The following is a 121,896-nucleotide window of genomic DNA, read 5'->3' on the forward strand; positions in this document are numbered from 1 at the left end:
GCCCGTGTACGTATAAACACACGAACGCGTACGCGGAGGCCGATGTTGTAATGTACGTGACTTTTCAAAATATCAAGACACTCGGTGTGTTGGGTTAAAAGCTCGTTTTATCGCTTTCCTCCCTAGTTCTCTCTGTCTCTCTCTCTATCTCTCTTCTCTTAATTGTCGTATGTTGAAACGGATGGTGGGCGCGCGCAGCAAACGGCCGGCAGTATATGTATACGCGCCAGTGTTTCATTTCACTTAAGGTTATATAGAAAATTTATGTTATACGTTCTGCAAGCGTGTGCAGCCAAACAACGTTACACTAGTCTGCATTTTCTGCTTTCTTTTTCTTTCTCTATCGGAATAGTGAAACTGTTATAATCTAGAAAAATTTTGGAAGCCTGGGCTAATATGGTCCAATTGATTTGTCTGACTAGACAAACATCTTTCTACTTAATTATTAACAGTTAATTATTTTTCACAGTCATTTAAATATAAATGTGATAAATTAGGATCTTATTGCATACGTGTTACGAGTCTGTGCGGTGTTCTTATAATGTTTTAATTTATGTAGAAACATTTTTTGTTACTTGCATACTGCAGTAGCTAATTGGTTGAAATAATTGAATCATCATCGACCTATCTTCTCAATACTGCTGTATGTGTGCTTCATCAGGAATGATTGATTTTCTAGTTTGCACTTCAAAAATGTTTTTGTCAATTGTCGCAGTAAATTATATACGATTCTCGTTTCATCGCTCTCTCTCTCTCTCTCTCTCTCTCTCTCTCTCTCTCTCTCTCTCTCTCTTTCTCTCCTTCTTCTTGAACGTACAGCAAAGAGAGTCACCGTGTGATTTACAAAGTTGAATAACCGAAGACATTTGTCGAGGTCGCACTATGCGCTACGCTTCACAAGCGACGCATGTGTGTATTTGTAGCGCGCGGAGAGTAAGAACATCGAACTATTTATCTTTGCATTAATTACATTGATCGAGCTCAATTAGCTTTAATCGAGTCAATCTCTCTTTACCTTCCTTCTTGCGCGCGTCTTCTTTTTTTTTTGGATATTCAACCTGTTGTATGCATTTACAATGTTTCTATTCCTTTCTCTCGTGCGAACGCACTTGAATTTTTTCGTGGTCATCGTTTTGAATTTTTTGCTCTTACATGTGCTTCAAGCTCTGTGAATTTGCCAATTATAGTTTGTCTCCCGGCGAAACATTAGTCCAAGAGCGGCTTCTTAAGTGATCGTACACGAGCGATACATGCAATATCGACTCTTGTAAATAGACATGTGTTCTCCGCTAGCGCATACAAGTTCCCTTGATAAGCTTTCGCTTTCGCATTGAGATTTCAATACGTAAGCAACCATGTGTATACGTATTCGTGTAATTATTGATCAATTGCGCAGGTGTGTGTGTGTATGTGTGCGAACGCGCGACCATTCTCAATTTGTTCTGGGCAAAGTAACGTACTGTTTATAATACCTCGGTCGTTTTAGATAATGCACTGCATTGAGTGTAAAGCGTAAAGATAACTGTTGTATTTATCATTTCATTTGTTCAGTCAATGACAAGACTCATGCGTCTATTATTTGAGTATAAGCGCTTCGGGTTATAACTTGTTAACGTAACGTGTTAATCTCACTGCCGAGGTGGGGGGACTTGATTATGGGTAAAACAACCGATCAGCAGCAACAACACTTTTTATTCATTATACATGTATTTTATTTATAAAAAAAATTGTCATTGTAATTCAACCTAAAAATCAGAACATATAATATTGTACAATAGTGCACATTTTAGTGAGTGGAAGATGAAGGTCAAGTGTGTCGACGACGTGAATTTGATACGCTCTTGTACACATCTATTATAATCTTTGTAACGAATCGGTTCACTCGTGTTCACGTTGACATCCTCGCTTTACGCTAAAGTACATGAAAAGGCAATTACTTAAGAAAAAGAAAGATAGAGACAGAGAGAGCTCAAGTTAACTCCAACTCAGTCGATGCAACTGTAACGCGAATAATGCCACGAATGTGCACATCATTTTACACATTTACACATGCATACTCTTGCACGCGTGTAACGTGTAAATATAGAAACTTGGTTTTCTAACATATTACTTAAGTAATTATAAATTGGCATCCTTTGAACCCGGTTGACGGTTGAAAGAGCACATGAGTTATTTTTTTTAAAACTACTGTGTGAGTGTATGTAGTCATATGCGAATCTATCTTATGCACACACAATATACCTTTCAGTTTTGTCAAGGTCGCGAAGTATCTTGTTTAATTCACCACCTTGAAATTGCTCCAACTCTTGTACTCCCACCCTTTTCTCTCCGCCGTAGCCCACTTCAGATGAATCTTAGCTCTCCTGGGAGTTATGTTTTGCATATCTACGCGCGAGAGTATTTCATATACATAATAATATATCTGTATAGTCCTACGCGCTTGGACTAACGAACTAAGGGAGAGAGCGAGTGAGAGAGAGAGATAGAGAGAGAGAGAGAGAGAGAGAGAGAGAGAGAGAGAGATGAGAGTGAGATAGAAAGCATCGCTCTCTGTACTCCGAACCCAATTCCCAAATAGTCAGGCATAGATTAGCGACGAACAGGTTATATACTCAAAGATGGAGCGGCCGTGAGCAGGCCTACTCTAATTCCTGCCGCTCATGCATGTTTCACTGGATTTGTACTATAATTTCGCCTCGACTGAGTTTCACTCCCTTCGCTATTCCTGAGCGAAGACAACCAACGCGTCAAGAGACTTCGAGTCTGATATATCGGCATGAATTATAGTGGAAGACTTTAACAGGTGTAAAATGGCATTAAGTCATCAAACGAGGAAACTATTGGTTGAAAGTAAATTACTTATCTCCTACTCGATCGTCCGCGAGGGCTGCTTTTTTGAATTTTTTTCGTCGGTGAACTTATTTTACGTCTGTGCGCGTGTACATTGAGCTAAATTAGAATTGAAAAAGCATAATAATAAATGATGAAAAGTCTGAGACAAAATAATATTCCAGAGTGCAGTGATAAGATAGGGTGGCAAGAAGAGAGAAAGGGTTAAGAAGAAGTAAAGGAAACAACCAAGTTACTCGTTTGATAGAATAGGTCTGGGGAAGGTAGACAGAGGGGCTCGGGGTAAGTCGACCAGGAATTAGCTGAGAAATTCATTAGAATTTCAAGTAAAGCTTATCGTTCTACTTAGCTAATAGCACGCGTACACCACACTGCTTACACCATCTTACTGTTATGTTGAAGCCTGATGAGATAGATATGTCGTCATCTATAACAAAGATATAAACCGTGAAAGATACGAGGTAATTTTTGCTTGAAAGTTAGAGAGAGAGAGAGAGAGACAGAGACAGAGACAGAGAGGGAGGGAGGAGAAAATATGCGGGGGTAGAGGGAGACGAGAAGCTGTCTATGACTAGAACACTCAGGCATGACACATTTTTACTTTATTTTCGAGACAATTGCTTTGCAGCTAAAAAAGAACAATTTTAACATTTCTTGACGCAGTGCAAGTCTGCATCTAATAAAAATTGCATTTTCTTTACGTTTTATAAAATTGACATTTTAATAAGTTAAAATTTTCTCAAAATGTATCTCTACGAAATTAAAATGTGTGAAATTCAAACTGATAGTCAATAAAGTTTGATTCTCTAAAATCCAACTGAGAATACTTTATTCCATGAACCTTAATTTATGTGACATAAAATAACAATCAGAAAAATTGACACCTGAAGCTCATTATAGAGTCTGGCATAAATTCAGGAGCTTTGTAGAAAATGAAATACTTCAAAAATGTATCCGATCAAACATACGTCTCTTGGAATTCCATTATGCAAATCTAGAAAAACAAATGCATACATACACAGTGCTCGCACGTGAAATTTTTCTTCCTATTTTCCACTTTTCTGCGAGCGACAAGTGGAAGAATCATAACACCTTATTTTCTCTATGCACACTGAACAAAAAAGCGACTCTCTTTTTGGAGTCTTGCATCGAAGCATACAAAAAGTTCGAAGTTATTCTCACAGTCTCTCTCTCTCTCTCTCTCTCTCTCTCTCTCTCTCTCTCTCTTTCCTGTTTCAATGAAAACCCACCAGCGGAAAACGATAGTATCCTTGAAACAGCAAAAAATCAGGGATATAACTTACAGACGAATAATATTATTTTGTGAATGTATTATAAAAAAATATGGTTTTATCAGCTTGAAATCACAAAATAGACGGAAAAAATCCGTATCACAAAGCTCAAACAAACATTAACCTAGTCTTTTAGAAGCAAGACCAAAAATTTTGTACTAAAATTTCCAACTTTCTAAAAGATAATGGAATTTGAAAAAGTAATTTTCATTACGTGAAAGTGAAAGTCAAGTTTCAAAAATTGAAGCAAAGTCACGGGAAACTTGAAAATCTTAAATCGACTTTCCGCAATCTATTTGAGGTAGTTGTCAATCTTCCATTCATTCAAAATAATCAACCTTCCGCAAAATCTTGTTTGCTTCATGGCCGCTTCATCTTTGCTCACTAAAATTAACGCGTAGCTTGATTATTCGAATTCTAAATGAAAAAAAATGTAGTTGTTCGATAGAAGTCAGCATTTCACAAGTAAAGCTATCGATTCTGTCTGCAAGAATAAAGATCGAAATGAAAGTCTACTTAACCCTAGCATGCGAAACAAGTGAAAAAGCTAAAAGTTATTTCCGTGCGCGCACCAATCAAGTGCAAAGGTTTAAAAGTATCAACTCGTTCGCGCGCGCGCACGTCTGTTTTACTGCGCTCACTTGGGCTCGGGGGCGCACGAGAAGCCGGGGTGAGGAAGAATAAAATATACACGACGCTTAGTTATAGGCACGTAAGATATTTGTGCACCAGTCCGAAGCCCCTGAACGAAGCGACGAGGTTAATCCATCAGCGTAGGCTGGTAAACGTAGCGCATACACACATATACATGCACTCTGGGCTTCGGATATCGTATAGTTGTAGCAGTCTTGTCGGCACTGCAGATTCCTCGATAAATACGATATAAGGGTCGACAAGCAAAGCATATTATATACTTCGTGCACCCGATTTTCTGCGCAAGCTTTTATAGAGACACACACTGCAGCTAATATCAATTGATCGGCTAGTCTTTCACTCCCTAAGCACTTTTGGGCGCTCGTATACCACTACGAGCACAAATCACTTCACTCGACTGGTAAATTTCAATGTAATTTTTTGCAAATTTCTTACAGAATTAGGAAAATCAAAAAGGATATTCATGAGAACAAATATACGAATATATTTTCGCCAATGAAATATTTTATGTGAAACTCATGAAATCAGAAATTTTCCGTACAAAATCTCGAAATGTTTAAAACAAGTTCATCAACACAGTTTTACGAAATTTCGAATTTCACAAAGAAATCATCGTGGTTACTTGAGGTTGATTGGATTTGCATACTTAATTATTGAAAATGGCCTGATCTGGGTACTTAAATTTATACTTTGATTTGCAGATTTAATTTTTCAAAGACCACACGAGCCGGGTCAATTCGTTTATTTGAGTAACTTGGAGTTACTGGGGGTTACTTGGATTTGCTTCGGGTTACTTGGGTTCGCAGATTTGATTGTTTAAAAACCTCACGATCCGGATTAACTTGGTTACCTGGAGTTACTTTGGTTTGCAGTTTTAATTTTTTTAAAAATGCAAGAGCTATGTCGATAAATGTCTAGAAAGAGAAATTTTTGTTCACGAAAATTTTTTTTTAAAATTTTGTGTATGAAATCGAGTTCGAATATTTGTGTTTGGACAGGAAGAACAATTTCATGACGCTCAATTAAAATTTTCGTACGCGAAAAAATTTATTCTATACAAAAATAAAACTGACTTTTTTTCCAAATTTCATGTACGGGAGTTTATCGTTTAGGAATTTATTGAAAAATAAAAGGAATGCGTGAGTTTCAGTAAATTTGTGCATTTCGTTTTTTCCGTACACGAAAAATTTCCGAAAAATTTCCGAAAAATTTCGTAGATCAACTTATCTCGGGAAGTTTTATTTTAATGTGTTAACGGTTGATAGTACGAGTTTTTTAATAAAATTTTCGTATGCTTTATTCCCCTGAATAGCCTGACTCTAAGAAAATACGCTACTACACTAGTATAAAACAAATTTTGTAGGCGTATCGATAAGAACCATCACGCTTATCCATCAAAAAATTTACATACTTCGTTATTGAAATAAAACTATTTTTGACTACCACATTCAAAAGTCGTGGACTTTGAAAATTAATAACGATGCCTTCCGGACTCCCTAAAATACGGAGGAGAGAAAATTTGCGTGCGACAATACTTAAATGTAGAGAGAAAGGGAGTCCATCTAGTCAAGTATTCTCGAGTACTCGTACAGCTCTAATAGTCGAGCTTTATGTAGAACATTCTCCAAGAGTAATAGTTGAAGTAGTAGTAGTTTTCCTTAAAGGATAATACATAATACAATAGATATTAGGCTAGCGTGTTACTTACGAAACTATATAGCTGTATTTGTTTTCTGTCTGTCTGCCGAGAGAGAGAGAGAGAGAGAGAGAGGTAGATAGATTAAGTACGAGAGCTGAAGCTTCTGAAGTTATGTAGGTACCAGAGACAAAAGATAGATGACGGATCAGCCACCGTTAATTTCCGGCACCAAAGTCATCCTTTGTGACAATATATAATATACATTGAAATGAAATGATTATATATACCTCTAGCAACCGAACTTCGTCTGTGTTTCTGCATCTTTTATATTTTCTGTTTTTCTTTCTTGATACACATACTTAAATTTACACATACTAGATGCAGGGCTTGACTCGAACTTGTGCATTTTTCATCAATTAAATTTAAAATCAGGAATATAATAACTATAGTTTTTTTTTAATTAAGACTGCTTCAAAAACTAAAAGAAAAAAAAAATAATAAAAAAATAATCATTAAAAATTCAGTAGCGCATTTTATTTCAATTAATAAAAAAAGGGTTTTGAATCTATTTCCGAGCTATTAATATATTTTTTTAATCAACAGATATTGTCTTACTTGTATGCATTTTGGTAAACACCGTAAACGGATATAAAAAAGACAATAAAAAAATAATTATTATCATCGAGAGTGAACTCTCCGTTAGAGTGACTAAATAAGAAGAAAAATAAGAAGAGGGAGAAGCACCAAAGAAGTGCGCGTCGTTGTTTCAGTGATTCGCAGAGAGATTAAGTTCTGTTGTTAAGCGCTCACGCTTAGCTTGATGAAAAATAGATTGATATCTTAAAAGCGATAAACCAAGCGCCATAGTAGCAGGTATACATGTATTATGTGTGTGCATGTGTGCGTGTGTGCCTGTGTGAGGTGAAGATGTGCAGTTATATGCGTGGTTACACTGTGTATTCGTGGTTGTGCACGCAAACGTTCGGGAACATACATACGCACATGCAACGGTTATAGTTTAAAGAAGTATAAATAAATTAGTATGCGGGTCGACGCACCTCTGCATACTGCCATACACGTTATTAAATGGGACATTTAAGGGGGTAGTTAATTGGCGCATTAACTGCATCGTTGAATATACGCGCATTTTCCTATTTGTCTTTTTTCCGCGCGCTTTTGCTCGCATCGTCGATACACACATAGACAAAATTGCACACACAAATGCAAAATGTACACGCTCTTGCGCGACGACGCACAGCCTCGTCGTTTGCCTCTTTTCCCTTTATTTTATTTTCTTCTTTTCTCCTTATTTGTTTCTCTTCTGTTATGTACGCGCAAGCATCTTTTACCTGTACATTTATGCTATATACGCTACCAGATATTGCCTACATCATTAGAGTGTACACACACTCATATATACATACGTTCGAAACGCTCGAGGTGCCTTGGCTTTTGCTTTTTTGTTCACCTGAGGCTTTGAACTTTTGCTAAGAAGATACAAAGCGTGCGTAAGCGGGGATTGCTGCTTCTACCGGAGTAAAAGAGAATAGGCAATTTCCAGCGTTATTTATATAATTTTAATAACTTTTCACTTAGATAAATCTCTTTACATTTATAAGTTCCAAATGAAATTATTCTGAGTGTTGAATGAATGCAAAGAAAAATTGAAATAATATTGACAATTTGAAATCGAGCTCTACCTTGTTACTCGTGCCAATTTGTTTATGATATTATCAGACACTGCCAATGAGCAACAAATACATCCAACGATGCATCACCAATCACGCGTATGAAACTTGAACCAATAGAGTCGTCATTATGAAGAAGTCGAACAGCCATATCTCAACTCATTCGAACCATTAATCTCTTTTATGATTAAGGTAATTGAAGGGATAAAATTAGATCAAAAACATTTTTTTCTGGGTAATGAGTTGGATTAGTTTGTACTTCATTCGTTAGCGTAGAGTCCTTCTTTCAATATTAACTTTATAGGTGTTAAAATGAATATAAAAAGTTTCTTCTTAAAAATATGATAATTGAAACAGTATAAGCAATACATTTTTAAAATCTACCTTCTAAAATGAATATCTTACCTCACTCTAATAAAGGCCCATTGAGCAAGTACTATTGTTCAACGAAAAACTCTTTAAAAAAAGAGAAGAAAGAAATTAATGCTGTTGCTGATTGCGAATACTCTCTACTTGACCTTGATTTTTGGCCTTGAGTAATAAAACGACCTTGCGTGTAACTCTGTAAAAACCAGCTGAAGGCCCGCATGACCGTGTTATATTACACGTTTGCGTCATTAACTACGCAGTCCGTGGTTATCTTTTTTCTTCCTTAATTCCTGTCGACGACTTTATACATCGGGTACTAGAACATCTGAGAACAACGTTTCCTTTCTCTTTGCTTATGCGAAATTGAAATAAAAATAGAAAATCAGTCAAATCTCACGTATTAATTGTTCAACAAGTAATAACGCCACTGAAAAATGCTTGTATTAGGTATTATATGAGCATAAAAGCATATTAATATTTTACTTCACGATATCGGTCGAGTTTTCTTGTAGTAAAACTATAGAGTAAATGGTTACAGTTACAAAATAGTATATTTTTCATTTTGACTTAAATTATTGAAGTATTTCGTTGACTTCCTGAGCGCGCTTTCAATCAAAGCGTTCCAGAAACAATTTTGTACTTCTCGCAAGTTTTTCTCTTTCCTTGCCACCTGGCATGCCATTTCGCTTTCTTTGTTCCGACTCGTTATAATATTGTCTTTTTTATCCTTTTTTTATCATCTGATTCCGCCTATCACGAGTTATTTGTACAGGAGTTACATGTTAAGCTATCGTTCGATCGACGCTCTTAAAACAAGGTAGTAATAGTAGTAGTAATTCATGGGTTAAAAAAAATCTAACGGTACGTGTAATTTGCGGTACGAATTTTGTGCCTCGTGTAAACAAAAGTCTTATTGAAAAATTTTTTCCATTTCATTTTTTTCTTGGTCGATTTCATTGTATTATTTATTTTAACTTTAACACGGGCTCCAAAGGAATTATTTCTTCCGATTGGTTCTCAAGGTTCCTCAAAATTTGTTTGTTTTTTGAATGAATAAAATCGCGGTTATGATAGTTGTTTGTATTTCCGCGCGAAAACGAATGGCCTGTTTATTTTGTGGTTCATATTTACCAAGGTGATGATAAATTCGAAAATGGTAATAAAATAATCCCAAGAACATATAGTAAGATTGTATAACAAATTTATAAATCAATTAAATCAAGTACAGATACCATCCCTTTTCTATACAAGCCAAATATCAACTATAAACTCTACGCTCGTGCATCAAAATTTTTTCTATAGTTGCATAAAGCAAGTCGCCATAATTTGTTGTCGGTGGCACCTTACCGGTACGGTGTTAGCTCGCGAGTACAGAGCCTGAGAACTTGGCTCGTTGAGAAAAAGCAAAATTGTTCCCTTGTTAGTAACAATCGACGAAATGCATGCAGCAGAGAAACTGTATATCGGAAACAAATCATTGTAAAATACTCAGTCAGACACATCAACAAGCTGCTTAAGGTTTTGTTACTATACATACATGAATATACTCCCACACTTAGCAGCGTGGCAATACTCGAGCGATTACGAAAAGTCGATCAATATGTGTGCGTATATGTTTATCAGGACGCAAGCGTCACGTAACTCTTTCTTAATTGGTCTCTTGCGGACACGATGTGATTACGAGCGATTCGAGCCTCGGGTATACATACAGCAGCAGGCGCAGCACAGAGTGATTCTCGGTTTCCAGCTGCACCACGTTTCTACCTATATGTGTACGTATACATACACATTTAAATGTACATTTATCGATAATTCGTAGTCGCATTCTGATCACGCTCGGCTCGTCAAATGTACGCGCGCAACTATACGTCGATTTCGTTCACGTTACGGTATACACGTACGTTTACCCCCGTGCTCGACGCCCGCAGTAGACCCTCTTTGCCCATATCCATACAAATCCTCGCTCCGTATGTACGCACGCATCTATCGCCGAGGAGTAAAATAACGACCTGTATTACCATCGCAACTCTCTTTCGGTATTCGGACAGAGAGAAATAGAGTTTCGAGCTCTGAATGGAAGGAAATGGGGTTGCAAAGCGAAGCTCCGCGTTTTCAACCTCTTCCCTTCCTCCTTTCTGCAGTCCACAAGGGTTAATCCCTTTCATAGCATTGTGGAATCACCCCGCGCGTTTCTCTCGCTCTCGCTTTATCTCTCATTGCCTAGGTCAGGAGCGAACGCGTGTGCTCGTGTGCTTGCGTTTAACAATCAACTGGGAAATCGCTGAAAGTGACCTAAAGCTCGTTTTTTATGTTACACTAGTATGAGAATTTTGTATGTAATAAAACGGAAAATTTACGACTGCCTGGCGAACGACCTTGTTTTCCCTATCTTTTTAACTATTTCTCCTATCGAAAGATGTAAATAGAACTGCACATATTTTATTATTATTTATTTATTCGAAAAAAAAATCAAAGTATACATCTCTTAATCGTTCATTATAAATACCGCGCTTAAAATTCAAAAGAGCAACATAACTTGCAAGGAGAGGCTTTCAAATTCTATAAGTTTAATCGATTTTAAGTAAGGCAATTTTTTTTCTTGCCGCAGTCGCTTTTTTAAATTTTTCATCTCTATTATATTTCTTTTATCTTTTTATTTTTCTCATTGATAATTAAACCAAGTATGATTAGTCCTGCTGCCTTTGGCTTACCAGAAGATTTTATTATCATTTTTTTTAATTAAGATCTCCGAAAAAGGGTTGAAAAATGTACAGTCAATTTGAACATGACAGATAACATGATCATCATACCAGCAAAATATGTGTGATCCATTCATTTTAATAGAGAATCAGCTATATACTTGCATGGGGTTAAATCCATCAAGCGGAGTTGCCGAAGTAAATGGCGCGTATCTAGGCCTGTACAGCATTGGGCAGAAACAGACCGAGCAGAAGAAAGAGGAGAGAGAATAGTGAGAGAAATCGTGTGGACGTAAACATGAGAAACGATTCGGGAATTGCGTGCGCGTATATGTAGGTTCATGAGATACTGGAGCTTCTTGGAGCTACATTGAACTTCTACTCGTTGCTTGAGGTGGTGCTGGACAATCAGAAAACTATTTCTCATATAATTCACGATGCCTCATCTCTACGAATAATCCTCTGGGAGGCAATAATGAGATCATTTCATGTACTGTTCGAGTTGCTATTCAGAAAAAATAGTTCATTCGTTTTCCACTTTATCATATTTCTTTACTGAAGAGATAAGTAAAATAGAAATCGAAAAAATAAGTTGTTCTTTTTCTGGTTCAAATAGAAAAACCGCTGACAATTCATTGCCTAAGAGCTTCCTGATAATAATATGCTGCTTCTTGTTTTCACATATGAATGCTAATGAAAAATAACTAATTGCTTTTCGGAAAATAAAGTTCAAATTTTATCTTTAAGTAAAAATTCAATTCTTATAAAAAATTTATTTTATTCATGCTTAAATTAAAGCTTATGAAAAATAAATTATAAATACAATATGCTACGAGTATAAAGCATCTGCGTACCTTACACGTTCAATGTGGCTAGGTACAAGACTTTGATTTTAGCTAAGGTCCGAGAACTAATTTCTTTTGGGGCTTCATAATTATATCATTCAACGTCACATTTTTGAGATTTCACAAATCCACTCAAACATACGGCCATCATTTGTGAATTTAATCAAGTTTTGAAAGTATGTATTACAAATTTTCCTTTGACGCGTGGGTCAAAATCTGGTTTTCAATTCTGTTACAGAGCTTTCTCTAGGAGAAGCAAAAGGTCTAAAACTGCGAAACTCTAACTCTGGGTATAGTCATTACAAACTTAATACCCCTTCAAGTTATTTTACAGCGACATTAATAGCTAGTAGCCAATGATCCTAAATAAAGAACTAGGACGTGCAAAGCGAAATTTTTTCAGAATAAGCAAAAAAGAACCCATAGTATTCGAGAAGGGACAAGAATTCAAGAGTAGTGAGATTGTCTTCCCCTTTCTGTTTTAATGCAGGGTAGATCACATACATGCGCACACATAGTAACAGAAACGTAGGGAAAGGGTGTCGTAGGCAAAATGCGTTCTCTCTTGCTCGCGCTCATCTTACACTGGCTCTTCGTAAATGCACATAACATATATGGGTTAAGCTACGTTAATCATTACATTTCAAAAAAATAAAATTGAAATTAAGTTAGCGTATGAAAACAGAATGAAATGAAAATACAACTTCGATTTACGGAAAGTCTAAAAAATAAACCTAGAGGGCGGAAATTTAGAAAATTACAATTTTTCAGGGTACTCTTTAAGAGTACACATTTACAAGAAGACTTCTGATCTCTGAATCAAAGATCTTTCCCAAATTTTTTTGAAGTATTCAGTTACATAATAATGAAGCTCTCTATGATTAGTGAGATCGATTGAGCCATCAGAACCATTTTTAAAATTATTTTTTAATTTTTAAATCTATGCGAGAATTTAATTTTAAAAATAAAAATGAAACAAAACAGTCTTAGAATTCGGAAAAAAATACATACACTTTTTTTTAAACATTTTTTAATGGCTTATCACTATTTTCAGAAATCTTTAAAATCTGTAAAATCTGTAAAAAAAACATTACCTTTGGGCCTCTGAAATAGGTTATCTAAAAAAAGGACTTGAGGCCTAATCGATCTTTCTGAGCATAGTGAGCTTAATTTTTAGTACCAGGAAACCTAAAAAGTTATTGGCAAAAATTTGCGATCCTAAGGTATAAAGGTCTCCTTGTTAATTTCAATTTCATTTTTTGACATGTCACGATTATCGTGGGTTTTTCCGTGTACATGAGAGCAAAGTCACGCACAGAAGAAGAGGATAGATTACAAAAGCCTTCAAAAGTGAAAGAAAGAGTGGTGCGACTTGCACGTAAGAGGGCAGCCATATGCGCCAAGAGACGAGAATGTGCATTATAAAGCGTGATGCTTCCTTGCATCTTTAGCTGTTGCTCTCGCTGCTTCTGCTTTAGGATTTGTATATAAATGTGTACGCGCTAGGTACGGGAATATACTTTTTATTTGAAATTTTTTTTCGATGGTACCGCGCTGGGTTCATCCCCAGCCTCGTTATACGCTGCAGCTTCATGCCCCTTTTCTTTCAATCTTTTTCTTTTACTTTTGTATATAAGCCATCGCCACCACCGCGCCAGTTGCATCGTAGCGCATGATACGAGGATTAGTTACTTTTTACTCTTATAAAGACGTTCTCGTATATACAGCTCATCTCTTATTCACCACCAAGTTGAACGGTAAAGATGCTCTTGACTTTTGGCTCTACGTAGATGTATGTAAGCGTACGTTAGTTACAGTATACTGCTTCTTGCTCATTTAGTTTACCATCGGTTGTGCACAAGGCGCGATAGCCTTCTAAAAGCTCTATCACTCTTTTTTGGGACAAGACCTTTGAAAATGCCACCACACGCTTTTTCTCAATGTATTCATCAATGTACACCTTTTAGACAAGTTAGTTTATAAAGTTCCTTTTTGAAAGTTTATAAATGAAAATAATTTATTTTGGAGAATCAATTTCAGTAAACTTTTTACTTTTCTTAATTAAAAATATTAGAATCTAGTACTTGAGTCTGTCACTGTGCAAATGAAACTGCCACTACTATTCGAGGAAATTTGTGACGATTAGAATTTTCACATCCTTCGTGCTTGGATAAACCTTAGTAAAACTCAGCGTGTGTAAAAGTGAATGGCTGCAGTTAATTTAAGCATTCTACGCAAATTCAAATGCTTATTATACATTGTAAAATAAATTTATCAGAATTTGTGAATATGTAACGTAATTTGTCTCAAGCATTACCTTGTTATTCGTTATCTACGTTAGAAAAATAATGGCACCAATAGTCTAATTTTATATCGATAATGGTTTTCAACTCAGAAAGTATCATTGTAAATCATTTACAACATCGATTTAAAAAACAAAAATCATGTTGCAGTAAGACGAGAACTGCTTTATAGTCGATTCTTCAGCACGATTTTGCGACTCGTCTTCGGCTCATGCTACAACCCCTCGTTTTGCAGAAAAAGCATATCAACACTCGTTGCATAAAGTATTATTTTCGTTCGTTTTTTGCAACGCAATATATAATAAGTTGAAACTATAAAATTAACCTAATTTATTCATTAGCATGCATTCACCTTCAATTTGAACTACATTTTCAATCAAGGATTTCAATCAAGGAGCTAATGAAAATATAATACCAATGAAAATTTAGAATAGTTAAATGTTAAATAGTTAAACATCTAAATTTTATTTTTCAATTTGTTCTACCATTTGTTACTTTCTTACTTTTATATTCCTTAAAAAGTTTTGAAGCAAGACAACTCTTAAAGCGAAGTTTGTTAAAGTACGCTCGATTTTAACGTATAATAAGATGTAAATAAGTGGTTATATCAGCTGTAGAGTTAAAAGAGAACGAATAATTTGCTAGGAAAAAAGCAAACATATTCTAATGAGATGTCTAAAATATTAAATAGTAATTTGTTCTTTATGCTTCTCGGCAGCACTGGTGCCAGAGACATTTTACTTTGTAATTACGTAGAATCGCCATTTTCACAAGTTTTTAATTCCCCGAAGAAGATCCTTTTGACAAACGTACCACCTCCATCCCTATCTTTTACCACCTACTGCTACTGTTCTTACTATCCTTTTTTTTATCTCTCCTTCACTCTTTCTTTCTCTTTACTCGTATTCCGGTGTACGCTTTACTCTCAATATTCCAGCACGTAAAGAGGAAAAAGTCGAAAAACCACGTCTTTCTAGATGATACTTGTTAAGTTCGCAGTTTTACCACCACGACCTCTTTTTTAGTGTCACCGGATAAATTTGCATCACAAATGCGCTAATTCCTGCAACGTTCGAAGCCTCCTACAGTGAAAAGAGATAGTAGGATTCTCTTTTTTCTCTCTCCTTTTCTTGCTTTTCTACTACTTGACGACAAGATAAATGAAAAGTCTCCTGGAAAATTGAAGAAATACAGGCTTATTCGTAGTAAGTAGTATCTTTCGTTCAGTTAACTTCTTTCGGTGGTCAAAAAAAGTTTAGGCCTAACAAAAGAAAAAATATCTATGAATGGTTAATAGACTACGTAGAATGCTAAAGTTTAATCTGATAATTAAGATTTAATTTTTTTTGAAAGTTCGAAAGAAAAATCAAACCTTCATTCACATTATTGGGAACTTCTGTATGCTTGCACAACACCTGTAATATTGATACTCGATAAACAAAATAAAATAAAATCGTACGGGCTATTAAAACTTTTTATTAAAAAATCGTTAAATATTATTAAAATTTTATTGCCTCAACGTTTCAGTACTTTTAAGTAGTAAACTTATTGACTTGTTGACTCTGATTAAATGAAAGCGAAAATACAGTTAATCATATGAAAAGGCTAACAAATGGTAGTAAATGGTTGCATCTTAAGGGGATTTGTACACCAAATATGACCATACAACCGATGTTTTAGTATTTGCTTTAGATTTTTAATCTTGCTTTACATTTATGTCATTATAACGTATTGCATTTATTTAGAATCGTTAAAAAGCGATTTTTGCTCATTTCCATTATTTCTTTCGATTATTTAAGGAGGCTCTATACATAATACAAAAGATCATCCAACAAGATAAAACTTATATCAATCGATTTGTTAGATCTTCAAAATGAGATTAAAAAAAAACATGTGGTTAACGATCAAACTTTCGAGATAAACAAGTTTGAAAATAGCGATTTTAACACGGGCTCTTATAGAATGCGGTCTTTCATTGTTTATAACTAATTTAAAAGATCAACCATCTTAATAAAAAATATGTTTTCTGAAAGAGAAAGTTCCTAGCTTTCGATTGGTATGTTAAAAATTACCCCTTACCGAACTAACTAATGAGTAATTAAACAAAATGTGCGTAAAATCATCGATTTCGAATAGTGCGAGCGGTTGTCTGCCTAATGCGAGAAAGAGACAGACAGACGCCTGGCTGTACTATTGTTATGATTGCTGTAGAGCCACCTTAAGTTATTCTATCTTGTTTGGTAACCCGATTTTAATGTGTACCTACAGTAGATTTTTCATTATTTAAAAATTTTTTTAATAATTATTGTTAGTTTTTCTATTCTGATTAAAACCAATTTTGCCATCTAACTGAGACGAGCACGAATTCACGTTTTACTCTTGGCAAATATGTATATTGTAAAAATATCAGTGCTGCGAGTAACTAACGCTCAGGAGCATGCACATGCAACGGAGACATTCATTGGTTTGTTAATGCATCATTTAATCCGCTGAAACTCGAAAACATGGCGAGTACTCGAAAAAACTTGAGAATTCGATAAAACTCCAGTACTTGCACACCCCTATTCTAGACTATACTGTAGCATGTTTTATAATGAAAAAAAAACATTGGAAATATCAAAGCTCAAATGAAACTGTTATAGTTGAAACATTTGGTCTTGATATTTTTTAAAATTCAGCACTGAGCAGCTGAATGCACGCATGATGCCTGCATTCTATGAGGGTTGAGTGGAAAAATGAAATTCCGTCTCTGAAAATAAATTATGATATGTTAATATTCATAAATTTTTCAGTAATAAAAATACTACAAATAAATCTTATTAATTATAGATAGATACTATATCAGTCAATGAAAACTTATATTAAAGTGATTTAGTTTTTCCGTAATACGATATTGTTATTATGATTATTTGACAAAGTGGTCATTAATATACTTTACAACATTTATGCTAGTTTTTAAATTATTTTTAATTTATATAAAAAATCAGAATAAAAAGCCTGTTACCCACATACATTCATATGGAATAAAAGAGTTTAGGCTACAAATTCAAAAAAGGCTGCAAAAACAAGATCAATTCGTGTTATATTCACTAGTGAAGTAAAAACCCCGTACATGCTGCTCTATGTGTGTGTGTGCGTATACATTGGGTGGTATGTACTGGCCCTGTCATGCTGAGAATTAGTTCAGGATTAACCAGTAGGGCTTTAAGGTGATTATTGGAGCTTTGCCAGTTGGAAGACGATAAGACTCTGTTAATCAGACTCTGGTTCCTTAGACATCTTTCTGTTACTCAGTTGTATCATACATATTATTTGCGAGCTTTGACTAGTTACCGAACAAATAATAGGAAATTGTACACTTACATTTGTATTGCAAAGAGATTTGATAACTAATAAGCACTTATTAATCGATTAAACTTTTATGTATTGCTTTTTTATTGCTCTTTTTTGGTTTGCTCTCGCGTTTGCAAATAAATACCTCATTATAAATTTGTGAATATTAAAATAAAAATATTAATAAGACTTGCAGGCTTATAACAATTGAGTGAAAATCGGAATTATTTTCATGTGGCATTGTTTTTTTTGTTAATCGTTAGCTTAGTTATTTTCACTTGTTTGAGTCTCGCTTTAAGTGCAAGTCGAGTCGGGAAAATTTGACTATTTGTTTAAGTACTTGAGGTTTTTTTGAGTAGTTAAGTTTATTCGAGTACTCAAGTTAGTTCGAGCTCTTGTCATGTTTTTGAGTCAACTAAATAAATGATGAATTAACAAGCTCTAGACCCAGCCTTTTGTATGTGCATACGCATAACTGTGACACTCGTAGCGTTGGTAATATACATTATTTTTTTATGAATCAAGCTTATGAATCTGTGTTAGAACCTTGTACCCTTATTACAGGTAGTATAACTGTTTACTTTAGACGCCGCTAGGTGACGTCTTCGCTACTTGCAAGAGAAAAGGCAAAGCGTGAGGCTTATATAGCAGTCATATCCACCTGCCTAGTCATGTGGATTTTTTAGTTCTTTTAGCTTTCAGTTAGCCACTATTAGAATATCAGCGTCGCAATGGAACTTGCATTAGTAGTTATTTTGGCAGCTTGCACGGTCACTATTCTGGAAATAATCGGGATGGTAGAGCTCCGTGCTGACTCCGAATGACAATTGGGGACGCCGAGTCCACACCCTCGTCGCAACTCTGTCGTGGTCTAAACCTCTGCAGGACGGTGAATGAGCGAGAGGAGAAATTGGGTGAGCAGAAAGGTGGCAAAAAACTCGGAAACACAATGAGATAAGCTCCGAGTAAGCTAGTTTTATTGCGGCTCGGAAAATATAGATCAAGCGAACGGAGCGTTCAGAGTAAGGCAAGTCAGTGCGCTCACTACTGCTGCTCGATATAATCTGACCAGCGTGCGCCTCGCTGACGGAGAGGCTAGAAGAGAGGCGAGTAGCAGCGGCGACGGACAGCGCCGTGCATGCGCTGTGGCCGAGTGACGAAGGAATGTGGCACGACGCCACAACCATGGCTAGTCTGATTGGACAGTTTTTTATATGGTTATAGAAAATTGGACATCGTTTATGAGCTTAACGCTTAATCTGTTTAAAATGCAACTATTGAATCGTTTCAGTAGTCAGTTTCAGTAATTTATAATTAAATAATATAAGACTGTTTGATGTTTAATGAGCCAGCATGATGAGTTAAAATATCTGTTCGCGCCTGTAAAGGACGCCTACAAACAGTACAATAAACTTTCGTTGCGTCAGGGATATATCGTGTAATCCATGATTAAATCCAGGTATAGCAAACCATGCCTGCTGAAACTGCCTTTGAGCGAGAATCTTCCCAGGTATCATAGTCTGATATGAAGTCACTGAAGAACTATCCATCTAAGAAATCGTACCTTTTCCGAATTACTGTTGTTCTCCATGGTTCACGAGATGGAATCAATGAATTAAAAATAATAAAGCTTTTAAACAGCCTTTTATTAAAAAATAAAAATTCATAATTACTAAATTTATTTTATTATACATGAAAATTATACAAGTATCGTCAATTTATTATCATATTATTATACATTATTAATTTTATTATTGTTATTGTTTAGCACATTATGTAACAGTAACATACTTATGAAACGTGTTTAATATACTGCTTTATAGCTCGTGTTGCATAAATCCGCCACTCAAATTGATAACACAATCTATGATAACAAAATGTATATAAAATTGACGTATGGATTTGCTTCGCTCGGGCGATTATAAGAAGTACGAAAGGCGTGGAGCGGATCCAGGGCAGCAGCCCTGGCGGGGGTGCAGGGGGCGAAGCGCCTATGCAATAAAATAAGTATTTTATAGTTATTATAATTAAGTTATTCTATGAAGAATTTGTAAATATCTTGCAATGCAGAATCTAGCGATCATTGCGAATCATAGCGATACATTATATGGCCAAACACAGCGACACGCAACGACACGCAACGATTGAGGTTTTTCTCATCCGCCATTGTTTCTTGAAATAGCGCTCATTCGGATAATATAATGCAACATTTTCCATTTCCATTCACTGGCTCTAAACTTTTCATCTATTAGCAAGTTCTTTTTTGTAGGTGGTAACAAGGGTTTTCCATTTATTTCGTGTTTTTTCTTTATCTGAAAAAAAAAATTAAAAAATTATAAATTTTAGTATAGATAATAATAAAACAAAAGTCCGCAAAGAAAATTAAAATTGACAAATTATAATTTAAAATTAGTTATTACCCCTATCCAAATCTGCGCTAATCATGTCCCAGATAAGGGCCTTGTCACTAGCACTAGCATTGGACGCTTCATCCCAGAGCTCTGAGTTCTGGCGGACAAGTCCAATCACTCCTTTTCCTCAATTTTGCTCCATGTTGATTTTGATTTTATTTTTGACACTGTAAAATACGTAATTATAATTTTAAAATATGTTTAAAAAATGATAATTGATTGAGCGTATACACGCGGACTCGGAATAAACAAATTGAATCCCAAAATCGATCCGTATCGCGGAGCAGAGGATGGCGCGTCACGTTGTAGCATTATTGGCCTTCGGTAAGCATTCGCAGCTCGTTTAAGCCACTACACAGTACTCACACGATCATCACGGATTTATCGGAGCGCATCTCTCTCGGATCTCGGATCTCAACAATAGGTTATATCCTCCGCGCGCTTGTGTATGTGTGTGTGTGTTTTTTTTTTTTTTTTTTGATGTATTAATGTTTTATTTAGCAGAAAAAGAAGGTAGAAGTTTACATGAGGAAAATGTAACAATAGCAATGACAGTATAAAATATTGAGTTAGGGTACATAGAATACGTAGATACATCCACATCAATTTCCCTTTGTTCCTTCCCCGCGGAAACCGCCGTTAAGCATTACTTCACGGGGGAGGAGGGATTGGCGCGATATACGCTCCGTGATGGCTTGGTTGGAATGGCGTCTTCTTCTAGCCGCATCGTCCGGTCATCACCTTCTGTCTGCTTCTTCGTCTCTCAGTCTTGTTACGACTGAGTAGGCAAATGAAGCAACCGCGAGCCAGTTCGGCTCGCTCGCGAGCATGAGCCTGGTGGTGTTTTCCGGCGTCATGACCTCGTGGAGCAGGGAGTGTAGTCTCTCTCTTTCTTCGCTAAACCTCGGGCACTAGAAGAAGAATACGTGCTCCGCGTTCTCGATGGATGAGGGGCAGACCGGGCATTGCGCGCTTTGATTGAAGTCGTAGCGGCGGCTATGGTGTTTAAAGAAGCCATGCCCGGTCAAGAGCTGCGTGAGGTGGTAGTTCAGCTCTCCGTGCCTCCTCTCGATCCACACTCTGATGTTTGGGATCAGTCGATGCGTCCATCGGGCCTTCGTCGACCGGTCCCATGCTTCCTGCCACTTGCTTAGCGTTGCCAAGCGTTCCTCGTCCTTTGCGTACTCTCGGCGGCGCACACTGGCCGGGATTGGCGGAAAATGATCGAAATTATATGTGCAATAGTAAAGTGATGAAAAACGTTGTTCTAGCGATTACTTTGAATAGATATGGACCTCTTTTAAGAGAATCCACGACCCGATGCGCAAAAAATAGTGCCAACACATTACCCCCACTCAATTATTGCCCGTCAATCATATTTTCGTAATTTCGCGTAAATGTCTAAAGAGCTGTTGAAGTTTAAAGTTCAATTATGCTTTTAAAAACGTCGCTAAATCAAGTCCAAAACATTCTTAGAGAAGCTTTTTACACTCTCTTTACACCTATGTCAATTTCGCCGCACCTCAAATATTTATTAACAGCATAAATGAACAAATGAAAAATATAAAAAATCGACTTTTTTGAAAATGACACGAAATAAAGAAAAATTCATCATGCTCAGTGTATTTTATGTTTTTGGGGTCTCTGAATCCGAATCCGACCTCAGTTTTCTTGGTTCGCTCATTTTCTAGGTCATTTGAAGGTCAATGTGATGAATAATGATCAAAAAAATTAGAAAAAAATATCCATGCGTTTTATAAATGATAATAGATTTTTTCCATTCGTCAATTTCAGCGTCAATTTTGTTGAAAAAATGCTTGAAATATCTTAAAAATATTCCTATTCGCGTAAATAAGTAAAGATGAAGAGTGAAAACGAAATCAATCTTCAGAAGCAGGAAAGATTCTATATGGCAAAGTGTAAAGTGAAAAAAAATACTATAAACAAAGTAAATTTCATGCAAAAGATGGAGGTTTGAAAAGTAAGTAAATATTAATTTGTTCAATCACTATAATTCCGTATCTTATTTTAGCACGCTATCTTTTTCTATAAAAATATAGAAATTATTTATCCGAAGCATGTATAAATTTCTTCGAGACTAAAACATAAATATTGCATGCATACGTAAATTAATGTGCCCCTACTGTACATGCAGTAGTAGTAAAATAGTTTGTTTACACTCGACATTAGGTCAACTCGTGCAACTCGCTTGTGAGGTATAGGTAATTGTGTATACTTTACGTGAACTATGCGTGTCATCAAAATATACACAAAGGGTTCGTCGCTTCTGAACAAGTATACTTTAGAGAGAAAAAAATGTAAACAATGGCATGCACAATCGGAGTTGTATCACCGTTTTCAAAACTATCCAAATCATTACTGTTTGAGCCACGAGCAAGTGCGCGTGCAATTTTTATAACTGAATTGTGTGATACGATTGTTATCATTAATATGATATACTTTTCTGTGAAACGTACTCTGCTTTTATCCATCCTGAAAAACCATAGTTCTTCAAACGTGACGCAAAATGAATTCCTAACTAGTGAGTTAATTGAAACGTATAATTTAAGAGATTGTAGTGCCAGTGTAAAATTATTATTACAAAAGAAACTACATTCTTGTTTTTTACTTGATTTTAACAAGCATTGGAAAGCGTTGAAAAAAAATCATAAAACGTTTCGAGATTTTGAAGAGCGTCATAAAAGTTGGTTGCAAATAGACTTTACTTTCGATTGTGATGAAGAAATTTTGTCTAACAAAATTGTATCGACTTCGAGTAAGCATTATCACATATAGCATTTTCTAATATTATAAAGAGGTTCTCGTGCAAAATAAATATCTGCTTTTTTAAACTGTTCCAACTTGACTTTCGGAAAATGTCACATTCAAAGGGTTCCCTTCGTTTATGTATGGTATTTATGTGAGATTTCAGGGTACATATTTCTTCATAGGGTGTGTGAAAAATCTCAAACTCGAACGGTGTTTACGATCATGTACTACATCTCAGTTAAATTGGAGCTTATTCTTCAATTGACTCGCGGCAAATATCACATCCGAGAGGATTCGTATGAATATGTGGGACATTTATGTGATTGTTGAGGTTATGGTACCTTTTATATGACTTGTGTCAAATCTCACACTCACAGGGTTCGCTCCGTTTATGTACGGTTTTTATGTGAGATTTGAGGGTACATATTTCTTCATAGGGTGTGTGAAAAATCTCAAACTCGAACGGTGTTTACGATCATGTACTACATCTCAGTTAAATTGGAGCTTATTCTTCAATTGACTCGCGGCAAATATCACATCCGAGAGGATTCGTATGAATATGTGGGACATTTATGCGATTGTTGAGGTTATGGTACCTTCTATATGACTTGCGTCAAATTTCACACTCAAAGGGTTCGCTCCGTTTATGTACGGTATTTACGTAAGCTTCGGGGGTAAATTTTTTTCCAAGGGATTTATGAAAAATCTCAAATTCAAAAGTTCAAAATCATGTACTACATCTGCGTCAGACTCCAGTTTTTTATTCAATTGACTCGCGGCAAATCTCATTCTTAAAGGGTTCGCTCTGATTATGTACGGTATTTACGTGAAATTATAGGTCACATTTTTCTTCAAAGAATTTGTGAAAATTGTTTAAACACGTATTTAGCAGTAGCCACGAGAACTTTCTTGAAACAATAATTTTTTTTCGTAGGCGTACAATGTTGATTGTATTATTATAGATAATGTAGGACGTCCTAGTCTCACTTACGAAAATTCATCAGCAGTTACGCAAAGAAAAAAAAGAAGTGCGACAACAAATGAGTGGTCTAGAGACGAGTGCGCTGCTGCTCTTTTCAAAAAAATGAGGCTTGAAAATAATGTAGCCGCGGTTAAAGTCATTAATATGGCTCTGGATAAGGAATATGCTAATCACATGTTTAAAAATATTAAGAAGCTTAACTCCCGAAAACTATTTGTGGAAGAAGCTCTTGCTTTATTAGTCGATGCAAATTTAACAAAAGCTTCATATAACTTAATTAGGAATGCTGCTCTTAAAACAAGCCATGATATGTATCCCACATACGACGAGGTACAGTGTAATTTCTTTTTGCATAACTCTCTTTTCATGTTCATTTTTTATTCTAATTTCCTTTTTTATTAATTTACTAAGGGTGAGCGAGTATCTGATTTTTACTCGACTTGGACTCGAGAAAAATACTCGACTTCATGTAGGTCAAATGCTCGCACATCCTTATCATTTACATTATAATATTTCTCATGTTGCAGATAACTAAGGCTAAATTAGATACTTATCCGAATAATATTGTTATTACGGAATCGAAATGTGAGGTTCCACTTGCGGACTTATTGTCGCACACTATTGCTCGCTTGATAAAGTATCTCGATATTAGTTATCCGGAGGAGTTAAATATGAAACTTCGATTGATTTGTAAGTACGGGTTTGACGGCACTAATGCGCATGCATTTAAACAAAAAAGTCTCACAGGAGAAATTGATGTCTCTTGTGAGAATGTATTTGGCGTTTCTTTGGTGCCGTTAATATTAATTGAATCAGATTCACATAAAACTATATGGTTCAATAAGACACCGAATTCCACTCGATTTTGTCGCCCCATTCAAATTTTATTTCAAAAAGAAACGGTCGATTTATGTCGCACTACAGAGAAATCAATGGAGGAACAATTACGTAATTTCACAGACGTTCAAATAGCTGGTTGCAGTGTTAGCGCTCAAATGATTTTGAGTATGATAGATGGAAAAGTAAGAATTCTTTTTTAACAAATTACTAATTATTTATAATTTTATATATGGCCGATTTTTTGAGACAACGAATACAAAATTTCAAATACTCCAAAAAAATCTAAGCTTTTTGAAAGCTTGTTCTGTTGTAAAAAACCTAAAAGTCACAAAGAGTTTCAGAACTTTTTTGACGATAAGAACATACAAAAATTGAAGAGGTATTTGTTGAAATTTAAAGGAGACTGTGTGAAGTTTTCAGCGATTTTAGTCTGAATCGATCGGAAAGATAAATTGCATCAGAGTCTTCATGTGTAGATTGTAACTTTTACGTTTCTCTCTGTATATATCTCTACATAGAGTAAGCTTTCGAAAAGCTTAGATTCCTTTGGAGTATTTTTATTCTAGATTTTTTGAGAAATTTCCAGTCAAAAAGGTCGTTATTTTGCTTTAAATCACCCTATGATGAGCAATACTCACAATAAACATAATTTTTGAGAAAATATTAATTTTAGATTTCTGAAAAAATACGAAGCACAGTCCTGAAAATTCTAATAACATTTGAAGACATGTGTAACATCACAGGCAAAAAGTTTTTCAAACCATCATGAAAAAAAAGTTTTTATGCCATACGATTTCTCTAAGACTCGACCATATTGATTAGATCATAAGCTTTTTAATTATCATCATAATAAATCTTTTTCTTTAAATTATTTGAAGTTCTTATGACCGCATTGAATATTCAAATTTTCAGCATAAATAGACGTTTTTTGTATAATTGGTAACTAGATTGTAGTTGAACTTAAATAATTAAAAATTTACCGATTACTTATATTTCAATACTTGTAAACGAGACTGAATTCATGATCAGTTTGTGCGCTCACGTATTTTAAAGTATTTTTTCATTATCGATTTTCAAATCATCAAAAATAAGCTCATTATTTAAAATCATTTACGCTGTTCTTTTTATTTGGGTGAAATAAAATTTTCTATGAAAACTCTTTGCAGGTTTGCAATGCTTTAACAGGAAATAAATCAACCCAATCATGTTTTCTCTGTAAGGCCAGACCAACTGAGATGAATAAATTAGACGTTATTATGCGCAAGGATGTCACAGAAGACTATTTAAAATACAGTCTACCTGTGCTACATGCACATATAAAATTGATGGAATTGGTGTTACATGTATCATATCGGATGAGTTTTGGAGCATGGCAAGTAAGTTGAGTTAATCTCTCTACATTTACTTAAAAACACTTTATCGAAAGTTGTGTTACAACAAAGTAATTTTGTGATGAGTTATGTTTCGTGGAATTTTTTTGTTAATTTTTTTTTAATTTTCCACTGTTGAAAAAAACTTACATTTTTATTCGAATTTCATTACTTAAAATTTTTCAAATACATTCATCCCTCTTTATACGTGGATTTTTCACTCGCTATACGCGGATGTTCTGAAAAAAGATGACACTTACATTAAAGCGTCTGAAATTTCGTTATTTATAGACATTTGCAATTCAAATTAACAATTTTAACAGATAGTTCTTAAATAATTTTTTCGGTTTTAAGGCAACAAAAGACAAACATAAGTTGGCCGTAGCTGAACAAAAAAAATTTATACAAGATAAATTGAAATCCATCTTGGGAGTAGCAGTAGATAAACCAACTCCAGGATCAGGCAATACAAATGACGGTAATACAGCCAGAAAATTTTTTGAAGCAGTTACCAAGGTTTCTGAAGTTACTGGTAATAAATAAATTATTCCATTTTTAATGAAACGTCAAATGAGTGTCAATTTAAAAACAAGTCTTTGAATTTTCAATAGGTTTTAATATCGATCTACTAAATCGCTTCAAAGTTATTTTGGCTGTTATTTCATGTCCTAAAAGAACAAATATAGATGCGTTCAAAGAATACTGTCATGCTACAGCAGAAAAATTTGTTGAGCATTATGTTTGGTACTGCATGCCTGCAGCAGTTCACATTTTATTAATGCATGGCTATAAAATTATAGAAAGCCTTCCTTTACCGATAGCAGTTCTATCTGAAGAAGCACAGGAGTCCAATAATAAAAATGTGAAACGTTATCGGGATAAATTCACACGTAAAGATACCAGGTAATTACTCTTTTACTCGATATCTCTTTTACTTTGATTTAAACTCCATTTTTCCGCTTTTTGATTTTTGATATTCAAATATAAAATTACAACTGAAAAATTAAAATGAATTTAATGCTTTATTAATCATTTTCAGGATTCACACAAACACTGATCTGTTTCATAGATTATTAATGTCCTCAGATCCTTTAGTTTCAATGTGCAGGAGTTTGAAAAAAAGAAAACAACATGTTTACTCGCAAGAGATGAAAAATTTAATCATAGATACTAATGTTAATGAAATTTTTGAATACGAGTCTGAAAATGACGTAGATGATTCTGGAGAGGAGGATTAAAATAAAGATTACCATTTTATATTCCCTTAAAGAAAATTGTCATGTAAAAAGTCCTTATATATTAATAATTCATTGATGAATTTATTCTGCTTCTGAAGATTTTTTTCGTTTTCACTCTTCATATTTACTTATTTACACGAATAGGAATATTTTTAAGATATTTCAAGCAGTTTTTCAACAAAATTGACGCTGAAATTGACGAATGGAAAAAATCTATTATCATTTATAAAACGCATGGATATTTTTTTTTAATTTTTTTGATCATTATTCATCACATTGACCTTCAAATGACCTAGAAAATGAGCGAACCAAGAAAACTGAGGTCGGATTCGGATTCAGAGACCCCAAAAACATAAAATACACTGAGCATGATGAATTTTTCTTCATTTCGTGTCATTTTCAAAAAAGTCGATTTTTATTATTTATCATTTGTTCATTTATGCTGTTAATAAATATTTGAGGTGCGGCGAAATTGACATAGGTGTAAAGAGACTGTAAAAAGCTTCTCTAAGAATGTTTTGGACTTGATTTAGCGACGTTTTTAAAAGCATAATTGAACTTTAAACTTCAACAGCTCTTTAGACATTTACGCGAAATGACGAAAATATGATTGACGGGCAATAATTGAGTGGGGGTAATGTGTTGGCACTATTTTTTGCGCATCGGGTCGTGGATTCTCTTAAATGAGGTCCATATCTATTCAAAGTAATCGCTAGAACAACGTTTTTCATCACTTTACTATTGCACACATAATTTCGATCATTTTCCGCCAATCCCGGCCAGTGTGCGGCGGCCGTAGAGTCGCGCTCGCTCGTCCGCAAGAAGGGCCAGCGGTGGTATGCCGGCAAGGACATATGTGGCCTCGTAGGAGACATGCGGCCGGCCTCCGATCACACGCAGGCAGGCTCGTCGGTGGGCTGACTCCGCCTGGCGAATGTAGACTCGATTTTGCGCTGCTGTGCTCCAGATGGGGGCTCCATACAGGAGTATGGAGTCGACGACGTGAGCATACAGCTTGCGTCGGCTGCTTCTGGGCCCGCCGGAGTTGGGCATGATCTTCGTAAGGGCACCGATCACTCCGGCTGCCTTCGCGTTGGCTGTTCGGAGGTGGTGGTCGAACTTCAACTTGGCGTCGATGTGCAGGCCCAGGTAGCGGATGGAGGGGGACGAGCGTATGCTGTGGTAGCCTACCGTGATGGTGATGGTTTCCTCTTTTTTCCTACTCGTGATGAGCAGAGCTTCCGTCTTGTGGTCAGCCGTTTGTAGGCTGAGAGCTTGGAGCGCGTCTCGCACACGTGCGATCGCAGCGTTCAGATCGTATTCGATCTGCCATAGGTGCTTGGCGACAGCCACCACCGCGATGTCGTCCGCGAAGCCGACGATACGAACATCGCCATCAAAGTTGAGACGCAGGATCGCGTCATACATGACGTTCCACAGGATCGGGCCCAAAACTGACCCTTGTGGGACACCTGCTGGTGTAGGGTGTGTGTGTGTGTGTGTGTGTGTGTGTGCCGAGCAGCACATAGATTATTTTGCAAAGTGATATCGTGTTCTCGTACAATATGCGCGGCTTCTCTCCATGTATACTTTTAAAATATATACCCAATTGCGTAAATATATTCTCCTCTTTCGGCGACATCGAGGAACGATGGATAATTTTTGATCGCTGCAATTCGTACAGCAATTCACGAGTTGCACGTCTCCACACGTGTATCTTGCAATCAAACAATCGTCTCCATTTTCGCGAAATACGCGAGACGTCGCGCACATCGGGTTTCTCAAAATAAAAAGTGCCCTTCAGCTCATTCAACGCGTATATGACAATGGATGTGCAGTAATTAAAATTCCCACGTAAAACTGCTATACTTAACAATGGCGCGGCAGATATATTAAAATGTAACTTGGTATTTCTATAGCGATAAAAAAACCATGGCCAGCTTGAAAAAATGCCAAGCATGAGAGAGGCGCGAGAACGCACAGAGGTTATAGCCATACGCGGAGAAGTGAGCCAAAAATTTTACTTACCGAGGCAGCGTAGCGAAGCGAAGGCACATCGCATACAGCCCTTCATGTGTAAATAACTATTTTTTTTTTTCGTCATCGATTTTCCAGATTTGTTGGGTATCAGGCCAAAATTTTAGCGCGAGATTCATTCAACGCGTAATATATAGATTTGAAATTGTTCTAACGTTGCCATAATAGAATTTGCTATTTCTGATCCCTTATGACTAACATTAGGTAAAAGTTTAAAAAATCTCTCTATTGGAGAACCATCGGGTTTTACGTAACGCAGAACAAATGTAAGTTGATTGATATGCGATAGGTCAGGCGTTGAATCGTCAACGGTAATATTTAGAAGATATTACCTCTTCCCGAATATTATTTAATACTTTATCTGCAATTAAATTAATAAACTCATCGTACATTGTCGACGATAAGTAGCTTGTGTATCCTTTATTTGGATTACCGTAACGCGAAATGTGATCAGCTAAAAAGGAATCGTACATAGCCAATTCTAAAGACATCATGTATTTGCCATTTCGGGGATGACCAAATTTTTCTACATGGCCTCTGAATGGAAGACCTCTCGCTGACACAACTTTGACAACACTAACGACTCTCTGCAAAACTTCATGCCAATATTTTATTTTGTTTTCAATTTCTTCAAGCACACTTGCATCGGTACGACTATTGGTAGCTCCTCGTCATTTGAAAGATAACAAATGGTTTCTATGAGAGTCACTGTTTTCATGTTGATAAATTCTTTTAATATTTTTCCAGTTGTCAAAACCTGATTTTGTCCCGAATTGAGTTCCTCCGTTGAACAACTAACAAGGTCCGCAGTACACTTTGCCGCTATTTTCCGAGTATATTAGTCAACTTCTCGATCTTTTTTCGCCGTCGTGTAAGGTTGTTTGAAACAGTGATTTTGAAAATGAACGCGTTTGTGTGCCAAACTGACGCCTGCTGGTTTTAAAGTCACTTTCGATATTTTGTTTGAATCCATTTTTACACGGATATTCTATAGTTTCGTTGTTGATTAGCCAAAAAACTGGATCGTCTCTTATAGAGTCACTGATTAGATATGACTGTTGTTCCCAAACATTTTCTTCTTTGTGAATCAAATTGTTTTCTACACTAATTATACTTTCACAACCAACTTCAGCTTGTACGACACTAAAATCATCATTGCTAGTATTGTTATCACCATTGTCTTGATCTAATGGTTGATTCACATTAAAATATTTGCTTAACTTTGAGGTTTTTGACATAACTTTTTCATGTTTACTTTTTTTCTTTTTAGCTAACTTTTTATATTCGTTACTATTTAATTTTTTTCTGTTATTTATGTCACTTCGCCTGCAGCAAATAAGTAAAATAATACTTTATATCAAGCTTTGTTAATACAAGAGATGCTTCGGAAAATAATCTTTCTAGCGGTACATAAGTTACAGGGATGCACAGTATGTCTCTGGCCATTCGTGCTACTATAGAGTGTACTACACAGTGTAACTTCCACCATAGTGAAATATCTGCATCTGGTTCGGGCCTAGAAGAATCCAAGTATTTTTGTGCTTCACTAATCCATACGACCGTCTGTTCAGGTTTGACGTAGAGGGCATTGAAATCCATTTTATCGTCGTCGCTTGTTCGGCGTTTCTTGAATGCGGCTCATCTGCAGAGTCTTCGTTGGCATGGTACTTCTTAAAAACTGTCATAAATTTTTGTTTTGTCTCGCCTGACATTTCTTTAGCCCAGGCGGCTGTTCCTTCTTCCAAGCCAATGATTTTTACTCGTGGATCTAGTACTAGTGATACACAGTAGATCCAGATACACTTAATATAATGCTTGATTAACTTGCGTTTACCCATTTCGAAAAATTCTATCAATTTTCGATCGACTTCATTCAGCTCATATGCGTTATCCAATTCGAATGCTTTCTTCTCCAAACTATCAAACAAACAGTTGAGTGCAATAACTGCGCTAGGTAAAGTTATATACTTTTCTCCGCTGATTTTATCAGAAACTGCCCGCGTAAAGAAAGTCCATTGGCAAAGCTTTGTCAAAGTTTGGACGTGGCCAAAGTTGGCCAAACTTCAGAAATGAGAATCGCAGGATATACTTAGTATTTCCTTATATATTTTCTATTACTATATAGTTGTAAGGATCTCCACACCTGATTGCCATAGCTCCCCCACATTTACCACAATTTTTAAAAGGCCCTATTTTTACGTGTTTTTTGTTCATTTTTCACGTGATTTTGGTACTTTTTTACTACTGCTCCCCATGGCTCCCCATTTTGAAAATTGCTCCCCACTGCTCCCCCACCGCTCCCCCACGTGGGGGAGCTATTATATAATGATTTGTTATCGTAATTTTTCACGGTATTTTCTGGGTTCCCCTCCTTCAGGCTCCCATCCTCCAACCTCCCCTGCTCTGATATGTGATTGTTAATAACATTGACAAATTTCTAATAAAAATTGGAATTCGTTTAAAAGTATTCATCATCAACAGAATTTCAACATACATGCAACCGACTTATATCGAAATACAGCATTAAATGTAGTATTACAACATACATAAAAGAACACAACAAAAGTTGTAAATTTATTGTTAGGAAAAGGTGCTGATCCTAACAGTTTAAACAATCAAGGATATACTTCGTTGCATCTCATTTGCAAACGGAACTATTACATATAAGGGGATACTTTAATACTGAAAATGTATTTTATTATTTTTTTAAGCTCATTTTAGATGCGAAACAATTAGAAAAAAAGCCCTTACTCGAACTTAATTTAAGGTTAAATGAGAGTTTTATTTGCGTCTGTAACGCCCTTAAAATGCCTTGAAAAAAATTACAAAATACATGTTTCAATGTAAAATTTTCTACTCTTTTCAAATCTGCAATAAAAAATGAGGGTATCCATTTGAAAAATCGTTTTTTGGGTCGCTGAGGCTTCAAGGTTACGTCTAAGGTCAAATTCAAGGTCACCATTGGATTCCACGTGCAAAAATACGTTGGATATAGGGTCTTTGATTTTATTTTACCGAATATTTTGCGATATTTCCAGGGGTTTTTATACTTTTGTCGCACTCTGTATAATAATGAATACAGAATTTAATCTCAATAAACTCAATAAATTTAAAATTTGAATATTCAACTTTGAGCCCCTATAAATCCATGAGGGATGGAGCTAGAGGGCTAAGATTTTTCGGATTTTCATTTTCCAATGTAATCTTTAAGAGTACTTAGTTAGTTGAAACTCGATTTTTTGAGCTATCAACTCTTTTTGATATGACCCATATACATAAGACAAAACTATCACATTACCAACATCTAAATATGGCCTTTTGAAAATATTTTTTTTGGTAGATTTTGGATTAAATGTCCATTTTTGTGGTAAATAGGGACTAAAAATATTAAGAGCAGAAATCCTTAAACTATAAAATTAATAAAGACAAACCCTTTTCCTCATTAAAAAATAAAATGTATATCCCCCTAACGGGGGGGTTGGCGAGCGGAGCGAGCAGGGGGGCGCAGCCCCCCTAGTACTTATATATTTACTTATAATATCCTGCGATTCTCATTTCTGAAGTTTGGCCAACTTTGGCTAATTTAAGGGACTGGAAAGGGACTTGAGGGGACAAACCGTAGTTTCATGAGCCGTAAATGCAAAGTTTAAATTTAAATATTATCGCAAATTATGAAGGCATACAATCTGCAAAAATGAACATTCATACGAGATGGCACGGAAAAAGCAGGTATAAGAAATATAGGTTAGAGTCCAAGTATTAAAGAAAATATTATTAGATATTAATTTTAAAAAAACGCATAGCATGAACAAAGCAACTCGAAAAAGGGGTATAAATGTGAAGCAGTTCAAAATGAATGTGAGCAAAATTTTTCATTATTTTTAGTAAGATGATACAAAAGCGATGTAAAAGCCATCTCATCTATTTGATTAATGTGAAACAGTACTCGTATCAGTCATATAAACATTTAACAAAAATTCACGGTCAATTTCTCGCGTTATTTATCTCGTAGAACCTACGTGTCCTTTATGTGATTTTTTCTACACCAAACCACCACCATATATGACGTATTCCACCAGACAATACGCTTGCGCGGGGCATTTTTTAATGTATCGCAACATTTCTAACTCGCTGTGGCCGACACAATTTGGTCTGAAAAAATATTGCGCACATGTATTCTACTATTCTATCTATATCTATTCTATTCTATTCTATTATTCTATTTCTATTTCTATACTTATAAAAAAAGAGATGGACCTCAAAGTGAAGCATCGAAAAACGACGTCTGATTGGCTGACACTGACGACGACACCCGACGTGAGCCAACTCGATACGAGCGCCTGCGTTGCTAACTGTCTTAACTTTGACGCGCGCGAAGCGCGTTTGAAACTAACTATTTCTGAACTATTTCTGAATCTTTAACTAACCTCAAAACACGACTAAAAAAATTGACGCGCGCGAAGCGCGTTCGAAACTTATTACTATTTGTTAATCTTAAATTAACCTCAAAACCCGAATAAAAAGTTGATACGCGCGAAGAGCGTTTAAAACATCTAGTTGTACAAAAGAACGAGATATTTGACGTATTAATTTCGATGTCCACTATGACGTGATAAAATCGAAAGATATCTCCCCATCGAATAATTGAGTTTCCGAAAACAAAAATACAAAATTTTATACGCATCCCTGTTTAATTTATTCATTGAGTGATCTATTTTGTACGAATACTTGAACGCCTTACGGTTTAGTTTTTATGTTCAATGATCTATCATTTACGCAAAAAATAGTTAAATTTTATTTTATATAAGTATTTAAAATTATTTCTTGCGCTAAGTATTTTCTCGTTATAGGTTTTTGCATAACAAATATGTGTGTTTCCAAATTCATGACACCAGCAGACGTCTTTAACCTGCTTGAATGAAGTACAATCGATTGAAGCAATAGAAGTGCGCACGCGAGATGCATATTTTCAATATTGCAGTCAATATAACTGAGATTAGCTCAACTATAATTCAAATGACATTCAGAACCTTATATTTGTTTTTTCGTTGTATTGATGTCTTAGGTTTAAAGTTTTGTAATCGTTATGAAAAATATCTTGTGATATGAATTGCAAAAGAGCTGAATACAACAATTCGTTTAATCTAGCTTTTTTTATCAGCACATGCTTTTTGAGCTGTTCAGTTACCGTTTTGCAACTTGAACATGAAATCTCAAATTCACATTTTTTTAGCCTTAGCTCCCCAGTGCTTTACGAGCAAATTACTTCGCATATGAAGGCTTCGAATACGTTAATAAAACACAATCCATTGCATATAAGTCACGGCCCTTTAAAAAATGATCATCCGATAAAATCATTTGATGAAAAGTTATATTTTGGTCTTTTAATGAACATATTCTGATATTGGCCCATTCAAAGGATACCAACAAGTCAAATTTTTGACTTTTATACTATATTTTATTTTTAAAGGGTTTTTAAGGTTATGAGCATAATTTTTGGTAGTTATTTTGAATACTTCATCGAATTTTATGCTAATAGTAATAATTTAAATATGTTTTCAGAGTTACCTCTTAAAAGTAAAAGAATTTAGTAAAATGAAAATCCAACTTTGATCCTCTATAGATCTACCAAGTATGAACCTATAGGACTAATATTTTGAGAATTACTTATTTAAAGTACATACTTAGATTTAATTTAATTTTTTGGCATAAAACGCGTGATGTGGGTTTGCCCATAAATATATACTTTTTTCCAGTATTTGCTGTTCCAAAACAAAAGAAGAATAAGAACATTTTTTCATAACTCTAACCTAAAATACTCAACTTTGCCGCAAATTTTAGACGTTTGTAGTAAAAAATAGTATCATACACTAGTGAAGATATGGTTTTTTAATAAAACTTTTTACGTTACGATATCTCGATTTGCTAAAAAGCCATAAATACCCATTGAGAAATATACTATTAATAGTTCCGGCAATGTCAACGAAGCGCAAATAGTAATAAGTTCAGCCACATTTAAAAGAAAATGCGAATATTCGCCTTTGGAAACAAGAAATACCTATTGAAATTTCTACTGTTCAAGCATTTTTCCATGTTTATGAGACCTCAATAAATATATAATCGTGAACATTAAAAACTGATTTGAAGACTTCACTCATTCACGCGATTTTTATGTGAAACTTTGAGTTGTATATCATATCTCAATCAAAACAAGAAAAATCATAAAAACTGCTATAAGTTATGTTTTTGAGTAATTTATTTTTAGTTTAATAAGAAATTAAATCAAATTTATATTATCTATTTGTAATAGACCATAACTTCTAACATTAGCCGCAAATTTTGTAACAAACTTGATATGGCGTAATTGCACTTAGTCAGAAATTTTACGCTGGTGGAAAATTATGCAAATCATGTCGCGTCTCATCTGTAAATTATCGATAAAGAATGTTTATATATTTTCGCTTTCCATAAGAAAGAACCAACAATAGAACGATGTTACAGATAACAATAGAATATCAATAAGATAAGTTATATATTTACGTTTACGTACACATACCCCAGATCCCCAGCATGTACACCAACGCAACCTTCCAACTTTCACATTTGCTTACATATGTGTGAATGCATTGGATAAATTTATGAATTATATTCTTTAGCTGCACACATATGACTGATAAATGTGAGCAAGCAAAGTGGCAAGTGCTTCTAGTTTTCTCTATTTTCACCCTGCTCCGGTTACGAATTTATATGTATAGCGCACAAATTACGTTCTCACATTTATCTTGCACTTTGCTTTACTTTACTCGCACAGCCTGATCTCTGTGCGTATGTATATGAGTCCACACCTCGATTCCATATCTTCAACAACGCTGGCTATTGTTATTTGTGAATTTGCTGAAAATTTATCGTTTTTCTTAATACTTGTATTTTTTGAGGGAACCTTTGGAGATATTTTTAGGCGTTTTTCTGGTACACCACACGCTTCAAAAACTGTTGCCCAGCTTTTCAGCTATACGACCAGCAGCTCGATGGATAATTAGGCTTTACAACATCGTAATATGATTTTTCTTTTAAAATATGTATGACTTGGAGATTTCACAAAGACTTACGTATCTATGGCGTGTCATTTATATTAAAATCCATCAGTTTAAAAGTAGTATTTCTCTATGACTCTGTATACATCTGCAAAACATGCTTCCCCGTTGTTCATGTCAATTGTAACACAATGTAATACCCTTACTGCCCAGCTTAAAATTTAAAATAAACTGTGAATGAGATTTTAGCTGCTACACGTAAGATATGTAACGCTCGTGAGATGCAAATAACACGATATTCAGGCAGATTTGAATAGTGCTTCTTTTTTTGACACCCAATTATACTGAACCATTTTTCGGTTAATTATGCTCCTATAATTTATATTTATATGAAAAAAATTTATATTTATATGAAAAAAATTTATTTTTTTTGTAAAAAATTTAAAAATGTTACCTACACGATGCGCTCATTGAACGACACATATATAGCCTGAAATGGTAAAATTAATCTTTCTGCAAGGGTTCACAAGAGTTATCATATTGGTTGAGACGGTGAGCGTCGTCAAAAATGATAGTCGTTACAAACATGCCGCGCGTAATAAGTTGAAAGTTGTACTTGGTGTTGCGAGCACGTTACGTGTATGCCTAAGCTCAAAAGATGCATATAGATATCCATTTACATTTTCAGTGCAGGTTTTCCCTAATTGGGCAAACGCGTGATAGAAATCGGCGCGTATGTGTACGTGAAAACAGCGCACATACAACGCGTTACCTAAGCCTTCGTGTATGTACCTACACACCGTGTATATATGCATTTAGCTTGCGCTGCATGTACATCGACACTTGAGTTACACATTCAGCAGTACTATGTAAAGGTGCCATTTTTAGCGCATGTGGCATTGCAAGCTCCCAAGCATTTCCCTCTCTCTCTTCGTTTCTCTTTTTCATATTTTGAGTTTGTGCTGCGGTACACATTTGAGATACATACAAATGCGAACTTTCTTACGAGGTGTGTAAGGATAAATGCTCAGTTAACACGAAACAAATGAAAAAAAAGCAAATGATCTTAGTAATGGTGAAAGAAGAGATTACAAAAACCACTAAGAATATGCTAAGCAATTAAGTAGTATTTGTATATAAAACTGCTTCCACTGCGTATTTAATTGATGCTTTTGTTTCATGTCCCATTCAGTAATTTAATTTTTTTTTATTAATCTTTTTGAAAACAGCATGCAGGTAAAATAAACAAATTGTATTGGTTAAAAATTATTTTTCTTGTTTTATACAGCTAGAATAAAAAGTTTATTCTTGATAGATAGAGCACAATAAAATTGAAAACCTTGAGATAAATAAACAGCTACGCAGCGTGAAAGTGATGAGGTTAAAAAATGATTCTTAAAAGATCACGTATAAACTCATGTATTAATTAATTATCGTTAAAAAATAACATAAAATGAATGAATTTTTCAATGTTAATAAATCATGCTATTATTATGTTCTATAATATTTACATATGCATATTGTTTCGCGTTCCAGGTATCTTTTTGAATCAATGGTTGAACATTTTATTCATCTTTTTCTTCTTATTCTTCTATTACTTTATAAGTAAGTATGTTAAACATTAATCAATCGTTTATCATTATTGAGTGTACATTCTTATAGTACCCGTATAGAATTTATCATTTTGCTTCTGTTACAAATAATTCTAGCTCATAAACATGAACTTTGAATAATTTCACTGAGTAAAGTTTTATCCAATGCTATTGAACAAATTCAATTGACGAAAACTAAATTCGTTAGTTATCGCTAATACAATCAAAGTCACGTTATACTTCGAACCACTGGAATTATCGAACATTTTTGCTTCATAAAAATACATACTCACACACGCCCATGTTCTCGTACATGCGTTTGGAGTGTCATGTGTCTGTATAATTTGAAGAAAAACATTTCGCTGAAATAGAAAGAAGATTAAAATCGATAAGCCTGCTGAATTGTGGCTACGACGTTGTGCCCCTTTTTTCCAATATCTAAATATATAAGAGTGCCCGTAAGGTTTTCTCTTTTAACTTTTGCTACACAATAAAACAGCTCATTACATGGGAAAAACGTGTCTAATCTCACTCTTTATACTCTGCTGAATATTTATTATAATACCAAGTAACTCCCTCAATTGGCCAAGTAACTTCCTCAACTGATATAAAAAGCTCTTCTGTCATTAATAGAAGCTTAATAGAAGGAGTACAGTGTAGCAGTGGTTTTTTAAAATTGAAATTTATTTATTGTTTTGAAGCAAAACGGCAACATTGGACTTTTAAAAAATTGGTAATAGACGATTGTTTTGAAAACTTTATTAAAATATAGGAACAAATATAACAACAACATTTCACCGATAATAGGTCATACACTTACTGCATTGCATAGTACAAAGCTTGGAGCGAGCTAGCAATCAATCAGAGTAAGTAATTGTCCACGTTTGACTAATGAAGCGTTAAAACGCGCTAGCTTACTCGTTCTATCTTTCTCTTTTTTTCTTGCTCTCTCTCTATCGCTCTCAAGCGGGTCTGCTTTTCGTTCGCGCCCCATGGGATGAGAACTTGAGCTTAACTTAGTGCAATACACACTATTCTTGTGTCAAAAAAGATATGAGGTTTCATATCAATAAAGGACCGAAAAGAAATAGAAAAATAAATATTTGTTTTAACAAAAAGGATATTAAAAATGTACGCTAAAGGGCAAATTAAACATCATTTTTTTATAATTGTTTTCTTATGCCCCAAATTGATTTTGAAAACTCTGTTGTCATATATCTCAAAAAATTTCAAGTCGACTTTTTTATTTATTTATTTTTCACTTTATTTTGAGCATATGCGCAGATTATCGTGTTAATATTTCAGAAAAATCACGCGAGTGATTGAAAAACGTACTGAAAATTAACTTTTGAAATAAAATATGTTTTGGTTTATCCGTGTGAGATCTCTTAAAAAATCTCGATAAAAAAATTGTTATCCTTGTCACGGGGGTCGTAATTAGGGTTCCGTCCGTCGTCGCTAGCTTAGAGTTAACGGGATTTATTTAAAAATGCGAAAGTAAATGTGTCCACTGCACTAATTTAGTTGAAGTCATATATTTTCCTCAAAAATCGTTTTGCGCCAAAAGAGTGCTCCCCATTTGTTGTAATGCTCACCCCCACCATCGTAATAGGGCCTGGAAAATTTATTATTACTCACGAAGTCAAAATAATTCATATAGTTTTTACTGCCTCATACATATTGTATAGTCCTTGTTGTATTTAAGACAAAAAGATTCAAATATAATTTTCGCAAAAGGACGAGATAAAAAGAAAAACTGCTTAGAACAAGTCAACCTTTGAATTTTCCAAGCCATGTGCCAAAGATACAAAAAGTAACGGAACATAAGCTTTTCCATAGACAGGGTGGGCTTAGCATTCACAGTACATGGATAGTTGCAATCGCACTGTTACTCGTCGCGGTCCATTGAGTGGCCACCTATGTACACACATACGCAATAAGTTCTGTTATACTAGATGGACGTTCTCTTCGCACCCTCGAAAAAGGTACACTCTGTTTTGTGTCAGGCCACACATGTATATTGCACTCACCCCGAGTACGATGCCACAAACGAATATAATATCTTCGCGAGGGCGATATAAGTCTAGTCGCATTTCAGGGGAAAATTTAGCGCTCTGAACAATCTCTTTGCCACCGACTGATGAATGTGATTACTCAAATGGCCCTATGTTTTTTTCTTCTTTTTTTATCTTTTTTGTACCCTTATAAGGTACGGACAAGCTTGATGAAGGAAGAGGAATGCGTGATTTCACTTAGGTTTCACATATATATGTAGGCATGTTCCAAGAGGGAGATTAGCTCGTAAGCATTAGTAGTATATATTTTTATGTGACAGAGCAGATTCGTTAATTAAATCATTTGATTACGTTCTTTTCAAGAAAACGTTTGAAAATTTTCATTACAAACTAAGCCTAATAATTTTTCCAAGTTTATTTTATTAAATGTATATTATAATGACAATTATAATTTACATCGAAGCTAGGATGAAAATGAAATTTTTCAAAATTATTTTATGATGCTTCTAATGCAGATAGGAGTTTTCAGCAAGAGGAGGAATTATAGCTGTAAAATTTGATACTTACAAGACGAACTTGCTGCTGTTTTAAGTTTATATAAATTAGTGAATTATTTTTTAACGAATAGCATACAATACATAATGACATTATAAAGATGTTCAATAAATCCTTCGTAGGTCCTTTTTAATAAAGGTCAAAGAATAACGAAATAATATTTTGTTGATATATTTTTTCATGCTGTTTAAACAGCTCTATGGTAGTTGAAACGTATAAAAAAGGACTACCTATATCCTTCTGTGATGTATCTTCTATAATTGCGAAAGATTGGTAAACCGTCAAGTCTCTTGCCTAAGGTTACTCGCTCAGAGATATCTTGATGTACATGATGTATTATATATCCAAGAGGATTACGGTGATAAATGTTCAGACGATAAATGCCTATAATATTTACCAATTCGTGTGCAGCTCTATTCTATATACCATCCTAGTTGCATGGGTATCTTTTCAATTAAATTTGTATTTTCGAGGAAGTTATGCGAGACAATTCAAGTGGCCTTTTTGTAATGCACTGTGAACTTTTGCTTTTGAACATCAGATTTTATTCCGCGTCAATTACATATGATCAATGATACTCTCATGGCCGACTTACATAATGACATCGTGATTTATAGAACAAACTTCAACTGATTCTTACAGCTACCGCAACACGCGATTGCTTTTTAGCAATATTTCAGCCAATTCTTCAAAACTACCAATTTAATCTATCTTCTTTCGGAAGGTTTTGTCGCTTTTATCTCGCTGTATCCCATACTTCACGCGCGTTCGCTGCACACAATACTCACGTATAACGAGACCCCTATGCCTGCGTCTGTCACGATGATTTGTAGACAGCGAGAGATTTAGCTTATCGTATCGATACACAAGCTTTTTTTGCCATTCGTGTTTTTTCCCTTTTTTTCATGTTAAAATATAATCATCGACTTCCTTCTTTGAGAATATTTAATTTAAATTCCAACCTTTCCGTAAATGCTTATGTGTATAAACGATCGCAAATACTTCATGTAGAAGAGTATGTCATGGTATATTAGTGACGGGATTTATTTTAACCTCGATAAATACACTGATGCCCGTGTGTACAAAATCTTAATATAATAACATTTATTTTATTTTTTGAATAAAAATCTGCGGACAAAAATGTTCCCATTCATAGCGAAGCTAGAACATGGACTGCCAGACTAATTACATGAAAATGTGTATGTGATTAAAATAATGAAAAATTAGTAAACTGCGCGAAATAAATGTGTAAATAGTCTAAAAAGCCTAGTATAGATTCAACGTGTTTGACTAAAGTGATTTGAAAATTTGATGATAATGCCAAAAACTCAATCGAGGTTTGGGCAAGAATCGAAAAGAAAACAATAAACTTTTACTATTTTTCATCACCTAATGGTATAATTTGTTTTCTCCATTTTTTAAATATTGTTGCATATTTTTATTTTAGAAAATACGATTGCCATCATTTTGCTACGAATGTGCGTGCAGTATACCCATTTTTGCGAATTAAAGGCGAAAACCATTGCAGCTAAGCTCGTTTTTTCAATATGTACTTTTTTTTCGATGGGTGAAGTTCGATATTTTTTACGTTCGATTGACATTTCAACGATAATGGACATACTGTGAATCGTTTGCGACTGTTCAATTCTTTCGCCCCTTTTTTGTTCACTTAGGGTACTTTAATCATTTCATGACAATTTTGTTATCAACCCTAAATTTTTCGAAGTCGTTTACAAAAAGTTAAAAATTCTGTCATTCGCCAATGGACTAAAGTAAATGGAACGAGTAGAACATAGTGTCAAACAAGAAAATAGTCCTAATTCAGGGTTGTGAATTACCGAGTAGCTGATTTTTTGTACAATAGAAATATTTGCACGTATTAGTTATAATCGCTTTATTGACACAAGTCAAGTAATATTTTGCCGGTATTTTTATGTACTTTGGAATAATTATCACCGTGGGTTTTTTCAATATGTATCTGTGTTTTCTCACAGCGACACAAAAAAAATGTAAGAAATTTATGAACGCTCCCTGATCAGGCACATTCTGCAAGAGTGCTCAAACAAATAAACTCACGCTTCGGGGGCTACTCTTCTCGAAGGGGAACGAAAAAGATGAAGAGCCCACACGTATTCTTATGGTTTCATTCCGAGCGATAAAAATAATATCATTGGTTTTTCCGCGTTTGCGGAAAGAACATATCGCAGCAGGGCAGCTACAGCGAGACCCTCCCGATCATCTATATCGCTTGGTCACGCGTCTGTCATCTGCCATATCGCATCACGCGCGTGCACACACGCTCATTGGCCCTATAATGAGCCATTATAAGCTTTCTCTTTCTTTTGTGAGATCAGCGGGTCAAGATAGCTATTGAACGTCGAGAGAAGCAAAACAATAGGTTTGCCGCGTACATTTAACGTCAAATCCACGGGGTTGGTTGCTGCTTAATTAAGATTTTACTCTAGCGGATCGAATCCATCGCTCGCGCAGTGCGCGATGTATTTGAGAATTCGAGTGCTCTGTGCTTCGTTTATTATCTTGTTCGGTGAGATAGAAAATTCCATATTGTTTTCTCTCATTTCAATTCTTCGTGGCTAGGTAGCTATAGATGTTGTTGTATTATAAAAAAGCCACGATTTTTATTTGCCACTGATTGGGTTGTCTAGTCCTATTGTACTTTATGCAATAAATTAGAAAGTATAAATCGCTTGTTTCATTATCAACGTTACAATTTTCTTAAATGAGACTTTTAATTGAAATAGCCTAAGCTGCATGCCACCAAGTAAACGAATCACATTATACATCCTGCATAATATGTAATACGGCAAAAAGGTAGCGCGCTGTGTTACCCCACGGTAAACGCGTAAGATAAATCAGTAGGTGAGCTTACGTGCTATTCAGCATATGTACGGTAGTGTACACGATTTTGAGTGATCGATGAATAATAACTTGTACGATCCAATCTGTCACTCGTTAGATGCCACCTAACCATGATGAATGCACTGGTGCTTTGCGCGCTTCCTCGCTCGCCGCTACGTCGTGTGTGCGCAAACGCGCATGTGCGCATATGTGTGTGCGTTTGTGTGTATTAGGAATCCCCATACAGCTGTTGCAAATACGAGTATAAACAACCTGTGTGACATCTCAGTATTAGCCTTGGATCATAGTTATATTGTACGCGCGGCTCTTTGTGTATGCGTATACGACGTCTATTGAACGTGCGTAGAGTTTCGTTAGTTATTATCGATGTGAGATATGGAATTCAAACGAGCTGGAGCTATAGCTGCTATTGCCGCGCTGCACTTCTAGCATCATCAGTCATTCAGATTCGGAGTATGCAGCGAGCTCGTTGTGTACGCATATGGGCATACGAATATATGGCCTAAATCATAATAAGCAAGACATTAAAAAAATTCAAATTGAAAGCGAGCATATACTCTTCAAGAGTGCATTTAAAAATAAAAATCCTTAAACTTTGAGCCTTCCAGATCCACCCCTCATGGATCTGCACGGGCTCAAAGATGGATTTCTATTTTTTGAACCATATTGTTATTTTATAGGTTGAATATGAAAAATTATTTCAATCATGATTTTTAGTGTAAAATTTTATAATAAATTCCAATTTTTTATAAAAAAATCGTAACTTGTTCGTTTGTTATTCCTTTGAAGACTAAAATATCCTATTTTTCACCAAATTAGGTAATCGTATCACCAATAAAAAAAATTTTGTTGAATCCACGAGGAATGAACATCGAGGCTTTGGTAATAGTACTTTACGATACTAGTGGCATAAATAACACTACATGTATTTAGCACGGCATAGTTTAGGGCCCGATCGCAACGAGGGTCCTAATAGCTGGTCCGAAAAGTGTCCCCATGGCACGAGTATTGTACAACATTTTATAGCCTTGTGCTAAGTTTACATTTATGCCCCCTTTTCCGAGTCATGAGTCGCACTTCTGGTAGCGCGAAGTGAGGTTAACGCACGAGCGTATGCGAGTGTGATGCGATCGCAGCGGTGCCAAAATGTGTGACTTATGCCCCAGAAAAGCGTGCCATAAATGTGAACTTATGCCGCGCAGTGCTATAAATAATATAAATTTATGAATTTTGAAAAAAAATGTCAGGGCAAAAAAATACTTGCTAAATATTAGTAAAAAAATGTTCATTATTGACATTCTGATAAGCTCTCAAGTTGGTTATATTAAAATTTTCAACGTTGGAATAAATTTTTACGCGTCTAAATACAAATTTTACATAATATTTGAAAGAATGATTGAGATACTCTAATGATCGTTTTAGATTTACAAGCATGAAACATTGTTTAAGCGCCATAGAAATATCGTGATTGAATGTATTACCTCTCGAAACCCAAATCACGACACTAAATTGCGTATAAAAAATCGTTAGTGGACTATATAACAGGCCTTATCTCCGAAATGAGCGCTCAGAGCTCGAGCGAGCAATGTTAAAACAGGCGGACTCTCACAGTTTCGTAGCCGAGTTGCTTCATTAATTTCGCACGGCGCGCTGTGTTACATGCTAGAATATATACATCGGCGTGTGCCTTATCAAGCCCTACTATCTCTCTGTCGTCGTATAAGCGCGCGCCGCTCTTGGGCTATATAGTCTTTTGCCTCCACATACATAATACCCCGTCGGTGTCCAGATTTGACTTATTCACTCGTTAATCTAGCCACGCGTGACGCATACGAGGCAGCGCGCGGTGCAGTACGTCCGATGTTAAATCGCGTCGCTACCTCGCTTGATGACTGCTTAATACGGGTTTACAAAGGTATAGTAGCGGCTTTATCTGCATAACGTATAATGTAAAACGTGAAATTGATAAACCGACTCAGAAGAGCTTCTAAGTCGATTTTGCTCTCTCTCTCTCTCAGTTATCTTTGGCAATAAGCCGTTTTAGTGTCCTGTTAACGTGGTATGATGCGTGTTTTTTATGAATAATAATTTTGAGTTGATCGAAAAGTATATCCTGGAAATCAAATGTCATTAATTCAAATTTCCGTTATAAATAATTTTGATCTTTATTTTGACCGTGCTTATGAAGAGTCACCACCAATCATGAGCGAGGGAAATACTTCCTTTGAAATTTCCGATAAAAAAATGTCATGAAAAAAATTTTGGCCCATTAAAATCCCCTTGTAAAAATATTTGAAAATTTTTGTAAATTTTTAATATAGATCTTTTAAATCGACATTTCTAAGGGGGTCTTTTTTATGTACAATTTTTCAGAGATTTTTTTACATGACAAAATTTTTTGCCAGATTATTTTGATTATATTAGAGAACGACATTTTTTACATCACATATTAAATGGCCATATTTAAATTGCTCATCTCGGGTGTGATTGTTTTCCTCAACATGATGGTTTAATGTATGAATCGCCATGCCTACAGTTATTATATCTTCAATAAATAATATTACTTTTTCAGCGCGTCGCAAAAATAACCAATCAATGATTGTGTATTTTCCTGTTACATTACTTTTTGTGCTATCCTTCACAATGTACACACATGTCTACTTTGGGACAAGGGCAAGTTAATGCTAGAGCTTTTTTTATTTCGCTTGCCATCGGACTGTCAAGCAAAGAGTACATAATTCAAATGTTTTTTCAAGCGGAAACGAATGCCATTTACTTTTCATTTGATTTAATCGGACTCGTTTTGCGAAAAAAGAATTCCAATTTAAGAATAAAGTATAGGACAACTTCCAACGAACCATTTCCATGAATGAATGTTTTTGATCATTTTCCATCTTTGCATCCCTTATGAAAGATACCTTATTTTGGTCCAAATTTGAAAAGCCATCACGCGGGTTTATTTAACACATTTTGAATTTCACTCTTACATATTCTCATGCGTATTTTATAGTATGCAGGCTGAATTATACGATCACTTCCATCGCGATAAAAAAGCGCTAAATTACACATAGCTCTGGCGTGCACGATTTGTTCATCAAAGAGTCGTCTTTTTTATTTATTCACAATGATACAGATGCTGCTCCTGCTGCTGTGGTTGCTCTTCTCACTTGATTGAGACAGATTTAATGCCTTGCATAGCACCTCTGCTATACACTCTATCGAGATTAAGATCGGCAGGAATAACGATTAACCAGACGAGCGTACATATATGTATATATTTATGCACGCGAGGCTTTCAGCGGTGATTACCGATCACCGGCACGTGACTTATTCTCACGTAGATCGCTTTCCATCTATAGATCTCCTCGCAGGCGCTTTCCACCGATGTATGTAAATGTATTTATTCTCAAGTCGGGGCTGGGCAACTTTTCACACGATACTTTTAATTAGATAAACTCTGCGTGCTTCTCTTCTATGTGTCTGTAGAAGCTATATGCATATTTAATACCGTTCAAGCATGATAAAACCTGCGGTCACTTTTATGCACTTTGCAGATCTTGAGCAGCGCCGAATGCCCTAGGGCGTAAATGAACTATTTTTTCTATATATAGGCTAGAATTTTTCTACACGTTCATACACTACGTGTATAAAATATGTGCAGCGTTTATCAGCATTAGGAATATATCGTTAAAAACAACAGTAGAAGATGTACACACCGCCAAGGAGATGTATTTTCTTGTGTGTAATGCTAGAAAAGTCATATGTGAACTTGGGTATAATTTTTGTGTGAAGTAAGCAATGTATGATACTGTACTTACTTGATCAATATTTATTGTAAATAAATTAAAAACATTCATATAGTACACTATGGTGTACTTATTATTCCCGATATAATTTTTTTTCTTTTCATTGGTTGTTTTATTAGATAAATTAAGTGAAGCTAAATTTCATTCTTATATCTTCAGATTTTAAAAATTCTAATCCTTATTCGTCAACCGAATTCAATTCAGGTAAACCAATTAATCATGTGTTATATGCACTCGTTCTAATTTAACAATAACTGATCAATTGACTAAGATTTTTTTTCGGTTAGCATCTTTCTCTTTACGTACCGTGGATTCAGTACTAATTAAAAAGTACATTGCCTGAGTCTATGGGCTGCATAAAACTGCTTCTATGAATCCATACACATTAAATTACGAGTCTTTGCCTTGAAACGTTTTAATTAACGAATGCCGAGAGAAGCTTTATAATGCAGAAGTTCGAAAATAAATCAGTCAACAGATTTTCGCTATAAATGTTCTTTTCAAGAGCTAGCCATTGTATAAAACTTAATTGATCACGATTTTTTTTAATTAAACACGACTTTTATACGGCATTTCTAGTATGATGTACATTGTTTCGCGATAAATCTATGATATCAGCTTCAGTATCGCTCATGAACAAATTCTCTCACGAATAAAATTGTTTGAGAAGCAAATATCGATAATGCGGGTTTGTAATGAAATTTTCGACAAGGGCCTCAGGTCATGCTTAAATTGGCCTCTTCTAAGTCGGTCCATTCGATCGCGTGACATCTGCTTCTCTGAGAGCTAGTCGTCTCGCACGGAGACATAAAAAAAGTACCAACAAGTCCCGCGTATCCAAACGGAATCTTATCGGCGCTTGAATTGCGATTTTCCCTTAGGGCTGTAAAATTCGGTTGGCGCGTACGATTTTTAACTTGTCGCTCAGTCAAGGTGAATGTATATAAACTCGTTCGTGTCGTTATCGCCCGGAGATGCGAATATCTGAAAAATAGCTTGGGAATATATACGTAGCGCAGCTTTTTATTTCCTTGGAATATATTTTCTCGAAGTCAAGATCTTCAGTGTCACTTGTAGAGAGTCGACATGCTGGGGAAGATCTATAAATATCAGAAAAAGAAATTATGCACTGTACAAAGTGCAAAGATTGGACTTGATTGGCAAATAAAAGAGTGTCGTAAATAGGATTCAGATTGCGGTAGAATTTCTACCACCGATCGAAAGATTGCATCAATTTATTTCATTTGAAGGGAAAAGTCAGTTCAAATTCGTGCGCGTTGAGCTAACTTATTAATTCGGATACAGAAAAACTTTGTCGCCCTTGCAACGTGTTCCAATGAATTAAATTTCTTAAATTATTTATCAACGACTATTATTGTATAGTGCCCAATTTGATCAAACTCCGTGTAGAATTTGGATTTATAAAAGGAACTCATAAAAAAATGGCAGTATTGGGAGGTCGTGAAATAAATATAATAATAATGCTTATATTAAACTGATTTATTATTATAAATATAAGAAATAAAGAATAAATGACAGAGTATGTGTTGTCGCGGCCGTGGTCGGACGTAATCTGCCGAGCGCCGAGCGCACAGGCACGAAAGGACTGCTATCTCCACTCTTGGGCCAGCGTCTCGCGTGAGCGCGCGTATACCATACGAATCACACTTCGCACACACACACAAGCATAGCACATACTAAAATAAGAGAGTCACAAACATTTATGATTTTCAACAGGCAGCATTCGTCGTATAAGGAAGAAAATCTTTTGAAAATCCTTTGAAAATCCTTCATGATTTTAATATCATTGTTAAAAACGAGGACCCTTCGATACAGACGTTGTCTCTTGGTATCGGGCAACTTGCCAAGATCGAGCTTATTCGCTCTGTCTATTTCTCTCTCTCTCGCTCTGTCTCTCAGCGCTTCGCACCCTCGTTTAGAAATCGAGCGCTAATTTAAAATTCTAAACGAGCTATACGCAGATATATATATATATATATATATGAAACGAGAAAGGCAAAGTGAAGCGGATGTAAAGGGTCGTATTAACGTTATACGCAGCAGGCAGTGAGCGAGCAAGGATTTTCGGTACGCCGACTATTTGAAAGCTCAAGTCGTTCGGATGACCGGATGGAGTTGATGCGAACGGCAAGGGGAGGAGTACGGGGGGATCAATGCGATGGGAAAATTTGAGCAGTGCAAGCGCGTGCGAGCATCGTTTGTGTAAACACGGTTATGCAGATAAGGTTTGGTCATCGCGAGTAGCATCGGCCATCGCAGATAAACTGGTGCTGCCTCGTGCCGCTTCAACTGTACTCGCCCTGCTCTACAGCTATTTATTATGTATGCATATGAATCTATTCGCATCTTGTTGCTTTGGCCGCAGCCTCGGCTGTATACGTAGCGAGACTTGCGCCACGTTGTGTGCGGGGGATTCGGCGCGAGATATACCGGCCGAGTTTTGCCCTTTCGTAGCAGTGAACTCGACCGTAATACAACTGAACATTCGACTTTTCTGATGACCAAATAACCTAAATGTTACGAACATTTGAATTCTAGCTCTGACTCGTACTTCATGTGCAACGAGGGGGATATCGAGTGAGATGTATAAAATAGAAGCGGAGAGAAATCGTTTGCGACCGTCAGTATAACGTGCGTGTTTTATCTACCAGGACGTTTTAAGCCTTTTTACTACGCAGAAGAAGTTTTGCGCCCTCGCCTAGTCTGAGCTTTTGTGCCTACTTTCGTACCGTATACACTTTGAGAATCGGAGGGAAAAGGTCGAGGTGCCTTCATAAAATGTTCACGTTAGCTGCATAGAGCTTAACGGCTTCGAGACTTAAAGCCACGCCGTTTGCATGAATTTCCCAGTTATTTTATTGTGCCGACTAAAATGTTTTTCCAACGTTCTCCTTTTTCCCCCTGATTTCCTCTATTTCGCGATCTAGCTTTTTGGGTTACTACATTTGAAAGAGCACCAGTCTTTTGTCGGCTAATTTAATCGTTCGTAAATCATTCATTCTGATACTCAATCTTGTGATTTTAATTATCCTCGACAAGACATCGTATTAATTGTATCAACGTTGTATATCAACTCGAGCACATTTCCTCTTTTTCGTAACACGGACGTTTTTCGCCCATGTAAGGCTGGCGATGTATGGCGCGAAAACTGAGCACATCAAGACTCATTGTGTAGGAATCGTTATCACACAACATTTATCACGCTCGCGTCTCGAGCTGCAACTGATGAAAATGTTAGCTATTTTCGTGCATGCACGCGTATACTTTTTGAAAAAAGAAAATTTACGGTAACCTGAGACTGTAGAACGCATCACATATACATATTTTCATCTTCCTTTGTTTTGATTTATGTGTGCGAAAAAGCGAATACCTTACAGGCAGCCGCACTGTTGTTGCATTACATTATATGTATATACAATGAATATGTGTGCACCGATTTATCTTATGTTAGACCATCCAGGTGTAGCCATATGTGCCACGCTACAGGGTGGCGCGTTGTTAAAATTTGAAATTTGGCTTGCAAACTACTGCCAGTGTGATTTTGCGTGCCCAAGCTATGAGCTGTATACCGATTGTGTGTTATTAATAGCCAATTTGTTTAGAAATTTTAATTCTGCAATTTTATAACTGTTCCATTGGGACGTCAATAATACAAAAAAATTGAAAATTTTCAAATTACACAGAAAATTATACAGAATTATTTCAAGTATGACACAAAGGTATCGACAATAACTCCGATCTATCATCGACGATTTAATGCCTTAGATTCGAGATACAATCAAGCGATGAAAAAAAGAAAAGATGATTGAAAACAGAAAATTGGCCGACGTAATAAAAGAGCAGCAAACACCGTAGAGGAAAAACATCTCCAGCGTACAAAGAAATAAAATCAGCAGCAGCGGCAATGGCTACGGCAGCAGCAGCAGCAGCAGATCTGCTTGACAATGCAATAAGTGCAAAAACGTGACGGATGATGACACGCAGCCTTTGGCTATGAGCTCGACCTTAGCGGCACAGCATGTGTCTATATGAATGTATAGCAGTAGGCAGTCCCTCAGGAAAATAGCTTCAAGCGCCCGAGATTGATGCGTTATAGAAGGTGATCAAAACAAGCCATGCATTACCAATGACACGTTTCGCGCCGATCGCACGTGTGCGAGCTGGTTTGCCTGCGCCTTATTTTATGTGTATACCTGATTTATACCACTAAATTTTATGAATTCAAACTGCCATACAGTGCGGCTTGGAGCCACATAAGAATTTCATGCAGATATATGTATCTTCTGAAAAAGCAAAAGCTCAGAAGCTCCATAAACACAGTTCGCAAAGGAATCGCCTTCGAATTTCATTCAAGAGGGTGCAAAAATATCTGCGCGATATTTGCTGTGGCTCCGGATAAGAGAATGAAAATGCGCAAACATGAAACGAAGGGTCCGAGTCGTCGGCGTCATCGTCGTTATCGAGTTTGTTGAATACCCAACAGTCCGAGCATTCGGATTGTGTCCGAGTGAAAAATTGCAGATTACGACTCAGCCGACCAACGAAAAAATAACCTTTTGAGAGCAGCGACGTATCCGTATGCGCGGACTGCTGAAAAATGGAATGCTTTTTTGCAACCTACACTATATTTTTATTGGCAAGGGTGCATTTTATAGGATTCAAGGGTTCTGAAGGGGGGCAAGGGAATGATAAAAATAGCTTTTACGACTACGCTGGGCCCTGCGAACTTTCTTTTGTCAAATCGAATCGAGTAAAGGTTCGGCAAACCCTTTTACGATGGTCGACGCTCAACATCGTCATATGTCATTGTTGTGATCATAAACAGAGCTCACAGTATGCCGTGTTTCGTATGTATTTGCTATAACTCGATTGAATTGCATATTGTACATATGACATGATTTAAAATTTTAAATAAAACTAAAAAACAAATTATTTTTACCTTTAAGGCACAAAGATTATACTTCAAGGAAAAATTGCACTCGTGAAAATTAAGGGACAAACTCAATCATGTAAGCAGCACTAAATTACTTCCCGTTATAAAGTACCATGCTCGGCTTTGCATTAAAACGACCACATGTTACACTATACGAAAACTCTATGAATTTTAAACTGCGCTCTATATACTCGACTTTCCTCTCTCCCTCTCCGTCTCGCAAAGTGTGATAACTCCTGCGGGCGACCCTTTTCGTTCACATACACATACACACACTCCGTCTATCGCCTAAATTTAACTATCTTATTGACGCGCTATGTGCTAATTTCGTGTATGGCAAAGTCGAAAGCGAGTGGTCGCGTCGCGTGTAGCACGGCGCTGCGAATGATATTTTTTACCTCGTTTTGCATAAAATTATCATCGGAACGGTGTCGTAATTGTTCAGAGGCAACAATCGAGCAGTTCTCGATAGATACGAGTACACCGCAAAAGCGTGCCCGGTTCGGGCTTTCACACATTAGTGTGACTCGCGTAAATCTTGCAATGGCACATATACAGAAACTGGTAACCCAGCTGGGTGTGTATGTACGTGGGACTGGCAAATTAATTATACAGAATGCTCACGCGGCCCGACTACTGCTGGCTGGCGGCTGCTGCTGCTGCAAGTTTCTATGGGATGCATTAATACTCGATGCTTTAATAACCATGAAAGAGAAACTTGGCTTGCTCGTCGGAAGGAAATTCACTATTGGTCCCGGGCGAGAATTTCCTCGAGCAAAATTTAAACCTCACGTCTGAGCGCGTCAAAGGAATTTCCCATACTTATGCATATATACGTACGTACGTTCGCACGCACAGAGTACCGAGAGCTGCTGCTGCTGCTGCTGCTGCTACTTACTTTCTCAACAGCGCGAAGCGCATATAACAAGTGAGCTTCATGAAGCTAAAGCTCCAGCGTCAGGTGAAGAATGATCTAACCTGAAAAGCTTCTTGGGAATGCTTCTCTATACCTCCAGCCTAGGCGCTAGGCAAGCCTTAGTTAATTAGTTGAGGAGTTTGAGTCGTCCTTCTCGCTGCCGCTGCACTGAGCTACTTCTTCAGTGTGAGGCGCTCGAGCGCTTAGACTCGCTTATACTGCTTCCGCTTCCTTTAAGCAGTAGTAGCAGAAACAGCTCTTGAACATGGGGGCCTGCACACAAGTTTACATTCGAAGCCAAGAAGTGTGTATGTGTATGTACATAGCCTGGCAGCACTGTAATTGCTGCTTTTGTCATGTTTGCGCTTGGTACAATATTTTTCGCTTAATTTATGACCATGTCAGAATCACTTATGAAGTAATTAGAAGCTTCAGTCTTCGAGCATTTATTTATTCTACGGTGCGTTTGTACACTAGCTTTATGCCAATTCCTTTGCCATGTTTTACTCAAATGTGTTTGAATTGTAGTTGTTCGAGTTTTATGCAATGAATTTTCTCTTGAAGCTCTAAAAGATTGTGAACTAACATCTGAAGTAATTTTTTCTAACGAGCAAATTATTCACCGGCTACTTGAGCAGCCTACTTTTTTCTTCATTTCCATTGCGTATGAATAAAAAAAAAGAATCTACATATTTGCTGAAGGGCTTAATAGGGATAGGGACACAAAAGTCGTAGCAATACTGCATATGTTGTGTTTTTATTTTGATCGGTCATAATAAATGTGTTGAGCGAAATGACATTTTTGTGATTAATGTGATCTTCAAATGTAAATTGTATAGCTGACGTTTGAAGTAATAAGTTTCTAAAAACAATAATCCATTGAATACAAATAAGTCAAGTTAAATCTATCTACAAAAAGCAATCTGATACAAAAAAAAATTAAAAAGGATTTGATAATAATAAAAAATTTGACGTAACATTTTGCAAATTCAAAAATTTATATGTTACCGAATTATGAAAAATCATACATTTGCTGAGCCGCTTGAATATTTTTATAGAGCTTTAAAAATAATTCACTGTATAGCTGAAATATTCAGAGCTTTTTTTCCCCGAGCACTCTTGTTTTATAACGAAGAAAAAAAAATTATGGCAATAAAGTAACAAGTAAACCACGTGGTAAATATAACGTTTTAACTTTTATATAGCCTTTTCTCCAGCACGCGAAAGCACGCTTGTTAAATGAAAAACTGCGCAACTGCTCAGTACGCGAAAAACTATACATGAGTCGGCAGCAGCAGCGGCACATTGAGATACGTATACAAAGCTATACGATATAAAAGTATTCGTGTGAATGTGTGATATATACATTATACGTGTGTGTGGGTGTGCGGGTTGCGGCGTAGTCGGACTATTTTTGTAATTGCCGCGAGACTTTTGCCTTGTTGCTGCCCTTCCGCTTAAGCCCCTTAGTAGCGGGCGGCAAAAACTCCTAATAGGCGCACTTTCGCGCTAGTTCCGCCACTGAACTTCCCGCTGAGCTTTTATATAGAAATGTGCTGCGCGTGCGCTTGCCTGGAAGAACGAACGCCTTCCGTCTGACCTTTTTTTTACGTACGTATATATGAGTGCAAGTGCGAGTAGGAAGAGCTTTTTACGCGCAAAGCTCGAACATAGAGCCGCAGCAGTTCGCCAGCGTCAATCGTTGGACGGATCAAAGTGAATCGTTTTTCTCGCCTTCGAGCTTTTGCGCCTGGCCAAAGCTAACTTCTTTTTCGAAGAAAAAGTAAAATTTATAGTCGCAAATGGGTTTGGTTTTCAAACTTGAATTTTTATACTCTTTGTGAAAAGTTCTGTTATTTATTTACATTTGGGATTAATTCTCACTTTTTACTTTTTCAACAAGTGCACGCTCAAGACGTTTTTAAAAGTTTTCCGCCTGAGTCTTTTTTAAAAGTAGATTGCAAGCGGCTCGACGAAATCACGTGAAAAATAATTCTTTTATTTAAGAATATCGTGCTAGAACGAAGCTCTATCAACTAACTAGGCGGCAGTCGGACGAGCAGACCCTCTCTTCCCTACCCCCCTACCATCTCGTGCTGGTCTCAAATACGATAACGCGCAAGCAAGCGAACCATTAGCAGAGTTGTAAGGAAGCATAGTAGGCCGGAAAGCGACACAGGAAGCTATATAGTCCGAGGCCTGTTTCAATAGTTCACTGATTGCGATCGGGTGCTAAGCGATACTTACTATGGGACACGCGCCCGCGCGCACTTATAAAGAGTCTCAATAGATCCACCTCTTCGTATCGAAGCTCTCTTGCATACGTATATGCAGAGTAAAAGAGACGTAGAATACTTAAGCTTATAACTACGTGCCTTGTTTTCAATGGAAATGTACTGTGGAGTGTTCTTATTGAGTATGTACGACTTTCAAGCACGAAACACTCTTGAAATTGAGCTGGTTTTCATGGTTGAAAAAATACAGCTAATACTGAAAAACGATTTTAAAGATTATATTTTAGTTATAACAAGCTGGTTTCCTGTGTTAAAAAATGCATGAGGTACAATTCCCAGTGATTGAAGCTTTCGAGTATAAACCCGCAGTGTGTAGGAACTACATGAACACGAGAATCGTCCTTTTAATAATTTTCTGAAGATCGGCAAATAACCAGACTCAACGATGGTCGAATAACTTTGGAATCGTTTCAATGAGAAAGCATTGATAGGGCGAGGGCTCGCGCGATCTCATCTTCGTTCAAAACCAAATTGATTCATTGGCATTCAAACTTTGGTAGCTTTTGTTTACCAGGCAATTTTCTTCCAACCTTTTATTCCGTTATACATGTCCAGCCACATTATAATACGCATATATACAACTGAAAAGAGAGAAATGAAACCCGCTACAACTCAAAGTTTCATTTTCTTTGTCGTAAAACCGATCACACGAAGATGGATCTATTGAAACATAATAATCTGTACTTGGAAATATAATGTAAGTTTTTTCAGTGAGATAAAACCAGCATGTACCATGTCGGTGTATTACCAAGGATCCCATCGAAGAGTCTATGCAACAAATGGCAGGGTAGCGTACTCTCACGTACGTATTGGGCATTGATCTGCGCGTACAGTAACGCTAAAGACATAATCCACGTCTTGTGCTTAAGGTCCACGTATTAACGTGAATGTGCTGTAGAAGTACATAGAGTGCAACGATAGCAAAGGAAAAAATAAACGCACAGAGGTAAAATGTACTTGTGATTGACTGTGAGTGCTACAAAGCTGCGTATACGTAGAAGCAAACGAAACTGTATAATTAATAGACGACGTGGTACTCGTATGATCTACTCACCCAAGAAAATTATTATAACTTTGACTGTGGTAGTTTTGAACGTAAAAGTACAGACTCGAAGAGCAACAACGGCAGCCACATCAACGCGACGTGTACTGGAAACGATGTACTGGAAAAGAAATGATTTTTCCTCGTCGCGTTCAGAGTTTAAGTAGCCGACGGTATCTATTCGACAATCGGCGTCACGTCCACGCCCAGCGCAAGGCAACTATTATACACTGTTCGCAGTTGTATTCCAACACGTAGAAAGAAAGAGACGACACACCGAGTCTCAGATGGCAATCTGCTGTTGCTGGTGCGAGCTTGACCAAAGCTGCCGCGCGTAAGATTGCATTATACGTGTATGTGCCTTCTCGCGAATGGGCCACGTGCTGGCTGAAGAAAGAAAAAACTCGAGAGTTTCTCGGTCTGACCTTCTGTGTATGATGAAAAGGTTATACGGAGAGAGCAAGAGAGAGAAAGAGAACTAGCCTCGTTGCTTGGGAAGAAAGATTTTTACTCTGAGAGAAGCTCTATGAATAGGGGTTTGTTAAATAATTGGATATCTGAGAGCGGTACCTCATTATCTCAAAATAATATTGTGTCATGCATGTAATCAAGTCATTTCATCTTACGTGCATCTATTTTTCCAGTTGATATTATCTAGACTGCATTAGTGAACATTCTATATAATTATGATTAATTCTCTTATAATTGATCGCATACAAACCAAGGTACAAAAGAAACTTTAGATCAAGCTCAGATATAGCTATACAAGTAGAGTTTTGAATCGCGCTACGAACTAATTTGCCGCGACTTGATTTCGTATTCCAGATCGCGGGTCTCACTATGTACGAGCACAAAATTTGAGTTGCTCCACGCGAGTAGTGAAGCAACTAGATGAAAAGTACCTTATGCGCGAGGGATCCATAATTTACATACGTGTCATTTAGTGTCTCGCACTAGTCTTGCTGTATATAGAAAACAGCGAGTATCATTGCGAGAGAGAACTTGGTATATATAATACGTGTCTGACTGAAAGGAGTTGTCACTCCCCTGTCAATCAACGTGCGACGCACATGGCAAGTTTCTTAGCCACGAATAAGAGAGCAAGGGAGAATTACCTTTAGTCGATCTTTCACAGTGACTCGCCATGCCGTCGTTTTGTTACATTAAACGGGTTCGCCTCCTTTTCTCACGAGATATTATTATTTTCCATAAAAGTTAGCAAGGACACTCAGGCCACGATTTTCTACTCGCGAGTTCAGATAGTATCGTCCAACACACCGTTCACTGAGAGTAGCTTTGACCTTGATTTACATTCCTTGCAACTTTTTTATTTCACTTAACTCCTCGGGGTTCGTTTCGTCCTTTTTTCTGACACATTCGCTCGTTTTTTTTTCTCCTTCAAGGAGGCGCGCGAGCAAGCGCGGTAAATACGTTCAACGTGACGTGTGGCGCGATTTTTCTTGATATAACGGTGCGCACAAGATGCAATTTATATACATATGGAGTATTGTCGTTCGTGAAACTGGCAGTTTATAGCACGACTTGACAGTTACAAGCCGCAAGTAAATCGAGGGTGCTCAAGTATTATTAATAAAAGTTTTGTCCGTAGCGATTTGCATTGATTATTAGTCATTACAAAATATTGATAAATAAAAAATCAATCGCTGCTTGAAAAGTAATTTGAAAATATACTTTAGCTGATTGTAATTTACTTCTTATTAGGGAGCTTTCGGTAACTGTAAGCGTACATATCCAAAATAAACGCAACACCCAAAATAACATAGCATAGTGTGAGGGCGCACCATATGCAATACACGAAGAAATATATTCTGTACAATACAAATGATAAACTTGCCGACAAAGTGACTCTTCTTGCGACCTAAAAAGTCTTCTGAGAAAATCTTAAGAGTGCGTATGCATACATCAACTATAAAGCTGAAAAAATACAACAGAGCTTTCTCGTCGCAAAATTTCAACCTTTTCCCCCGTAAACTTGAGCTCTTCATTTAACACTTTTACGGAATTGCATTACAAATTAAGTTTTTTGCCGCGTATACGCGGGTGGTCTGCGCTTTATTATTTTTTTCGCTTTGTTAATTTTAGGTGTTCTGCTTATAGTGGCAAAAAAGTTTAAATGAATTGCCCTGAAAATTTTTTTTTTAAATAAATTTTTCTGTAAGAAAAAAATATCGGTTTATTGAAATAAATCTGACGTTTCCAATTTCGAAAGATCTTGAAGCAAATTAGTTGTTGTAAAAAAATGTATCCAAATCAAAAATGATCTAACTCGAAAATTTTCTGTTTTTTTTTTACCTTTTCACCACTTCTATCATATTATATGTACTTTGAGCACGACGAGTTTATTTTATTAACTCTGATTTAGAAATTATCTACAAACCCAGTCAATAGAAATTTTAATGGAAAAATTACTCTAATTTATCTCTTCCTACACGGAAAAAATCGACTACCTCAATACAAAGAAAGTAGTGAAATTTTCTTATTTTTCTACTCCCTTCGTTCTTTTACTGTTGTTACTTGCATAATACATTTATACATAAGCTAGGAATAATTAATAATAAATATCTTCGGTTAGAATACTCATAAGGCAGTATACATTGACCGATAAATCGTTGCACGAAACCACGTAAGCAGCAGCATCGGAACATTATCATACTAATAACAACATCCCGCCCATACTTACCTAATTTATCGTTACGCACACTTTTGTTTTCTTTTCTCGCTTTCTCTCTCTCTTTCTCTCCTTCAACAGCAGCAGTTTCGCGTGCAAAAAATCATTTGAGCATTTATTACGCCATTCATTTCAATCGATCCGGCTCCTGTAATATAATGTATACATTGTATAGATTGTAGCACGCAAAACACATATAATATGTGCGCGGGCGCGCGCGTCTGTGCTCATGACAATCTGCGAGTCTGTGTACTGTACAGAGCGCGCGAATAATAGCCTTGTATAGGTATAGTAAGAACTTGCGGATCCTTTATTCCATAATTCATAAACGTCCATAAAAGCAATCCTAATCATTGCCTCCGTTCGGACGCGTTGTGTGTGCCTGCGTGTCTACGTCTGTGTGAGTGTAACAAAGCGATGCTGAGCCTTCATGCGTATGCATGTATACTTGTATACATATGGTTGTGTGTTCTCGTGCACAGTTGTTACTAATGTCGTAATATCTTTTCCGCACACACGATAAGCTGACCATTAATATGTAATAGCCCAATGCGTTTGCAGACCCATTCTTGCATCCCCTCAAAGGACATGCCTATCACCAATCTGCCTCAGATTCGCTAAACCTAGTGACATCTGTGGCTGATTTTCCGAAGTATCCTTAAATCCGATGTGAAGAGCACAGAGATCAGTAATATTCTAATTTTTGTAGCTTCTATAGAGAGATCGAATTTGGCGCTCATAATTTTGATTATGCACTCATGTCTCATACACTCCGCATACTTTCTACTTTAAATCCAAATGAATTGCCATTAATATTTAACTGAAAATAATATGACCAAGAAAACGTTAGTCCTTTTATTAGATTGATTATGTTACTGATGTAAATTCAAAATCAAGAAAAATTAACCCAATCCTTGTGGATAAAAAGTATTCGAAAAATGGATGATGCATGGTTGAATTATTTTAATGTTTTTTCAATTTCTCTTGGATTAAGCAATAAGGGAAAAAAACTAAAATTATCATCACTGAAAAAATAGTTTACCAAATCAAATTCTACATTTTGCTTTTCGAGAGATTATTAAACATTGTGTGTGTGTAAGAAAAATTACTCTACTAAAATATAAGTTATTTTATACATCCGTTATACTAATTATTAAAATTTTATTAAAATTTGTTTTAGGTCATTGAAATCTACTCAGGGCATTTAGGGTAAGTTTTCAGCTCTGAGGTTGGGTTGCTTTTATAAATCAAAAAGAGACTGCATGTTTGTCTGTGGAAACAAATGATTCTTTCCTATATTATATTGAACTGGTAAAGGGTATAAATATATCTATAATTCAAGTGTACCTGTGCGAATGAAATATCTGTATGCAAGCATTCATGAACATCGGTTTTAATAGAAATCCAGTGCTGAGGCTCTTTTATATTTTTCGATCGAGCAAGGGGGGGCACATAGGAACAATATAATAGGGCCTCTTTAGCTTTGCATCGCGCCTCGAATCATCGCTTTTCAAAAGGAAAATACAGCGTGCATTCAGCTTCCTAGCTTGAGCTCGCAAACAGAAATGCTATCGTCATATTGTAGCATTTATAAGAGAGATAGAAAGAGAGAGAGAGATAGAGTTGAGTTGAGTTGAAAAACTTTATTCGGCCACAGGGCTAGTCCCCATCCAGCACAGTGGTATTTTCATTTATATATAAAATTTCTCATATTAATAATAACAGCAAACATTAATGATAAGTTATAATTAAGTAACGTACGTAATAAATAATAGAGCAAAGCTAGCAATCTATAATATAATTGCAATTTTCAATAGTTTATCGACACTGGTTCCGGTCACTTTTTGGACTTCATAGGCATGTAAACTTATATTTAACAATTTGCTGGTCTAAAGGATATTTAAACATCTCTCTTAAAGCGGTCCGGTCTATTATTCATACTCCAATTTTTGGAGAACAAACAATTAAAAAAAAAAAGAATCATACGATAAAACTACCTTTAATATTATTGAGACAAAAATTTAAATATTTCACGAATACCGGAATATTGTGATGATATTGAATGTAGTATAATAGCCATGGAATTTCACGAACGTGTTAGTAATATCAGCGTAAAAATACTACTTTAATACGTTACTACTATATTAATTTATTCCATTTGAAATTGGAAGGGAATAATTCTTCTGATGTTGTAACTGGGTAAGAAAAAAGTTTAGTAGCATTCGACAAAAAAGTTAAAAAGAGCAGAGAGCTATAAATACAAAAATATTGAGATATAATAATGCGATCGTAAAAATAAACCAGTTGATAGTATTTATTAAACTTATTCCGTACATGTGAACAGTGACTACGTACGTATGCATGCGAAAAAAGAAAAAGAGTCAAAAAATCTTGTGCACTCTCGCAAGTATATATACCAACATATTGTTGCTTTAAAATTAGTCAAGTTATGGATTCACGAAACGCTTGTGTATAGCATTTGTAAGGCTCTACATTATGCAATCTCAATCTCTATAATCGGAAGAAAAAAATTATTTTTATGACCTTTTGTATTATGTATGCGCGAGAGTACAGTCGCTCTGGAATTTATGATTCTATCGATATCGTAATATGTTCATTCCAAATGTTAAAACATAAACTGGACAAATTAATGATAAACATATCTTTTATTTCATTCTTATTGAAAGCTATGTTTTCTGTGAAAATAACTTTGGAATTTAGATTTTATTCATTCATTACCAGATTCCAAAAGTATATGCATGTGCAATCCTCAGAAATCATTTGCATAACACGCACAAGAGTAGATGCTTATAAGCTTATATATACCTCACACTTCAACTACCTTTTATAACCTCTACTGATACTATTTATTATTATTATCTGGCAAAAAATTAGACAATGTTCCATTTATGTTAAGTATTTTTTGAAAAGGTGTAGAAATTCAAAATAACACAATAAACGACAATTAAGCGGCAATATGGCGTTTTAATTATTTAAAAAAAATTTTACTTTTTTATACTCAAATCCTCTTTCATAGATATACGTTTAATATCATAATTTTTGTAAAAACTAAAATTTCAAGTTGTAATCATAGTCATTTTGTTTTAATCGCAAATTCTTTTTCATTCAATGCTCGTATTCATCTTTCGTTCGATGAATACACGGATGTACTCTGGCATCGAAACTTTTTTGATTGGAATAACAGTAGATTGGACGTCTCTAACAGTTATCCACGATGTTTTTGCCTACAGGATACAGGCCGATGGTCGATGGTTGGTGGAAAAAAAAGAACATGTAAAATCTCAACGAACGTGCCGGATTTTTTTTATATCTGCATGAGCGTGTGGGTATGTGAGCACGCAAAATTCTCGAAGAGCTAGTTAGCTGCAGTTTCAACTGTCAAATTCATTAGGATGACACTGCGCCCTGCTGAAACTGGCTTTGAGTTGAATATCAATGGACCGAGCTCACATGCGTTAACCGAGTATTAAAGTTAACGTGTGAATGTATGTATATGCGAACTTGAAGCTCTATGTAATCATACGAACACAAGTATACAAACGAGATGTACAAAACGTGAAATGTTCGAAATAATGTAACATGCCGAATAAATAGAGTTATTGACACAAAAATGGTGGCTAACGACGTTTTTACAAATCCTTATTTTTCGAAATGATTTTCTTTTCGGTTTGTATGCATGGTTTATCGATAATATTTAGATTAATATCATTTAAAATTTATACAATAATGAAAAAGTCATTCGTACCCTACAAAATAATTTTGGGTACCTACCTGAAAAATTAATTTCAGTAGAACAACGATCATTTCACACCGCAAGATTGCAATCTTTTTATAGTACGCATTTTTTTATACAAAAAAAATTGAATCCATAAAAGCTGCTGACCTCGCATCGGCACCAGAAAAGTAATGCGTGAAGAGGCACTTTTTCATCCTAATGGAACCAAGACTGCAACAATAACAGCTGTGACATAACGTTTACGAAAATCCTAGCATAGGTCAATGAATAACAGACTCATAAATTTCGTAACTTCGGAATAAATCCAGTAGTTTATGAGTGGATATACGATGTGTACGAGGGTGGGCATAGAAAATACTGCCACTTTGAAAATAAACAGTCTGAAAAGGCGAACGCCTTTTCGCCTAAACAGGAAAAATTTTCGTAGCGCTTATTTCACAGTATGATAAGATCAGTAACAGTGAGGCCATGCCAGTCTGACTTTTGAAAGGGGACATCTTGATAACATTAAACTAAATTCTTAAATACGCAAGTACCACGTGTTTTTTTCCATTGATTGAATTCAACGATGATAACGCGTACTGTATCTAAAATCATACTTCAACTTTTGAAGACAATAATCCTTAAAATAAATTTGAACATAATACCAAAGTTATTGAGAACTACTTTTGAAATATAGTTTGTTTGCGAAGGTAATTTTTCACGTTTAAAACTTGCGCTTTTATGTACTTTGTCAGAAATCGCAATTTCCGAAACGAAGCTACACCCATACTATATTTTTGTATACCTTTGCTGTAAAAAGTGTCCGTTTCATCAAATGTATAAATTTTTTTTCCCCTCTATACACTCTTCTTTTTTTTTTTTACTTTTTTTTCGCATACATGAAGAGAATACAGCGTCGCGCTCTTTGCCAAGTCAATGGACTTTTTTACGCACATATTATATATTACGCGTGTCCCTGGCAGAGTGTGTCGAGCGTTCCTACATCCACATGCACACGCACACACAGACGCTCTTTCTCTCTCTCTCTCTCTCTCTCTCTCTCGTTCTTGATAATCGAATAGCTCGACTGAAATGTTTGCACTACTACTCGTCGATGTGGGACTGAAGAGGTCTTGCGACTTTTTTTTCTTTTTTTTTATTAGAGAGTATAGGACCTTTTTAATCCATTCGTGAAAGACTTTATTGAATAGGAACACATTGAAATAATTTCCACGCCAGTGCAGAGTTTTTCAAAGAACGAAGGACTTTAATGGGTCGTGAAGTGACCATTGAAAAAGAAAATACTTTTTTTTACCTTTGGAAAGGTTTCATGGACGAAGTAATGGGTTTTGAAAGATTCAAGTAAAATTTTCCACTTTCAAGGGCAAGAAGACTAGTGTTCGAATGTAGTATACATTACAACGATGATTTCATTTTTCTTAGAAAAAAAATATCTTCGCTTATGAGATTTTACAAATTAAAATATTTCCCTTTGAAATGACCACGTTTTTTGAAAACTAGGCCAAGCCATGATCGTGCACCAATGCACACTATATAAAAATGCAATTTAGACCCGTTCGAGCAGAATTAATCCCAGTGATTAAGTCGTTAGACGCAGTGCAAATGAGCATAAATAAAACAGCTTGGTTAAACTCAATCGAGCTGCCGTCGCTGCCTGCCGTCGAGTTAAACAAAGCTCGAGTGCGCGCATGGAACAGCAGTCATAAAGTTTATCCCGCTACACGTATGTGTGCGCGTATATATAAAGGCTACGCTTGGCGTATAGCTCGGTACGATTTCATGTGTCCTAAAGGCATTTTGGTCCTCTCTGGATCCACACACGACTCTCCCCTTGTATATTTTACTTCTCCACCACGCCGTGGCAATATAGTCTCGACAAGCCATTCAAGCCACGGCAGCTCCGTGTGTATGCGTATTCAGCTAAGAAACATCTTCTCGGCAAGAGAGCAGAAGGTAATGCTTATTCAGAACACTGGTACCCATTCTGCGAGCTGCACGTTTTAGCTACCGCTATACCTTGCCGCGTCGTTTCTCCAGCTCGGCCTAGGTATATGTTTGTCGGGCGCAATATACTCTCTCGCTCTCTCGACGACGCATAGAACTTCTTGGATATACACCCACACTGACGCACACACACACACACACATACACATACTCTCGTGTGGCTACAATTAGAGCTATGTTGAGGTATTAAGTATGTGTATCTCTGCACTTTCTGCTCCTCTGTATCTTCTAGTTCTAAACTCTATACGGCGTACTCATTGGGCTGATTCGCTCTCGCTTGTACAATTATTCAAGTAAACACTTATTCAAGCCACATTCTTGCTGTAACCGCATTACGGCATACATTGTCATTGTCATCGCACCCGAAACTTTGCAGCCGAGCACGCGTGGTTGGCTGTGCGCGTGTCTGTGCAACTACTCGTTGATGCCTAAAGTTCCGTTCGAAATTTGTTTATCTTATTGAAATTTTGTTTTACCAACGAATTAAAAAATTTCCAATAGTTTCCACAATGGACTGAACTTTTCTAAAACTTTTTCGACGCCCGAAAAATATTTAGAGTTAACAAAAATGTACCTGCCGCGCGGGAACATCAAAAATTTTCCCTACTCGTTTTTTGTACTGCTGAGGATAAAAGGAGCAGCATCGTTTAGCAGGCTTTTTAATTAAAAACTTTCTGATTGAAACGCCATCATTATATACACACATACGCAGCGATGTAAACACAGTGGCAGTAGTTGAAGAGAGAGTTGGTGCAGAAGCTTTAATAGCCGCTCTCCGTTACTAGCGTAGAGGAGGCTGAACTTTGTCAGTTCTCGAATGTAGAGCGCGCGCGAGCTACAAAACATACAGAAACTAAACGCGTGACTGTTACCGCGGATCATCATTGCCGCGTACCCAAGCGAGACATGTGCACAGCCAGCTGCAAAGAGTAATAACTGTATATGTAGGTTATACGATATCTCACTCAAAACTGGTCGCAATGCGCATAAGACCACGTATACCAGGTGCAAAGTTCAATACTCGCTGCACTTACAAGGAAACATTACAAACGTGACGCAGGACACATATTTTTTTGAGATAATAAATTTAATGCGAGACTCAAGATTTCGATTGTTCATTTTTTTGACATGAAAATAATCGTGTAATGTCTCAGCGAGTACTGCTTTATACATTAAAACACAAATAATCGTGTTTCAATATTTTTTTTCCAAGAACTTACAATCATAAAAAAATGTGGTTTGCCGTAAGGTATCAGTGTTTATTTTTGCAACGATGAAATTCAACTACATGTGCTATCTCGCATATTATATAAATCTATTTTCTCAGAGCAATGCAAACATAAATGCAGATAAAATAATTGCATAAGATTGTATATATCTCGATAAAAATCATAGGGTATCACCACACATTGACTCTTGGGCATCGCGCATTTTATAACTCGACAAAACTTTGCATTATCAATCAGGGGAGATAAGACAATTTCGTGACATCGAAAACAAGTTAGGAAAACTTTAAAGATAACCGAAAACTATCGTTATTTGCCTCAGCCCCTATCTTTTTGTTACTGGTCTTCTCCTTTCAAAAATATATTTTCTTACGTATGATTACCTGAATTTCAGATCAATATCATATATTTTTTTTTCTTTATGTGAACATGAATTCATATGGTCAAACAAAAGCAATTTCTCTAGTTGAAATCGATATGTAATTCATTTTTTTTTTTTTTTTGACTCATTAAATCTAAATTGCATTAAAAAAAATCGGTATTCAAAGAAAATTTACGCGAACAGGAAAAGTTACCATGGTAAATTAAGACCTCATCAATAAGATATCGTACATATTACTTTATTCAATTGTGTCGTGATAAGTACATTCTACATTATGTATATTTGTGCTCGAAAGGAGTCAGTGATTTCTTCGAATCGTACCGATCAGCAACTATTCAATATAAACCAATTAATGACTACTCGTGAGTATGCATTCCAATGCTAGAAAAAAACATGAAAAATGTCTAAGCTCGACATCACACCACCAGCAATATATGCTTGACTATACTAAATGCGCATCCAAATCGGTGACTCACGTTGGCAAAATCTTGGAAAAAGATATTGTTTTCCCCCCTAAGCATAATTATAAAACGAAGTAGCTATAGTTACTCATGAAACTACCAGATATCCTTTTCATGTTTTTGATAAGCCCCATTTAGTATAGTTTCACATTACTAATAATGTATATATTATATCTTCAATGTTTCGCACAATAGAAATACTGTGTGATAACAGAGCACGTTCATTGACAAAATTGATAATCATAAAGTTTAATATGCGTGGATTGCAGCCACCGAAGAGAAATTCAAATGGAATATTGAAAATCAAATGTATAGCTATTGGAAAACTCTATTTCAATTACTGCGTAATAATATTTATCATGCGATATCTCGTTTGCATTCATTGAATCATTCTAACGTTTAAAACTTAAGTTTCTGGGATCCTTGAAAATGCTCAATTTTATGGCAGACTTTTTTATGAAGCAGAGAATAATAATATCAGATTATTAACTGTGTATAAAATAACGCATTAATAGTTATTTATGTAACAAGTGCCCAAAAGGCGTTTTTGGGCACGAGTGTGCGGAAAAAGACACGAGTGCCGGCTATGCCGGCACGAGTGGGTGTTTTTTCCGCACACTGTGCGCAAAAAGCTGGGCACGTGTTGCATACAAAATTTTATGCAATAGTAGGCGAAAAATACGTTCATTTAAATGAGGCGTTTTACCGCACACCCGTGTCCAAAATGGGGCATTTTACCGCACATAAGTGTCCAAAAACGCTTTTTGCGCACTAAAAAATGTGCGAAAAAAGACATTTTTCGTCATACTATTGCATAAACGATTTTTTCTAACTCCTTTATCAGAGTAGTCATAATATACTTATTTAATTTTTCACGAGCTTTTATATCATTTGTTCAAATGTTTATCTTTTTCTCTCTATATTTCTGTAAATTCTATCGAAACCACTTAAAAATAATTTCAAGCTGAATTTCCCGAGCTGTTCCTTTTCCCGAGGAGACGGGAAATTTCGGGAAATCTGACTTCACCGTCAGAAATCGGAGGCAATTTCCCATCAGAATGATGAGTTAATCTTTCGACACAATAATATCGTGTGGATCGCACAATCTACAAAAATTGTTTTCACGTGTGGATAACAGATCAAACAGCTCTAAAAGGGCTGAATTTGGGCACAGAAAAGTAGGCAGTCACCGTGGAATATCTTTTTAATTTTTTTGGTAGCTTTCTAAATTTTGCCACTTGACAACTTTCTTATCAATAAAAATCTTAATCAAATAAATAAATATCATTATTTTATGATCGAATGAAAATAAAAAATTTTCATCGGTAGTTGTACTTAATTATGCTCATTTATCATGTTAAATTTATGTACTTTAAATTGAACTTTCATGTATCATTTGAAACAATGATGTCAGAAGTACATATTTCCTCTTTGTGTATATAATATATTTGAGCACGCACACAAGAATTTTAATATTGCTAGATATAAACACATAATAATAATGTCATTTTTATCAAGTGCAGGAGACACTCCTCATACACAATAAAAGATTAGTATATTTGCTACACTGTGTTCTAGCTTTTACGGATATCAATCGCACGAACTGCATTAATTTAATGGATTTTCTGTCCTCATCTAGAAAAGAGAGAACAAAACGTCGAGCAATCATTATACATTCTACCTTCCATTTTTCTAGCATCTTATAGCTCATTTTCATCATATATGCCGAAATCCTTATCTGACTCAAGCTAGTGCAGGCGTGGTTCTACAGCTTTCTTCACAATATCAAAATTTATCAATTATAATACTTTCGCAATAATATGAGTCTTATATGTCCACTCCACCTAAAATTTAAAAAAATTGATATTACAGTTTGCAAATTAACATGGATTCATTTTAGAATACATGCAAATATAAACTATATTTACAATTCACAAAATAAAAACAACATATTCCGATTGAAATAATTATGTACTAGTAACGGACGAAGTTCTTTTCTTTCTAAGAATGTGTCTCTAAATTTGTTTGGAAATTTATATTCATAGTATATTTTTAATGAAAGATGCAAAAACAAGACTTTTTTCACACTTATTACTATGACCAGGCTCAAATGAAATACTGGAAATCGTTTGATCTTTCGGTCCTTGAGCTGATATTTAAGTTATGTTGTTGGTTTATTCTGTAGTATTTATTCAATTAATTTCTACGTGCAAACGAGCCCGTGCGCATGAGAGTTCGGTTCGGGAGCTTTAAAGGTATTAAAATTTTCATTTTTAGGACGAAAAAAATGTTATCACTTCAAACGATCGTATAACTCAACTTGTGATACTCTACATTTTACGAGTAATTTTTTCCACTTATATGCCGTCGACAGAGTACTGCTAAACTGCAGTCGACGTTATCAAGTCTCGAGCTTTATTGCTCGATGTACACTTGACGTAATACAATTAAATCATGCGATATGTACGGTATTCCAGGCGCGAGTATGGCCCCCGTAAAGTTCGCATCATTGAACGTATTACCGTATAAGACTGAGCCTGCGCACACCTATACGTAAGTATAATTCCGAAACTGGCTTTTGAGCCGTATACGTATGCGAACTTCATAATTCATGGAAGATGAATAAGGCATGTCATCCGTAGCGCAGAGGGGTATCTGCAGAAATCATTAGCATGTCCAGTTACATCGGACGCAGACGAAAATCTAAATCATCCCGTCGTCATGATGTATAGGAAACGCCAGCTTAAAGCACTGATGAAACATTTGCGAGTGCTGTGTCTAGAAACGTCCGCGTAGTCCTCATTGAAAGTTAATCGCAACGAGCTGAATTATTAATTGTCTTCAAAGGGGAGTTGTTGGCGCTTGCATAGGGAGAGCGATTGCGACATCAAAGCATAAACACGCCGTAATTCAAAGACCTCCTCGCGTGGTGTATGGCAGCGCTGAACTTTCGACGCTGCGTTACGCACAAGATAGCAGTGTGCGCGTGCGATGCTACTAATCGATGCCACGCACGCGGGCATCTAGCAAAGACAGCTCCTTGTGTTGCGCTCGTTATTAATATAATGATACCAAAAGCTGCGATGCTATTGCTCTTACTGTACAAAAATGTTGTGTTGCTAAATAATTGAAGCGACGAATACACGCAGAATTGATGTAAATATATATACACGGGGCGCTGGTGTGGCCCGTATTTATCGTGCGCATGCAGAAGCTTTTCCAACTCCACGCATGTCGCCGTACTCGCGAGCTTTAAATGAAACCACCCCTCCATGTACTTTCAAATATTAAACAGTGTGTGCCTCAGCCACGCCGTTAGCGTGACTTCCTTTCTACGGATACGTTTTTCAGCGGTTTTATAATAACGCATTGCACTATGCAAAAATGAATTTCAAACTTCTCGTTCAATATAGTCAACGTGTACACGCGCGCACGAACGTATCGCACGAGAGTGCATTGGACTTGAAATTTTCAGTGAAACGCATATTTAATGATTAAAACGAAAACTGCTTTTTTCTGATGAATTCATATTCGAAACATCATTTAATTTGATTTTATTATCATTTCAGGTAGCTGTAAAAGTCATCGATACCAATAAAATTAATCAAGAATACGTTATAAAAAATCTGACCAGAGAGGCCAAATTGCTTTCGATGTTGCATCATCAAAATATCGTCAAATTATATGAGACCATTCAGGTAAATTTTGGTTATTTATATTTCTTGAAGGTCGAACTGAATGAGAACTCAAGTTTAATACAGCTACTATAAATGATATATACCTTGAAAACTAAACGAATAGAAATGTATACAATTTTCAGTGCAGTCGTTTGTATTTTGTACATGTTGAGCTTTTCAGGGGAAGATACAAAACAAGCTACTTGACGCGTGCATGCAATTCAAATCAAACATTGAGACAGGGTATGTTTTAAAAGTAGCTTTGGTTGAGCTAGAATTTTGAGCAATGAGCTTGACGTCAATTTTGAGTATGTAACACATGGGTCGTCAGTGAGTAAGATGAAAAAATGCGGACAAAAATGCTGCTTCGCTTTCCCTCTTTCTCTGTGCGCGCGTACAGTTTATGAGCACGCATACCTCTGCATGCGCTCGCATGTCCGCAAGCAGACCTTCAAAGCTCTCGCGATAGGTATTTGCATTGGGCGAAAGAGACTTTTTTCGTGCCTTGCGCCTCTCGTCCAACTTGTCGCCCGTCATTGTTTTTACGCTGCTCTGCGAATCCACATTGGAAAAGGAGCAGCAGAGCTACCAGCGACGCGCACAGGCAACTTTTCACTTGTTTTGCTGTCATTTTAATCGTGCATGAGTGCGCATGACAATCCGCATAGTTTTTCGACCTTCCATGTACCCCGCGTGAGCTTTTCATAATACAATTCTCAGTGGATGCAAAGGTAAAAAAGTAACTTTGTAATTAAAAATTCAAAGCCTGTAATAATATACAAGGTAAGCAAAAAAGTATAATTAAAAGGATGCACGAGCGATGCTGCTCGTTGTAGGTGCTGTGCTTCTGTGCCTACACTAGCAAAGCTCGCGAGACTCACTTCGAGCGCAGAAAGAACATTTCCTACCGACGTTACGAATGACGAGTACAATGTACAATGATGAATGCGTCGTATCGTTAGCTTTCATTATATCATCCTTTAGCTTGTAAACGTGCATTTTATAAACAGATGAAAGCAAGTTGTCACAAAAACTCAGTGATAATAAGTAGGAAAATGAATAATTTTTTAAGAATCTTCATTGCTAGCCCATTTTTTGATTTGAATGCAAAAACTTGTAGCAAGTATTATTTCAAAGAAAATAAAAGGTAAAATCACTTACTGCCCTTATAATTTCATGCAGATATTCAAATCGTACCTCGTATCATTTCCACATCATAGCTCTTACACTTTATTCAAAAGAAATAGTAGAAAAATTATATTACCTTTTATTTGCTGCTGAATAAAATAGCGAGGAAATTTTGGTACGAAAGTACATTGTAGAGACAATATACACGGTTCAATTCATATAAGAGAAGATATAATTCGTACAAGAAATAAACTAAAAGTCGAGCTCGGTTGTTGTTTTCTTTTTTCCCCAGTTTTATATAAAACTCTCGTGCTTTTCTCTTGAATAACTTTATTTTATTTCGCTATACTCGTTAATGTCTGTGGCTAGCCTTCTGGTTTTTATGACTTTGCCACAATTTCTGGAAATGTAGACGACTCGAAAAAATTTCTCATACTCAGTCGCAGCATTTATGATTATGGTATGATTTGCCGTAACATTTTCAATATAAAAATATTACTATATAACCGAAACACGATGATGGTTCACAGACGCAACAATCGTGTTGTCTATAAAATTTGAATATTCCTGGATGGCAAATGGGGAGATGGGAATGCAACTTTTCGAAAATACCGATCATTCGTCAAAGAATTTCGATTTACTTGAGGAAAAAAAACTTATAACGAATTTACATAGCAAAATTGTGGCTGCGTGCTTTGGCAAAGAGAAACAGACTATAAATTGTTTATTTTGTTGTTTAACGTTTCTATATATAGGCACTTATTGCCAAGCTATTCGAATGCGTGTGCACTCATACTCATGTACATACGCTCATGCACATGTATCGCAAAGTTGGCTGCCTGGCGTGCTAGCCCAGCGTATAGCTGCCTTGCAGTTCTCGGAGCAAATTGGTCGAATGCTTTCAGCGAGAGCTCGTTTCGTTTTCCACTAGCTGCTGTTGGCATCCCGAATGCTACACGCGTTTTCCACTCCGCCCATCACCCTAATTCCTTTTCGTTCGTTCGTTTCCTCCCGCACTTCCTCGCAATTTTTTCGAATTCATTCATTTATCTGTCTGTCTGTGTGAGCTTGTGTCTGCGCCCAGCTATGCGTGGGAGCTCGTACTTTTAGTAAAACGTATAAATCTTGTAACTACGTTTTCCACGCCAACATGCTATTCTCTTTCTTTCTTTAGCCCGGTTTTTTCATCTTTTCATCAACTTACTTACAACTTCAACGTATAAATCAATTAGTTCCATTGAATCTGTTAACGCCGATCAAATCGATAGGGAGTAACATGGAACTTTTATTGAACAACGTTATGAGTCATACGAGATCTCTATAAAATTTTTGTCGCATGTACAATTAAAATAGAAATATCTACAACATCAGTTTTGTCTCAAAAATAAATTTAAAATTAATAATAGTAAAAAATATTCAATTTAGCAGTCTTGTTCGTTTTAATTATGCAACAGTGTGGAGGAGTATATTACCTCGTCATAGAACTTGCAACGGGTGGTGATTTGTGCACTCACGTGAGAAATCAGCCATCTGGTCGACTAGACGAAGCGACCGCACGGATCTATGCTCGTCAATTGGCTGCAGCATTACAGCACATGCATTCCAGAGACATTGTGCATAGGTATGTGACAGATTTTTCTCATTAATTTTCAGAATAATTCGTCTAGTTTTTAATTATAAAATCGAATAAAGTACGAAAAAGATGTCAGATCGTCATAACAAATTGAAATAAGTTTCATTTCTTTTTGCACACAAGTGTTAATCGATTAATGAAATCTAATATGATTGTATGACACCATTAGATTTATTCACTTATTAGTGAACTATAGGTCATTTTGGACCATGTGTAGATGACGTAAGTTGTTACAGCTGACAATAAGTACCAATATCTATACCAATAAATTTCGAAAAATCACAATATAATGAAACGAACTACAATGGGCATTTATGAAAAATGATTTAGAAAATAACTTATACATAGAAAAAGTACCAATAAAAGCTTAATTTATCGCGATGAAATATGCTCCTTTACGTGGAATGACGACTAATTATACGTCACTATAAATTCTGCGGGAGGGGGAACATAGCGTGTGGTGCGATCACATTATTTCAAGCTCAAAAAAGTTGCGTCTCTTGTCGGCGCGTCGACTCGCGTCAGCTTGTCACGCGGCTGCTGCTCTCACTGCCATGGGATACCTCTGTATACCTGTGCCAACATCAGTTCCCGGGAGAATTTCCAAGAGTGCCTTGAGCAAAGAGACTCGTAATAAGTCGCCGAAGCTGTCCAAGAAACCGCAGAAAAGTTTCTAGTACTGCTGCTTCGTGTACATTCGCTGCTGCGTATTTTCTACTTTATTCGCCGGTTGACAGTCCAGGCAACATGACTGAACCCCGAAAGGGGGCCACTACCCTCTCTTTTACTCTCTCTCTCTCTTTCTTTCTTAAGAATTGTTTTTCACTACGATACGACTTAGCAGTAGTATAGCTTACATTTATTTGGAGCACAATAGAAAATTTAATCCACGAAATTAATTTAAACTTTAGCTCAAGAGCCAAAAAAGTTATGAAATTTTTCTTGTGTATAAGTTTTCATAATTTAGTGTGTGTAATTGTTTTCAGCAAGTGGTTAAAATACGAAACTATATATTACAGCACGAGTAAACAGAGGTACCTTATACTCTCTAATTCGAGGTTAAGCTACTTATACTTACATTTTTCTAAAGGCTGAATTTGAAAAATTTTTCAAAGGTACTAAAACACCTATTATATCGTTTCATCGAGCCTTTTATGAGAATATATAAGTCAGTCATGTGATTAAAATAGTTTAAATCGTAAAAAAATCTCATTTAGTCGCTTTCATTGTGATAAGCATTTTGCCATTGTAAAAGGTTCTTCATTTCCCGTAAAAATGCCTGAAAGACTGATAGAAATCGTAGCGAAAAACTCGCGAGTTATTTGAAAAAAAGAAAGGAAATTGTAGAATTCCCGCATTGGCGTGAAATTTCGCGTTTTATCCCGTGCTTAATCGCTTCTTATATTTAAACGAACTCTTGCTTGAACTGCTAGTGCGTTGTAGTTCGAGATCAAAGCCTACTTCTCAACCTTCCTTTGTGCTCGTTTTAATTTCGCAAACAGCTGGTCGCCTCTTGACGAGCATGAAAAAAATTTAATTTAAACATACTGTTGGTTAAACTAGAGAGAGTGAGAGCACTGCTGGGCAGTTTTCTTGATGCTAAGCTCGAGGAACTTTGTTTGCGAGCCTGGCCAAGTTTATTGAATACTTAAAATTAAACCAAGCACCGTCATGAAGGGTGGGAGGCAGGCAAAAATTTGCACTCGAGGGACTGTTCTGATATTTCTTTCCTACTTTTTGTCCGGCTCTTAGTCCTATTTCATGCGAGTTCGTCGTCGATGACGTCGTATAAAAGCTAGAAGCCTGGAGAAGCTTTATTGTTAGAGATACGAGACTCTTATTGGATTATTTTCGAGCTTGTACGAGCTAGAACTTCATGGACTTTGATAGTTGTTTTAATCATAAAAGATATTCCACCTTCTTTCTGCTCAGCTCGTGAGATTTTTCATGAAGAAAAATGAGCGTTCTTTATGAAAGATCAAGGCTGATGGGGAAGTTCAAATTTACCTTTCAAAAATAGTCGTGTTAATTCACTGTCGCTTGAGCATGGAATCAGTAAGCAATGCTTGATTAACTCCATCTCTCCTACTCTTTCTCTCTCTCTCTGCCGCTCCCATTCTGCCACCTGAGCGCTATCGGCTACTGAGGAGATGCTGGCTTTTATGCAAACAACACAGACTGCCCAACCCTGTAGTACGCAACATGCGCATTTACATGCGTTGCCAAAATCGCACCAAACTCACCCTAATCAACACCGAAGCTAACCTGAATGCGTTTGCTATAGCACTACCATCGCTCTCTAGCTCGTTCACTTCTAGTCATCATCCATCACCAACCAGCGCATCATAGGATCCTGCACCCTTTCGTCGTCAAGAGCTGTCAAAATGTTCCTCAATAATTTCATTCGCACTCAAACTATTCTTTTGTAATCTACAACACTGTATGAGAGCCTACTGTTCCACACTGTTAATTTTTGCAAAACACTGAATTTATGTATATAGATATCTTTAATCTACGCCTCATCACTCGGTAAAAATGACTAAATATTGTACAATCTTGTTACAATAAGCACAATTGTAAAACTACTGCTGTAAATTTTGAAAATAGCTTGTAAAAAGCTGCATAATGTATACTGCTATGTGGGCCACATGGGGTTCTACCCCGAGGTCCGTATCAAATAAACAAATCAAATCAAATCAAATCTTTCTCTCTCTCTCTCTCTCTCTCTCTCTCTCTCTCTCTCTCTCTACCTCTCGCTTCCCGACGTGATACGGACCCGCTGCTTTGAGCACTCATTTTACATTCACGCCGTTCAATTGTGGAATGCACTACCACAGGGCCTGCGACTATTGTATCGCGGTTCTTGTTTCGGGAGGGCTTTGCGCGAGTTTTTTTTATCTGCATAACCTGTAATTTGTTTGTTGACTTATCTTTTGTTGTCTTTTATGTTATATTTTTATTTTTATTTTTATTTTATTTTGTTATGCTTTATTTTATATTGTGATGCGATGTTTCCTCGTACGAGAGCTTTCTCTCTGCGAGTCTTGACGATTGATGTATATACTTCTGTAATTGTGCTGTGGCTATATAGGGCTCTATGTCTTTAGCCAAAATAAATGATTTCTCTCTCTCTCTCTTTCTCTTTTACAATTCCATGCAATTTCACTGACTCGAAAAAAATATCCACAAACATAATTCTTTTTTCCTTCTTCTGATCTCTTTTAATTGTGGTGTTGCAATGCTAGTGCTCGTATTGCCTATTCCCGACGTTATTAGATTACGCATTTGGCAAAGTTATATTGAAGTTTGTGCCCACAGCAGCTAGCAGCAAGCTAACCACCGACTACTGGCACCTTGATAAATTATGCGCGAAAACTTTTGCCTAATCCTCGGCTCTCGCTCTTTTCCTTTTGCATCTTTCTCCTTGCCACGATCGTAGTCCAAGCACGTACCCCAACGTATCAAGAAACAGCTTTTTCATTTTTCTTGATGCTGGCAATGAGCACGGCTACGCTTACTCTAGCTATTTTTCTCTAAAAATGCAAATATTTGCACGGAGATAGCTGAAACACACGCAGACACTTTATGCACGTATCCGCACATGTCCACGTGCGCAGTGAAGCGAAAAATATCTGAGAAATGTGTAGGAACGCGCGCCAGCTTGTGCAACTCCTTACCATACGCATAAATAGACTCCGCTGAAGCCGTACGAGCTTTTTGGGAATAATTCGCTATTCTCAGAAAGACTTTTACCCTTATTTCGTTGTCACGTGCACTCCGTGCGACTGCCGCCTCTTTTCCTTTCCTGGCTGGATAATTATGAATAAATCTTTTGCCGCAGAAAATGTAGATTTTCTTTTTAAAGCGACTAGCTGCTGAAGGTGAAGCATTTGAGCTTTCGAGATTAATACTCGTTTGGAGTAATGAAAGCTCTCCGGGGCTTTTCTTTTAAATATCCTGTGTACATGCAGGGCTTAAAGCTATGTGATGTATTTGAATAAGCTGCTCTTTGAGCGCATGTATTTGTTTAGTGATTTTTAACAAGATGCATAAAATCATTGAGTTCGTTAAAAAATTTTGATTAAATTAAATGCTTAATATTTAATTTTTTTGAATAAATATTTGATTGATGTTTAATATTTAAATAAAAACAGCTGAATATTCAGAGACAAAATTTAATTTAACAATGTTCATTCGTACTATTCATTTAAAAAAGATGTAAATGTGTTCTATTTAAAAGCCCCTAAGGACTTGCTTTAAAATAGTAAAACATCGGCTGAAAAGCAGATTAATTGATCGAACGCTTTTGAAAACACTACTTGAAAAAATCGATGCAGTCGTGTAGAGAACATTCGATGTATCATTTTTGCCCCACTCGAAGCGATGTCAATTCAATTTCAACGCAGAATTTCTAGCTTGATACAACACCAATCCAATTTCCGGTTTATTGAGTGAGTATATCGTTTGTACTTTAAATCGCACATATTATGGTCCCGCGAGCAGTGGTGCAAGAATTTGATGTTTTTTTGCTACACTTGCACATACACAAACGTGCAACCACATAAATAACATGTAGTCAACTGTATAGTACGTACGCTGGAATCGTTTTTTTTTTTTTCGAATGATGGTAGAGTTGTGTCATGTGAATCCATTTCAATTTACATCAGACGTATCACGGAAATTAACAGCTTTCAATTTTCTTTGTAGTCAATAAAAACGCTAGAAAATATTTATTTTTATCGCGTAACAAAAAACATAAAAAGAAACATCCGAAATAAAATGCCTTTATTCTGTTAGCGTTGATTATGATATTACTCATTTTTTTATGACAGTTGCATGCGTACATTAAAAAAAATATCATGTCTGTTATCAATACTACTTTTTTGACGTGATTGGAATAAAAGTTTTTTCCTTTTTCCCAAACTAAATTTCAGTTCAATAGTATTATGCCCAGAAGATCAATTACATAATACCTTTCATTTTGAATAGGGATCCACGGAAAAAATACGGTACATAAATAACTGTCAATTATACGTTGAAATGTCAACATTTTCTACGTTATAAATTCGAGTAACAGTTTGTATATTGCAATAGACAATCATTAACACATTGTTCAGAGTGACAGGGCATCGGAATTCATCTAACTTTTCTATTCGCTTCTCCCCTCTTTTCTATACGTCGATTATGGATCAATCTTGCGTGAGCTATGGGCCGTTACTAATGCACTGGTCGTGTCCGCTGCTCATCATTTACATACGAGAGGAAACGTCGGTAAAAGTTGATCTGGTGAAGTATCTGACTCGTATATAAAAGGACTGAAGAATTCTTTTTTTGCGACCTTTCTCTTCTGGCAACTTTATTTTTGCTCTCGCTTTTATTTACTACTGTACTGTGCGGGCGTGCGTGCTTGCATTTAGAAACGGTAGCCACTGCTCGCGTCCCTCTTGAAAGTGTTTTTCAAGCCCATTCAAGTGCCAATCGGAAGCGATATTTCTATTTAGCTTTACTTGTACCGCACGCATCCACGGTCAGTCCTTTCAATAGGGAAAAACTTGGCCTTGATGCATATTGATTTACGACTGAAACCCATGCGGTGAGATCGACATTATCCCAGCACGCACTACTTTATAAATGTTACGAAGCGTATTACGCTTACTCGATAAAATTAATATGTACACTGAAACAGGGTTCGGCTTCAGTGAATCATAGCACATCAAACTTCTTTGCCGGTTTTGTATGCTCGCAAATTTCCATACAAACATTCAGCAGTGTGTACGTACAAATAAAAAAATAAACAAAATCTCCGGTTATTCATTGGTTTATCGATACTAACAGTCATTGATGCATGCATTCTTTTACTAAAAAAAATTAGATTATCATCTCTATAATAAAATTAAAGTTTACTTCGAGGCACGAATGAGTATGATTTCTCTTTTACAGCTTTATATGAAATCAACCTTTCGCAAATTATTTACTCGAAAATGGGCTCATGGTTGCAATAAATTTCCTAGGGCCTACATATACGGTATTAATATCTATATGGATCGGTGATTATTCTGCCGCACATCAAATTTAGCTGCACATGGCTCAAGTCAAATTATCTGCGCAAAATAAAATCATCACACCTACAACGTTTATTACTCGTCTCCTTGAAAGTACTTCTCAGTACTCGTTGCTCGCAAGCTGCAATAATTTCACACCGTACAATCCTTGCAGATTCATAACTATAAAGCATCAACAATACTTTCTGCATGGACACACATACATACATACATGTACGTACGTTTATCTGTATATATAATTAACTTCTCGCTGAGTTGTAGTGGCTTTTGCAGCTCAACTGCAAATAGAGCAATATCATTAAACAGTATAGAGCGGCGGCAGCAGCATCTCTCTTATTTCTCTGTCTCTCACGGAGCGTGCATAAATCCTGACTACAGTGTGCCGTCGCTTCACGTCTATTAGCTATACTTAAATCGGATTCTAAAGCCTTCGTGCCTGTCTCACAAGTAAAACGGTAGCTGATACAGAGATCTACAAAGTGTACTACTCTCTACCTCTTTCTCTCTTGGTCGCTCTCCCATATTTTGTTGTTTTTCTGGGCTTATTACTCTTTTGTTTTGTTGTAAATAACGCTCGACATTAGAGGACAAATGACCGATTTACTACGCAATTAGCGCTAAACAATGATAGGTCACCGCGAATATTTCTCGCACCACTAATGTAATAGCGCACACAGATATTGAGTTCTTCGGAAAAAGAAAAAGAAAAAGTCTTTTGAAAAATCAATACCAGTGAAGGATCGGGTTTTATAGTTGAAAGAGAGCCGTAAAAGCCGTGTAGTGCTTACCCACTTGCACGCTCGCTCGCGTTTGTTCACAAATCTTTCATCTCGTGCCGGCCATCACTTGCAGATGTTGGCTTCTGCGGCTTACGGATCTTTCCTGACACCTATTCGCTATATAATACAGTGTCTATAATCCTTCTCGATATATACGGTTGATCATAAAGCTCATCGATTCAAAAACTTCGAGGAAAATAGATCGATGAAAGAGGTTTCTGCCGAGAGTGCGGCCCTTAAGTTGACATAATTACTTCATTGAACGACTGTAAGTCAGCTCAGCTTCTCAGTGAACCATGATGTGGAATTAAGAATGAAATAACATCTTTGAATCGAAATGAAAAACATAAAACGGCGTAATAAATAATAATTTTTACACGTGTCTAAGTAATGGATACAGCGTTGCATCATATTTTAAAGGCAAAAAGAAACACATTTTATCCATTAAGGAGAAACACTTGCTAACGATGAACAATGTCTTCATTTAAGCAAAAGGGTGAAGATTCATGACATCCTTCTAACCCCTTATGCTTGAAGCGAGGGAAAAAGAGCAAGAAACCAAGTGTTTTTGATTAACATCTACCAAGGGCTTCCAAAACATATTTTTCTTACTCTGAATTGATTGGATTTTCATAATTTTACATGCAAAGTTTTTGTAAAGACTAATTTCAAGCTTTCATTAGAAAATACACCCATAGAATAGCTACCGGCTATTCAAAAACTCAATTTCTGATAAGGATGTTCTCCTCTGCTAAACTATTGCATGCAACAGAAATTACAACAAACGTGACAGCATAATGTCCCAATGGGTAATGTTCCAGTGTTTTTCAAACTTAATCCTTAGTACAGCTCGACAAAGTGAGCGATTTAGAATAAGTTTCGCCTCACTACTGGCTACGGTAATGAAAGAAAGCTCGCCTTCATCAATTGTCTTTTTCCACCTAGTCTACATTATTGTTTGAGGTTTAACCTTTTGGATAGTTATATTTTCAGGCCTTGATCAGCGATTGCTAGAGGGTAAAAAATCCTAACGATACAAAATCAAGTCGTTTAGTACTAGAAGTCGCTCGATAACTTTTATACGTATACACTTTGCAGAAATCCAACACATTTATTTTTGCTAACAGTCGAAGCCCGTCAAAGAAATCAATAAATCTCTTTTTCTAACTCTTTTTTCTAAATTGCAGAGGTAATGAAGATAATAATAACCATTCAGTATTAGTTTGAGCTATTTTTATTAAGGGGTTTGGACAACTTTAGCGGCTAATACGCTCATTTTTTTAATTCACATTGAAGAATCATATGTCTCCACATAAATATTTATTCATAAATTGTTTAATTCTTACATGATATTATTAGCTCTTGAATTGCAGATACTGAGCTTAAGCGAATTTTTCTGCTACTTTTGTTTCATTTTTCATATTCAAAATATACGGAGAAGCTACAGCAGTGTATAATCACGTTTCTGCGTAGGAGAGCTTCCTAGCGTTGTGTTACATACATACATGTATACTTCACACGCAACAATGTCATTTAAGATTTATGAAACTTTGCAAAAGACGCAGAAGTAGTGAGCAAATTTATTCGCGCGCACAACTCTCATCCACCGCACTTGCAGCAGACCCCCTCGTGTACCCGACATACTTTCCGTCGGCATATGCGCGCTCTACTCCACTTTCAACAGTTTCCTTTCGTTTGTAAACTACCCCCGTACGTACAGTACGTGTATGTGCTATGGCTGAAGCGCAGATAACGAGTTAGCCAAATGGGAATAAGAAATTCACAATTTCTGCGGCTATACTGAAGGGATCTAGCGTTAAACTCTACAGAGATTGAGAGAAGTTGTTCGTAATTTCACGTTCAAAATTATTAGCAGTTCACTCTTTGATAAAACCAAATGTTAATTAAAAAAAAAGGAATTTCGATATTCCTAGAAAAAATACAATTAGAGATCAAAAGTCAGAAAATGTCATCTATTTTATGTACAGATATTATCGTAACTTTTAAATCTAATTAAAGTACATATAAATTTCCCGATAAAATACATTTTTTTATTTAAATCGTGTTAAATTTTATGAATTTAACTACGGCAAATTTTTGATACTCTATAATTTTAATTTACGCATGAACCAAACATCATTACTGTTTTACGAGGGCAATCTTTATGAGTTCAAAGTTCATAAGTATATACAGCTCAAGCATTTTATAATATTTTCCGGCAAAATACGCCTTAAAGACTCTTTCAGACATTATAAACATGTGTAGAGCGGAAATATGAACGCAACGTTTTTAGCTTCTCACATTCTCTTTCTTCTTGGACAGGGTGCCGAGCATCCATCAACATCGCATCGTTGTCTAGCTCATTTTTGACAAAAAAAATAAAGGCCTCAGTTTAACCTGGCTTTTTTCTCTCCCCTGTATATATAGAGCGGACACCGAGCGGAGCATCGACTCGGTTAACAGTTCGAGCATGAAGTCACCGGCGCGTTATCGCTGGCGCCCACGATATTGCCTTACACACATACATGTGCAGGGTAGAAGTGGATATGGCTCGGCGGCGACGGCGGCGGCAGCAGTAGCGGTGTTGCGAAAGGTAGAGGTCGAAGGGCACTAGGGGTTGTTGCCACCTCGTCTGTGCGTTGAACCTGAGCGTGAGTAACGAAGGCGATGCAAACGGACATTGCCCGCGGGACATAGTTGAAAGAGTCGCAACAGCAGCTACGTAGCAATGGATTCGCATTACACATAAGTTTGCGCGCGGACACTTTATTTCCTCGTCTTTTGAGCTTGTACATATTATGCGAATAGTAGTCCATTTGTGAAATTTCGCGTAATTTCTTTTTTCTCTTTTCAACGGGAGGGAATGGATTATTATTTCGGATAAATTTATATCATATATTAACGTTGATTAAGAACGGTTATTATGGTAGATTGCTTGGATGATGAGCTAAAGCTTTTTTTTGAAAATACTGATCGCATTGAATCATCTTTAAAAATAAATTGGCGCCATTTTGTTTTCAATTATTCAATCGTAACGAATCAAGTTTAAATTTGCTTACGCTAATTCATTCAGAATATATTCTTCTTCGGATTTATTAATAATATAATCTATATTCGAGCAAAGTAAAACGATGCTTGCGCGAGCTTAAAGCACTGCATAAATTCGGATGGATGAGAAAACCACGCAATACATATTAAATAATTTCGCGAAAGAGAAAGAGGAAAAAGTTGGTTCGATGTTGTTGAGGTAAATCCCGCCGATGTATTGACGGTCGCTTGGCTTGCTCGCGTGGGCGCTTATGGTATTTGTGCACGAAACAATTTTTCGCCCTGTCAATTTCAATTGAAACTTTCATCGCTCGCAGTACACGTTTATCGAGGGGTGCATGGATGGCTACATTGTCGCCAGTGGTGTGCGCTACACGCAACGTTCCAATAACACGAAGAGTGTATATAGTGCATACAACAACAATCGCTCACTCTCAATAATTTCGATTTCATTGTAAAACAATCGATTTCTTATGGCTGTGACGTGGGTAACTTAACTCGAAATTTGATGATGATCATCATAACCACGTTTCCATGACGCAAGTTTCGCTCCAATTAGTGCGCACGAAAGTTTCGATGCCTTGGCGTTTAAAATGAACTAGTAGACTTGAAATGTATGCGCATGGAGTTGTACTAATTTGTGCAACCACCGGCGGTCGATCAGACGATCAAGAAAGACTTTACTTTTCACCTCGTTACAAAAGTTGTATTGGAATTATTTATTAAAAGTAGCAGCGAGTTATTTTGGAGGGAATTTAGATATACAAGCGGGCGTGTGAAGATGGTGGCAAAGTCTTGGGTGATATTCGGAGCTCCTTTCCGATATTGATTCAGTGGTCTGAGAAAGCTGCTATAGTGTACAGCGCCAAGCTCTAACACCGTTCAAGTGTATTTGACTGGAAATTCATCCTTAGGAACTTTTAATGGGACTGTCGGCACGTCGAGCGATCTCCGCCTTCCGTCTCTCCTTGCCATCCACCTCTCTCTCTCTCTCTCTCTCTCTCTCTCTCTCTTTTCTGGCCAAACTGCTTCTTTCGTTCATTACCTCGCTTATACTCTGTCGTTGTCGTACACGAAGTCGTCTGCGAACGTGCAAAAAGATTTTCCGATATACCGCAAGCCGAGCTGTAATAAACGTTTTTTAGAAGGTTCAAGCCCCGATGCTTTTCTAGATTTTAAAACCGAACGTTGCACGTTGATGCTGATTTTTTGGTTACAAAATATTGCTTTGATATATCACTGTCCATTTATGTATATTTATCAATTTCGAATAAGCGTGTGATTATATTATGCACAAGCTAGAGCTTAGTCATCAAAACAAAATTAATCGCACATGGAGCTTTATAAATCAAATCACACAATAATGCTCGAAAATTACAATAATTATTTAATTGTGCTAAATCGTTATCGCTACAAACGAATTGCTTCGCATTACCGAAGCCATTTTCACACCCGCATAGGAACATGAAAACGAGCGAGATTAATCAATGGATCATTTTTATCGCAGTTATATAGCGTGCCAAGTCGCAAATCTCTCGCGTAGGGCAGTTATTAAAGTGAATCGGCATGCAGAGGTAGAAAACGCGAACTCGCGCGCACGCAAAGCGTCGATATATCGTCGAAATCATCAAAACTGCGGCGCGATTAACACTCTCTCGGTCCCTCGAAATATAAATAACAAGCGATAAACGCAGCTGCGACAGCTTCTCATCAATAATAGCCCGGCCAGTCGTGTACCCAATGTATACGTATATACATAGTCAATATGCTCGTTTGAGTATAATGGACAGTGGCTGCAGGTGTTGCTATGCGCACTAAAATATATATGAACTTTTATGCGCGCAGGGATTTGTATTTTTGAAAGTATATTACATACAAGATGATTGTAGCCCCGCGATGCAATAGACCGACGCACGCAAATCGATGACCGAGTGCAAAAGTTAGCTTTGAACGCCTGCGAGCGAGCCGTGCTGAATATTCATTTATACGCAAGTTATCGAAACTTTATTGAGCGGCATTTGTTTGCGTGCGTCAATATTGGCCAATATCTCGCTGCGGTTTGCTAAGTTTGGTTTTTAACGATGCGAGCGCGATCTGTGTTGGCTGGTACTTTGTCAGTATTATCATTCCCATCGCGTAACACCTCGATTATGACGGCTAACATTTCAAACTTTGATTTCAAAACTTTAGTGTTATTAGTGTCTGCTGTGGATTAAGTGATGGATATTATAAAGGAAATTGATTTGGTTACTGCATGGGAAATATGTCTAGTATCAATTTTTGCACAACAATTTTACCATCGACGCCCATGAATTAAAATAAAATTCATTATTCAACTTTTTTCTACGTAACATCGAATTATCATAAAGCATGTACGACAAAAATTTACATAAGTATTTGAAGGCAAAGTCTTATCACGGCGTCCCTCAGCGTAATAAGTATGTGTAATGTGTATACCGAAAGTTGAAATATATCGTTCGCGTATGATGTATAAATATTATGCCAGATAGGCTTGTATTTTTCAAATTCTAATGGTCTCTACTTTACATTTAACTTTCAGGCTTGCATTATTTCAACGACTCTTATACACTCAGATAAGTATCGTATGCGCTGACAACTGCAAATATATTACAAGCACATTATATCTATCGTTTTACAATATAAAATATTTCCAGTCATTATGTTTTTAGCTGAATTTTTTTTATTAAATAAACACGATGACAAATAAAATGCATCAAGAAAATCTCCAAAAACAATTTTTAGCACTGACGTTCAGCGCAGAGTCTTGAGATATCGGATAGAGAGAAAAAATCCTGCTCGGGTATAAGACGTTCTCTCGAGACGTTGCAAAAAAAAGGGAGGCGCGTACAGGCCAAGGATTCATCTTGGTCCTGTTACCGCAGAACAGCCGTGACTTATGGGAGCTCAAGGGCGCAAAGAATAAAGCCCATTAAGTCTTGCGGTGTCGCATAATAAGCGCATTAATATTGTAACGAGCATTGCACATACGCGCACGAATTTTTTTTTCCTACCCACACACAAACTTATACACGCGTATGGCCAAGGGGTCAGACACAACATTTCTTTTTTTCACTTCAGGAAAAAGCTAGAGCAACGGGCTAAACGTTGATATATTGCGTTTGAATATGTAAAGAATAGAATTTGGGCTGTTCTTACGGATTATTTACTTTTTTGTGAATTTTCAATTGCGCTGAAAAATTCGTGTCACATTCAGTCTCCCGGAGATAAATAAGTAGGTGTGAAGAATGGGTGTGCAGATAAGATCGCGTGATTATTTTAATTTTACATCCACTTTCGGAACGATGTCACATAAACTTTTCCTTCTCTCTCTCTCTCTCTCTCTCTCTTCCTCTTCCTTTCTAAAAAAGCAAATGCCGTTTAAATACCAAATAGCATATAGCAGGTATAAACCACATTTAAACGCATACACATACTGCACTCAAGTCTTGTCTCGTGCAGATAATCAAAATCGGCCAAGTTCTCAGGCATTCTATGAATATCCATGCAAAAGGAAGTTCTCGATTTAGAGTTTCGATAAATGTAGATGTATACGTGGATATTATATAGCTTGTGCACCGTCGATAGCGCTACGTACTTTTTTGCGCTCTAACCACGTACAGCACGTTATATACCGTGAGCCATCCCTTCTCTCTGTCTCTCAAAACTAGTGCTCTTCATTTTGCATAAATTCTTTCTTCTACTTTTGCACATGCACACACCCACACGCACATTGTTGGTAGTTATACGATCTCGAGTGATACAGTATGTGTCCTTGCCGGAATACTACCGTATAGGACCTTGAAGCTGACGAGCAGGCAAGGCTTTTAGAAATCAGCGACAGTCTTATGGATAGTGATGACACATTTGAACGATATTGCTCTCTGGATGAATCTGAAAGACGTCAAGTAATGTAAGCTGGACGGTAAAACCGATCTGAGATCATGGGTTCAGTGGAAGCATGGTGAGATTAACTACTACCTCACTGAACTTTTTGCAGGGCATGGATGCTTTGGGATATACCTGTACTGTTTTTAGTACGATGACTCAGCAACTTGCCCTTTCTGTCAAATTTTACATCGTAATATGCAGTATTGATTGTTAATTTTTATTATAAATTTCTGAGAACAAAGTTTTCAAAATTATTTATTTTAACGTTTGCTCTTATAACATACCATTAGAATTCAGTACATTTTAAGCCATAACTTTCTTAGTCCTAGCTGGATCGTATCCAAAAACACTCGGTCATAGTTTAAACCATAATCATTTTATGAGTATATTAAAAATTGAATTTTCCTACACTTTTTAATGAGTAATTAAACAAGTATTCTTGCGTGTGCCACCGCTAGGTGTCGCGCACAGTAGTAGCAATGTGTGCTTATAAAGCAACAATCCGCTTCCGCCTGCTAGTGCTCAGCGCCCACTATTCACCTCTACCAACTGTGTAACGTAAAAAAGTGAAAGTGTACATCCCATTTTCACTTGTTATATTTATTAACTATATAACTGCGTATGCATTGTTGTTTATATTGTATTCACTCGTACACCAAGTAACCTCGGACGAGCGAATTCTCCCCGAAAGTATTATGCACGCCTGCGGCTCGAATATTATGTGCCCACTATTCTATGTATACCGAGAAACAAGGTAGTCAAAAGTCAACTCTATAAAGTATTTAGAATCAAGCTGCCCCCTGTACTGCTGCAACTGCCGTATAAGCTTAATTTTATTTTAAATAAAGCGGAAGGGAATGAATGAGTTTTAAGTACTTTTTTTGCTCGTAGAGCTCTGCATATTTCTGAATACTTCGATTTTTTTCGTTAAATTTTCATAACCTATGCGACAAAAATTCGATAAAACAATAAGCTTTACTAGTAAAACTCAGACTGACGCGTTGAAGATTTATTTTGATTAAGTTTGAATCCTTTGTGTGATCAAAAATTTCAGATTCGATATTTTTATGCGTTCACCGGCATTATTTACTTTACCAGATAAAAGTTTCGAACTTGTCGACCGTAAAAACTCTCCCAGTGGTCATATCACACCCACGTACAATATGTTTCTTCTTTTTCTGCGTCATTTGTTAGTTACGATATACTTTTCAGCGTCAAAGTCCGAGTCTTGCATCGATAAAAGCAACACTGCCTGCAGAAAAAGAAGTGGAGTTACATTTTGTTTTCGCCCATTGAACCCTATCTATGTTTTGTTCGAAAACAACTTCTGCTTTGATCTCGAGTTTTCATTGAAACGTTGGCATGACGTCGGGTCACGTTGCATAAACTAGATATATCGAATCATGCATGTTTAGATTACGAAAGCATAACAGCGTGCACAAAAAATATTCTGTAAAATTTTGCATAGTTTTAGAAAGTCCGGGCTTAGCGAATTAAATTAAGAAATAATATTAAATGCTGATCAGGCTTTAAATATCATGTCTGAATTTAATCTTAGATAAAGTAAAGCACGACCAACCCTGCAAAAGTAGTAAATTTGACGTCATCGTTGCTACGCGCTTCAAAGAAATTGGTAATTTCATCTACTTTGTTGATACGCGAAATGTAAAAAAAAATAACTTTAATGCCTCACCAAGAGTCACTATACCAAAAATACACTTGTTTCTAAATTTAGTTACCAATTTGATGGAAATAAAATTAAAGACACTTTTGTACAGATTATATTAATTCGTATAGAATTGAAAAAATATATTTAAAAACTAAATTAATCATAATATTTCACGAAATTTTTATCGAGAGTATGCAAGAATTCGAAAAACTGCACTTGATCGAGTTCGAATTTTTAGTATCTTGGTCAAACAAAACTCATACCTGTGTAATCGGGATCGCTTAAAATCGCCTAAAAAGACTCGACTAGAAACCAATAAAAAACTCACTTAAAAAAAAATTATATTCTAGCGCGATTCAAAAATTTTAAATACTCGAAGAAAAAACTTGATCCAAATTCTCAACAAGTTAGGTTATAGTCGAGTAAAACTAAAAAATTTGTGTGCTCCCATATAGTTCGTAAGTTACCGTCGCGTATCCACTGACGTAAGGCTTCAAAACTGATTAAAGCTCGTCGAATAAGCTGTCGATTCACGCTAAGTACACACACGTAAATACAAGCCGCAAATACAGTGTCTCCATCGTTTCTGTGACATATTGCGATGATATATATTGCATACTGCAAACGTGAGCTCTTCGAACGTGTAATGCTACCACGTATCCTTACACAGTTATGCTGAAGGATCGAAGTTTTACGTGTCACAAACAAGCTCAAAATGCATGTAGAGGCTATTTTAAATCGACTACGAGAGCATGGAGGCTCTTTCGATAAATTCGGAAGTACGCGTGTAATGAGCGCGCGAGGTTTGTAATTGCTGCGTGTTCAGACACATGCGTATTTAATCAATTTACGAAGAACTACATGCAATCTATCCCAAACTGGCTGCCTTGAATAATTATTACATTGGGCTGAATGCTGTTTGGATTTCGGTACGCTGTCAGAGGCAAAGTGTTCGACTTATTCAATGTTTATTTGGAAGATTTAAGTAGTTGTACTACGTAAAATATCTTCATATGAAAATCTTTCTTTATAAATCCATAATATACTTGCAAGAGTTAACTGAGCAGTTCGTGCAGAGAAAGAAACAATTAATTCTCCTCAATTTATTGCAACTCAAGATTGATTACTTGTAAAAGACTGTACTATAGGTCTCTACTCGCTAAGATAAAAGTATTATGATTAAAATTATACTTCCTAGTTCTAATCAATCTTGGCTCTCACACTCGACTCTCTGCTTTCACGCTCGAAAAGTACAAAAGCCTATACAATCATACTTTATGATTTTCGTATAGCCACTGCAGCAGCAGCTTCATAGCAAAGATCCTTGATTAATCATTAAATTCTCGTCAAGTAATAAACGCAAGTAGTTGAGAGATTCTCCCTTATGCGCCAGCCCCGGTGCATTATTATATTTGTGCGCATTCGCGATTCGGAGAGGGGCAATTCGATTCTCATAACGGTGCTAATGGCTCAAAATAATAATTAATTTAACACTGTGTGGAAGCTCTTACAACGCCCTTCCCAGATCTACTTCTCTCTCTCTCTCTCTCTCTCTCGCGTGCACCAAACTCTAGGAATTAGACGAACATTTGCTTGTACATGCGCTGCCTATAGCTGCATGCGAGAACAGCTAATCCATCTCACTGCGCAGCAGCAGCAACAGTAAAGAGAAGTCAAGAAGCTCGATCGATCTCCTAATGTAGCAGCAGCTCGGCGCTGATTACCGCACCCCGGCTGGAAGAATTTATCCGAGCTCGAACCGAGATGTGCTCCTATATATACGTCTACGCACCCTCGCTCGAGCTTCGTAGGTACACTACAGAATTAATCAACTCTTTCTTGAGAGTAGAATGAGGCGAGCTAAAGAAAAAGGGAAATAATAGCCGAGCCCGTTACTTTCTGATGCAAGAAACGAATAATTTTCAGGGATTTTTTGATGCCTGATTGGATCCTTCATTCCAAATGCCTGGCGAAACTAGGTTGCACTCATGTCGATCACAGAGATGAATCGTCTATCAACGAGTATATACAATAGAATAGTCAGCGAATGCAATTTGAAATTCGCTAATGTTTTTTAGAATTCAAATAGAATACGTCAGACATAATGTTACTCATATGTTATTCAAAAGCTTTCAGCTCTCTCTCTCTCTCTCTCTCTCTCTCTCTCTATGCCCCTCGCCTCAAGGGAGAGGAAGCAGAAAATTTACTTCAATCAGACGCGCTATACGCTACTGCCACTATACTCGACGAGGCTCTTCTCGCTCACCCGAGTTGCGTGTAAAGTTTGCCGCCGTCGAATAGGTAATCGGCCACAGTGAACTTTGCCGTATGTATATAGCAACGAGAGTTTCTCCTTTTGCTTGTGAAACTACTCTCAAGAGCGGCCAGTCCGCACATAGTGTCCATATGTATGTATGTATATAAAAGGAATATGTGGTTACCGACACGGAGAAACGGTTGCGCTCGCCATCACTTGTTCAACGAACTACTTTGATATTCACCATGTGCGCGATTAATAATTAAGTAATTCGTGCCTCACTGCTGACCATTTCATTAACTGTCGCGCTTGTAGCCATCATTGCTACCGCCGTCGCCGCTGCTGCTACTACTGCTGCTGCTGCTGCTATGGGGAAGGAAAAGTTTCGGTGTCACTTCGGAGCCTGCGGGAGAACTTGCCGCGCACTTCCTCTAGTGGCAATAGAAGTAAGTTAAACTGTTAAGTTTCACAGTCCTGCTTCTCACTCCAATGGCTGCAGGAATTTTAGTCAAGATTTATTTGCATTCTGGGGATCGTTTTATTTACTAGATACAATACGTCGTTAAACAAGTTAGAGAACGTAGTGCAACATTGTTGTTAAAGTGAGCCACATTCGTCAATTATTGTATTTTTTAATAAGACATATTCTGGAGAAAATGCATAAAAATATCTCTCGTTAAGCTCTGAATCAGCTGCTGCAATGAAGTATTAAGACTCAGGTTCTTGTTATTTCTCATCAACTGAGCCTTATCAATTCGAGAGTAAAAAATATTACGTTGTGCATGCGAGCTTAGTACTTTAGCTCGAGCAGTAGGACAAACGCGTAGATGGATCTCAAAGAGCCCGAGTGAATTAATCTCGCGTATACTAAAGTCTCGAAATCTGAATTCCAGTAAATCTTGGTATTTCACGTGTATACGTACACGGTAGTGAGATTCAAGTGCTACCTCATACCCGAAGTATTCCAAGAATACTTCAATCCTTGCCCTCATCAAGCTCTACTACCAGCGCCGCGCTGCCTTCCACCTCTATATCACTTGTGTGCGTGCTGTAGCACGAATAACAAAGGCTTGTTTATTCACTCTTAGTTTTGCTCTCGTTGTATACAGCTCTGCGTTCCTGCGCCTATGATACACGAACTGCATTGTTACTGGGCTTTTTCATCCGTGGCGCAGCCCTTTCGCCGAGCAGCGCACGGAGCTGCAATCGTATAAATAATAACACAGCGATGGAGTTGCGTGTCGAGGGGTATGTGCCGCGCGCCACTCCTGCCTTGACTCCAGTAGCACGTATATATATATCGCTCTGCTATATATCAAGGAGCGGAAGAAAGAGTGGTGAGTTCATTCCTCTTAGTAGGTCACGCACCAAGCCACTTCTAGTTGTAATTTACAAGAAGACAACCGCTAATCCTGAAGATACTTCAGCGACGATCTTCCGTCAAGACGTGCATTGGTTCTTGACGAAAACAAAAAGGAACATGAAGGTTCAAGTGGCGTTTGACCTGTATTTTTTTCAAAAATAAATACATAAATTTCTTTCTAGATGATGAACATCAAATTTCACAGAGTGAATTATTCAACTTTGACTTGTTTGAAATTAATTTTCAATTAAAATTCAAACAGTGTTCTTTGAATTTTACTTATCTCATTAATTAGCAACGCGAGTATGATTTAAAAATAGCCGGCTGACTCTTTAAGTTCGAAAACTTGTACGTTTTGTTTTTCAAGAAAGCTTTACTTGGCTTCGCCTTCCTACGTTCATCCCTCGAATATTTATACATGCGCACTTTACCTGGGGAAAATCTACTTCATTTTTAATCTTTTTTTTAAGTAGTTGCGAGATTTAACTGTCTAATAAGAAAAATTCTTGCATATTTCTGAAGCTTTTAATGAGCAGAACTCATGTATTACTATATTTACGTATACATATTTACCCGAAGCGAACTTTTTCCCCTTTATATATCTTACTCGTACACTAACACCAACAGGCTGTTTGTTTAATTTTTAGGAAATATATTTATAATATATCTTTCAGTGCGGTGAGAGACAAAATGAGTAAGATATTGTGGCCTCAGAGCAGCTAGTTATGACTTCGTTATATAAAAAGAGCAGTCTCAATGCTGCATTGCAACGATATTTTCAGGCTTACAATATATCAGTATACGTTTTGCACTTGTAGCTCTCATAATAGGGTGCAAAAGACAGATCCAACGTCACAAACTGATATGATTTATTCAAAATATTTCTCGTTAAATTTTGCAATTATCATTATCAGACAGATAACGGGGATAAGTTTTTTTTTGGTGTCACGAGAGAGAAGACTTATTAAATTTGAATCAAATTACACCCTTTACATTTTGACTGGTAGAGCTTGAGATGTTTCTGGAATGAATAAACTGCTCGATACCCAATACTTTTGATGAAAAGTTGTGCCCTACGTATATTAAGATTTTCACATTATATACATATATTTCGAAGCACATTGTACAATAAAGTTTTATAACATGAAGAGTATAAAATTTCTTCCAACTTTGGTTTCGCTCAGTCTTTCAGTCGACTATCACCCTATTGAGCTGAAAGCTTTTCATAAATCAAAATTTGTAAGAAGATCGTCTTTTCACTTTTGTTTTACTCGTTAACGAAAAACAAAAGATATATATGGGTATATACATGGATATATTGTATTTTTATACAGAAATAACAACTCAAAAATCTTTCATTGAATTTTTCTTGCGAGTTTTTTTCTGCTCATAGTTGTTAATCTCGGAAACATAAGAACGAAATCAGCCTAGTAACGGCATTTCATTCTTTTTAAACATTACGTTCCCTTCAAATGTTTAATCCCATAGGAAAATGTAGAAAATTAAGTATCTTGCGCGATAAAATGAAAATAATTTATTTTTAAACTTTAAACTATGTTCAAAATGTTTCATATAAAATATAAATTTTTATGTGTATAGCGCATATTTTGTGTCGGAAACGAATGCAGTTTTAATTTACAATAAATTTCAATCCTCTCATATTGATTTCAAGGCATTGATTTCGTTTTATCAAAAAAGAAAAAAAGCACAATCCATGCTGGACTCGTTTTTCAGCAGACAATCCATAAATACAAAAAGCAGCTCACAATCTCCCTATAAAATCACCATTTCCACGTGTTAATTATAAGGCTTTTTTTGGCAAAGTTACTTCGCATCTTATCGCCAGCGTATTGAAATGTCATCTATGGCAGTGGCTTGCATAAAATGCGCAACTTTGAATAGTTGGCTTGGAGCTCGTATTTTTACACGTACATATACGATGGCGAGCGAGCTCGTAGAGATATTGAAGCTGACGAACAATACTCGCAAAAAAATGAAAACTACAAAATCTCCTTTTTTTTATTTTACGGCGTGTGCAGGCGTATATATATTACACGTGCACACGAAACATACACGTACGCTGCAAGGTATACATATAATAACAAAGCTTATATAGCTCTAGTAGTAAAAGACAGCATATAAATACGATATCACGAGTCTCTTTTGCACGGCTCGTACGATATGTATAAAGTCGGCATCTCTCTCTCTTTCTCCCTTTTTCTCTCCCCGTCACTTTTTCCACGACTAAAAAGGGAGAAAAGTTTATCGTCAGGCCACAAAAGGATGCTACTACAGCATACCTATACGTACATACATGGGCAGCTTCGTAGGCGAGGCAGTGAAAATCTCAAGCGCATCGAAGCGTTTCTAAAAGGCCAGGGATTTGAGATACATCGTAAAATACCTGACCCCTTCTTGTATACGTTAGCGCATGTATGCCGCGCGTAAATACATACTGTATACGGAGTGCCATGTGCACAGGTAGCAGCAGTGGCTTAATTCGCCACAGGGTTATTACGCATATTGCAGCAAAGCGATGGGGTTACTGTTACAGTTGTAAGTCAATGTATATATTGAGGAGAGAAGCGACTCTTGGCTAAGGTGTACGTATATTTATATGTGTATATGAAAGAAAGAAAGAGCTCGTTAAAATAGCGTTGATTAGGGCCGGAATCTCTTGCTTTACGAGCCATTATCGTGGCACCGGCGGCACCAGAACGCGCCACCGCAGCCGCCTTGTCGAACACGGCCATCGAGACGTTTATTCAGAGAAACCGATGCCAGCTGCATGACTGCTTGCCGCTCGCGCGCTCTTTCGCGTACCTTTCGTGAACCTTGAAAGTTGCCGATTGTGAGACGAGCGCGAGAGCTGGCTTCTTTCCGACTTGGCGCGTTAGCACTCGCAACTAAAATGAAGGATATCTCGTTTTCTTTATCGTTCGCGCGGCCTCGGGGCCTTCTTAGATGCTATCTGGCCACACTGCATCCACTAGGTGTCGCTAGGAAATATTGCCCTCAAATATGTGTCTGTAAAGAAGAAGAATTTTCAAACTGTGTAGTCAGGAAAAGTTTGAATTTTAATTAATTTTAGTTAGTTTTTATTTTATCTCATTATTTATTAAGTTTAATGAATGGAGAACTTGATATGCACAAACTAAAATTATTGCTGTTTTCATTGGGTGCCTGTAGAACACCTATGATGCATACATTATATTATATACATCTCTAGCGACTACTTTCTTTATAATATATTTGGGCAGCGTCGTTTGATCACAGATTTCCTCGTGCGCTCATCCTCATGTGTACGTATAAATACAAAGCTGAGCCGTATATATACATAAAAGCCGTGTCAACGTTCTCGCGTCGTAATTGCACTGCGCGCACACTCGGCACCTGTCAAAGAATCGCCGCGCGCACAGCGAATATCTCCCCGACGAGGGCAAGCGATATCCCCTGTCGATAAGCCGATGGCAAGGCCATTCATCGCGCGCAGTAGTAGCAGCAAGCTCGCTTTCTTCCCATTCAAGAGAGCCGAGCTAAAAGCTCGTCGTCGACGTCGTCTTCGTTGTCGCGTGCGCTTTAAGATCGTCGTCGTCGAAACGACTGCGCGAGACTTGTCTATTTGCGCCTTTTAACCAGCTCTCACGCCTTGCTTATTTTCCACAGCTGTCGCGAGCAATGCGCACCAGCAGCAGCGTCTTTTGCAGACTTTTATTCCACAAAAAGGAAACAGATCTCAAGGAACGTGCGGATAGCAACGGTCATTATGATGTCTCTTGAGTACTTCCTTAAAATGTTCAGATCGAAATTTGTAACAGTTATTTAATCTTTTTTCATCTACCGTTAATGAATGGTTCAAGATTTTTTAAAAACTATTAGTTTTAAACCTCTATTATTTCACTACAATAAAATGATCCACTTTTTCTACTAATAAATTTTTATAAAAAAAAAAAAAATAATCAAAATGTTTTTGGAGACTAAAAAAGGTACAAATTTTTTCATTTAATGTGTCGTAAGAACCAGAATATGAATTATTCATCATTGAATCATTGTTAAGTATCTCTCTCTACTTATAAAAAAGAGAACGGCCGAAAAGTGAAGCCGCGTAAAACGACCTCTGATTGGCTGACACTGACGACGACGCCCGACGCGAGCCGACTGTATACGAGTGCCTGTGCTGCTAACTGTCAACAGACAGTTAGTACTTGAGTAACCTCAAAATTCGAATGAAAAAATTCACGCGCGCGAAGCGCGTTTGAAACGTACTGTTTCTGAACTATTTCTGAATCTTAAACTAACCTCAAAACACAAATAAAAAAATTGATACGCGCGGAGCGCGTCTTAATCGTCTAGTGTTTTAAATTCATGATGTCAAATTTCTATAAATAATCATCTCTTTACAAAATAGTTATAAAAAGAACCAACGATAAAAAATGGTATAAAACATAAGATCAGGAAAAAATAGACTATGTATTTATTATAAATGATGGAAATGAAGTTATAACCAGTAATATTAGAAGTGTAAGCACTGCTGATATTTTCATCGACTCAGAAAGCAAATCCAATATTTTGAAAGTCAAGATATTTTATTAAAAAAATACTCCGGATCCAGGAGAATGGTGGCGTATACATACCCTTATAAAAATTTCCTATAGGATCCCGCGAAATTCTTACTGGAATCCTATAGGACTCCTGTAGGAATTTCGCGAGATCCTATAGGAAATTTTTATAAGGGTACCTTTTAGCATTAACTTTATTTGTGTCATTTAAGGGGGTCTACTTGTGTTAAAAGCTTAAATTAAAAAAATAGCTATATGAATCGAAATAGTTGAAATTCTTTTGACGTGAGCTCTTCATCAATATTGATGAAAAACTATTTTCAAGATCATGCAGCAAGTAATTTATTACACAACATTTTGTCTAATGAAAAAAGTGATGTAATTGGTATTTCAGAGCTCAGGTGTGTAATGAACATATTTTATTATCACATAAAAAAAATTTCTACCATTTCGATTTATATAATTATTTTTAGCTGAAGCTGAATTTAAGCTTTTAACACAGGTCAGTCCCCTTAAAGCAAATATTTAATTGAAAAATGTAACTAGAAAAACGGGATTTTATGAAACAAAAATACATCAAGAAAATTATCAAGCAAAGTGATAAAGAACTAGATGGGAGTACTCCGTGTTTGGCCAATCGCAATAGCCAAATGCAAAGAAACATTTTTTAATAAAAAAGTCTATATCTACACTTGAAAATTTAGTAAAATTTTGCCGAACATTGGGTAAGTTAAATTAGTATATTATGATACGTGTGACTTAAGCAAGCCATTATTCCATGGCGTGGTTAAGTCACAAGTATCGTATTAGTACTTTATAGCACTGTAGGACACAAGTTCACATTTGGGATACGCTTTTCGGTGGCAATAGTCGTACTTCGCCTTCGCCTTCGTTGCGCTCGTGTGCTAACCTCACTTTGTGGTATCAGAAAGTGCGACTCATGACTCGGAAAAGGGGGCATAAATGTAAACTTCCAAGGAGACCACCCCAGCTTCGGGTCATGGATCTTGCCCAAACTTACTGATACTAGAAAACATGACCAGTCGATCTAGTTTCACCTCATAGGCTCCTGAAAGAAGTACAACACACATGCAATAATTAAATATTAGTTATATTAACTAACTAACCGATACTCGGATCGTTGTCCGCTCTCGATAATTGTAATCAGTGGGTCAATTGAAGATAAAGCTGTAGACTTTTGAGCGTTAGTATGCTCGGAGCTCATGCCTATGAAAAGTGCGTCGTGTAAATATCTGTCTCTCTTTTTCTTTATCACGCACAAGTGCATATCCACGCACAGGTTGTTTGTCGTTGAATGACACGTACATTCGAAGTCGTTTAATTCGAAAATGGTAAAAAATTTGGTTCTGGACTCTCTCGAGTGCAGAATAATTTCAGTGAACGGAAAAAGTAGACGCTGCTAAGGTACAAATCGTTATACCACTATCGCGTTCGTTTGCTTGTGTGCGATGTTTCTCTAGCCTTTCGCGCTTTTTCAGTAATTTAATAAGTTAAATTAAAGTAAGTGAGTTCACTGAGTTTATAGGTTTAAAACAAAGACTTTTTAAAATGAAAGAAATCCCGTTTCATCTGCATCAGCAGTTCAATATTTATGAAGAGTTTGATAACAAAATTCATCTATACATTAAGACGAGCTGCTACGACGTGTCTGTTGCGCTTATGAGGTTATTCGATATCCAAAAGCGGGTATTGCGAAATCTAAAGGAAAAGGATAAAGAAATAAAAAGTAAGTATCATCTCATGTATTCAATCATTAATTTTCTCCCAATCACTGACCCCTGCTGTCACTCACATCAGTTCTCACTCATTTTTAAATAATTATTACTTAATTAATAGTACTTCATTACTTAATAACTTAACTTACTTAATAACTTGGTTACTTAATTATTATTTAATAATATTTAAGCATAACATCAAGTATTTATTTTAAATAATTTTTTGGCAGATCCAGCAAAACGAATTACCCATTTTCGATTAGAGTTAAATTGTCAGCAGATGAAACTCACTTAAAAATTACTAATATTTGCTTGCTACACAATCATAAACTTATTATCTGAGGTAAATTGTTTTTTCGTTTACTACTATAAACAATTCATATATTTATTATTACCTATAAATAAATAAATACATTATATTTATACGTACATATCAATATTTGAAAAATTTATTATTTTCCAAAGAGGGTGATGATGTCGACTATACAGATAACGGAAATTCTTTACGGATACCACAAATGAATCTAATGGTTCCTAAAAACAAGGAACTGAAATTGACTATGGATGAAAAGAAACAAGATACTCAAGCAACATCAACAACTAAAAATGTCACAGGAGTGTCTGAATCTCTTCAGGTATTAATTTTTTGATTCTTTCCATGTACCTTAAAAATTTCTCAGAGTAGTTTTTAAAAGTGATCTATATACATTTTATTTTGCACCGTTTTTAGAATGATGCTTCCTCGCCAAAGAAGCTTGGTATCCAAATAAATTCTCCAGTGACTCAACTAGCTGACAATGGTATCGTGAAAAACTATGGTGCTGAAGCCATTAAAAAAGAAAGAACGAGACAGACCGAAAGATTTAAAAATGGCAAGTGCTACAGGTCTTTCTATAGTAAAAAAAACCTTTGGCTTATGTGGATTTACCACCTGAATGTCAACTGAAAAAAATTCTAACTTGGCTGTGAATCCAAAATCATTAAACTCATTGCAGATGGTGGATATATCATTAAATATGATTATCTGCAAAAATACTTGAAGAGTCTATCTAACTCACCATTAACAGATAAAATAGAATTAGAAAAGTTCAACAATTTTTTTTATTCAAAAACTTTACAATTTTTTAAAATAGCATTAGCGAAGCAGAAAAAAATATATATATATTCCTATGTGGGGTATGTGGCATAATAAGTATAGAGTCATCATGTGGTAATGAAGGGGGGTTCTTTACATATAATTAATATTTAAATATTGCATGTGGGTTGTACTTATTCCAGACGTCTATGAGATCAAACTAAACCTACAGGGTTTTTTTTTTAGGTGCAAAAAGTACCCTCAGTAAGTTTGGACAATATCCGTGACCCGGAGCTTGGGTGGTCTCCTTGGAAGTTTATGTTTATACCCCCTTTTCCGAGTCACGAGTCGTACTTTCTGGTACCACAAAGTGAGGTTAGCACACGAGTGCAACGAGTGTGAGGCGAACGATGCGGTGCCGTGAAGTACGACTATTGCCACCAAAAAGCGTGTCCTAAATGTGAACTTATTTCCCACAGTGCTATAAAATAAGTTTATGATACCTAGATCATTTCAGCATCAGAAAAGTGCAGAGTGTTATGCTTTAATTTTAGTTATAGAAAAAATTATCGAAAAGAAACAGGGCAACTTTACTACTTTTTCTGATTCAGAAAGTGTGTTAAAAGCAGTTAGCCTTTTTTCTTCGGAATCTGTATTAATATAACTTTTTGACAAGTACACAAGCAAACCAAGATATTATATAAAATTAGAAACAACTGAGATTCGGAGATTTCGTTTTTCTGAGACTATGAATGCACTATTTTTGGTCATTTTTTACGAGGAATCGATTTACCGAATCAGAATTACCGTATGTTTTATAGATTTCAAATAATAACGTTAGGTTGTTTTCGCGGGTCCCGAAATCGCAATTCTCGCGTATATGAGGAGCGTGGAGTGACGCTGCTCTCGTCTGCCATACTTGCCATTCGGAGCGCGACACGCGCTCCTCTACTAAGCTAGCCTAAACTAGCTTTAGCTTTTATAATTAACATAAAAATATCCCTTGTATGGATTCCTTCACATATGGCAATGAAGAAGTCGGTCTACTAGCCAAAACAGCAGCTAGAGACGGTCCCTTGCTCGACAGACCGATACCAGTGACTGCCCTGGTCAGTAACTTTAAACAAGTATGTTTAAATTAAAGTAATGATATTTGGCTTGAATTAAGTAATTTCAAAGGATCATTTTATTGTCAACACTTTTATAAAAAAGAGAGTAAGCCATGGTTTGCTGATCTCGGTCTGTCGAGGAAGACTATTGTTTGTATTAATAGATTAAGGAGTAATCACGCCTCATTAAAATCTAGTCTTTTGCGCAAAAATATCGTTCAAGATTCAAACTGTGAATGTGGTAAAGATTATGATACTATCAAACATATATTTTGGTATTGTGAACTATACAAGGAGCAAAGAAAATCACTATTATATAATTTAAAAATCGCGGGCTTGCGCAATCCACATGATGTAATTAGCTTATTAGCCTCTAAGAATAGAGATGTAATTTTTAGTATTGATAAGTTTTTATACGATATAAAATGTAAAGTTTGACTGTATATTGTATTTTGTATTTTAACAACTTACTATATAAGTGGCTATGTAAAATTTTTTAACCCCAATAAAAACTATCAAATCGAGGTGGGAACTTTGGCGGCCTGGAGCCGGTGAAGTTCGAGCAGAGACTTGATTCTCCTCGTGGGGCTTGCTTCGAGTGCCACCAACCGGGTCACACTCGTTGCTAGTGCAGAAACCCATATGATGGTGTCTTGTGCACGAACTGCGGGCGACGGGGAGTCAAAGTCAGGCATTGTCCCGCCTATAATTTTCCAACAGATATGATGGGTAAGACTCACACCGTACCACCAATGTATTCCTTAATCAAAAAGCTACATTTAGAGTATGCTGCATCTTACAATTACAAAGGGACAATTGAAAATGCCAATACCGTGGAGGAATTGAGTGAGCCCTCAATGAAAACTTATTTAAATTTTCTATTTACACCTTGCTCAATTTTACTGATTTAAATCGAATTTTTATATCGATTTGTATCGAGCTTAGAGCACACTGTGCCACTAAATTGCTATCGTTGTGCAGACAAATTCAGCGCGTGGTTTTGTTTTTTCTGTTCCAATTTTATATATATGGGCTATTCTACAACAAGTGTTGCAAGCCAAAAATGAATCTATGCCCTGATATTGCATGCTCATAGAGCAGACAAAAAGGTGAAATTTCACCAAGCAAGATACCTATGGGTCTCTTCGATTGGACTCCTCATATGTTCAACGATAAACTTGAGAAATTGATCTATTCCCCAAAAAGCCACTCGTTACTCTGAAAAAATAAGTAAACATATGTTTTTTTGATAAAAAAACTGCGAGGAATTCAAATTTGTATGTTACTAGTCTATACTTAATAGGATACATTAATTTTAAATTCATTGTATCCTTATAATTTTCCAACAGGTAATTGAACCTGTGTTATCAACGAAGATTTATCCATGTTAAAAAAACAACATCTAGAAAATGTGGCAACTATTCACACTCCGTCATTTAAACATGACTCAAATATACCTGAGTCTCTTCTTATATATTTGAAGTTGATTAATATCTTAAAGGGTGCCTATTTTTCATGTCTTGCGCCGCCTAGCGACAAACTTCATAACTGCTTAGCTAGTACTTATGTTGAGCTTACATCTTTGAGCGACTAAAAAATATGAATATTTTTAGTTTCACATGTTACATTTTTCAATATGTTGTCAACATATTGCTCAAAATGATATCATTAGTTTATCAAAGGTTTTACAAAACTGATGCAACAGACATTAGAAACAGCTTTTCAACATGTTCCTTATAGGTTCTTTTACAGATCTACGTAGTACCAGAACTATCATGATGTTCAACCTTATCCAGAGAAATCGTTCAATTTTCCGAGCAGTGTGTGACACTGTAGAACAGTGCACGCAGACCCTTATGTGTAGTTCGTAGGCACGACAGCAGCGCCTCGGCGCTTTCGCGTATCGAGTTGAGACTTGTCTCGCTCTCTCGTGGTTGGGACGTCGAAGTGTGCGGACGTGCACGGAAATGCAGAGATACGTAAGAATTGAGCCTGAGTTTTTGAGCCACTGATTGTTATAAAATGTGAGATTCAGGAGGGTAGAGTAATTAGATTTAATCATTTAGCCGATTATGTGAATAATTAATTGCAAGTTTGGTATATATGTATGCGAGATGCCTATATGAGTGATTTTAGCCATAATGTATGCGTGTGTCAATGCTATGACGAATGTAGAATAGTAAAGTTGTATAGAAAGACAGTTCATTTTATAACGTTGAGATAAATAAAATAGTCTTTGTTTTAGCCGTAAATTGTGTTTTCCCGATAATTTCACGACCCCTGTCCCGGCAGATGAAGCCTACGACCTTAGGATTAAAAAGGGTCTTTCACATGAGATAGGAAAAACGAGAATTTCCTTACCTACGACTCTGCACCGGAAAGCAGTGTCGCAGTTGGCATCCCTTGTGGGGATTAGAAATAGAGAAAAACGCGTGAAAAATCGAGAAAATATAGAGCCAGTTCTGAGATGTTAGCATCTTCGAGTACGTGTTTTAGTTGAGCCGAATAGTGAAGTGTTCAGTAGGGTGGTTCGCTTTTGCAAAAATGTTCAAAATCGCGTATACGTCATGGCGATTCTGAAAGTTCAAGTCTTTAGGAAAAGAAAGCCGGGTTCAGAACCTAAAAAAAGTGTCGGGAACCGGTGTCGATCGATTTTTGAAGTTTAAAAACGTGGTCCAAAATAGGAGCAAAATCGGTCAACCATTCAATTTATTTCAAACTGTGTTTCGAGAGTAAAAATAACATCGACAATACATTTTCTTACGTATTTTTGTCTGTAAAATTGAATGCCGTAGTCAGTTTTGCTTTACGACTTCGTTTTCATAGATAAAAATGTACTTTTTTGATTTTTTTTTCGCTTAAAAATCCAAAAATCGACTTTGCAACGTTTAAAAATGAACAGAAAAAATTTTCGAAAATTTTTGACACTTCCAAAATTTAGGATTTTTTGTGACGAATCTAACCGTATAGATTAGTATATGCTTTAAAATTATTTTCATTTATAAAAATGCAAATTTTCGATTTTTTTGGGCTGAATTTGACGATAAATCTCGAAAACGAGATGTTTTCGAAAAAAAAACGTTTTTTTCTAAAACGATGTTTTAGGACCAAAATGACTCAACCCAATCCCCCATCATCCCCTCATCGTGACTCAACTCCATTTCCTTCATCCATTCATCAATCTTATGCTTCAATAGCCAATTTAAATTCTAGTTCTCCTAGTCCCAGCCAGCCTACTACTACTTCATCATCTTCGTCTACCTTTACACCCCGTAACGTCACCCGCACCCCAATTAATGATAATGATAACCGGTCCTCCTTTGATCCTCCACTATTTCATAATCATGCAAGTCGCCCCAGCTCATCATTTAGCAATATTTCCCTTTCATCTAATCAAAACCATATTCCAGCATCTAAATCACCGCTTAACTCTGAACTCATCAAATTAATATCTGATTTCTTCCATCAGATAATAATTCCACTCATCTGCAAATCCGATTTTTCCTACCTATTGCCTATATTATCTTCCCTCATCTCTAGCTATAATTTCAACAATGGCTCACACACCAACAGCCAATAACTCTCCGAATATTCGCATACTTCAATGGAATTGTAATGCATTCAGCAACAAGCGCGCGTTCCTAGAAAAAATCTCACCCAATTACGATATAATAATACTTTTCGAAACAAAATTCAATTCAAACTATGAAATGAAAATCAAAAATTTTGTCATTATTCGACAGGATCGTCCAGACACCAGAGGAGGTGACATTGCTATCGCCATACACAACAATATACCTTTTACAAAGATACCATCTATACACCACATTCCACAAATTTTTGAAACACTTAGTATCTCAATTGATTACAACTCTTTATTCAAAAAACTCATTATCATTGCCGTTTATAGGCCACCTTCTCAAGACATTACTCAAAGTATAATTAAGCAATTTTTCTCTTCAATTCCCAACTACGACTCATTATTTGTATGCGGTGATTTTAACAGTCATCATCCCAGTTGGGGCAGTCCCAATTCAGATCGAAATGGTAACTTAATCTATGATTCCTTTTGTGACAAAAATCTATTACTTTTAAATGACGGCTCTTACACATTTCTCAATAAATCTAATCCGGACAATCCTACACACATAGACTTAACCTTCGTCTCACAAAATTTATTCTCTTTCTTGGTCAACAACAGACGACAATTTCCTCAGCGACCGTCTACCAATCTCCACAACAATTGGTATCTCAACTCAGAAATTTTCCAAACACCCCAACAGACATTATTTCAACAATTGGAAAGCACTCGAATGGCATGAATTCTCTTCAGCTCTCGAGGATTTCAATGAAGCCCAATACAGCAACTCCCACGAGTTATACTCTGCTCTTTTAAATAAGATCGCAGACGTAATTTCTGAAATCCAAACAAAATTTCTACCGGAACAAGTTTCCTTATCGAACCCCTCTAAACCTAAAAATCAAAAACCAAACAAACCACCCCAACCTCCCTGGTGGAACTCTAGCTGCATCGAGGCCAATAAAAATCGCAAAAAAGCACTCGCTAACTTTAGGAAAAATCCTAATACTATCAATGAGTTAATCGCTGCTGAACAAGAAGCGAAAAAGATTTTTAAAAAAACGAAACAAGAAAGTTTCAAAGCATTCTGCGAAACCTTACACCCTTTCACTCCGCTACAACAAATCTGGTCAACTGTCAAAAAATTTAGACACAGATCTCTTTCCGACGACGCTGCTCTCAATAATACAAAAAACATCAAAACAATGCAAGACCTCATTCCCTCTCTTTGTCCTCCTTCCTGCTTTAAACCTTTTTTCCCATCGTCTTTTCACTCAACCACCGAATGTGTAGCCTTCTTTTCCAAACCTTTTTCGCGATACGAATTAGATGCAACTATTAATATTTGCCGCAAAAAAATTAAGTCTGCCCCTGGGCTCGACAAAATCGACCATGTCATACTTTCCAACCTACCAGAAAACATCTATAACATACTTTTAAAAATCTTTAACGAAGTGCTCTCCAATGGTTTTTTCCACTCCTCTTGGAACCAATTCAGAGTTTTCTTCATTCCTAAAGGTAACTCCGGCAAATTCAGACCCATCTCTCTAGCTCAATCCCTGCTCAAAGTGTGTGAAAGATTAATTCACAACCGTTTAATTTGGTGGCTCGAACACAATCAATTACTCCCCTCCAAGCAATTCGGTTTTAGAAAAGCTAAAAGTTGTACTGACAATCTTGCTATGCTCTCAACGGATGCATATCAAGCCATGGCTAAAAACAAATACATGTCAGTCTTATTTCTCGACGTCAAGAGTGCCTTCGACGATATCTGCACTTCTTCAATCATCAACTCTCTCGAAGACCTAGGCCTACCCAAGTCTATATGTCTATTCTACTATAACCTCATCTCTAAAAGATATATCCATTTCAGCATTAACGGAAACAATTTTGGACCGTTTGTGTCACTCAAAGGGGTCCCTCAAGGCTGTGTTTCCAGTTCTACCCTATACAACATCGGTGTAGGCCACCTCGAAGACATTATTGATAACTGTAATATTCTCAACTTTGCGGATGATGTCGCAATATATAATACTTCTACTAACTTAAAGGACTCCTTACTAAACCTACAACTAAACCTCAATCTTCTCAACAAACACTTAGCTTCCAGAGGTCTCTCAATTTCACCGTCTAATACTAAACTTGTAATATTCACAAGAAAAAATATCAACCTAGATGAACATTACATAACCATCAACAACGAAAAGATTGAACCGTCAACTGATGCAACTTTCCTTGGTATCACTTTTGATCACAAGATGTCCTTTGACAAGCATATCGCCAATCTCATGAAAAAATTATCCGGACACAGCAATGTGATAAAATCTCTTTGCTCTACTTGGTGGGGATCTCATCCCTCATGTCTTACGCTGATTTACAAAGCTCTCTTTATTGGCACCATTGATTATAGCGCAATAATTCTCCCTCCGACACACAAACTTTTTAACAAATTAAGCATTATTCAACGTCGTGCACTTCGTGCCATAGCTGGATTCAGAATTTCCACTCCCAACAAAATTGTTTACTCTGAAACTAAACAGCAGCCCCTGCATATTCGCCAAACGTTCCACGTTTCAAAATATATCTTAAGATGTTTCGCACACTCCAACCATCCAACCATTACCTCTCTTTCTTCTCTTTTTAACTCATTGTCCACAAGGAGCCCGCTATATATTCAAAATTTTTACCTCCTTAATCTTTTCAAAGACCTCCTCAAATACAAAAAATTTATACATTCCTGTCCCTTCCCCCTTTACTACTTCTTCTCACCTGCAATTCAACAATTTCTACCGAACATGGACCTTACCTTTGGCAGAGAATTACAAAATTCCCCAAATCCAGCAGAAACTTTTGACGAAAAATTCAAAGATCTTTTCATTTCCCATGTGGCTTTCTATACTGACGGATCAAAAGCAAATCCAGAAAATTTTGTTGGTGTTGCTACACACTGTCCAGCCCTTAATTTCGAAGCACAACTTAAAATCAATTCATTTTCCTCTATCTTTTCTGCTGAAGCACTTGCCATTCAAGTAACTCTTGAATACATCCAACATAAATGTATTCCCAATGCAATAATTTTTACTGACTCCCTGAGCACTCTTAATGCTATTAATAGTAATTCATATTTTCTTGAATCTGATCACATTTACATATATCGCATTAAAACCCTCCTATACGAGCTTAACTCATCTAACCAGTCAGTTAAACTTATATGGATTCCCAGTCATATCAACATTCCTGGCAATGAAAAAGCCGACTCCCTCGCTAAACAGGCAATTCGCTCAGGTGTCGCCCCACCTCATCTTTTACCACATTCGGATTTTACGGCATTCTTAAAACTAAAATCGCACAATCTCTTCGTCTCCTTTTTACGAGACACAGATCAAAATAAAGGCATTCATTACTTTGAAAATTTTCACGCCGACTGCATTAAGCCATGGTTTAACGCATACGCACCCACTTTATCTAAACTACAAATAACTCTATTTAATCGAATGCGCAGCAACCATTACAATCTGGCCCATAGCTTGTTTAGAAAAAACCTTTCTTCTTCTCCTTGGTGCGAGTGCAATGAAGACATCGAAGACCTCAACCACGTGTTCTGGGTCTGCCCAAAACACAATATACATCGAACAACACTCTTAAAAAAATTGATAAAACTAAACAAGTTTCCACCCTTTACAATATCTGAATTCCTCTATAATCCCGAACCTCTCACCATAGAAATTCTCTGCAATTTCTTGATCAAATGCAATAAAAAACTTTAATCCCTCCTTGCTACACTTTCAATTCACCTATCTGTATTCATATTCTCGCGCCTCTTTTATAAAGCCTGTTAATGGCCGTATGACATAGAGCTTGCTCACAGTCGGCGCCACTAAAGAAAGAAGAAGAAGAAGAAAAAGCAATCGTGCCCTCACTGTGTATAGATCGCTCTGTGGTTTTCGTGAAAGTTAATCTAATTTCAAGTCTACGTTCAGCCATTATTTTATTCAAGTAGTATTTAGCCTGTAATTTGTTTGAGCCTTAGATTATATTTAGCAATATAGTTTTTATTTTAGATTTTCACAAATTCATAAATTATTTGAGCCCTTATCGAGAGTGTTTTTCAAGTTTACGCCATTGGGTAAATTCATTGTGGTGAAACAAGCAAGTGTAGATATACGTGAATCTTCGAGCCTTTCAAGTGTACAGCCGAAAAAGTATTTGCATCCTTGCAAATAGTGTGCGTGAAATTTATAATCAAATGTTATAAAGTGAAATAAGTGTGATCAGTAGTGCGTGCCCGAGTAAATTTCACTTGAGTCGCGAGTACTTGTAGCTTCCGTAAATCATTTGTGTTAGTTAGCCGTTGTAAAATCAATCATGGAGGCTTACAACCGACAGATGACCACGTTGATGCAACTTTCGTGCGAGAATCGTATGATGAAACGCGAAATTTGTCAGATGGACGTCGCGAATATCTGTAATGAGTTGAGCCGACGACAGTGTAGTACACTCGGGCCGATACAAATGCTGTAAGAACGTCTACTGCGCGCGCATTTACGAGACGACCCTTGATATTTTGATGCAGTGCCGTGGTTTCATACTGACGTTATCTCTAGCGACACCGAGTCCGCCGTATTGTCGCATTCGAGTGAGAAAATTGAGAGGTCGGGAAATGACGCGAATGAGCTTGTGCACTGTGACGAAACGAGTTCGGAAGACGAAGGACCTACTGTTATGGTTGTCGAGGCAGAAGTATATGCCCCGCACGACGAGTCATTCGAGCCATCGGATTCTGTCGTAACAAAATCGAGACGCGAACACGCCGAGCCATATGCATCATTGCCTGTACCGTCATTTCGAGTCAAGCCTAACCTCTTAAGTCCGGTGCCGACAAAGGACGTGCCTTCGCGAGTAGTTATTCATAAAGAGATATTGAAATCTTTGCGTACGCAAGATTACCATCTCACGATAGCGGAGCGAGTAAGTGAGCGAAGAATGAGTATTCGATCGACTAGAGCCGCCGGCAATGTTCTGAGTAAGCCGAGTACTAGTAACTCATCTAAAAAGTCAATTTTGAAGCCGCAAACTAATAATACACTACCGAAGCCCTCTATAAAATATGAGCCCAATCGAATCGAGCCATCAGTAGAATCGCACACTGATTCCGACACAGATGACGAGCCTACTGTGTGGCATACGCCTCACCTGGAATGTCCTAAAACTTGCCTTGATTATGCAGACAAAGATGTAATAAGTAATATTAATTCACCCCGAGATTTTGACTGTGGAAATTCGTCTGCGATAAAGTCTAGATTTGCACCGATATTCAAGCCAAGCACTCATGATGATTGTACTCCGCGAACGTCTCACAATACGAATGCGTCGTTTATAGCCAAGTCGAATCCGTTTGGCAAACAAAACCAAACACTGCCAGAAAGAAGCCGAGGACATTATTATCATACGAATAGACTCCTCGGGTATATGTCTGATGAAGCTGAAGAGCAACCTTGTTCGCGACCACGCGAACTTGAATATTCTGCCGGTAAATTGAGAAGTTGCAAGCCAGTTGAGCCGGTAGTCGATACTCGTCGTGCTTTATTCGATCGCGGTGGTGTATTAGGTAAAATTCAAGCCGTCAAGTCACTAAAAACTTGGAACCTGAAGTTCTCTGGCGAGGAAAAAAACAAGGACGCCGAAGGCTTCCTTGACCGATTAAATAAGTGTGTGTATAATTCGGGTCTTGTTGCCGCAGACATTTTGAGTGCATTGCCGTGTATACTATCGAAGCGAGCTCTTCGTTGGTGGCACACAATTGAAAATCGAGTAAATAGTTGGGGACAGTTCGAAGATAAATTTAAACATCAATTTATCGGAAAATATGATTATTGGGATTTGATGGACGATTTGCAAAAGCGAACTCAAGCCAAAGGAGAACGTATCTCGTCTACTTATCGTGTTTCCAGTACAGTTAGAGTTGTTGTCAAGTTAAAAAAAAAATAATAAAGAGAGGTGCCATGGTCAGAGCTGGTGTCAAAAAAATCAATTTGAAATGGTATTGCGTTTAGTATGCGAGAAGCTGTGATGACAAATGAATTGTTGAAAGACGATGTTTAAGGAGCAGAGTAGCATAAAAGGGGTGGTTGCCACCTAGTAGAGCGACGTAAGTTTGGCCGAGAAAATGCCAGTGCGAAACGACGAGCAAGATTAGCGTGTGAACGGTTTTGAATGATGTTGATAGCAAGCAATGAAATCAAATACTTTCAGCGACGCCACAAAAACAACCAACCAAGAGCAAGTTGATAAGGTGCCACATCCTCACGCCACTGCATAAATCAATATACGAAGCGTACATACGTGTTCTACAGCCTCTGCACTCTTGCAGTGAAGGATAGAGAGCGGCGGTGAAAACGCAAAAATTTAAGAATAAAGTGTGACCTTGAGATTATAGAGCTCAGCTGAGAGTCCCAACGCAAGCAAGGGTGATTACGACACCGAGACCCTTTATAGAGGTTGAATAGTCAATGGGAAAACCATGGATCGATACTCTCTGAACGATCTGAAGATCAATTCTTGACGTGTAGAATAGGCTCCCAAAAAACATAGCTGTCTTTTTCTTCGGATTAAGTTTCAACTTATTACGCACCACCCAATCTGCCACTGCATTTGCATCTACACTGCTAGTGTGAATAAGCTGCTTAATACGCTTAGGCCTTGCGTGTGCAAAAATCTGCGTATCATCAGCATAAATGATGTCACGCGACTTCCTCAGAACCTGTGGGACATGGTATTTGTAGCTACGTGTAATAACGACAAATATTGCTGAGAGTATAAAGAGCTTTTTATTGAGTTCCTCTCGGTGTGGCAATCGTAACGTAACAAACTCGGGGAGAGGAATGTATTTATCTCCCGAGCAACAACAAAACAAAAGGCAATGTACAATCAATAGGAATATTGGATTGTACATGCAAGAACGACTTGAAGTGCGTCGCCGCATATATACTACCAGATCGTCTGCAAATTAGGAGGCGTATTAGGAGTAGTAGGTTAAATACAGACCCTTGAGGAACTTTTTGTGATATAGTCGGGTTGTATTAGTGTTTTCGGAATGCTTTTTTGGTGAGTGATAAATTTAATGAATTTAAGTGGGCTAAGCAAACAATCTGGTATTATACAGGTTAGGTCTACTGTTAATCTACTTGTACCAATTTTTGTATAAGATCAATTCAAACAGTACTGTTTACGACAGCACAGAACAAGTACCAGTGATTTATGATTAAATTTGATTATTTAAACAATAGGTAGTGTTCAATTTTGATAAAACCTTGTACTATTCTTGTACCTTGTACTATTTTCACCACGATACCAGTTCACTAATAACCTGACTTTCATGACTCTTAAACGCACTAATTTTACTTAGGCATCTTATATATTCAAGAACGAGTAATAAAATTCATTCAACAGTAACAAAAAGAAGTTCTCAATTGCTTTTTAAAAGTTGACAGCGCTATAGTACTTTTTTAGGTTTTAAAAAGAAATATTCTGCATACGATTTCACTAAAACGGTCACTATCATCTTTTCTTCCATTATTTTCACAGTCGTAATTTTAATCGTTCGTATGAATGTTCCACGTTTATTTAATTATGACAATTGTTACGACTAAACACGACAAGCAAACGCGACCATAATATTTTATTATTCTGCTCTCACACATTTTATGTCATCGGTACAAAACATTAGTATTTTTACATCTATACATGTTTATTCTATCTTTATTGTTGATCAAATTTCAGTTATATAAAAAGAAAAAAAGATGCGACTATAGGGGCGATAATGTTATGCAATCAAAATGTACTGATTTACGTCGTTATATTGATTTTGACAGTTCAATTATAATTTCAAGATTATTCTTAGGTCTGTTCCTCAGAGAAATACGCATGAAAAAGAAATTACGCGTGAATCATTCATAGTGTTACGTAGTCACAGCTAAAAATACAAGTCTCATATTTATAAAAAAAGTCATGCGTTAGTAATGCATATGGTTCAAATAATGCGCAAACCCCTAGGAGATGCTCAATCATAAAAAATGATGTGCCACGTAACGTTCAACACAAAAATAGTCCACGCGCATCGGTAAACAGTTGTGCCACCCAGCGATGAAATCAATGAGATATGTATCTATAACATAAATACACAATTGGAGAAACAAGAAATAAATAGAGAGACACAAGTACATGTGCGTGTATGTGAGTGGGTTGTATTGGCTTAAGAAAAACAAAAAGGAAAAATCATAAAAAAGCACGTCAGATTGAGCTTTATTTAACGCTTATATCCGGTCGCCGGGGAGTTTTTTCTCGTATGTGCTTTGCGGTGGCCAGGCTGCCGCTCGTTTTACCCTTGCGGACGATAGACGTAGTCAGGGCGATCGAGTGAATACAACACGACTTTCGAGGGAAAAACAGTGGCACTGAGCGTATCATCTGAATGAATAAATTTTTTTCCAATGGCTTATTGTCAATACATTGCCGCGAGGAAGTTGCCAAAGTACAAGATACTGTGTTATCAAGTGATTTGTTTTAATAAATTTAACCAAAGGATTATTTGTAAACGAGGTACGTATTAAATTGAAAATGTATACCAATATCAAAAGAATTACCGTATTCGTTATAAATATTAGAGCGTTTTTGTATTTGATGACAATCCAAATTGTAATAATTATTAAATAAGCTGCACCCAATTCGATTCGGTTTTTCATTCAACTTAAAAGTTATTCAATATCCAATTTAATCTTCAGTGACAATTTTCGAAAATGGTGAGATTCGGAGGAAGGGTCGGTTTTATTTTCCTCGTTTTTCAATTGAATAACGTATTTTAATAAAGTGCATATTCCATTTTATTGCATTTTCAGTGATTCTATAATAAATGGTGTGCGGATTTTACCTTTATGCTACGAAATATGGCGTACAAAGGCTCTTCGTGCCAAATTATTCGGAGATACCTATTTACACTGTAACAAAAGAGTATAGTTACGTATAATATGAATAATCTTCAAAGTATAAATTAAATCCGTTCTCTTCACTTTATCAATTTCCATCAGTACTCAATAATATCAATTTATGATTTAATATACTATACTAGATTATATATTTTGAAAAAAAACTGCAACATCTTATTCACAGCTTGATGATATATACGTTTGTCTGAATAACTTTTATTCAAATTAATTTTTCAAAATATGATCAGTAATAATTTATTTTATCTTGGAAACTATTAAGTGAATTTTGGTATCTTTAACGAACTTCATCTGACGCCATGTTTGTAAATAGTCATTTATTACTATTTATTAAGCATGCAGTGCGAATATGTGATCCCAATCCAACTAGGTACGGAAGAAAATTGTAAGCAAATATGTTCACGCGTGTAGATACATATCCGAGGAGTGCACCCACTCTATTATGCACCCGATGCCATGTGAGACAGAGAGAGAAACGAGTCGAAGTTTTCGCACTGGTCCCGTTAGGCAATCAGTGTGAATCAAGCCTCGCGTCTTATACTTACACTTTTATGATTGCCGTAAATTACCAAAGACGATTTTTTTACTGCACGAGCGCTGAGCTATTCAGACGCAGAAGGTCACGCGTTTGAGCTTACGGTGTACGTAAGTGCGTTGTACACGTGGAGCATTTGCCGAAAGACTCGCCCAATGAACTCGCAAACGCTTGAATCTCTTATTCTTTGAGTTGAACCAAGTATTTTTTTGATCGTTTTTTACCGCAAATCTTTAACAGTCATTTCTCAGTTTCTCCTTTCGACCCTTTTCGCTTTTGCTTTGGCTTTTTCTTTTGCTTTGAAGATCAAATCGATTTTTATTAGCTTTACTATGAAGAGTTGTTACTAAGGTTTGAAAAAATATTGTAAGCTCAATGCATATGAGCAATTTTTGTCCTCTAAAATACTATATGAAAAATAAAGCATCTGAAGCTCTGCTACTTGAACCTTTTGATCCATAGAATTACCGAACTAATGTACGTTTCATTATTTTTATTGCCGAGAATTCAAAGAAACTTTGTGATTAATTAGCAAAACTCGTTCTCATTTTTTTGAGGTGCGCTGCGATATAGCACGCGCAGGTCTTTCACTCAGCGAGTGGAATATATACAAGAGTTTTATTACCAACCGCAAACGAAAATTTTGCAGACGCGCTAACGAACTAGCGAGAAATCTTCGTCAATTATTTCCCTAGTTTTTTTCTGATGCTTTGAATTTATGTACTTTTATACGTATCACGTAAAGAAATTAGTGTACGTATCAAGTAAAGAAATTGCAAAAGGCGAAAAATAAATTGAACCATATAAAAAGTAAAGGCATACATGCAGACCAAGTGCTCGTGACATTGGTACGAAACCTTGTTAAAAATGATTAATTGAATTTAATCTATTAAATTTATTTGTTCAAAGAAAAATTTTTAGAATTTTTTTTTTATAAAATAATTTAAAAGAAAGTAGTACACTTTTTAAGGGAGGGGGGGTTAGTACACATGAATTTTTAGAAAAGTAAAAAACTATAGCATAAGTTGAAGTTGAGTCTTAATAAAAAAGACTATTTGCCCAAGTCGGAAATCTTTTTTTTTTCTTAATCATGAGCTTGAAATTACTGAAAAGGTTGAGTTTTTTAGGTGAGAAAATTGTACATTAAATTGTAGACTTCGTTTCGATGATATACGTGTTTCAATTTTACCAGCTTGTTATCGTTATTTTGTAATAATCTTATATGCCGGTATTATAATACCATTATAATTTACTGCCAAGAATATTTGAAAATTAACTATGTAGAGCACTCAAAATTTATCTTTTCTGTAGCAAAAGTGCACCACATTTGAGTTTTTACTCGATTTTTCATTATAAAAGAGCATTTGACCCCAATGAAATTGAAACACTCTTTTTGTAACTTGATATTTTGAAAGAAACAATTAGCTCATATGAAGTTGTAAAATGTAAAAAATCACTTTTGCTGGAAGACCTGTAATTGAATTAACGGGTCTAAAGAACAAAGAGAAATGTGAACATGTATGTGAATAATGTCTTCGTCATTGTCGACGCTTTACACGTGCACTTTCTCTGACAAGTACATTATAAAAGAGCAATAAAGCATAAGAGAGCTGAAAACGGAGCTTAAATGAAAATGTGCATCGTGAGTGGTCACCAGTGCGTCGCCAGTGCATTTTTTTTATCTTTGATTATGCAACCATGAGCAGTCAAACCGACCTAGCTCAAGCAATTTTCAAATAATTAAATATGCAATCCCAAGTAACCCTAAGTAACCGAAAGAAACCTAAGAAACCCTATCGACCAAGCACCTGTCTTTAATATTAATTAAATATGCAAACCTAAGTAACCCAAGTAACTAAATTGCTCAAGATCGTGTGGTTTTTTATTCGTCAACGTGCAACAATAAGTAATCGAAGTGATCAGACACTTTCAAAATTTTTCGACTACAGATAAACTATAGTATGGAACCGAATATACTCAACTTGTGCCATTTTTTTTGATCTTCAAATGTGGAATTATAAAAAATTGGAAAAAATTCAATAGCTGGATCGCAATGATTACATGCTATAGTTTATCTAAAATAAAAACCCAAGAGTGTAAAAGTTTCTGTGGAAAATTCGCAATTTACACGATTCAAAAGTTTTTCAAGGGCAAATTACACTTTTTGAAAAATCGTCACGGAAAAAAAAGTGTAACAACTCAACATAGCAGAAAAGATGTATGAAGCATGGGCTACACTTTTTTTCGCACTCATTTCACATTTCCAAAACCGGTAGCTTGCGCATCTTACACATTTTCTGCAGTGACGATTTTTTTAAAAAGTATAATCTGCGCTTGAAACACGTTTGAAAAGTATGAACTGCGCTCCTCGCACTTCTTTCAGACAACAGTTTTCAAAAAGTATAATTTGCGCTCGACGTGCTTTTGAACAGTCAAAATTCAACTTGATCATTGATAATATACTTTTTCCCAAGATACAAAGTTGTGCAGTTCATACTGTGCACATCACACAACTCGCAATAGTTTTAGTCGTGATACCGCCCTTTATGCGTTTTTAAAATTATAAGGCTTTATTGCTGTACCTTGTGCAAAGGTTTCGGCTCAGAAACTGTCTCTGAATATTTTATTCCTTTCGTTATTAAGATCATTTTACGAACCACTAACGGTTATGCATACTTCTCTGCCAATATGCTAAGTACTCTTTTTATTTAATTTGATGCGTGAATGAACTGAAAATATCATAATTTCAAAGTGCATGCCAACCACATTAGAAGTTAACGCTTGTACTTACACGTGTAAATACTAGTTCTTATAGTATATAATGTTGGCGTATAACGGTGATTTCAGAAAAAAATGATATGACTGAGAAAAACACATGAGTTCCATATTTTTTTGGTCGATTTGCCTATGAATTTGACTTGAATATGATCATATAAGAATACTACGGGGGCTCCTGCTCGCTCCGCTCGCCAACCCACCGATTAAGTTTAACACTTGAATGAAAAAAATAATGATATTTTTAATAATCAAACTGTCAAGTTTTTTATTGATGAAAAATTAAAAAAAAAAGTAATCTGTAGAAAAATGAATTTTTGTATAAAAAATTTTTTAAAGCAGTTACAAAATATACGTTATTGTTATGAATTTAACTACACTCGGGAACAAAAAATTTCATCGAGTTATTAGCGATTAAAAATGAGAAAAATGCTAATTTCGTGATTTTCCATCGCGTGTAATAACATGAAAAACAATATTTTCGATAATGTCAACGCTTTTTATTATTCTTCAGACATCTCTATACAAAGTCTCGTAGTTTTTTTGAGCATTCATTCTCGAATTTTGACCCTAAATTATTTGAAGAAGTTCTGCGGATTTACGTATAAATAAACAGCACGAGCTGGTTGATTTGATTTTATGGGGTTACTTGCGTTTGCATTTATCTAATTATTCAAAAAGTGTACGAGCTTGATCAATTTAGTTACTTGGGTTCCTTGGAGTTAGACATTTGATCATTAAAGCTGTTCTAGCTGGATCGATTTGGATACTCAGGTTATACAGGGTTACTTGGGTTTAAATATTTAATTATTAAAACTACACAATCTGGATCCATTTGGTTACTTGAGGTTACTTGGGTTTGCAAATTTTTTTTAAAAATGCACGAGCCAGGTCGATTTAGTTACTTACGTTTGCAGATTCGAAACTCGAAAAATATTTTTAACTGGGTTGGTTTGGTTACTACTGGCATTTATCTTAGTGATTATTTTTGGTGTTACGTTTGTAACTTATAAAAAAAAATTTTTAAGATCGCCCCCCCTAAACTTCGGTTCTGGATCCGCCCCTGGAGTGGTGGCTTCTAGCATTGCGCTTAGTGTATGTGCTTTAACCACTACCGGTATCACGCTCTGAAATACAATTTGCACCCAAAAGGGCGAACCAGAGAAAACATTCACACAGAAACATTGAAACGCCAAATATTATCTACACTTAAATCATAATTTGACGTTTGTACTACTAGAATTACTTTATGTAAAATTCGCATTGCCATATTTAATAATTGATTGTGGTTGATTTAATAATCATGTAACATCATTTATTTTCCCTTGAATGGCCAAACCCATCATTTAAATAAAAACAAAATATGAGACTTTACTATAATTTTTTATGTTGACCTACATTAAATTGGTTTCTGCGAATAATAAATTTGAATAAAAAATTAGGAAAAAATAAATCCAAGCTTAGAAGAATGTGATGATAAACATTGCAAATGTGAGCATACTTTCGATACAAAATATGCGAATCTTGACATCTCTATATTATATTACAATGTAGGTAACAGCGAGGTGCAAAAATATGGAAAAAATTTTACCTTGAAATTGACGAGACTGAGTTTTCCACGAGTTCGCACACACAAACACACACACTTAGTTAGTAAATAATTTTTCAGAGCGGAGGGTAAAATAAAGAGATTAAAAAAAAATGTATACGTAGGATAAGAAGAGAGCAGTACTTTATCATTTCTTACAAAATAACGTGCAAAAAATAAAGGGTTTCCAATAAGTGACTGGACTCATAATCTATTGTTTGTAGTATGTAGAATCTTTTAACAATTCTTTAAAAAAAATTTTTTTTTTTGACTTGTAACATTACTAGACGAAAGAATATTGAACACAAATTTAAGTCAATTGTAAGGTTTCTTTTGACAATTTAAAATAAAACAATTGTACTTAAACTATAGACTTTTAAATAAAAAACAATATTTCAACACGACAGTATAAACATAAGCACTATAAAAATCAAAACATCAAAACATTGAAAGTTGCAACAACATTCAAAGTCCTGATTTTTACGGTCGGGATGATTCATTGACACGCAAGTTCTGAGCGAAATTAACTGTCTTCAAAGGTTTTTTTGGTGCAAAATAAATTTCACGAAGTTTTAATGCGGGAACACAATTAAAGAAGGTAATACCGCAAAGATGGCCATTCGGCAGTACACATTATGAATAATAATAATTTATGATATTATTTTTGAATCGCACCTGGTATTTGTATTACCTGGTACTTTTGAATGATTTATGAAAATAATACTGTGCTTTTAAAATTTACTTTTAACAGACTACAAAATAACTGACTGTGTTCATAAATACTGTTTATTTTAATTTGTGTACTAATGTCGAATTTAACATTACAATATAGAGTTTATATAACTATAATTCGAAAGAGAACGTTTCAAACATATTTTACTTTCTTTCAAGTTATTAAAAATAATACAAAAATATTTATAATCTACAGAGACTTGAAAATGGAAAACGTCATGTTATTCGATAAAAGAAAGGAGCTAATCAAAATTGTAGGTATGTGTTCTAAATCTAATTATTTGTTAAAAATATTACAATGGATTTTTATTTTATAGATTTTGGATTAAGTAATATTTATAATGATGAAAACCCTATGAAAACTCAATGTGGATCTCCTGAATACGCAGCTCCAGAGCTGTTCGTCAAAAACTACAAGTATGGTCCAGAAGTCGACTTATGGAGCTTGTAAGTTATATTTAATATCGGCGTCTACATGGAGATAGTGTATCAATAATTTTAACGAGACTTTTTTCACGATTAGTGATTAAGTAAACATAAAAATTTTATCCAAAAAATTTCGCTTTTAATTTTTTTAATTTAGAGGAGTTATCCTGTATGTGGTATGTTCAGGCAGATTACCATTTTTATGTCCGAAAGATAGACAAGTAACGCTGGAAGAACGGCGCAGACGGCTCTTGGCACAAATCAATCATGGCCTCGGTCCGCATCAAGAACGGGCGATCATTGCTTTATCTTCCGAATATAAACATTTAGTGAGCAGACTTCTCACGCCTGCGACTAACAAACGCATGGGCTTGACGGAGTTGTGCCAACATCCTTGGATAGCCGGATGTAAATTTTTTAAAAATGACTCTAGCCAGAAAAAATTTAATCAGTTAAACAAAGATCATCATACGGTAATTTGATTTTTTCATTATTTTTATTTGAATTACATTGTGAATATGGTTTTTTTCTTTAACTATAGGTTATAGAAGAAATCATGGGTATCGCTAATTTGAATCGTGATGCAATCGAATTTAATATTGCGAATAAACGGTACGGAAAAGTTGGTGGTATGTACAATATTTTGTAAGTAATTCACATATTATCAAATCTAAAAGCGATACTAAATAAAATATTTAATGAAATTCTTGAGTCAAAACAGAATTCACAAAATTGAGAGTGATTGTAGATTAAAAGAACAGCAAAGTTTACTTAATACGTGTTTAAAGCGAGCCTATAATCAAACGAACTCGAATGTTATTAGGTATTGATAGTAATTTACCATGCTGGGACCATAAGCATTACTTGATGGCATGGTGTAGCTTAGGGCCGCAGCGAAGCGAGCTTAGAAAAATTGTAAAACACCATTGTCATAAAGTGTTACCTTTGGCCCTCGCATGGTATATTATTCGTATTTTCAAAATTACTAAAAAGTTACAATAATTTTTTACATCATGTTTTTTATTTTCATATAGAAATAAATTCGTTCAATCAAAATTGAACAATATAGTGACGGAAAAATTTACAAGAAAAGCTGAAATTAGCAATGACCCCGAAGTTAAAACTGATAATACGACTAAAAATGAAGTTAATAAAGCATTCAATAAAACGATTCCACTAAAAACACAACCATGCGCTAATACAACCAGGGTGTTTATAAGAAGAAAGAATAAAATCACCAAGTACATTGATAAAGTTAAGAAGCGCATTTTTTTAATAATTATATAATAAAAATTTTTGTTTAAGCTTCCAACCTACTGAGAACAAACCAATGACCCAACCGTGTCCAAAAAAAAGTTTAATTTGTGCACCTTACATGTCAAATAAATCTTTTCGATCTCAGAAACAGCCACATCTGGCAAATAACAGTAGAGAAAAACCTACAATAACTGAAGAGAGAACAAATGTATATAAAATTTTTGACTATTATTTTATGACAGAAAATAACTGTCGGTTAATCTGGTACATGTTATACATGACATCTAAGGGAACTGCGATTAGCTATCTACTGACATCATCAATTTTAGAAATCTCTCGATATTGAGTTCACTTATTTAACACCTTATGATTTACAGAAAGGCTCTCTACGAAAATCACGACTGACCAATAGCGCCAGCAGCCCTATAAAGACTTCATTTTGGCAATCGCAAGCTATGGACTGCTGTCGTAATGATGTTCAATCAACGATTACATATAGACTTATTGGAGACAAATATAATATGGATCCCGCGAAGAGGAAAGAGCAGTGCAATAATGTTTTGAAAAAATCTAAATTTTCTAATACGAAAGAAGTTCATACGAAAAATCTTTACAACTGTAAAAACTCACCGAATATCTTCAGTGGCTTAGAAAAAGTATGCCACTTTTAATACAGTGGTCTAAAGGGTTTTAGTAGCTAATGGAGTAACAAGGTCTTATCTATATTTTTTTTCATGTATATTTAATGAAAAATGTTCAAAAAAGTCCACCTAACGTATTTTCAATGAGGGGATCAAAATACATTGAAAAAACCAGGGTGACACTTTGTTACTCTATTGGCTACGAAAATCTTCTTAGTCTCCGAATTTTTCTAATATATAATTTCTTATTTTATTATAATACAAAACATTTCTTATCATTTCAGATGAAGCATAAAAATAAAATTTCATGCCTAGGAAGTCATACTTCTGAAGTTCAAACATATCGAGACGTAAAGATTCATCATTTACATACAAAATTAAAATTTTGTGAATCTTTTAAAAAGCATACGTCTTCATTGAGAATTGACAA

The 121,896-nt window shown here is 36.3% G+C and overlaps 1 protein-coding gene across 1 annotated transcript; it reads left to right on the plus strand.

The window, feature by feature from the left end:
- The first annotated feature begins 33,570 nt into the window (after positions 1–33,570).
- LOC106652164 (serine/threonine-protein kinase MARK1-like) lies at positions 33,571–121,364 on the plus strand. Its single transcript, XM_023459256.1, has 10 exons — positions 33,571–33,636; positions 70,499–70,627; positions 73,189–73,355; positions 119,339–119,400; positions 119,460–119,589; positions 119,726–120,041; positions 120,110–120,213; positions 120,290–120,391; positions 120,603–120,809; positions 120,874–121,364. The coding sequence occupies exons 1-10, from the start codon at positions 33,571–33,573 to the stop codon at positions 121,169–121,171; spliced, it is 1,581 nt and encodes a 526-aa protein (XP_023315024.1). The 3' UTR covers positions 121,172–121,364.
- The last annotated feature ends 532 nt before the right edge of the window (positions 121,365–121,896 follow it).

The sequence above is a fragment of the Trichogramma pretiosum genome, unplaced genomic scaffold (genome assembly GCF_000599845.2).
Source record: "Trichogramma pretiosum strain Unisexual culture from Peru unplaced genomic scaffold, Tpre_2.0 scaffold31, whole genome shotgun sequence".
Taxonomy (NCBI): Eukaryota; Metazoa; Arthropoda; class Insecta; order Hymenoptera; family Trichogrammatidae; genus Trichogramma; species Trichogramma pretiosum.

Excerpts from the sequence above, each read along its gene's own strand:
- LOC106652164 (XM_023459256.1), top strand. The coding sequence starts at position 33,571 with ATGGACCTCAAAGTGAAGCATCGAAAAACGACGTCTGATTGGCTGACA. Across the intron at positions 119,401-119,459 it reads GGAGCTAATCAAAATTGTAG|ATTTTGGATTAAGTAATATT; the intron begins GTATGTGTTCTA and ends TTTATTTTATAG. Across the intron at positions 119,590-119,725 it reads GAAGTCGACTTATGGAGCTT|AGGAGTTATCCTGTATGTGG; the intron begins GTAAGTTATATT and ends TTTTTAATTTAG.